We start from the raw sequence: 116,648 nt of genomic DNA, 5'->3' as shown, positions 1-116,648 counted from the left end.
TTGAACAAGGTTATGTCGTCTCTTTTTCTGAGAATAAAGTGTTTATTTTCAAGAATGGTCTGGAGATTAGTTTTGGTTCAATGGAGAATAACTTGTATGTACTAAGGCCTTTAGTCATAAAAGTCTTGTTTAACACTAAAATGTTCAGTACGACAACAACAGCTATAAGACCAAAGGTTTCTCCTAAGGAAAACGACTATCTTTGGCATCTAAGGTTAGGTCACATCAACCTCAGTAGGATTGAGCAGTTGGTGAAATGTGAACTTCTAAAGAGTTTAGAAAAAAACTCCTTGTCGGTGTGTAAATCATGCCTCGAAGGAAAGATGACCAAATGACCTTTTATTGGAAAAGGTTACAGAGCCAAGAAAACCTTGGAACTTGTACATTCAGACCTCTGTGGTCCAATGAGTGTTAGGACTTGAGGTGGGTATGAATATTTCATCTCTTTCATAGATGATTATTCAAGGTACGGGTATCTCTACCTAATGCAACGTAAGTCTGAAGCCCTCGACAAGTTCAAGGAATATAAGGCTGAAGTTGAAAACTTGTTAGGTAAGAAGATAAAAACACTATGATCTGATCGTGGTGGAGAATATATGGACCTCCAATTCCAGAACTATATGATAGAACATGGAATTACGTCCAAATCTCGATCCCAGGTAAACCTCAGAAGAATGGTGTATCAGAAAGGAGAAAAAGAACCTTGTTGGACATGGTTTGATCTATGATGAGTTATGCTCATCTTCCAGACTCATTTTGGGGTTTTGTAGTGGAGACTGCATGTTACATTCTGAACAACGTTCCCTCGAAAAGTGTTTTTGAAACACCTTTTGAGCTATAGAGAGGCCGTAAAGGTAGTTTACGCTACTTTAGGATTTGGGGGTTCCGAATCACGTGCTTGTGACTAACCCGAAGAAGTTGAAACTGCGTTCGAAAGTTTGCCTTTTTGTAGGCTACCCCAGGGAAATGAAGGGTGGATACTTCTATGATCCGAGTGAGAACAAAATGTTTGTTTCCACAAATGTTATCTTCTTGGAAGAAGACCACATCAGGGATCATAAACCACGAAGTAAGCTTGTTTTACGTGAGATTTTTAGTGAGATTAAGACTACTGAGGGTTCAACAAGAGTTGTTGAAAAGATTGATGGATCAAAAAGAGTTGTTGAGGTCGGTACATCTAGTCAACCAGCTCGAGAGTTTAGACTGCCTCGACGTAGTGGGAGGGTTATGAACCCACCAGAACGCTACATGGGTTTGACTGAAGCCTAGAATGTCATTTCTAATGATGAGGTCGATGATCCATTGTCTTATAAGCAAGCAATGGAGGATCTTGACAAGGATGAGTGGATTAAGGCCATGAACCAGGAAATGGAGTCTATGTACTTCAATAAAGTCTAGGAACTTGTGGATCAGCCTGATGGGGTAAAACCTGTAGGGTGTAAGTGGATCTACAAGCGAAAATGAGGTGTAGATGGAAAGGTGCAAACCTTTAAGGCTAGACTCATGGCAAAGGGTTATACCCAGGTCAAGGGAGCGGATTATGAGGAAACTTTCTCACTTTTTGTCATGCTAAAGTCTATAAGGATACTCCTATCCATAGCCACATTTTATGATTATGAGATATGGCAAATGGACGTCAAGATTGCCTTTCTTAATGGTAATCTTGAGGAGACCATCTACATGGCTCAACCAGAGGGGTTCGTAGTTCCAGATCAAGAGCAAAGAGTTTGCAAGCTTAATAGGCCCATTTATGGGCTGAAAGAAGCATCTAGATCGTGGAACATTGGATTTGACAGTGCGGTCAAATCGTTTGGCTTTGATCAAAACGTTGATGAGCCTTCTGTTTACAAGAAGATCATCAACAACTCAGTAGCTTTCCTGGTTCTGTATGTGGATGATATCCTACTCATTGGGAATGATGTAGGGTTTCTGACTGACATTAAGATGTAGCGTGCTGCCCAGTTCCAAATGAAAGATTTGGGTGAGACGCAGTATGTTCTAGGTATCCAGATCATTCGGGATCGTAAGAACAAAAGGTTAGCCTTGTCTCAGGCATCATACATCGATCAAATGTTGATCAGGTACATGATGCAAGATTCCAAGAGGGGTTTATTACCCTTCAGGCATGGAATTGTTTTGTCTAAGGATCAATGTCCTAAGACACCTCAAGAAGTTGAGGAGATGAGATAGATTCCTATGCTTAAGCTATAGGAAGCTTAATGTATGCAATGTTGTGTACCAGACCCGACATTTGCTATGCAGTAGGGATTGTCAGTCGTTATCAATCCAATCCAGTATTAGATCATTGGACAGCCGTCAAAACGATCCTTAACTATCTTCGGAGAACGAGGAACTACATGCTATTATTAAAGTGCATCTAAATCCAATTTTTAGCAAAAACTGATAAAGTACCCATAGATCTTTATTTATTTGCAACGATACTATAGTGAGTTAGAATAAGTGCTACCTGAGACAGTCAAATATTCCTTCACTAAAGCAAGACATTCTTGACTAAATACTGTCTCCAGAATAACTCATATTTCGACAGTCACTTAGCTATCGTTTTTCGGTCAAGAACTTACTAACATTTTAATAACTCTGTAAGTGTAACCCGCCATTTTAAGATCTTATAGAACGGTGTGATCATGCCCCCGAATTAGAAGTCAATGTACAAGACGAAACTATAAGACCCTATTCATTTTTTAAGCTTGGGTTATTCTGAATCCTATGTTACAACCCTTCGAAGGGATTGCCGTTGTTAACGACTAGCTAGTGCTGCCTAAAAACGATAGTAGGTGCCACATAGGAATCTCACGGTTCAAACTAATAAGGAGACCGTAGGATATGTTGACACATTTCGTTCACCAACTTACTATGAACTACTTCCCTCATTCACCTTGTTATTGACTCATGAAAACACTTTCTGAATGGAGTAGTCGAGGTAAAATCGATACGAAGCCGAGCATGGATCTCACAGTGTGAACTCTTGAGGACGTGAGAGCTAAAAGCGATATATCATATATATTGTTAATTTCCCACTGAAGTGTCCTAAATTTTTTGGGTATTCTTTAACTTTAGGTTTATTACGACTAATTTTAAACAACCTAAGTCTATATGTTTATTATCCAAGTATAATGTTTACATTTGGATAAAACTACGATGTCTAGGTTAAAACTAATTTTAAACCTCAAAACGCTCACGCATGCTCATAAAAACTGGTTATCAATTCTCATTATTTCGGTCATAATCCCTAGGTAAGAGGTGTTATGTAAACTATCAACTTAAGTACCCCCAGCCTTAGACAATATTGTGGATTGATTGAGTTTGTAACCAAATTTTATAAGATAACGACCTATTTTAACTATTAAAACAAGTTGTTAACCTAAGTGAGCATGCTTTTTATCTTTGTTATGGATTTTAATCTCTAATTCAAATTTATAACAACTTACAAAAATAGACATGCTAAACATCCATAATATACATCAAAGGCATTTAACTTTTAACATAACCTTTATATTAAAAATAATTGAAACCCCATACATACTACTATATATTATAACAATTTTATAACATACTTCAATGCATGTAACATGCTTTTTATGGTGGGATTTTTAATTCAACATGACATACTTTATGCATATACAAAAAAAATTATTTAATTATGACATACATCAAATGTATAAATAATTAAACACAAAAACCGATACGGTTTAAGTTTTGGCATTTCCAAGCAAATAAAAGCCTAACTATTACATAAATCAACAAAATCGACTTCAAAAAACTTCTGGACCGCTCGGATTTCCTTGAACCGGGCAAAACTCATCGAGTATCAGCAAGCAACCACCATCGAGTATGCTAGTCTACATCGAGTATGACATCGAGCATCACCAAACATAAAATATTTCACAATAATACCATCGAATAGACGCCATCGACCATCGAGTAGGACATCATGCATCGAGTATCGAGTATTTCATAAAATATCATCAAGTATGGCATCGAGCATCGAGTATTTCATGAAATATCATCGAGTACCATCGAGTATGGCATCGTGCATAGAGTATTTCATGAAATATCATCGAGTATGCCATCGAGTGTTCCATCGAGCATCAAGTATCTGGAATAAATTCGAATTTCCAGTTCCTGCTACTTTGACCTTCTATACTTCTTTGTTCAATTACATCCTAATTGCAACTCTAATGACTCCAAACAAATTACAGACTCTTAAACACACATTAAGATCTATCAAACAAGAGTCAATTATAAAAGTTACAACATAATTGAAAAGATTCAAATGCCAAAACTCTGAAAAACCATATCAGTTCACCATTTATATACAGTTCATGAAGAACACCCACCAAACTCAAGTTAACAACAACTGAGTGCTTAAATCATGCTCTAATACCAATTGATAGAGTATATATACAATAGAGAAAATCAGAATCAATAAGTACTCTAACCATGCTTAATTTGAGTTTAAAACATGCTTCAAAATAACTATTACAAAAGAGGGTTTGCTGAACACAATACCTTTGAAGAATCCTCTTCAATACCAGCTCAGTTCCACGTGAAAATGCTTCAATCTACAAGTAGACTACCACGAAGATCTTCTCTACTATTCTCTTACAAGGATTGTGTGGTCGAAACACTAAATTGAGCTGAATATATAGAAGATATGAAAAGGGTTTGGAGGGTTATTGATTTTTGCAGAGTTCTTCAAGAGGTTCTTGTAAGCATGAATCAATTATTTAGCTTAGCACTTCAATTTATAGAGATTTCATCATGCAAATTCAAAGCTTGCTTGAAGGCCAACTCCTACTTCATGGAGAAAATGGAATTGAGTGAATAAGGTGCCTTGCAACATAGTGGAGATTTCTAACTTTTGGAAATCTCCATTTTGAGTTTTGATTTTCAAAATAGTTTTTCCAAAAATGATTTCCAAAACCAATTTCTAAATTAAACTAATTTAATTTGATTTATTAGTTTTATATATATATATATATAAATATAAATATAATATATATATATCAATTCAATTAATAAATTTTAAATAAAACTAAATTAATTAAACCTTTTAATTAATTTTGTTGATTTAATATCTAATATTAAATTAATAAAAAACAATTCCATTATAATGAAATTAATTTTATACAATTAAATTTTAAAATCATATTTTGACATTATCGTTAATCCAATTTCGTTTAATTTCGATAAAATTAAACATTTCAATTGTATCAAATATAATAAATAGAAACCCTAATTGACTTTGAACATTTCAAATTCTAAACCCTAATTTCAAATCTCATCAAGATTACTCAATTTACTAATCCAAATTACGAGCTAGTAGAGGGACCTTATGAACCTACAGATTATGAGCTCCAACGACTAGTCATTAATTGGTTAAACTCTTTAAATCGAATTAATTACTATTCGTTAACTATCAAGACATTCCACTATAGCTCGATAGTTGCACTCTCCTCACTATAGATATACTTCTGTCCATTTTAACCATAATCAGTAAGTCAATCCTTCATAGGTCGTTCATATTTACAGTTGGGTCAAAGATTACCATTTTACACTTGTAAATACATCTTGCTCCTTAAGCTCCCATCAATCCTCCATTGAACAATTGATTTATAGTCCAACTTATAAATCATAACCCTCTCTTCCATAAAAGGGCAGGGCCCCATTATTCAAGCCAAGGCATCGATGCTTAAGAGAACAACCTATTTGCTAACCCTAAATTGGGTAGGAGTGAATTCCATATTACAAAGCTATGTTCTCAGCTTTCTATCTAGTCTTATCCCCAAAATGGAAGGCTTATTGAGCAGTGTTGTTGGACTACTCTCAACGATGTAGATCAAAGGAAAATCCCAAAGAAACAAGAGTTCATAGTTTGCTCAGGATTAAGATCAAGCTACCCTAGGTCAGTCGAGTTTGAGATAGTAAGTTTTAACGGTAAACAATTATTATAAAGAAAAGTGATATTTCGAGGTTCGGTTTTATGCAAACTCATTGCACAGGATGCCCCCATTCAATGTCACTATATGAATGATTTTTTGGATCACATAATTTGTATCAGTATACAAAAATGGGCCTATCCAATAGTGTCATCAAGATGAGATACCCAATCTCATCCGTATACTTATAGACCATTTTAGATACATACTAAAACTTGATCCATTTTTTATGTCGCTACATAAAGTTAAAGTATTCATGTTATAGCCATAGATTCGTTTATTGGATTTTCATAGAAGGATGCAATATGAATAGTAATTTATTAAATAAAAAAACTCAACAACATTTTTATTGATAAATATAATATGTTAACAACGTTTACGAATTGCGAGTTTAGGACATTCCCAATAGAGTTAGCATTGGACTTAGGTTTAATCAGAGTGTTGCGATGCTTAGCAAGGCAACATCCTTCATTCCTTAGTCATTTGATCAATTTAGCTCCTAACTTCATCATTTTAGCGCCTTTTACCCCTATAAATATATCTTGCTCCTTAAGCTCCCACTGATCCTTCATTGAACAATTGGTTTATAGTCTAACTTATAAATCATAATCCTCTCTTCCATGAGGGGGCAGGGCCCCGTTGTTCAAGCCAAGGCATCAGTGCTTAAGAGAACAACCCATCTGTTAACCCTAAATTGGGTAGGAGTGAATTCCATATTGCAAATCTATGTCCCCAACTATCTATCCGGTCTTATGAAAGAGTTAAACAATATGCAGCGGAAGTATCAAGGATCCAGAAGCATTCTAATTCACTAATTTTGGCAAAAACTAAAGCATGCTCATCTAAAAAATGAGTTTTTCAGAACATACCTTTGATGAACTCTCCAAGAAAACGTCAGTTCAGCTGCTGTCTTCACTTGATATCAATGTGAACCACCTCAAAACCTTCCCTACTATGCTCTTGGAGCTTTAGGAAGAGTTGTGGGACTCAATAATAGCTTAAAGATGTGAAGAAACAAGAAAAACTCACAACAGCCTGACTGAAGAAGAAAGTTTCTTCTTCCGAAAATTTTCTCTCAAAATTCTGCATTCATTCTTCTCCAACAACTCCAATCTTCTTTATATATAATAGATGAACATGCAAAGAGATGGAGTGCATGGCTTGCAGCTCATGCTTGAAGAATCAAAGTAGAGAAGATAATGGCTTTTGTGTGAGCATAAAGATAATGGTAATGGAGAAAAATCATTTTCCATTTTGTGCAACCATGCAAAACGTTTTTCCATTTTCTTTTTAAAACATAAAATGATTTTAAATCATTTTAATTCAAAAATTATTTTCTTAAATTAATTCCATAAATTAATTTAATATCAAATATTAAATTAATTTTTACACAATAATCATCTTCATATATTTAAATCATATTTAAATATATATTCTATTGTTTCATTTAATTTGAACGTTTCAAATTAATTTCTCAAGCTACCCTAAAGCTTATCCATTTACGAGCTAGTAGGGGGACCTTGCGAACCTACAGATCATAAATTCTAACGATTTTAGATTAATCAGCTAAACTCATTAGTCCGATCTAACCCCCATTTGTTAACTAATGGGACACTCTACAATAGCCCATAGTTGAACTCCCCTCATTGTAGATATATTATGTCCACTTAATAACCATAATCAGTAAGCCGATCCTTCACAGGTTGTTCATAATCACAGCTGGGTCAAAAATACCGTTTTACCCCTGTGACTACATCTTATTCCTTAAGTTCCTACTGATTCTTTAATGAACAATTTGGATTCATAATCTCTATGAATCAAATTCTTTCTCTATCATGAGAAGGCGGGGCCCTGATTGTTCAAGAGTTGGAGTCAGTACTTAATAGAACAACCTATCTGCTAACCCTAAATAGGGTAGGAGTGAATTCCATCTTGCAAGGCTATGTCCCCAGCTATTCATCCTGTCTTATCCCCAAAATGGTAAGCTTATTGAGCAATTTTGTTGGACTACTCTCACCGTTTGCAAATCAAAAGATAATCCCGAACAGACAGGAGTTCATAGTTAGCTCAGGATTAAGATCGAGTTAACCTAGGTTATATAATAAATGAAATAGTCAGTTTTGACAGTAAACGGTCGTTATAAAGAAAAGTGACTATTTTCGTGGTCTAGTCTATATGCAAACTCATTGCATAGGATGCCACCACTCTCATGTCTCAACATGAATGATTTGTGGATCACATCATTCGTAGAACCTTACAACTTCTTGTAACAACTACAGAGTGGGCCACATCCAATAGTGTTACTAGGATGAGATACCCAATTTCATCCATATACTTATTAGACCATTTAAGCTATATACTGTTAACTTGATCATGTTTATGTCACTACATAAAGTACAACATTCAGATTATAGCCAAGGATGTGTTTATTGGATTTTCATAATAAGATGCAAAATCAACAAGTCATTATTATTGATAAAATAAAATGTTTAACACGAACTGTGAGTTCTAGGACATTCCCAACAATCTCCCACTTGGACTAAAACTCCAGTGAGAACAAATATATACAATATAATGTTGAGATACATAATAGGAAAAATACAATAAACTAGGGCATCTACAATACCATAAACACTCTCCCGCTTGCCCTAGATTATACCTGTCTCTTATACACATCTAGATGTGTATAAGAGACAGGCCCTAGATTACACTACTCGGAGTCCCAGTCCAACTAGGTGGCCCTTAAAAACTTTAGCCGAGAGGGCCTTGGTGAATGGATCAACAAGGTTGTCTTCAGAGGCTATCTTTGTGACGAGCACATCTCCTCTGTGTACGATCTCCCGGATGCGATGGTACTTTCGTTCAATGTGATTTCCACGCTTATGACTCCTGGGTTCCTTTGAGTTAGCAACTGCACCACTGTTGTCACAATACAGTGTGATAACGAGGTGCATATTTGGAACGACTTCCAAATTAGCTAAGAATTTGCATAGCCATACTGCTTCCTATGCAGCTTCACATGCAGCTGATGACAGGCAAAAATGCATGTCATCTTAGGCCTTTCACTTAGAATTATGAGGACTGTTAAGCAGAATATGCGGCAATTATGATAGGAATTCATGAAAATTGAGCTTGTGGCATTCAACATTAAGAATCTCAGCTAACCCATTATTATGCGTTCAATTGTCTATTTTTGTAGCTAACGCAGGAAGTGAACGCAAATGTGGAATCCAGACTACCGCATAGACGACTGCATATGGAGAAACTCTCCATCGCAGAGGCGAACGCATTCGATCAAAGCATGGATGTTGCGGTAATCAGCCGCATGCGTCCATCGCATGGGAGTTACACTCGTCAAGCTATTGCGGTCATCGTGTAGAGTTGTGGTATTAAGCAAATGCGGTCACTGCATGATTACGGCTACACGATAACGCATACTAAGGGGATCAACTCCAGGTTATTGGAATGAACGTATCAACGCATCTACCTTGGGAAAAACAAAAGATGATGTTGACATTTCACCTACCACGCCGTTAGCAGCAGAGATAAAGAAAGGACTAAACATGCCGAATGTCAGAATCAGAGCAGTCCATTAATGCTGTCGGCGATCCAGGCTCTATATAAAGAAGTCGATGAGCGGAATTTCAACGGATCCGGGGTTTTCGCCTGAGGTTCACCTAGGGTAGATCCTTGTGATCCAAACAAATGCGTGAAAAAACGCTTGAGAGTTCTTCACCTTCTTCCTCCATTCAGAGTGACAACTGGAGCCTTCGACTGGAGCTAGATCTCGAGAGAGTCAGCTCCACTGCCCATCCATGGCACCACCGGCAGCCTTAACGCACATCCGCTGGAAGCAAGTCATTGCTTCCAGCCTGTCATTTCATTTTCTCTTCTTTTCTTACATTGTATTGTATACATTTTGTGGTTAAGGAATTAATACATTATGTTTTCAATGCATTTCTGTGTTCCTTCGATTCCATCTCCACCCTCTTTACTTAGCATCTTTAACTTTCATTGCATCACTTAGTGAGATTGCTAGAGTATCGCATATTTAGTCGTGTGGATTAGAGATATGAAGCATGTAGCAAACCACTGAGAGGTGTGCGTTGTGTGAGTGTGTGAGAAAACCTTATTTGCTTAGTGTGAAGTTGTAGCAACGCTTTTCTATAGGCGGACGCAATGCTTGTCTATGAGTAAAGTCAGCAACAACTAATTGCCCGAGAGGGTAAGTGGTTGGTCGGATTAAGCAATGTAAGTCATTGTTCACTAGAGATAGGAATAATCTTATGTCAGCAAAGTTCATGCGGTTACCTTGTCTTATGTATGCGCCCATCACACCTTTAGAGCTGCTCAAGAGAGAGTCTAAAGAAAGAACCTAAGACTCGAGAGAGCTAGGTTAGAATCGATGCTCGAGAGGGCTAGATTAGGTTTTCATAAGCAAGAATGGAGACTTAGGAATAAGCTCTGTTTGTTATTACACAGCGTATGCACCTTACGAAGAAGACAATGACTGCGTCCAGGAAGTAGGATATGGTGGCTATATGCGGTCATCTCGACATTCATGCATACACACCGCATACGTTCTAGATTTAGGCTTTTAGTGTGTATAGCATGATCGCATGGCTTGTTTTGACTAAGGTTGCCCTTGCAGTCACTCTTAAGGGTTGAAATGAAATCATCTCCATATTTTTATCTATTTTTCCCATTCATTTGTTTCATGTCAAGAGTTGTCATTTATCTACCTCTCTTTCATATTCTCATTGCGTTGTCTGTTAGCTAGGAGTAGGAGTAGTGTTAGTGTAGAGACCCCTCCATCATTCTTTTATTCAAACCACCGCATGCACATTACCGCATTCATTTTTCTACAAGTCCCTGAGTTCGACCTCGGATCACCCGAGAAACTTGTGTTCGCGTTATACTTGGCGTGAGCGCAAGAAAACTTGTGACAGGACGCATGGTCATCGCATACATTTACTAACGCATAGTCATTCCAACGCATTACCATCGGCGCATGACTATCAACGCATACCTTAAGAACATGCATCACATATTGCGTCCAAGGGATTTTAGTTGTCGAGTAAATTGACATAAAATTTCTCGTCATCAGCAGCCACGTATTCCGCTTCCATGGTGGAGTCAACGATACAACTTTGCTTGATGCTTCTCCAATCTATAGCTCCTCCATTAAGAGTGAAAACTGATCCTGAGGTAGATTTCCTGGAATCTACGTCAGTCTGAAAATCAGAATCAATGTATCATGTAAGGATCAAATCCTTAGGTTCATACACAAGCATATAGTCCCTCGTTCTCCTAAGATATTTGAGGATATTTTTTATAGTGGTCCAATGACCGTGTCCAGGATTAGATTGGAACCTGCTGACAATTCCAACTACAAAACATATGTCGGGACGTGTACACAACATAGCGTGAATCAAACTCCCAACTGTAGAAGCATATGGAATTCTGTTCATCTTCTCAACCTCTTGAGGTGTCTTAGGACATTATTCCTTCGATCCATGCCTGAAAGGTAATAAACCTTTCTTGGAAATTTGCATATTATACCTTGACAACATCTTGGAACTGTGATGCAAACCATCTCTTTACGTCAGCAAGAAAGCTTGTCTCATTCCCAATGAGCAAGATATTATCAATGTATAGAACTAAGAATGCTACAGTTTTGTTGACTATCTTTTTGTATACACAACGTTCGTCAACGTTCTGTTCAAAGCCATAAGATTTGATCGCGCTGTCAAATCTTATATTCCAGGATCTGGACGCTTGTTTTAATCCATAAATGGAGCAATTAAGCTTACAGACTTTCTGTTCCTATCCTATTTCGACGAACCCCTCTGGTTGAGACATAAAAATACTTTCATCAAGATAGCTGTTCAGAAAAGCTGTCTTGACATCTATTTGCCTTATTTCATAGTCATAATATATGGCAATGACAAGAAGTATTCTTATTGATTTAATCATGGCAACATGAGAAAAAGTTTCTTCATAATCAACTCTTTCTCTTTGGGTAAAACTCTTTGCCACGAGCCTGGCTTTATAGATCTGTACCTTGCCAGTTTGGTCTCATTTTCTCTTGTAGATCCACTTACAACCTATAGGTGTAACACCTTGTGGTTGATCTATAAGTTCCCAGACTGAGTTGAAGTATATAGACTCTATTTCATCGTTCATGGCTTTTATCCATTGTTCCCTGTCAACATCTTCCATTGCCTTCTTAAAGGTTAATGGATCATCTAAACCATCATCTTGTATGATATTTTGAGTTTCTGTTAAACCCATGTAGCATTCAGGTTGTTGAATAACCCTCCCACTATGACAAGGCATTCCCAACTCTTGGGATGGACGTGACGGGACAACTACCGTTGTTTGATGGACCAACTTGATCTATCTTTAGACAGTTCTTGCAATATTAGTTTACTGCGAGGTAGATGATTTTTATATGATCCTATTCCAAGAAAGTTTCTTTTATCGATACAAACACTTTATCTTCTTGGGGATTATAAAAGTATCCTCCTTTTGTTTCCATGGGATATCCTACAAATAGGCATAATTTCGAACATGTTTCAATTTTTTAGGATTCTGTACCAACACGTGTGCTGGACAACCCCAGATACGGAAATGACGTAAACTTGCTTTCCGTCCTTTCCACAATTGATATGGTGTTTCTGAAACACTTTTGGATGGAACAACGTTCAGAATATAAACTGCAGTTTGTACTACATATCCCCAAAAGAATTGAGGTAATTGAGCATAACTCATCATAGACCAAACCATGTCTAACAAGGTTCGATTTCTCCTTTCTGCAACACCGTTTTGTTGTGGTGTTCTAGATGCTGTGAGTTGGGATTCAATTCCATGATCTACTAGATAGTTCTGGAATTGCAAATCCATATACTCACCACCTCGATCAAATCAAAGTGTTTTAATTCTTTTATTTGAGTGATTTTTAGTCTCAGCCTTAAATTTTTTTAACTTTTCAAGAGTTTCAAACTTGTGACTAATTAAGTAAATATAGCCATATCGAGAATAATCGTCAATACAACTGACGAAGTATTGATATCCTCCTCGAGCTTTAACATTCATCGGACCACAAAGGTCTGAATGTATAAGTTCAAGAGGTTCTTTGGCACGAAGACCTTTGTAAGAAAAAGATCTTTTCGTTATTTTTCCCTCAAGACATGATTCACATGGAGGTAGGGAACTGTCTTCTAATTGATTTAGATGATCGTTTTTTACCAATCTTTCAATCCTGTTGAGATTAATGTGACCAAGCCAGAGGTGCCAAAGATAGGCGTTAGGAGAAATTTTCCACTTTTTATTATGAGTTTCATCCATTTTAAACATCTCTCTATTTAAAATAGCTTTTGCTTCCGTTGGTTGTAATATGTATAAGTTATTTGCAAGTCTAGCAGAACAAATATGAACACCTCTTGAATAAACAAACACTTCATTATATTCAAAAGATACACTGTACATATTCTCTAAAAGACAAGAAATGGAGATCAGATTCTTTTCATCTTAGGTACAAAGAACACATTCTTGAGTAAGATAAGAGAATCTCCAAAAAAAACAACTTTACATACTGCTTCAGCTGAAATGACTTCACCTGTGCCCACCTTGAAAGTCATCTCATATTCAGAAAGTCTTCTCCAAGAACTAGTTTCCTGTAGAAAAGTACAAACATGATTAGCGGTGCCTGAATCTAATATCCAGGTAAGGTGAGAATTTTCCACTATACATGTTTCAACAACTAGTAAATCATATTTACCTTGTTTATTCTTTGCTACTTTCTTCTCAGCTAGATATTTTGGGCAATTACGCTTCCAATGCCCAACCTCTCCACAATGGAAACATTTTCCCTTGGGATTTTTGTTTTTGTTTTTCTTTGTAGCAAAAGTATCAAGGATCCATAAGCATTCTAATTCACCAATTTTGGCAAAAACTAAAGCATGCTCTTCTAAAAAATGGGGTTTTCAGAACATACCTTTGATGAACTCTCCAAGAAAACGTTTGTTCAGCTGTTGTCTTCACTTGATATCAACGTGAACCACCTCAAAGCCTTCCCTACTATGCTCTTGGAGCTTTAGGCAAAGTTGTGGGACTCAAGAACAACTTAAAGATGTGAAGAAACAAGAAAAGCTCACAGCAGCCCTACTGAAGAAGACAGTTTCTTCTTCCAAAAATTTTCTCTCAAAATTCTGCATTCATTCTTCTCCAACAACTCCAATCTTCTTTATATATAATAGATGAACATGCAAAGAGATGGAGTGCATGAATTGCAGCTCATGCTTGGAGAATCAAAGTAGAGAAGATAATGGCTTTTGTTTGAGCATAAAGATGATGGTAATGGAGAAAAATCATTTTCCATTTTATGCAACCATGCAAAACGTTTTTCCATTTTCTTTTTAAAACATAAAATGATTTCAAATCATTTTAATTCAAAAATGATTTTCTTAAATTATTTTCATAAATTATTTTAAAATATTAATTAATTTAATATCAAATATTAAATTAATTTTTGCATAATAATCAACTTCATATATTTAAATCATATTTAAATATATATTCTCTTGTTCCGTTTAATTTGAACATTTCAAATTAATTTCTCAAGTTACCCTAAAGATTATCCATTTACGAGCTAGTAAGGGGACCTCGCGGACTTTCAAATCATGGGCTTCAATGATTCGAGATTAATCGGCTAAACTCATTAGTCCGATCTAACCCCCATTCGTTAACTAATAGGACACTTCATTATAGCCCATAGTTGAACTCCCCTCACTGTAGATATATTATGTCCACTTAATAACCATAATCAGTAGGTCGATCTGATAACTGGTAGAAATACAAGTTATTACAGCTCAAATAAGTAAAACAATGAGAGAATGCAATGGTAAAATAGGTAATATCATGTCTGAAAGTGCTAAACTGAAAGGAATTGCAATAGCAAGCGCTCATCGCATAAAAGCAGTTAATTCACCTATTTTGTGCAAGTACAATGCGATGGCGCACATGAAATTTCGATCCAAAGGCATGATGCGTTAGCGCGCTTGAAGATTGTGATCGCAAGTCATGCGATCGTGAGAAGTATCATAAAAAGGAAGCTGCATAAAGACCTCGCGTCAAGGCGGCAACATAATAAATCATGATGGGATGAGAAGTTGATAACGGTCGATTCTGAATTTAGTTGACATGTCGTTAAAATCCACAATGTAGCAAGTATATTCAACTTTCGGTGACTATTAAACGGCGCAATGGAATAGGGGAATTAATGTCGCCCATCATTGCAAACATTAGCAAGAAAAGTTGCCTCACCTTGAAATCTATAAATACCGAAGGCCACCAGAGAAGAGAAGAGTCCTTTTGGAGAGAGTTAGCCAGTTAGTCTGTTCGTGCACACTTATACATAGAAGAAGGAGAGAGCAAGGAGTTGAGAAAGCCGAGAGATCATTCCCGGACAGATCGAGAGACTACTGGAAAGCAATACAAAGGAGAGAGGGCCAACACTTGTGAGAGCAAGAATCCACATTGAGAACAGAGTTGAAGTGATAAAAGAGCAGTGTAAAAGGCCATGGAAAGAAAAACATTGCTTACCGGGCTTGTTATCTCTCACATCCATTTGTTATTTTGTATTTAGTACTTTATTTACAGAAAATGTTCAATCTTTCCATACGCATGAGTAGCTAAATTTCTGAATGGGTTGAGAAGTACTTAGCTAGCATGACTTAAGATTTACATTTTATGTGATCATCTTGTCTTATGTATACATCATTCACCCTTTGGACATACTTGAGAAAGTAGTCTAGAGATATCAAGACTTGAAAGAGTCAGATTAGAATCTAGGCTTGAGAGAGTCAGACTAGAATCACATAAGCAAGAAGTAGAAACTTAGACATAAATTCTATCGCTATTTACACATCGCATGTGCCTTAGAAATAGGAATGATGGTATGCGGTCACCTTGTTTTATGTGTGCATCATTTATCATCGCATAGGCAAGAGTAGAGACTTAGAAATAAGTCTTATCGACTGTTTCGCATATACATCGCATGCGTCCTAGAAATAGGAATTATGGCATTCTGCATGGCATTTTGCATTGAGAAATGTAGTATTGATATTTGTGTGTAGCATGATCGCATAACTTGTGCACAATCTTAGGAAATGTTAGCTAAACCCCTTCTTAACCCCTCATCGCATACTTATTGTAACTCTACGCTTTCATCAACTCTGCATTCAACTCTTTGTCATAGGAAAAATCTCAATTAAAATACTATCCATTTCATTTGTTTTTACTACCGCAATAGAATCAAAGTGTTTGTCGCACATTTACTTAGTAATCCCTGTGTTCGACCCTGGACTTACCAGGAAACCTAAGGAGGCAACATCAAACCTCTTTGATCTTTTTGCAGCTTTTGACCTTTGTGCATTGCCATTCCTTCGATAAAGGAAGAAGCAAGCATTACATGAGCGAAGGACACGTTTCTGAGCCCAACTACGACCTAGAGATCGAAAGAACATTTCATAGAAGACAGAGAAACAAACGTCGACAACAAGGAAAAACTCCCAGAATGGCTGAACAACCTGAAGAACGAGCCGCGAATGTGTCACCAAACAAACCTGGCAAATCCTATCCTTCGGGCGAATGATTGCAATAGACCCATCCGAGACTATGTGTCACCAAACTTGTATGATTTCTCCCTAGGAATCATGAGGCCAGCATTGGACGGATCAAGGTTCGAGATAAAGCCGGTAATGTTACAGATGATACAGACAACAAGACAGTTCGGTGGACGATGTGGTGAAGATCCGCACGCCCATCTCCAAAGCTACATTGAAATCTGTAACACTTTTGTGTTCCTCAATATCTCTACTGAAGAAGTTCGACTCACGTTATTTCCATTTTCACTATGCGATCAAGCAAGAAAATAGGCATACTCCCTTGAACTAGGAGAGATAACTTCTTGGGAATAGGTTGTGGAGAAGTTTATGAAGAAGTATTTCCCTCCAACAGAGAATGCCAGAAGAAGGAAGTTAATCACAAATTTTTAAAAAGAAGAAGACGAATCGCTCAGTGACGCATGGGCGAGGTTCAAGAGATTAGTGTGCGACTTCCCGCACAATGGACTGCCAGATTGCCTCCAAGTGGAGATTTTCTACCATGGACTAAATTCGGCATCACAGACAATTGCCAATGCGGCAGCTGCAGGCGGTCTGCTCGACAAGACTTATGATGAGGCAAAGAACATACTTGATCGCATATCGGAAAACCATGGAGATTGGCAAGAAAGCGATCAGAGAGGTAACGCAAATAATGGTCCCATTGCATCTTTGCAAAATCAAATGAATGCGATGATAAATTTGTTACAGGGCATTGAAATCAACAATCTTGGAATGCAAAGAGGGCAAGTCAATGCAATAGAACAGACAAGCACCAGCTGTGCTACATGTGGAGAATCGCATTCGGTTGAAGAGTGTCCATGAAATCCGCAGTCAATATATTTTGTTAAGAACAACACTTTTTCAAATACGTACAGCCCCGGGTGGAGAAACCAGCCTAATTTTGCTTGGAAAAATAACCAACAACAAGGCTATCAACCTATGGCGCAAAAAGAAGGACCACGAGGATTTTTCCAATGAACTAATAGTTAACAGCAACAACAAGCGAGCAGCTCTCAAGCACCACCATCATCCTCTCTGGATAACCTGTTAAAACAGTACATCAAAAAGAATGAGATGGTCCTCTATAACCAGGCGACTTCCATACACAATCTAGAAATCCAAATAGGACAGATTGCAGGAGAGCTTAAAAATAGACCGTAGAGGACCCTACCGAGCTAAGCTCCCATGCAACCCAGGGAACATAGGGAAAGAACACTGCCAAGCAGTCACCCTACGAATTGGAAAGACGACAGTGGAAGTTAGGAAAGAGCCTAGCAGGACCAACTCAAATGCGATGAAATCAAAGAAACCGCTGTTGTAAAATCAGTCAGACGAGCCTAGGATGATAAAACCTGAAGTTGCGACCACCTCTAAGCCTCCAGACCGTGGAACAGTGAAAGTACAGTTACCACCCTTCCCATAGAGACTAAAAAAGAAGCAAAACGATGAAGGTCAGTATCATCGCTTCATGGAAATATTAAAACAACTACACATCAATATTCCTTTTATAGAAGCGATAGAGCAGATGCCGAAATATGCCAAGTTTTTGAAGGATATGGTGTCAAAGAGGAGAAGCATAGGAAAATTCACTACGGTGGCATTAACACAAAAATCAAAAACTATAATCCCACCGAAGATGCGCGACCCAGACAGCTTTACGATACCCTGCTCAATAGGAGGGATCTACCTCGGTTAAGCATTATGCGATCTTGGGGCCAGCATAAATTTAATGCCCCTCTGAATCTTCAAAAATTTAAACGTAGGATAGCTGACGCCTACGATGGTGACTCTCCAGCTTGCAGACAGGTCCCTGGTACACCCTAAAGGAAAGTTAGAGGATGTCTTGGTCACAATCGATAAATTCATTCTACCTACAGACTTCATCATTCTAGATTATGAAGCGGACAAATATGTGCCAATCATATTGGGATGACCATTCTTATCTACTGATCGTGCTCAAATAGATGTGCACAAGGGAGAGATCACGATGAGCATCAATGGAAAGATGCTCAGGTTTAACATCATCAAGGCGATGAAGTTTCCAGAAGATGAAGGCCTATCAGATTCTAACGATGAACAAAATTGCGATGAAGAGCTGGAGTTCGAAGAAGAAGATGAAGAAAAAGAGGATGCAACAGCATCCTTAGAAACCTTCCATGTGGTAACAGAGACAGTGAACATTGAAGAAAAGTTGAATTTGAATGAAGAGAGAAAAACACAGAAACCTTCCTTAGAGCAACAACTTACACTGGAGCTGAAGACTCTACCAAATCATTTGAAGTATGTTTTCCTTGACTAGAATGAAACCTTGCCAGTAATAATATCCCCTGCGTTACCAGAAGAAAAAGAAGCTGCACTGCTCCATATTTTGACTAAGTAAATTAAAGAAATCGGATGGTCGCTTGCGGATATCAGAGGAATTAGCTCGACGTACTGCATGCACGAAATTCGGCTCGAAGAAAACCAGAAAGGCTCTATAGAACCTCCACGCAGACTGAACCCTACAATGAAAGAGGTTGTGAAAAAAGAGATCATTAAATGGTTAGACGTTGGCATCATATACCCTATCGTCAATAGCACATGGGTTAGCCCCGTGCAATGCATCCCCAAGAAAGGCGGAATGATAGTAGTCCAAATGCAAACAATGAGTTAATCCCCATGAGGATCGTCACTGGCTGGCGGATTTGTATGGACTACCGGAAGCTCAATGCGGCGACGAAGAAAGATCATTTCCCTTTCCCTTTTGTTGATCAAATGCTAGACTGACTACCAAGGAATGACTACTTCTATTTTCTTGAGCGGTATGCGGGCTATAACCAGATTATGATCGCACCAGAAGACCAAGAAAAGACCACATTCACCTGCCCATATGGGACTTCACTTTTCGCCGCATACCTTTTGGGTTATGTAATGTGCCGAGCACGTTTCAAAGGTGTATGATGGCAATCTTCTCCGAGTATCTTGAGGACTCAGTAGAAATATTTATGGATAATTTCTGAATTTATGGGCAAACATATGAAGTCTGTCTGAAAAACTTGGAGAGGATACTAAAAAATGCAAAGAGACCAATCTAGTGCTGAATTGAAAGAGATGCCATTTCATGGTTAAAAAAGGAATTGCGCTTAGGCACAAGGTTTCAAAGGACGGGCTAGAGGTGGATAAAGCAAAAATTGAGGCCATTGAAAAACTTCCACCTTCAACAAATGTGAAGGCTTTAAGAAGTTTCTTGGGAATTGCAGGGTTCTACAGACGATTTGTGAAGGACTTCTCTAAAATAACTCGACCGTTGAATGTGTTGTTGAAAGCCGACAAAACTTTTGACTTTGACTCACAATGCCTCACCGCATTCAAACCATTGAAGAACGCATTGACCACAACATCTATTTTTATCGCACCCGATTGGACAAAGCCATTCGAGCTGATGTGCAATGCCAGTGGATATGCGATAGGGGCAGTGTTAGCACAGAAGGAAAAGATAATGTTACACCCCATTGCATATGTGAGCAGAACATTGAACTCTGCAAAGGCAAACTACACCACCACAGAGAAAGAGCTTCTAGCGGTAATCTTTGCGATTGAAAAATTTAGACCTAACTTATTAGGATCCAAAGTTATAGTTCACATCGACCACTCGACAATAAGATATTTAATGACCAAAAAAGATGTGAAGCCGAAGGCTAATCCGATGGATTCTCCTACTTCAAGAATTTAATATGGAGATAATCGACTGCAAGGGAACAGAGAACCAGGTCACTGACCACTTATCGAGATTAGAGAATCCTGAAGTGGATCGCATTCAGTCAGAGGTGAATGCATCCTTTCCAGACGAACAATTGCTTAAAATTGAAGAACTACCCTGGTACTGTCTCTTATACACATCTAGATGTGTATAAGAGACAGGGGTATTACTGGCCAACTCTATTTAAGGACGCACGAGACTATTCTATGAAATTCGATAAGTGCCAACGCACTAGGAACATTTCAGAGAAAAATGCGATGCCGATGAATATTATATCTGTCTCTTATACACATCTAGATGTGTATAAGAGACAGGGTATTACTGGCCAACTCTATTTAAGGACGCACGAGACTATTCTATGAAATTCGATAAGTGCCAACGCACTAGGAACATTTCAGAGAAAAATGCGATGCTGATAACGGGTAGAAATGCACATTATTACAGCGTAAATAAGTAAAACAATGAGGGAATGCGATGGTAAAAATATAAAAAATCATGTACAAAAGCAGTAAACTAAGAACATTGCAATCGCAGCGCCTATTGCATAAAACCATGCAGGAAAAATGTGTTGGCGCAAGTGAAATCACGATCCAAGGAATTTAGCGTCCACGCATATTGCAAGATTGTGATCGCAAAGTCATGCGACCATATGCGCTCATGAGAAGTTGCTCAAGAAGGTGGCCACATAAAGACGGTGCATCAAGGTGAAAGCTTAATAAATCATGATGGGATGGAAAGCTGATGATGGTTGAATCCGAATTTAGTTGACAAGCCGTTAACACACTATAGCAAGTACACTCAACTTTTCGGTGACCATTAATCGGCGCATCAGAGCAGAAGATTTAATGACCGCCCATCATTGCAATCATTAGAGAGAAAAGCTTATTCACCTTGAGCTCTATAAATACCGAAGGCCACCATCATTAAAGAAGTTCGACATATAAAAGTTAGATCATATACAAAATAAATAGTTCTTAGTCTTATACTTAGAAGGCGGAGGCAAGCGAAGAGAAGAAGCGCCGAGAGATCATTCCTGGATAGCTCAAAAGACTATCAGGAAGTGCTATAAAAGGAGAGAGGGCTGACACTTGCGAAAGCAAGAATATTCTTCTGGGTAGAGTCGGAGTGAAAAGACGGTATAAAAGCCCAGGAAGCAAGACATTGCTACCAGGCTTCTTATCCCTATCTTCCATTATTGTTTTGTATTTTGACTTATTTATAAAATGGAATTTGCATCTCAACATCTGTTCAATCTCTTCACATTTTTCATGAGTATTTAAATTTCCGAATGGGTTGAGAAGTACTTAGCTAGCATGACCTAAGATCTTCATTTTATGCGATCATCTTGTCCTATGTGTGCGTTATTTACCCTTTAGAGATACTTGAGAGAGTAGTCTAAAGAAAGAATCTAGAATTGAGAGAGTCAGATTAGAACCGCATAAGCAAGAGATAGAAACTTAGACATAAGTTATGTTTGCTATTATGCATCGCATGCACCCTAGAAATAGGATATGATAGTATGCGCTCACCTTGTATATGTGTGCATCATTCATCATCACATAGACAAGAATAGAGGCTTAGACATAAGTCCTATCGACATTATCATATACATCGTATGCGTTCTAGAAATAGGAACTACGGCATTTGCATTGAGAGATGCATGTTGTTGTGTGTGTGTAGCATGATCGTATAACTTGAACGCAATCTTAAGAAGTGTTAGCTAAATCCATTCTCAACCCGTTTATCGCAGACTCATTGTAATTATCAATTTCATCAATTCTTTACTCAAATCCGCCACATAGGAAATATACTTAACAAAATCCCATCTAACTTATTTGTTTTTTTGCCACCGCAAAGGAATAAAATTTACTGTCGCATAGTAACTCAGTAGTCCCTATGTTTGACCTTGGACTTACCAGGAAACCTAGTGAGATTTATACTTGTGTTTTACTAGGAAAACTTGCATGTGCAACGCATAACAAATCACCGCAATTTTATACCATTATTTCATTACATCTAAAACACATCAGATGCCGATGAACATCATATTGGAATTGGACCTTTTCGACATCTGGGGCATTGACTTCATGGGACCATGTCCACCATCAAATGGTCATAAATACATTTTGTTGGCCGTCGATTATGCTTCTAAGTGATCGAAGTGGTGTCATGCGTCGCAAATGATGCGACAACAGTCTCCAAATTCTTACAGAGAACATCTTCACTCGTTTTAGCACCCAACGTGCCATAATAAGTGACGAATGAACCCACTTTGTCAATCGTATCATTAACAAACTTCTGATCAAATATAATGTCCATCATAAGATCGCCACCGCATATCACCCCTAGACAAACGGACAAGCCGAGGTTTCCAACAGAGAAATCAAGTTGATTTTAGAGAAGGTGGTGAATCCCTCATGGAAGGACTGGGCCATGAAGCTTGATGATGCCTTGTGGGCATATAGAACTGCCTATAAAACACCCATAGGCATGTCCCCGTATGCGTTGGTGTTTGGGAAGGCATGTCACCTACTACTGGAATTGGAGCATAAGGCGTCTTGGGCAATGAATAAGCTTAACTTTGATCTGAAGGCTGCAGGGGAGGAAAGAAGACTTCAATTACTCGAGCTAGATGAATGGAGGCTACAGGCGTATGAAAATGCCAAAATATGCAAAGAACATACAAAGCGTTGGCATGACAAGTGACTGTATGAAAAGAATCTTCAGGTTGGTCAGAAGGTCTTATTGTTCAATTCTAGGCTACGACTGTTTTCAGGAAAATTGAAATCACGCTGGTTCGGACCATTCATAATTAAAGAACTATTCCCGCACGGAGCAATTGAATTAACAAATGCAGAGGGGACCAGCGCATTTAAGGTAAATGGACAAAGAGTCAAGTTATATCATGAAGGAGATTTCCAACGTGGGAAAACCTCTATGGACCTGTGATGCGTTGTGAATGCGATGAAATAATGGTGTATAATTAGGATGATGGTTTATACGTTGCACATGCAAGGTTTCCTAGTAAAACCCAAGTATAAATCTTACTAGGTTTCCTCGTAAGTCCAGGGTCAAACAAAGGGACTACTGAGATACTATGCATAGTAAATTTTGATTCCTTTGTAGTGGCAAAAACAAATAAGTTTGGTTGGTTTTTTGTTTAAGTATAAATTCTATGTGATGGAATTGAGTAAAGAGTTGATGACAGTGAAAGTTACAATGAGTATGCGGGGAACGGGTTGATAAGGGATTTAGCTAACACTTCCTAAGGTTGCGTTCAAGTTATTTGATCATGCTACATACACACAACAACATGTCATCTCTCAACGCAAATGCCATAGTTCCTATTTCTAGGATGCATGCGATGTATACGATAATGGCGATAGGACTTATGTCTAAGCCTCTATTCTTGTCTGTGTGATGATGACTGATACACACATACATAAGGTAATCGCATACTATCATATCCTGTTTCTAGGGTGCATGTGATGCATAATAGCAAACAGAACTTATCTCTAAGTTTCTATCTCTTGCTTATGGGGTTTTAATCTGACTATCTCAAGCCTAGATTCTAACCTAACTCTCTCAAGTCTAGGTTCTTTCTTTAGACTACTCTCTCAAGTATCTCTAAAGGGTGAAGGACGCGTACATAAAACAAGATGATCGCATAAAGTGAAGATCTTAGGTCATGCTAGCTAAGTATCGCTCAACCCATTCGGAAATTTAGCTATTCATGCGAAATGTGAAGAGATTGAACAGATGTTGAGATAAGAATTCCATTTTATAAATAAATTCATAATATACAATAACATAGGAAAGTAGGGATAAAGACCCCAGTAGCAATGTCTGGCTTCCCAAGGCTTTTACACTGTCTTCTTACTCTACTCTGCCCAGAAGAATATTCTTGCTTTCGCAAGTGTCGGCCCTCTCTCCTTTTTCAGCGCTTCCTGGTAGTCTTCGAGCTAACCAAGAATGATCTCTTGGCGTCTTCTTCTCTTCGCTCGTCTCCGCCTGCTAAGTATATGAACAATTACAGAGTAACGGCTAACTAATTGTATATTCTATCTTCCATGTATTTGGTGTAATGAGTCGAACTTCGAACTCCTTTAACGATGGTGGCATTCGATATTTATTTAGCTCAAGGTGAAGAAGTTTTTCTCTCAAATGATTGCAATGATGGGCAGTCATTAAATCTTTTTTCTGATGCACACATAAATGGTCACCAAAAAGTTGACTGTACTTGCTACAGTGTGTCTTTAATGGCTTGTCAACTAAATTCGGATTCGACCGTCATTAGCTTTCCGTCCCATCATGATTTATTAAGCTTTCACCTTGCTGCGCCATCTTTATGCGGCCACCTTCTTAAGCAACTTCTCGCGAGCGCATACAATCACATCGCTTTGCGGTCGCAATCTTTTAATGCGTGCGGTCGCCGAATTCCTTGGATCGCAATTTGTTCTGCGCCAACGTATTTTTCCTACACAAAATAAGTCAATTAGCTGCTTTTATGCGATGGGCGCATGCGATCGCAATATTCTTAGTTTAACGCATTTGGACATGATTTTGTATATTTTTATCACCACATTCCCACATTGTTTTACATCTTTGCACTGTAATAACGTGTATTTCTGCCCGTTATCACACTCCTAAATTTAAAACAGTGCTTGTCCTCAAGCATAAACTAAAGATTTTCTTTAGTGAGTCAGCCGCCTTTTCCTTACCTAGATTTCTCGAGGTGCCTTATTCAAATCTTTTGAATCAAAATCTTCTTAATTTCTATCCTGGTCTCTTCCTAAATTATTTCCAAAACTTAGGGACCACAACTTTAACCCTAAAAAAGACTTTACTTATTTCCAGGACATCGCATGATTTATTTCAACTTTTTTTTTTACCAAGGTGTTTCTAAATGATTTTTTAATCCTTCCGCAGATTAGACATTCTTTTTGTGACCTTGCACTGATCCAAGTGCCTAGCCTTCGTTTTGGCTTGCCCCCACGGGTGTCATGCGGACATCCAACTACGAGTAGGATCTGATCTCAACGTTGTGATTTATTTTATTTTATTTTATTTTCTGAAATGTCTACAAGCAGCAAGGTTGAAAATAAATACTGGCACCCCCAAATTTAAATGCAGCAATGTCCTCATTGCTAATAGACTGAAATAATTCATGCGATGTTCTTAGAAAGTTTGTAAAACTCATTTTGAAAGAAAACTGGTGGGCCACTAACTTCTAGAAATGTTTCATGAATTGACCGTCCTAAAATTAAGTGGAATCTAGTACATGCGATGAGAGATAAAGGCATATGTTTCATCATTGAAACCATAATTGGTACGGAAAACATGCGGTGACTAACTAGAGTAATAAATTTTTAATGATTGCGCCAACTAAAGAGGATGCGATGAGAAAATTATCAATGTTAAAAATAAGATGCGATAATGCAAAATTTGGAATAAACAAAGTCAAAGAAAGATACAACCCCCAAATTTATGTTGCCCGCATCGTCTGTGATCGCATCCTTCTTTACGGCGAGCTGATTTCTTCGATTGTGATGGACTGAATGAACTGGTTGCATTTTTCGGTTGTCACGTAGCTCCACCACAATCATTTACCACGATCGTTGCTAAAAAAATCGAGAGGGTCAAAAATATAAAAACAGAGTTCATAATTTTTTTTTTAATGAAATGGTGGTGTAAAAAGGATATTAAAAGGTAAAGTGAGTTCATGAAATAAAGATATAAAAGGATACTTCAAAAAAATTTCGTCCCTGATGAGTTTGTATCGCATATTATCGCAGGGACTGCTCATTTCTTCTTTAGTCAGGAATTCCTCAGGTCCATGGAGGTTTTCTCATAATGTAAGTCTTCTCCGTGATATATCTTGACTCTTTGCCCGTTGACTTTGAATGCGTTGGTCCCGTCCTCATTAGTTAACTCAACCGCTCCATGTGGGAATACCACATTGAAGTTGTCTTGCCTCCCCTGGGGTCTTCAAGTCAAAATTGAGCTTCTTCACTGCCCACATTGCTTTGTGCTTCAATTCAAGCAGTAAGTGGCATGCCTTTCCAAACACCAGCGCATACGGGGACATGCTTATTGGTGTTTTATAGGCGGTCCTATATGCCCACAAACATCGTCCAGCTTCATGGCCCAATCTTTGCGTGAAGGATTGGCCGTTTTTCTGTGGATGGTATGCAATGGCGACCTTATGGTGGATATTATAATTGAGCAGCAATTTGTTGATGATGTCATTGACAAAGTGGGAGCCTTCATCACTTAGTATGGCACGTGGGGTGCCAAAATGAGTGAAGATATTTTTCCACAAGATCTTGGAGACTATCGCCGCAATGCGATGCACGATACCACTTCAACTCATTTAGAAACATAATCGACGGCCAACATAATGTATTTGTGACCATTTGATGGTGAAAATGGTCCCATGAAGTCTATGCCCCATACGTCGAATAGCTCCAATTCTAAGATAATATTCATTGGCATTGCATTCTTCCATGAAATGTTTCTCGTGCATTGGCACCTGTCACATTCCATTGAATTGTCTCTCGCATCCTTGCTACTGTACGTTGACCTCCAAAAATATCCACTTTGTAACACCTTTGCTGCTGTACGTTGACCTCGAAAATGTCCACCATACGTGAGTCATGGCATTGAAATAGTATGCGCTGGTGAGCAGTCTCTGGTACACATAAGCACAAGATCTGGTCTGACCCCCTCTTCTAAAGATTTGGCTTGTCCTAATAATAGGATTTACATTCCTGCATAAGCCACCTCTTTTGGTGGGCTGTGTAATTCTCCAAAAATTGTTCACAGACCAGATAATTGACCACTTCTGCGTACCATGGTAACTCTTCAATTTTTAGCAGCTGCTCATCTGGGAAGGTTGCGTTCACCTCCGACTAGTTGCGGTCGACTTCCGGATTTTCTAATCTTGATAGGTGGTCCACAACCTGGTTCTCTGTCCCCTTGCGATCTATGATTTCCATGTTGAATTCTCGAAGGAGGAGAACCCATCGAATTAACCTCAGCTTTGCATCTTTCTTGGTCATGAAATATTTGATTGTCGAGTGGTCGATATGAATGATCACTTTGGATCCCAGCAAGTAAGCTCTAAATTTCTCTGGCGCAAAGATCACTGCAAAAATTTCTTTTTCAGTGATAGTGTAATTCGTTTAAGCATGGTTCAAGTTTCTTCTCGCATATGTGATGGGGTGTAGCATTTTTTTTCTTTTTTTGCTAGCATCGCCCCCATCGCATAACCGCTAGCGTCACACATCAGCTCAAATGGCTTTGTCCAATCTGGTGCGATCAATACAGGTGCTGTTGTTAATGCGTTCTTCAGTATCCTGAATGCGTTAAGGCACTGTGTATCAAACTCAAATGTTCCGTCGGCCTCCAACAACACACTCAATGGTCGAGCATTCTTTGAAAAGTCCTTTACAAAACGATGATAAAATCTTGCATGTCCGAGGAAACTCCTGACAACCTTCACATTTGTTAGAGGTGGGAGCATTTCGATGGCCTCAATCTTCACCTTATCCACTTCCAGCCCTTCCTTGGAGACTTTGTGCCCGAGCACAATACCTTCATTCACCATGAAGTGGCACTTCTCCCAGTTTAGCACTAGATTCGTCTCTTCACATCTCCTTAGTATCTTTTCAAATTGTTCAGACATACTTCATACGTTTGCCCGTAAATCGAGAAATCGTACATAAAAATTTCAACTAAATCTTCAAGATACTCAGAGAAGATGACCATCATGCACCTCTAGAACATGCTCGGCGCATTGAATAATCCGAACGGCATGCGGCGAAAGGCAAACTTTCCGTAGCGGCAAGTGAATGTGGTTTTTTCTTAGTCTTTAGGAGCAATCATGATTTGGTTGTAGCCCGCATATCCGTCCAGAAAACAGAAGTTATCATTTCCTGCTAGGCGGTCTAGCATCAGGTCAATGAAAGGCAAGGGGAAATGATCCTTTTTCGTCGCCATATTGAGTTCGTGGTAGTCCATGCAAATCCACCAGCCAGTGACGGTCCTCATTGATATTAATTCATTGTTAGCATTTCGGACTACCGTCATCCTTCCCTTATTGGGCACACATTACATGGGGCTAACCCATGTGCTATCGGCAATTGGATAAATAATGCCTGCGTCCAACCATTTGATTATCTCCTTTTTCACAACCTACTTCATCGCAAGGTTTAGTTTGTGTTGAGGCTCGATAGACCCTTTTTGGTTTTCTTTGAGACGTATCCTGTGCATGCAATATGCAGGGCTGATTTCTCTTATGTCTGCGAGCGTCCACCCTATTGCTTTTATATACTTCTTCAAGATTCTCAACAGCACATTCTCTTATTCTTTTTGAAGCGCAGAGGAAATTATCACTGGCAGGGTTTCATTTTGCCCCAAGAAAACATACTTCAGGTGGCTTGGCAAGGTTTTCAACTCCACGGTAGGAGGTTGTTTTAAGGAAGGTTGTTGTACTTTTCTCTCCTCATTCAACATCAGTTTTTCTTCTTTGGTTGTTGTACTTTTCTCTCCTCATTCTACGAATGCGGTCGCATCCTCTCTTTCATTTTCATCTTCGGACTCTTCTTTTTCGTTACAACTGGGTTCATTGTCAGAATCTGTTAGGTCTTCTTCTTTCGAATACTTCATGGCTTTAATAATGTCAAACCTGAGCTTCTTTCCATTCACACTCCACGTGATCTCTCCCTTGTACACATCAATTTGAGCGCGCCCAGTGGATAAAAATGGTCATCCTAATATGATGGGTACATCCTTGTCCGCTTCATAATCGAGGATGATGAAGTCCGCGGTAAAATAAATTTGTCAATTGAGACCAGGACATCCTTCACCTTCCCCTCTAGATTAACTAGGGACCTGTCCGACAAATGGGAGAGTCACCGTCGTGGGAGCAAGCTGCCCCACATTCAACTGTTTGAAAATTGAAAGAGGCAGTAAGTTGATACTGGCCCCAAGATCGCAAAGTGCCTGACCAATATATAACCCGCCAATTGACAGGGTATCATGAAACTTCCGGGGTCGTGCATTTTTGGTGGGATAATGGTGTTTGACTTTTGCGTTAATGCCACTATTGCGAACTTCCATGTGCTCCTTTTCTTTGTCACAATGTCCTTCAGAAACTTTGCATATTTTTGCATTTGTTCAATCGCTTCAATGAAAGAGATGTTGATATGTAGCTATTTCAGCATGTCCATGAAGCGATGGTACTGCCCTTCGTCATTTTTCTTCTTCTTAAGTCTCTGAGGGAATGGTGGCAGCAGTACTTTTACGGTTCCCTGTTCCATAGGCTTAGAAGTGGACGCAACTTCGGGTTCCATCTTCTCATTTTTTTCTAGTTCTTATGCCAACGGGGCCTGGGATTCCATCGCAATTGGAGCAGTCCTACTCGGCCCTATATTCTCTTCCACTATTGTTTTTCCGCTTCGTAAAGTCACAACTTGACATTGCTCATTTCCTATATTCCCCGGGTTGCGAGGGAGCTCGATTGAACTCGGAAATGCCCCTTGCGGTCTACTTTTAAGCTCATCCGCAATCTGTCATATCTGAATTTCGAGATGCCGGATTGAAGTCGCCTAATTCTGGAGTACTATTTCATTCTTCTCAATATACTGCTTTAGTAAGCTCTTCAGAGAAGAAGATTGCGGAACTTGTGAGCTGCTAGCTTGATTTTGCGATTGACCGTTTGTTCGCGGGAAGAATCCTGGTGGCCCTTCTTTTTGTGCCATTGATGGATAACTTTGTTATGGATTTTTCACGCGAAGTTGGGGTGGTTTCTCCACCCGGGGTTGTAAGTGTTGGAGAAAGGATTGTTCTTTACGAAATATACAGATTGCGGATTCCTCGGACCTGCCCTCTATGCGTTCCCGATCTATTGATTGCGATGCCTTGTATCAGATTCATCATCGCATTCATTTGATTTTGTAGGGATGCGATGGTCCCATTATTTACGTCACTTTCTCGAATTTTAGCCTTGTCATACGTTTTGTCAAGCAGACCTTTAGTTGCTGCCGCATTGGCAGCCGTCTGTAATGCAGGGTTCAAACCATGATAAAAGATTTCCATTTAGAGACAGTTAGGTAAGTCATTGTGCGGACAATCTCGCACCAATCTCTTAAACCTCGCCTAGGCATCGTTGAGCGATTCGTCAATATCCTGTTCAAAATTNAGTTAGGTAAGTCATTGTGCGGACAATCTCGCACCAATCTCTTAAACCTCGCCTAGGCATCGTTGAGCGATTCGTCAATATCCTGTTCAAAATTTGTAATCAACTTCCTCCTTCTTACGTTCTCTGTCGGGGGGAAGTATTTCTTCATGAACTTCTCTACTACTTATTCCCAATACGTTATCGAATAGACCCACTTCCTTGCTTGATCGCATAATGAAAATGGGAACAACATTAGACGAACTTCCTCAGCTGAGATGTTTGGGAACACAAAAGTATTGCAGATTTCAATAAAACTCCGGAGATGGGCATGTGGATCCTCACCACGCATTCCACCAAACTATCCGGCTGTCTAAATCATTTGCAACATAACCGGCTTCATCTCAAACCTCGATCCGTCTAGAGTTAGCCTCATCATTCCTGGGGAGAAATCATAGAGATTGGGCGACGCATATTCCCGGATGGGAATATTGCGGTCGTTCGCCAGGAGAATGGGGTTTGCCATGATATTATTCACGTTTGTTGCTCTATCTTCCGGTTGTTCCGCCATGTTGGGATTTCTCTCTTGTTGTTGTCAGCGGTTTTTTCTTCGTCTTCTTTTGAATGTTCTTTCAATCTCTGGGTCGTAATTAGGCTTCGGAGCTTGTCCTTCGCTCATACGACACTCGCTTCTTCCTTTACCAAAGGAGAGGCAGTGCACAGAGGTCGAAAGCAGCAAAGAAAATAAAAAAGTTACTGTTAGTGCAATATGTATTGTCGTCGTCCCTGACAACAGCGCCAAAAACTTGATGCGTTGTGAATGCGATGAAATAATGGTGTATAATTGCGATGATGGTTTATGCATTGCACATGCAAGTTTTCCTAGTAAAATCCAAGCATAAATCTTACTAGGTTTCCTGGTAAGTCCAAGGTGGAACACAGGGACTACTAAGACACTATGCGTTAGTAAATTTTGATTCCTTTGCGGTGGCAAAAACAAATAAGTTTGGTTGGTGTTTTGTTTAAGTATAAATTCTATGCGACGGAATTGAGTAAAGAATTGATGACAGCGAAAGTTACAATGAGTATGCGGGGAACGGGTTGAGAAGGGATTTAGTTAACACTTCCTAAGGTTGCGTTCAAGTTATGCGATCATGCTAATCACACAACAACATGTCATCTCTCAATGCAAATGCCATAGTTCCTATTTCTAGGATGCATGTGATATGTACGATAATGTCGATAGGACTTATGTCTAAGCCTCTATTCTTGTCTATGCGATACACATACACAAGGTGATCGCATACTATCATATCCTATTTCTAGGATGCATGCGATGCATAATAGCAAACAGAACTTATCTCTAAGTTTCTATCTCTTGTTTATACGGTTCTAATCTGACTCTCTCAAGCCTAGATTCTAACCTGACTCTCTCAAGTCTAGGTTCTTTCTTTAGACTACTCTCTCAAGTATCTCTAAAGGGTGAATGACGCATACATAAGATAAGATGATCGCATAAAGTGAAGATCTTAGGTCATGCTAGCTAAGTACCTCTCAACCCATTTGGAAATTTAGGTATTCATGCGAAATGTGAAGAGATTGAACAGATGTTGAGATGAGAATTCCATTTTATAAATAAAGTCAGAATACAAAACAACAATGGAAAGTAGGTATAAAGAGCCCGATAGAAATGTCTTGCTTCTAGAGGCTTTTACACTGTCTTTTTACTCTTCTCTGCCCAGAAGAATATTCGTGCTTTCGCAAGTGTCAACCCTCTTTCCTTTTTCAGTGCTTCCTGGCAGTCTTTTGAGCTAACCAGGAATGATCTCTTGGTGTCTTCTTCTCTTCGCTCGCCTCCGCCTGCTAAGTATATGAACAACTACATAGTAATGGCTAACTAATTGTATATTCTATCTTCTATGTATATCGCAAACTGAGTCGAACTTCAAACTCCTTTAATGATGGTGGCCTTCGATATTTATAGAGCTCAAGGTGAAGAAGCTTTTCTCTCAAATGATTGCAATGATGGGCAGTCATTAAATCTTCTGTCTGATGCGCCGATTAATGGTCACCGAAAAGTTGAATGTACTTGCTACAATGTGTCGTTAACGGTTTGTCATCTAAATTCGGATTCGACCGTCATCAGCTTTCCGTCCCATCATGATTTATTAAGCTTTCACCTTGATGTGCCATCTTTATACGGCCACCTTCTTGAGCAACTTCTCGCGATCGCATACGATCGCATGGCTTTGCAGTCGCAATCTTTTAATATGCGCGGTCGCCGAATTCCTTGGATCACAATTTGCTTTGCACCAATGCATTTTTCCTGCACAAAATAAGTCAATTAGCTTCTTTTATGTGATGGGCGCATGCGATCGCAATATTCTTAGTTTAACGCATTTGGACATGATTTTGTATATTTTTATCGTCACATTCCCACATTGTTTTACATCTTTGCACTATAATAACGTGCATTTCTGCCCCTTATCAACCTGAGGAATCCAGAATGAAGAAGAAAAGTGTAGTACCTGCGTTGATAAGCAACACACACTCATCAGGGATGAATCCCTTTTTTTAGTGTCATTTTGATATTTTTCTTTCATGATTCTATCTTACTTTTCGCATGATCACTACTCTTTAGAATTGCCAACTCTTTCTTTCATACCTTTTATTCTTTTGATTTTTAGCACTGATCGTAGTAAATGATTGTGATGGAGCAACACAATAACCTCAAAACAGGCGACAAGTTCGATCAGCCCATCACAATCCAAGAATCAGCCCACCACAAGAAAAGATGCAATAAAAATGATGCGGGTGACAAAGCAAATTTGGGGGTTGTATCTTTCCTTTCTTCATCTTATTTCAATTTTGCACTTCTCGCATTTCAATTTAATATTATTAAATTCTATATCATATCCTTTTTAGTTTGACTCAATCTAGAATTGTTGATTACTTTATTTAGTCGCTGCATTCATCCCGTACCAATTATAACTTCAATGATGAAATTCATGCCTTTATTTCTGACCGCATGTACTCAATTCATGAAACATTTCTAAAATTTAGTGGTCTACCAATTTTCCTTCAAAGTATTTTTATGAAATTTCCTAAGTCCATCGCATGAGTTATTTCGTCTCTCAACAATGAGGACATTGTTGTATGTTAAATTTGGGGGTGCAGGTAATGTTATTTTCATGTTATTTTATACCTTGTTACTTCATGAAATTCAATTGGAAAAAAATTAAAAAAATAAAATAATAATAATAATAATAGTTTTACATTGAGATCGGATCCTGCTCGTAGTTGGATGTCCGCGTGACACCGTGGGGACAATCAAAATGAAGGTGGGAATCGTGATCAACGCATAACCAAGTGATCGCAACTCCGCTGCCAAAATAAGGAGATGGGCATGAGTTTTGACTGAGAAAGAGCGCCTTCGTCGTAGTTGGTGCCTGCATGACATCCGTGGGGGCCAAAATGAAGCTGGACTCCGACATCAGCGCAAGATACGAATATCTGGATCGCGCAAGGGTCAGAATCACTTGAACACCCCGGTTGGATAAAGTTTGAAATAAATCATGCGAGTTCCTGGAAACGAGTAAAGTTTTTTTTTTTTAAGGTTAAACTTGCGGTCCCTAAAGATTAGAAATATTTTAGGAAGAGATCAGGATAGAAATTAAGAAGGCATTGGTTCATGAAATTTGAATAAGGCACCTTGAAAAGTCTAGGTACGGTAAAGGCGGTTGAATTTTTAAAGAAAATATTTAGTTCATGCTTGAGGACAAGCAATGTTTTAAATTTGAGGGTGTGATAACTGGCAAAAATACAAGTTATTACAGCTCAAATAAGTAAAACAATGAGAGAATGCGATGGTAAAATAGGTAATATCATGTCCAAAAGTGCTAAACTGAAAGGAATTGTGATCGCAAGCGCTCATCGCATAAAAGTAGTTAATTCACCTATTTTGTGCAGGTACAATGCAATGGCACACATGAAATTTCGATCCAAAGGCACAATGCATCAGCGCACTTGAAGATTGCGATCACAAGTCATGTGATCGTGAGAAGTATCGTAAAAAGGCGGCCACATAAAGACCTCGCATCAAGGTGACAACATAATAAATCATGATGGGATGGAAGCTGATAACGATCGATTCTGAATTTAGTTGACAAGTCGTTAAAAGCCACACTATAGCAAGTACATTCAACTTTTGGTGATTATTAAACGACGCAACAAAATAGGGGAATTGATGTCACCCATCATTGCAATCATTAGCAAGAAAAGCTGTTTCACCGTGAAATCTATAAATACCGAAGGCCACTAGAGAAGAGGAGAGTCCTTTTGGAGAGAGTTAGCCAGTTAGCCTGTTCGTGCACACTTATACATAGAGGACGGAGAGAGCAAGGAGTCGAGGAAGCCGAGAGATCATTCCCGGACAGATCGAGAGACTGCTGGAAAGCAATACAAAGGAGAGAGGGCCAACACTTGCGAGAGCGCAAGAATCCACATTGAGAACAGAGTTGAAGTGATAAAAGAGCAGTGTAAAAGGCCACGGAAAGCAAGACATTGCTTACCGGGCTTGTTATCTCTTACATCCATTTGTTATTTTGTATTCAGTACTTTATTTACAGAAAATGGAAATCACATTTCAATCTATGTTCAATCTCTCTATACGCATGAGTAGCTAAATTTCTAAATGGGTTGAGAAGTACTTAGCTAGCATGACTTAAGATTTACATTTTATGTGATCATCTTGTCTTATGTATGCATCATTCACCCTTTGGACATACTTGAGAAAGTAGTCTAGAAACTTAGACATAAGTTCTATCGCTATTTACACATCACATGTGCCCTAGAAATAGGAATGATGGTATGCGGTCATCTTGTTTTATGTGTGCATCATTCATCATCGCATAGGCAAGAGTAGAGACTTAGAAATAAGTCCTACCGATTGTTTCACATATACATAGCATGCGTCCTAGAAATAGGAATTATTACCGACTGTTTCACATATACATCGCATGCGTCCTAGAAATAGGAATTATGGCATTCTGCATTGAGAAATGTAGTATTGATATTTGTGTGTAGCATGATCGCATAACTTGTGCACAATCTTAGGAAATGTTAGCTAAACCTCTTCTAAACCCCTTCATCGCATAATTATTGTAACTCTACGCTTTCATCAACTCTACGGTCAACTCTGTCGCATAGGAAAAATCTCAATTAAAACACTATCCACTTTATTTGTTTTTACTATCGCAATAGAATCAAAGTGTTTGTCGCATATCTACTTAGTAGTCCCTGTGTTCGACCCTGGACTTACCAGAAAACCTAAGGAGGCTTAGGAAAACTTGCATGATCACCGCAGAACACACATCACCGTAAACTCACACCATAACACATCATAATTTCATGCATCACGAGCCTTCACAGGTTGTTCGTAATCACAGTTAGGTCAAAAATACCGTTTTACCCCTATGACTACATTTTATTTCTTAAGTTCCTACTGATACTCTAATGAACAATTCTGATTCATAATCTCTATGAATCATATCCTTTCTCTATCATGAGAAGGCGGGGCCCTGATTATTCAAGACCTGGAGTCAGTACTTAAGAGAACAACCTATCTGCCAACCCTTAATACGGTAGGAGTGAATTCCATCTTACAAGCCCATGTCCCCAGCTATTCATCCGGTCTTATCCCCAAAATGGTAAGCTTATTGAGCAGTGTGTTGGATTACTCTCACCGTTTGCAAATCAAAAGATAATCCCGAACAAACAAGAGTTCATAGCTAGCTCAGGATTAAGATCGAGTTAACCTAGGTTAGATAATAAGTGAAATAGTCAGTTTTGACAGTAAACGGTCGTTATAAAGAAAAGTGACTATTTTCATGGTCCAGTCTATATGCAAACTCATTGCATAGGATGCCTCCACTCTAATGTTTCAACATGAACGATTTGTGGATCACATCGTTCGTAGCACCTTACAACTTCTTGTAACAACTACAGAGTGGGCCGCATCCAATAGTGTTACCAGGATGAGATACCCAATTTCATCCATATACTTATTAGACCATTTAAGCTATATACTTTCAACTTGATCCTGTTCATGTCACTACATAAAGTTACAACATTCAGACTATAGCCAAGGATGCGTTTATTGGATTTTCATAATAAGATGCAAAATCAACAAGTCATTATTTTGATAAAATAGAATGTTTAACACGTACTGTGAGTTCTAGGACATTCCCAACATCTTATCCCCAAAATGGTAGGCTTATTGAGCAGTGTTGTTGGACTACTCTCACCTATGCAGATCAAAGGATAATTTCGAATAAATAGGAGTTCATAGTTAGCTCGGGATTAAAATCAAGTTACCCTAGTGTAACGATGGAGATGAAATATTATATTGTGCTATAGTTTATGCACACTACTGATAATTTAATCCCTTTATCTACTCTAATGCATGCTTGTGGATGCAATGAATGATGTGCTAAATATGCGATAAAGAGAATTTCTATGCGATACTACGTCTAAATATATATGTTGTTAATGATATATCTGAATTATGCGATGTAGTAGTGCGTGTCACAAGTTTCCTTGCGCTTAAACCAAGTATAATTCCAACGCAAGTTTCTCAGAATTATCCGAGGTCGAACACAGGGATTGTTTTCGTTAATGCGTTACTTTTGTGATACATGCGACTGGTTTAATAATGAATTAAGAATTGGGTTTATTTTGGAATATAAATTGTGATGAAATAAAATTGCGTTGATAAAATAAAATCCTAAACTAATATGATACAAGATACAAGATACATGATACATGATACTGAGGTCGAGACTGACTGTGAAGTTATACAAAGAATCATGGTATGCAATGGCAAGTCTTTATGAATGAAGCAGAAGGGGAAAGAGTAAATAGAAAAAACAACGCAAGTTTGCCAATTGCATTAGAGATACAACTAAGGTTCCGCTTTCTTTTGGCGTACACCTCTCGGTGATCGGTCGCGTTCCCATATCTCTATGGTGAAACAGGGATGAACGTGATGAACACAAGGTTGTTTCCATCTCTGGAAATACTTCTTGCTTTAGTTAACGCATTCTTCCAACCCTCTCTCGATAGGAAAAATAACATCTTCACTTCTGCTCTTACAGGTGAAGATGTCGTCGAGCATGCTTTAGCTAAACTTAATTATTTCCTTAACACAAATTAACTTACTCGCTTAATTCTTGCTAATTACCCAGGGAATTAGGAAAACATCATGGAGAAAATGGATTGTGGATGAACAGAAAGAGATAGAGAGATGATAATGGTAATGATCATAAAATTTAATACTAAGATTAAGCGTTCGATACATGGTGTGAATGAAAGATTAAGGAAGGAGAATACAAAATGATGAAATAGAGATTTAGAAACAAATACAGAAAGTGTGTCAACGTCTTGACACAGATCTTGAACGGAGATAGTGCTTGCCAGCGTGTGGAAGTAATGGAGAGGAAAGCTTCCCTCTCAGGCTTGCTTTCCCGGTAGAATTGACCTTCGCACAGAGCTTCAGCTACGGGGATTGGAAGGATTCTTTGCTCGGAGACTCACCTCTCGGCCTTGTCTTATGGTTCTTCCCAGATCTACTCTAAACAGTCGCTTCAGACCAGTCTCTCTCTCAGAATCAGTATATACACGTCTCTATGTATTCATGTATATTTTTTAGTGAATTTGCAGAAGCTATTTATAGGCGAAGCTTGGCTTTTTGACTTTATGGTCCCCACTGTATGGTTATGGTAGTTCCTGAAATGGCGGAGTGAATATTCCTTCTGTTATGCAATCAATCTGTCAGAAATACACAACTAAAAGCTGTACACTTGTCAAAATCCTCCGCAAATGCGTTGCTCTTTACATCTTCGATCAATCGCCGTATGCGGTGTTATTTTTTATTACCGCATGCGGTTGAAATTGCGTTGATCGCTAGAGCTCTTGATCAATTGTCGCATGTGCCGTCATTGTGTTGATAATCTCTTTGTTCTCAATTGATGGGCGCAATGCAACGAGATGCGTTGTTTATTTTGCTTTTGAGCCATGAACGCATGCGGTGACTGATTTCCTGCAAAACAGAAACTGAAACATTCTATTCTACCATTGCAATGGTGTTAGTGGGTGTATTGACGACATTTTATAATTTTCGCATCTCTTAGCCAATTTCTATACTATCGATGCAACTTTTCTTTCTTTTTGCCGCAATATCTAAATAAAACAGTATAAATAACTTGTATTTCTACAAGTTATCACCTAGGTCATTGAGTTTGAAATAATCAGTTTTAACAGTAAACGGTTGTTATAAAGAAAAGTGACTATTTTGAGGTCCGGTCTTATGCAAACTCATTACACAGTATACCCCACTCACATGTCTCTACATGAATTATCTTTTGGATCACATCATTTGTATCAGTATACAAAAATGAGCCGCATCCAATAGTGTCACCAAGATGACCTCATCTGTATACTTATAGACCATTTTGGCTACATACCAAACTTGATCCATTTTTTATGTCGCTACATAAAGTTAAAGTATTCATGTTATAGCCATGCATTCGTTTATTAGATTTTCCTAGAAGGATGCAATATTAATAGTAATTTATTGAATAAAAAACTCAACAACATTTTTATTGATAAATAGAATATGTTAATTGTAGGAATGTATCAGGAACAAGGATCATTTAAGCACTCTAATCCATTAATTTTGGCACAGTATAAAGCATGCTTTTGCAGAAAACAAATGAGTTTCATGACATACCTTTGTAGAACCTCTTCAAAGTTCGATCTCCAGCTGCAATCTTCTCCAAATCTTGTTGCAGACCACCTCAAGATCTTCTCCATTATTCTCTTGGTACTCTAGATTGAGTTATGGGACTCAAAACAAGTTGAATCAAGGGATGATAAAGAATTGCTCACAACAGCAATCTTGGTGAAGAACATTTTCATCAGCACAAATTTTCTCTAAAATTCTCTCTTAATTGCATGCCCGAAATTCACTCCAAACTCTTCAATATATTACAGATCAACATGCAAGGGAAAGAGTTGCATGAGTTGCAGCTCATGCTTGGAGTAACACAAGGCAATGTTGATGACTTTTGTGTGAGCATGTAGGAGATGATAATGGAAAACCATGTTTTTTCCATTTGTGTTTTGTTTTCCAATTTTTCAATTTTGTCTCAAAATAAAAATTTGATATTTCCAAAAACCATTTTGATTTTAAAAAACTGAAAAATAAAATTAATTTCATAAATTAATTTTTTAAATAAAAATTAATTAATTTAATATCAAATATTAAATTAATTTTTACACACGTCTATCTTTATATATTTGAATCATACTTAAATATAAATTCTCCTATTCCATTTAAATCTCAAATTAAACATGTAATTATATCTCATATAATTACTAATTCCCTTAGTTCTAATTTGAACGTTTCAAATTACTTATCACGCTATTCTAGAGCTAGTCTGTTACGAGCTAGTAGGGGGACCTCGCGGACCTACAGATCGTGGGCTCCAACGATCCGAGATTTATTAGCTAAACTCATTAGACCAAATTAATCCCCATTCGTTAACTAATGGATCACTCCACTAAAGCCCACAGTTGCACTCCCCTCACTGTAGATATATTATGTCCACATGATTTAACCATAATCAGCAAGTCGACCCTTTACAGGTTGTTCGTAATAAAGGTTGGGTCAAACATCTATTTTACCCCCGAGATTACGTCTTATTCCTCAAGTTCCTACTAATCGTCTAATGAACAACTGGTTTATGATCCAATCACTAAACCAAACTCTCTCAACCTAGTGAGAGGGTGGGGCCCCTTGTTCAAGACCTGGATTCAATACTTGAGAGAATAATCTTTCTCCTATCCCTAAATTGGGTAGGCGTGAACTCCGTCTTGCACCCTATGTCCTCAACTATCTATTCGGTCTTACCCCTGAAATGGGAATCTTATTGAGCTGACATTGTTGAGCCAACCCCCACTTATGCAAATCTAAGGATAATCTCAAATAAATAGGAGTTCATAGTTAGCTTAGGATTAAGATTCAGTTACCTAGGTCTTCTAGGTGAAATAATCAGTCTTATACAGTAAACAGCGTTATAAAGTAAGAGTGACTTATTTCTTGGTCCGATCTTATGCAAACTCATTACATAGGACGCCCCTACTCCTCATGTAATAACATGTACGAATTAGAATCACTTCGTATGTAGCACTTTACAACTCTTTGTAACAACTACAGAGTAGGTCGCATCCAATGGTGTTACCAGAATAAGGTGCCCAAGCTTTATTCATGTACCATAGATCATTTTGACTATTTACTCGAACCTGATCCACTCTTATATCTCCAAATAAAGTTCAAGTACTCATGCAATAGTCATGGGTCTTAGTTTATTGGATTTAGACTTTCATACAATTTATAAAATCAATAATAAGTTTATTAATTATAGAAAATGTTTATCATTTTACAAACTGCGAGTTTTAGGACATAAAACCCAACAACACTCACTATAAACTACTTCCTCCGTTTACCTTGATATTGACTCATACAAAACACTTTCCGAATGGAGGTCACTCCTAGGGTGACATGAAGCGTCATATGAATCTCACGGTGTAAACTATATGGAGACTTATGTTTGAAATCTATATATCGTATAATAGACTTATGTTTGAACAACTTCTTCTTATTCACCGAAATCTAGATTTAAGCTAAAAAGTACTTTCTTAATGGAGGTCACTTCCAGGGTGACACGAAATACCGCTTAAATCTGGATTGTGAACTCTTAGAAATGTAAGAGCTAAAAATAACATATCGTATATGTTATTAATCTCCCACTGAAGTTTTCTAATAACTCTATCATATAGAAGTTATTAAACTGCCACTGAAGTGTTCTATTAGGTATATTTATACTTAGGTTCTTTTCGGCTAATAAAACAACCCTAAGTCTATGTGGTTTATCCAAGTATAACTCTTATAATTGGATTTTAACCTACGATGTCTAGGTGATAAACCATTTTATTACCTCACATCACTCATGTATGCTAATAAAACCGGTTACCAATGCTCAATAATTCGACCGTAATCCCCAGATAGGAGGTGTTCCATAAACTGTCAACTTAAGTACCCCCAACCTTAGACAGGATTATATACTGGTTGAGATTGTAACCTCGGTTTTATAAGCTTTAACTATTAAAACAGGTGGTCAACCTATGTGAGCATGTCGCTGTTGTTTATGGATTTTAAATGTCAACCCAATTTTATAACAACTTATAAAACTTTAGACATGCTAAACATCCATAACATACATTAAGGCATTCAATATTTAATATAACACTAATATTAAATACAAGAAACCCTAACATGCATACTATATATTAAAACTAATTATAACATACTTTCAATACATGTAACATACTTCCTATGGTGGGTTATAACATAGGATTCGGAACAACCCAGGCTTCAGTAAAATGAATAGGGTCTTATAGTTCCATCTTGGATATTGTCTTCCATTTTGGAGGCAAATTCATACCGTTCTATAGGATCTGAAAATGGCGGGTCACACTTATAAGAATTACTAAATTGTAGTAAAGATCTTGACCGAAAACGATAACTAAATGACTATAGGAATAAGAGTTATTCCGGAAACACTAGGAATGGGAGTTATTCCGGAGATTGTGTTTGGTTAAAATTGTTTGCTTTAGTGAAGGAGTATCTGACTGCCCCTCGGTAGCACATATTTTGACTCACTAAAATATCGTTGCAAATAAATAATTGTTATGGGTACATTATTAATTTTTGCTAAAACTTGATTTTGGATTTAGTTACAATTTGCTAATTAGAGTTTGTTTGAATTTTATTAACATGTCGGATTCTTCTAGAAAACTCACTTTCGATGTGAATAACAATAAAATCAAATCAACAAACAAATTACTAGCAGTTGACTACACCAAAAGTGTTTTAACAGAGGATTGTCTTCTATCTCCCAACTCATCTGAAATTTTGAATTATGTAGATGAGAGTGTAGATTGAGAACAACAAGATAAATATGATTTACTTGTTATCGAAGCATGTTTAGTGGAAAACGATAAAATCTGGATAATTGATTCAGATGCCGCTAATCATGTTTTTACTATCCCATAGGAAACAAGTTCCTGGAGACAGTTGACAGAAGGTGAAACAATCTTTAAGGTAGGGACCGGGGAGATTGTTTTAGTCAAAGCAGTGGGAGATATGAAGTTATGTATGGGAGATAAGTACATTTATTTGAAAAATGTATATTATATTTCTTCTATGAAAAGGAATCAATATTTATCTCTTATTTTCTAGAACAAAATTATAAAGTTTATTTCGAAAATGATGAAGTGTTCATCAATATAGGAAGTAAAAAGATTTGCTCTGCAAAATTAGAAAATAACTTGTATATGTTAAAACCAACTAAGGTCAAAGCCGTATTGAACATAGAGATGTTTAAAACTACTGGGACTCATAAGAAAAGGAAGATTTCTCCAAATGCCCATCTTTGGCACTTGAGACTGGGTCACATAAATCTCAACATGATTGAAAGATTGGTTAAGAATGGTCATCTAAATAAGTTGGAAAACAGTTCATTACCACCACGTGAGTCCTGTCTTGAGGGTAAAATGACAAAAGATCTTTTTCTAGAAAAGGTCTTAGAGCCAAAGAACCCCTAGAGTTGATTCACTCGGACTTTTGTGGGCCTCTAAATGTTAGAGCAAGAAGAGGGTATGAATATCTCATCAGTTTTATAGATGATTATTTTAGGTATGGGCATATTTACCTAATGCACCAAAAGTCTGAAACTTTTGAAAAGTTCAAAGACTATAAGGCTGAGGTTGAAAACCAATAGGTAAAAAGATTAAAACGCTTCGATCGGATCAAGGTGGTGAGTATATGGACTTAGAATTTCATAACTATTTAATAGAACATGGAATTTAGTCTCAACTTATGGTCACTGGCACACCTCAGCAAAACGGTGTGGCAGAAAGAAGAAACAGAACCTTGTTGGACATGGTTCGTTCCATGATGAGTTACGTTCAGTTACCCAATTCTTTTTGGGGACACGCAGTTGGGACAACAGTGTATATTTTGAACATGGTTCCCTCGAAAAGTGTTTCTGAAACACCTTACGAGCTCTGGAGAGGATGTAAAGGAAATTTATATCACTTCAGAATTTGGGGTTGTCCAGCACATGTGTTGGTGCAAAATCCTAAAAAGTTGGAACACCGTTCAAAAGTATGCCTATTTGTAGGCTACCGAAAAGAAACAAGAGGTGGTTTCTTTTATGATCCTTAGGAAGATAAGGTAATGTATCGAAAAATGTAATCTTCCTAGAGGAAGACTATATAAAGAATCATCAACCTCACAGTAAGCTAGTAATAGAAGAAATGTCCAGAGAAACGATAAATGTATCAACAAGAGTTGTTGATAGAGCAAGTCCTTCAACAAGAGTTGTTGAAAAAGCAGGTCCTTCAACAAGAGTTGTTAATAGAGCAAGTCCATCAACAAGAGTTGTTGATGAAACTGAAACTTCGCATCCTTCTCAAGAGTTGAGAATGCCTCGTCATAATGGTGCATAGCCTGACCGGTATATGGGTTTAACTGAAACTTAAGTCATCATACCAGATGATAGTTTAGAGGATCCATTGGCTTTTAACCAAGCAATGAATGATGTGGATAAAAACCAATGGATTAAAGACATAGACCTTGAAATGGGATCTATATATTTCAATTCTGTCTGGGATCTTGTAGATCAACCTGAAAGGGTAAAACTCATCGGTTGTAAATGGATCTACAAGAGAAAATGAGATCAAGCTAGCAAGGTACAGATCTACAAAGCTAGACTTGTGGCAAAAGGGTTTACCCAAAGAGAGGGGGTAGATGATGAAGAAACCTTCTCTCTAGTTGCCATGATAAAGTCTATTAGAATACTCTTGTCCATAGCCACATTTTATGATTATGAAATATGGCAGATGGTTGTTAAGACAACTTTTTTGAATGGCTATCTTGAAGAGAGTATCTATATGTCTCAACCAGAAGGGTTTATACAGCAGGATCAAGAGCAAAAGGTTTGCAAACTTAATCGATCCATATATGCGTTGAAACAAGATTCTAGATCCTAGAATATGAGATTTAACACTGCGATCAAATCTTATGGCTTTGAACAAAATGTTGACGAACCCTATGTATACTAGAAAATTGTTAACAAAACTGTCGCTTTTCTGGTGTTGTATGTTGATGATATTCTACTCATTGGGAATGAGGTAGAATATTCAGCTGACGTTAAGAGGTGGTTGGCTTCACAATTCCAAATAAAAGATTCGGGAGAAGCACAGTATGTTCTTGGAATCCAAATAGTTCGGAATTGCAAGAACAGAACATTAGCATTATCTCAAGCATCTTATATAGACAAGATGTTGTCTAGGTATAAAATGCAAAATTCCAAGAAAGGTGTTTTACCTTTCAGGCATGGAATTCATCTATCTAAGGAACAGAGTCCTAAGGCACCTCAATAGGTTGAGGAGATGAATCGAATTCCATATGCATCAGTAGTAGGGAGTTTAATGTATGCAATGTTGTGTACTCGTCCCGATATACACTATGTCATAGGAATAGTCAACAAATTTCAGTCCAATCTTGGACATGATCATTGAACTGCTGTTAAAAATATTCTCAAGTACCTTTGGAGAACGAGAGATTATATGCTCGTGTATGGTGTAGGATCCGATCCATACTGGATACATTGATCCTGACTTTCAGACCGATATTGATTTAAGGAAATCAACTTCAGGGTCAGTATTCACTCTGAACGGAGGAGCAGTTGTGTGGAGAAGCATCAAGCAGAGTTGTATTGCTGACTCCACAATGGAAGCTGAGTATGTAGCTGCAAGTGAAGCAACAAAAGAAGTATTATGGCTCAGAAAGTTCCTGACAGATCTGGAAGTAGTTCCTAATATGCACCTGCCTGCCACTCTCTATTGTGACAACAGTGGAGCAGTTGCAAATTCAAAGGAACCACGAAGCCATAAAAGAGGAAAGCATATCGAGCGAAAGTACCATCTCATTAGGGAGATTGTATACAGAGGAGACGTCATCGTCACCCAGATTGCTTCCCAAGACAACTTAGCTGATCCATTTACAAAGGCCCTCTCGGCTAAAGTGTTTGAGGGTCACCTAGTAGGACTAGGTCTACGAGTTTTTATTACTAGGGCAAGTGGAAGGATTTATGGGTATTGTAATGCCCTAGTTTATTGTATTTGTATATTTTATTTTCTCCATGTAAACTCAACATTGTATATATTTGTATATATTGATCCACTAAAGTTTTAGTCCAAGTGGGAGTATTGTTGGGTTTTATGTCCAAAAACTTGCAGTTTGTAAAATGATAAACATTTTCTATAATCAATAAACTTATTATTGATTTTATAAATGTATGAAAGTTTAAATCCAATAAACTAAGACCCATGACTATTGCATGAGCACTTGAACTTTATGTGGAGATATAAAAGTGGATCAAGTTCGAGTAAATAGTCAAAATGATCTATGGTACATGAATAAAGGTTGGGTACCTTATTCTAGTAACAGCATTGGATGCAGCTTACTCTGTAGTTGTTACAAAGAGTTGTAAAGTGCTACATACGAAGTAATCCTAATTTGTATATGTTATGACATGAGGAGTGGGGGCGTCCTTTGCAATGAGTTTGCATAATATCAGACCAAGAAATAAGTCACTCTTACTTTATAACGTTGTTTACTGTATAAGATTGACTATTTCACCTAGATGATCTAGGTAACTCGATCTTAATCTTGAGCTAACTATGAACTCTTGTTTATTCGAGATTATCCTTAGATTTGCATAGGTGAGGGTTGGCTCAACAGTGTCGTCTCAATAAGACTCCCATTTCAAGGGTAAGACCGAATAGATAGCTGGGGACATAGGGTGTAAGACGGGGTTCACGCCTACCCGATTTAGGGATAGGAGAAAGGTTGTTCTCTCAAGTACTGAATCCAAGTCTTGTACAAAAGGCCCCACCCTCTCACTGGGCTGAGAGAGTTTGGTTTAGTGATTGAATCAAAAACTAGTTGTTCATTAGAGGATCAGTAAGAACTTGAGAAATAAGACGTAATCTCGGGGGTAAAACAGATATTTGACCCAGCCGTTATTACGAACAACCTGTGAAGGGTCAACTTGCTGATTGTGGTTAAATCATGTGTACATAATATATCTACAGTGAGGGGAGTGCAACTATAGGCTTTAGTGGAGTGACCCATTAGTTAATGAATGGGGATTAATTTGGTCTAATGAGTTTAGCCAATTAATCTCGGATCGTTGGAGCCCATGATCTGTAGGTCTGCGAGGTCGCCCTACTAACCGTGACGGACTAGCTCTAGAATAACCTGATAAGTTAATTTGAAATGTTCAAATTAGAATTAAGAGAATTAGTAATTATATGAGATATAATTTCATGTTTAATTTGAGAATTAAATGGAATATGAGAATTTATATTTAAATATGATTTAAATATATAAAGATGGATGTGTGTAAAAATTAATTTAATATTTGATCTTAAATTAATTAAGTATTGTTTAAAAAATTAATTTTATTTTTCAGTTTTTTAAAATCAAAATGGTTTTTGGAAATATCAATTTTTGATTTTGAGATAAAATTGGAAAATTGGAAAACAAAACACAAATGGAAAACACATGGTTTTCCATTATCCATCTCCTACTTGCTCACACAAAAGGCATCAACATTACCTTGTGTTACTCCAAGCATGAGCTGCAACTCATGCAATTCTCTCCCTTGCATGTTGATCTGCAATATATTGAAGAGTTTGGAGTGAATTTCAAGTATGCAATCAAGAGAGAATTTTAGAGAAAATTCATGCTGATGAAAGTGTTCTTCACCAAGATTACTACTGTGAGAAATTCTCAATCATCCCTTGATTCAAGCTTGTTCTGAGTCCCACAACTCAATCTAGAGCACCAAGAGAATAGTGGAGAAGATCTTGAGGTAGTCTACAAGAAGATTTAGAGAAGATTGCAACTGGAGATCAAACTTTGAAGAAGTTCTACAAAGGTATGTCATGAAACTCATTTGTTTTCTGCAAGAACATAATTTATATTTTGCCAAAATTAATGAATTAGAGTGCTTAAATGATCCTTGTTGCTTCCGCTATTGCTAATACATTCCTACATAACAACATTTATGAACTGCGTAGTTTAGGACATTCCCAACAGAGTTAGCATTGGACTTAGGTTTAATCAGAGTGTTTGCAATGCTCAGCAAGGTAGCATCCTTCAATCCATCGTCATTTGATCAATTTAGCTCCTAACTTCATCATTTTAGCGCCTTTTTGTCCCGAACGCTTAATTGACTGCTTATACACTCGAGTCCTACAAAATAATCAATTTAACTAAATTAAGTAGGTAAACCACCCTGAGTTAAGCGAAAGAAGATAGCACAGTTCTAGTGATATCAGTATTCTAGCAACGAAGTTATTGGTAACACTCTTGCTTCTTTGGTAATAGCATTGAAGCATTCATTGTTGGGGTTAATGCCCTAAAGTCTCATGTCCTGTAGTTTGTAAACAGTATGTATGAACGCTTGTGTTGTTAATATATGATATTTACTTCACATCTTGTATTTTGCTCAGTTACTTGTTTTATTTGCTTTACCACAAACTAATGAACATAAAATCCTTGGTTATCTGTATGTGACTCAAACATGTATGTGGTGACATACAAGTGGATCATGTCTTGAGTGATAACCAAAATGGTCTGTAGTATATGGATATAGGAGGGAACCTTATCCTGGCAACGCTAGAGGATGGGCCCGCTTTGTGAATAGTCACAAGTGTTGTGATTTGTCACATATGGTCTGATCCTGATCATTCGTGTTGGGACATGCGAGCGGGGGCGTCCTATACAAAGAGTTTGTATAAGACCTGACCATGAAGTGTTAATGTCTCGTTATATAACACCGTTCATGACAGAGACTTCACTTCATTAGGATGACCATAGGTAACATGACCTCAAATCCTGAGTGAGTTGGGAACTCCTGCCATTGAGGGCGGTCCTTTGATTTGTATTGGTGCGAGTGGCCAAGTCGTCGATTCAAACCTACCATTTTAGGGATTTGTCTGATTTGGGAGCTGAGAACTCAGCTACACTAGATGGAATTCACTCCTTCCCTGAGGTAGGGTTAAGTAGATAGATAGCACTCTTAAGGGTTGATTCCGGGGCTTGAACGATGTGGTACCACACATCTTCTCTTGGCCGAGAGTTGTTCAACAATAGTCGGACTATGTTTTATTGTTCATTAGAGGAATTAGTGGTACTTAAGGAGTGAGATGTAACTACAGGGGCATAATGGTAATTTGACCCAGTTGTACTTACGAGCATCTGTGAAGGGTCATCGTACTCATGATTGGTTATATCCGATGACACAGAAATAATATATATGGTAAGAAGAGTTCAGCTGTTGGTCTTTAGTGGAATGCCGACAGTTAACGGATGGTGGATCTCGTGGCTAAAGAGTATAGTCAGTTATTCACGGACCATTGAGCTTCGAGTCACAGGTCCATTAGGTTCCCTTGGTAGCTTGGATAAAGTCGAGAACTAGTATTTGGGTTAATTTGAAATATTCAAATTGACAAGAGGAAGTTCGATAATATATGATATAATTGGACTGGTTAATTATATATGATATAATTGGTTGAATATATGAGATACATTGTTTTAGAGGAAATTAAATATAAATATGATTTATATCAAGTAGAGGAGAAAATACTATAGTAGATATGTGATATCGAACTATAGGATAAAAATATATATGATTATATTTATATTATATTAATTAATGGTTAATTATATGATAATTAAGCCAAAATTCACGTTCGGACGTGGGTTAGTAGACAACGTCGGTTATTGTAACCGATGAGTTAAAATAAAAATTGTTTTCATTTTTGCATTGTCCATCATTCGCCCAAAAGATTTCGAGAGCGCGCGTTGGTGAACATTCTAAGCGATCGCTTAAGAAAAACGAGACTATATGATAGTTCTTCTCCGCCTAAAGAACGTCCACCTCGTGCTAAACGATCGCACACTGTCGCCTACACGATCGGATAGCTTCTCTAAACGTTCGTATAGTGTGCCGATTCTACTAAATGATCGTGTACCTTTTCCTAAATGATCGTTCAGTAAATCCTATACGATTGTGTAGCTCCTCCTAAACAATAAGCATTTCTGCTATGCGATAGCGGCTTTTTCCCTCCCACTTGCTTATCGCCTACACGATTTGTGTTTCCTCCTTCCTCTACCAAATTCACCAAAAACCACCCTTTGGGTTTTCACTCCGAGAATACCCGGGGCTCTGGTGGTGCCATCCCCACAGTGTTCGTGTTTGTGGTTGTTCATGTTACTTTTGTTTACACTGCTGCTGGGCGCTGGTAGATCGCGTGGAGGGTTTCCGCTGCGTTGGAGTTCCGAAGTGTGAAGAACGTCTTCAACTGGTATGAAACTCTTTCCCTTATTATTTTGTTGTTCATAGCATGCCGATAATTACTTGTTGTTTGCATAACTGTATGTTGAATGTATATTGTTGTATTTCGGTCACTGTGAGATTGGAGCGATCCCAACGCGCTCATGGAACTCTTAGATTTGAGATCCTTCATTCAACACTATTACTGGCCATGTTATCATATTGGTTCCGGAACTAGCAACATCGTGCCCACTTCTGAATACAACATCCTCTAAATATCTAACAAAGGAACCTTTCTTGTAGTTCACTATTTGGACCCAATGACACTTGAACTCTGATTCTCGATACGCTCTACAAGCATCGTGAAACAATTTTCTAACGACCTTATCTTTGAAGTATTTCTCCATGTTCCTTTTCAAATGGAAGGTACAAAGTCTGTGGTAAGATTTGGGAAATACAATATCAATGACATTAGCTATACTCTATCTATGGTTTGAGACGAATATGAGTTAGGGCATTCTCCAATTGCTGTTTTAAGGTTCGTCATGAACCACTTCAGGACTCGGTCATTCTCATTATCAACAATTGCATATGCTAGTGGATATAGTTGGTTATTACTGTCCATTGTAACACCAACTATCATTATTCCCTTATATTTACCCTTTAGATGAGTGCCATCTACAATGATCACAGGTCGACAACTCTTAAAACCTCTTAAACTTGGCACCTAGTGCCATGAACATGTATTTGAAATATTTTGATTCTTCAAGCTCGATCTCAAATACAGTTCTAGAATTTTCTATCTTTAAATCACATGCATGCAAGACGACATATGATTCCTCTGGCATCCCCTTTGCAAGAGCAAAAGCAGTTTCTCTCGCAAGCCATGCCTTGTCATAACTAATATTGACACCATATTGATGTCGCATATCCTCAATAATATGGTGCGATTTGTCCCCCCGACCAATGCCAAACTTGTCCTTGATTAGGTGACCAATAACAAATGTGTTGGCTTGCCCGTGGTCATGATTCAATACTTCAATCAAGCATGTGTGATTGGACGTGCATTTTGTGATCTTGAAAATATTACATTCATCCATTTTAATTACTCGAACGACCCACTTATAAGTCTGATGTAAACATCGAGCACTATATAATTTTGTTGTTCGATTTTTTAACCTGTAGCTCAAAGTTATTCTTAATGGCCAACATTGCTAACCTCATCTTCACGTCATTCTCGTTGAAGAAAATTTGACCTTCTTAAACTGTATCTACCAACCCTATAGACGAATTTGGTTATATGACCAAGTCCCTCGTTCTGGTGTTACTACTAGATGGTACATTGTTCAAATTTTGGTGAGGCACACTCCCAACAAAATGGCCGAAATAAATTGACAGAACCGGAGTGGTTGTTCTTCATTCCCAACAAAAGGACACTCCCTAAAAAAACCTAGGTTGGCTGTTCTTCATTCACAACAGAAGGATTACTCCCTCAAACTACCAGGGTTGTATATTCTTCATTCCTAACCTCTTCCTCTTCTATCATCACATTCTCATTTACACATGTCCCAACATCATCTATTGTCACATTTCGATGCAATACGTTTGCTATATTAACATCGATGTTGTTGTTTTCTAGTGAGACACCCCATGGACAAACATCATGCTCATTTACATCACCTCCACACATGGCTTGGTCTGATCTCTCTGGGTAATAAAATGTTGTCCCGCGATGAATTTCTTTGAATCATGTATATTGTCAGAAAATCCCCCAATTTGTGTATATTCGTACATGAACATTAACTATAGAGCAGGTTCCGACAACACAGAGAATTCAAAAGAATCGAGTATAAAGTAATCGAGCATCGAGTATGACGTAGATATGATCGAGTATATATGTATCGATTGCAGCCGTATCGAGTGAACATGAAGCTGAGTATCAAGTGACCATGCATCGAAGAACATGTGACAAGCCATCGGGTATCGAGTGACGAGCCATCAAAGATCGAGTAAATTCGTATTGACAGGTGTGCATGTGCATCTCAGGGGAAAATCGGTAAAATCACATACTTATGATGTAAGCAGAAGACCACTTTCCATTACTTTCCCTACAGATAGCCATTTTTCATTTGGGCCTCCAAAATGAGGCAATTTGTATAAAAAAACCTTCCCCGTCCCCATCCTTGTCCTCACCCCTATTTCAATCCCCATCCTCGCAAAATTCTTCGCGGGGATCAAGGTGGGGATTCCTGACTAGGAATGTTCAAAAATCTGATGACCCAAAAAAACCAATCAACCCAATCCAACCCATGCGGTTTGGGTTGGGTTATCAACTCATTTGAGTTGGGTTCAAATAAATGAAAATTTTATGGGTTGGATTGGTTTATGGGTTCACCTAATATAACCCAAACCAACCCAAACCAATCCGAATTTATTATTAACTTTAAAATAAATATTTTTTTATTACTTATAACACAATTATTTATACATATATTGATTTTAATTTTATTTAGTTCCAATATTTTTTGAATAATTTATTTTTTAACAACTCTTAAAAGCAGTTTCTTTGCACTTTAGAAAGAATTTTTTCACTATATAAATTGAATTGAGTTGTGAATCTTAATTCTATATATGAAAATAATTAAATTAGATTTTTACATATTTATGTTTTGTTTTTTTAAGAAATTTTTTTAAATAAATGACCCGATTAACCTGAACCAACCCAACCCTGGGTTAATTTTTTTAATAAGGGTCATTTGGGTTGAAAAAAAATTATAATGGGTTGGATCTAAAAAGTCTTTCAACCCAACCCAACCTATGAACACCACTATTCCTGGTGGGGATCGGTTTCCCGCGAGAAAAAATATTTCCATTTCTTTTCTTTTTTTCATTTTTTTTAACAACTTTTAAATTATTTATGCTCAACCTTGATAAAATTTATTAGCCAAATGAGTCATTTCAAATGCATTCTTTTTAAAGAAAAATTTATAAATTTTTCTAATAAAAACAACAATATTTTATGTGCAAAGATATTAGACATACTTAAAAAATTTAATCTCACAATTTCTAAATGTTAAATATTACAAGTCTAGTCTTCAACTTAAACATTATAACATTCATGGTAATAAAAGTAATAAAATTTTAAATATTAAAAACCTACGTATCTTAAAAATGTATTAAATTATGAAAAAGTTGAGATGAAAAGTAAAAAATAAGTAATGATTGATGTTATGAATTTTTGTAATATACACATATATAAGATCTAATCATAAAATATATGTATGTAGTTTAGTATATATATTCATCGGGGCGGGGTGGGGAATGGGACAGGGAGATGGGAGTGAGGAACATAATCCCCGTCTCCGTCCTCGTTTAATCAATGGGTTGGGTCTAAAAAGTCTTTCAACCCAACCCAACCCAACCCATGAACACCACTATTCTGGCGGAGAATTCGCGGCGATCGGTTCCCCGCGAGAAAAAACATTTCCATTTCTTTTCTTTTTTTCATTTTTTTTAACAACTTTTAAATTATTTATGCTCAACCTTGATAAATTTTATTAGCCAAATGAGTCATTTCAAATGCATTCTTTTTAAAGAAAAATTTATAAATTTTTTCTATAAAAACAACAATATTTTATGTGCAAAGATATTAGACATACTTAAAAATTTAATCTCACAATTTCTAAATGTTAAATATTACAAGTCTAGTTTTCAACTTAAACATTATAACATTCATGGTCATGAAAGTAATAAAATTTTAAATATTAAAAACATACATATCTTAAAAATATATTAAATTATGAAAAAGTTGAGATGAAAAGTAAAAAATAAGTAATAATTGATGTTATGAATTTTGTAATATACACATATATAAGATCTAATCATAAAATATATGTATGTAGTTTAGTATATATATTCATCGGGGCGGGGTAGGGAATTGGGATGGGGAGTTCGGAGCGAGGAACATAATCTCCGTCCCCGTCCTCATTTAGTCAACTGGAAAAAAAATCTTCCTCACTCTCTCCTTCATTTCCTGGGCGGGTCCCCGACCCTACGGGTTAAATGGACTTTTGTAAATTTGAGTTCTCCGATGCTTCTTTTCATGTACTTCATATTCTTTTTTTTCTTTTACAAATATGTGAATTGACAGATTTATCATTTTTTTAATTGAAGATAAATTTATATAAAGTCTATATTGTAATATTTAATAAATTATAGGGAGTTTAATTAATCAAATTAAAAGTATAAGGATGTAACTGTAACATACCGTGGTTTGTGCAATTTTCCATTATTTTCCCGTTTACTTTGTTTTGAGAAAAGGAATCCCGAATCAGTGATACCCAACGCCAAGTCTTTTATAAATCATAATATTCACTTCAGAAGGTGGACGGATGCACATACGTAGCAAAGTAACGCCACCTGCCATCGTCCCACGCGGCTAGGGAATACTGTTCTTCGTTTTTCTTTTCTTCTTTTTTAATATTTCTTCTATCCTCCAAGGAGTGACCCCTCCTCTGAGTTCGTCGCTCTTCTTTAGATAAATAAATCCTTCTCCCAAAGACTTCCAACATTTGAACCGGGTATTCCGATATTCATTCTAGCAAAAGGCCCGAGGGGACTTATTCCTACATCATAGAATCAATTGGCTGATCGGAAGTCCCAGATGGTGAAGGAGACGGAATACTATGACGTGCTTGGAGTCAGCCCCGCGGCTACAGAAGCCGAAATCAAGAAAGCTTATTACATCAAGGTGGTTTCCCTTTACATAATTTCCGCCCAGCTTCTGTGATATTCGGCTTAATTTTATTCCCTTTTCTCAGTTATCCTTTTTTTTTTTTGGTCGTCGTCTTACTTAGAACATCATGACATTCGGACTTGATTATTCCTTCTGTATCAACCTATGCTTTACCACATTTCAGATTAGCTTGAAGAGATTTGACATTCATCCCTCATCTATTATATGTGAGCAATAATTTGCAGCTGGATCTATTCAGTATTGTTGATGTATAGACCTCACCGCATCGAATCTAATTGCCTGCGAACTTATTTCTCGTATTGTTTATCGAATATGCTTTAATTGCCATCCTTACTACCTAAAATTTCCCATTCCAGATGTTTTCATATTCCTAAACACAGTAATTGTATTATTAGGTGTCTAGAGCATGCGAATCACGGCCTTCTTTGCCCAATCGTTAAACCTTTATGTAAAGCAATGGATGATGTGTAGTTGTGATTGATTACATTTCCAACTTTGTCTTCATTTGGAATTCACTTTATTCGATCTTGTCCTTCTGCTTTAATGAATTATTTTAATCTTACCATATGTTGTATCTGTGCTCTACTTGTTCTTCTATGTGGTAGGCAGATTCTTTGACTTTTATCAATAAATCATTTTTTTGTATGGATTTTAGGCACGGCAGGTTCATCCAGATAAAAACCCAAGCGATCCTCTGGCAGCACAAAAATTTCAGGCATGCTTTGTTAGCGCCCCCCCCCCCCCCCAAAAAAAAAAAAAAAAACCAATGTTCATCATTTGACGGCATGTTGAATGGTTTCTAATTGTTCGTTATTATGTTTTAACTTGTCTTGTGTTCATATTTACATTCCCAAGATTATATGCTAGAGCTTTTATTTTATGAAAGGATCTTATACTGTAGTTGATATCCTTTGTCTGATTGATGGAGAGAATGACATTAGTGTGTCATGGTTAAATTCAACCACTTGTAAAAACATGAATACTGCTAGTACTAGGTAAGTATTATGTATGGATATTTCCTCACTTTTCTTGATAATCAAATCACAGCAACGATTACAAATCAAAACAAAGTTCGCAAGCTAAAAACGAAAATCAACTAAACAAGATAATCCAACCTATTTGAGAGGGCTGGTGACTCTCCCAAAAGAAACCTGCACGTGCTAATACAATTTCAAGATAATGATCCCTAACCACAAAACAGACTCTTATACCAACATTCTCTTGACAATGTACAACAAACTCTCACGTCCTGCTATTCTCGCGTCTAGGGTGAAATCCCTTTCTTTCCACTCCTTTCATAAACCTTTTGGATAGGAGGCCTAACTTATTAATGTTATCTTGAAGAGATTTGAGCCAACAGTTTTTGCATTAATGATAAATCCGGAGTATTCTCTCGTTTAAGGCCAAAAGTTAAGATTGTTGGGTGGGGGAGTGACCTCTTTGCTCTTTGCTTTCTGACCTTTATAATTTGTCGTACCTTAAAAAAATCATTTTGTTTTTGACTTCTTAGAGTGGTCTGGGAGCTCCTGTCTTTTTCTTTCAACTTTTGTTGCTCTCTTTCCAATATGAAGTGATGGATGTGGCCTCTTTTCTTTCTTTGCTCGAGGGCCACTCCTTTAGGTGTGGGAGAAGGGATGTGAGGTTCCGAAGTCCCAACCCTTTGTAGGGATTCTCGTGTAATTTGTTTTCTTCGTAGTTTGGTTGATCTTAATTCCTTAGGAGCCTCAATTTTTTTTTGGGGTTTTTTGGAAGATTAAGATCCCTAGGAAAGCGAGGTTCTTTACTTGGCAAGTTTTACATGGTCGCGCTAACACGATGGATTGGCTTGTGAGAGAGTGCTCGCTTGTTTGACCATTCTTTTGGATCATTTGTCCAAAGATGGAGGAAGATGTGGACCATATTCTTTGGTGTTGTGAGTTTCATTTGGAACTTTTTCTTCCAAACGTTTAGAGGGATGGAAGGAACCTAAGTGAACTTTGGCCCCTTATTCACTTTTGTAAAACTCTTAGGTTTGAGAGAATCAGAATACATTATTCCATTCCTAAAGATATGAATATATGCAAGTATACAAGAGTGACTAAAGAAGGAAAGCATAGAGAAGGCCATAAAAGGAAAATATAACAAAGATATTTACAATAATGGACTAACAATAGAACTATAACACTCACCCTCAAGTTAGAACATATATGTTAATCATGCCCAACTTGTTACATAGATAATCTATACATGTTCCATTAAATGCTTTCGTGAAGAAATCTCCTAATTGTTCTCCAGTCTTCATATATCTCAACCTTGTTGAATTTTCTCACGTACAAAATGGCAATCAACTTTAATATGTTTAGTCATGTCATGAAATATTGGATTAGACGTGATATGAAGTGCTGCTTGATTATCACAGCACAATTTCGTCAGTGTAGTGATTTCAAATCCCAACTCAACAAGAAGTTGGTATATCCAAATCAATTTACACATAGATTGTACCATTGCTCTATATTCTGATTCCATACTTGAACGTGACACCATATTTTGCTTCTTACTCTTCCAAGAAATCAAATTACCACCAATAAAAACACAATATCTTGAAGTTGATCTTATGTCTTCTTTAGATCCTGCCCAATCGGCGTCTAAGAAACATTCAATATTAGTATGATCATAATCCTTATATAATAAACCACGTCTGGGAGCAGCTGGCTTTCAGATAACACAAAATTTGTTCCAATGCAGCCCAATGATCAACTGTAGGGCCTGACATATACTGGCTCACAATACTCACCAAATAGACTATGTCGGGTCCAGTCACTGTAAGGTAATTAAGTTTTTCCACTAACCTCCTATATCTTTCAGGATCTTTTGGTATTCTCCACCTTTTGTGAGCCGTAAGTTGGGCATCATTGAGATACTACATGGCTTGCCCCTAGCTTCCCTATTTCAGTCAACAAGTCAAGTACATATTTTCTCTGTGATAATAGTATTCCTTTCTTGCTTCTTATTACCTCAATTCCTACGAAGTATTTCAACATCCCAAATTTTTTTGTATGGAATTGACTATGAAGAAAGATCTTTAGGGACTGGATACCAAAAGCATCATCACCAGTAATCACTATATCATCAGCATATACGACTAATAAGATGACACCACTCTTAGATCTCTTAAAAAAGACCGATGGCTCTTCTGCATTCCAAAGCTTTCAATCATTTGACTGAATTTATCAAACCAAGCTCGTGGACTCTGCTTTAATCCATACAAAAATTTACGAAGACGACATACTGTTCCATTATCTCCCTGAGCAACAAACTCTGGTGGTTGCTCCATTTACACCTCTTCTTGAAGATCATCATGAAGAAATGCATTTTTAATATCAAGTTGATGTAAAGGCCAATGATTGATTGAAGCTAATGAAATAAACAACCTTACAGATGTCATTTTTACTGTTGGAGAAAAAGTATCAGCATAGTCAACGCCATAAGTTTGTGCATAGTCTTTCGTTACAAGGTGTGCTTTTAACCGAGCAACAGAACCATTAAGATTGACTTTAACCGCAAACACCCATTTACAATCGATAGCCTTCTTTCTTGTAGGGAGGAAAACGAAATCCCAAGTACAATTATCATCTAAGGTAGTCATCTCCTCCACCATTACCAACCAGGATGAAACAAAGCTTCATGAACAGTTTTAGGGATGGATACAAACTTTAAGGATGCAATAAGTGAACATGTAGAAGACGACAAATGGTTATATGAAACAAAAGAGAAAATAGGATGAGCACACTTACATCTATCTTTACGAAGAGCAATAAGAAAATCATCACTCATTTTCGGATCTAATGACAAAGAAGACTCTGGTCTAGGACATGAAACTGAAGGAGATGAAGAAGCCTCTGGTATAGGGCATGGAGCTGAAGGAGGTTGTCGTCGAGTATAGACCTTAATGATGGGTGGAAGAATAGAGGTAGTCATATGTAGGGATGAATCAGGAAGAGGATCAGAAAGGGAAACAATTGTGTAGACATAGAAATCATCCTCTAACTCCTTATGCTCCTCTTGATTCTTATTCGAAGAGAAAGAAAGTGATGAAAAGAATGATGAATGTTAAAAAAACGTGACATTAGGAGAGACAAGATATTTACTTAGACTAGGACAATAGCACCGATACCCTTTTTGAACATGAGAATAACCAAGGAAAATACATTTTAAGGACTTTGGGTCCAACTAGTATGTTGAGGCTGAACGTCCCGAACAAAGCAGGTACAACCAAATATTTTGGGTGGAATGGGAAATTTGGGGCATGAAGTACGAAAAGATATTTCACCCTTAAGAACGGAAGAGAGCATGCGATTTATTAAGAAACAAGCTGTGGAAACAACATCAACCCAAAAGGATTTTGGAACATGCATTTAAAATATCAAGGCTCTAGCTGTCTCAAGAAGATGACAGTTCTTTCGTTCTGCAACCCCATTTTGAGATGGAGTATCGACTCAAGAAGATTGATGAAAAATGCCATGGACATTTAAATAAGAATTGAGTGTATGAGAGAAATATTCTTTAGCATTATTGTTTCGTAAGATTTTAAGAGCACCATTAAACTAAGTTTGAATTTCAGCATGAAAGTTACAAAAATGAGAAAGTGAATTAGAATGAATTTTTATTAAGTATAACCACGTCACACGAGAATGGTCATCGACGAATGTAACAAAATATCGAAACCCTCCTTTGGACTCAATAGGACACAGACCTTAAATATCAGAATGGACTAATTTAAATGGAGCACTAGCTTGTTTATTGATTCAAGGATACAAACTCAAACGATGACATTTAGCAAACTGACATGATTCACAATTTAAAGAAGACAAATGTTGACGCTGGGATGAAGACTCTTCAACACAGAGATAGAAGGATGACCCAAATGACAATGTTCTTCAAAGGGAGACGACACGCTAGAGCACATGATGGTTGTAGGTATTTGTGGTTCAAAGATGTAAAGATCCTCAAATTCATGCCTTTTACCAATAGTCTGCTTTGACATAAGATCCTGAAATGAGTAATAACTAGGAAAAAAAGAGACACAACAATGAAGATCACGAGTGAGTTTACTGACTGAAATCAAATTAAAAGAGAAATGTGGTAAATTTAAAACTGATGACAAAGAAATTGATTCTGTAAGATGGATGGTTCCTGATCCTAGAAAAACAGTGGAGGTTTCATCAGCTATAGTGGCATTAGGTGAAGAGGTAGATGTACAAAGGTTAGAGAATAAACTGGGGTTACCAGTCATATAATCTATAGCTCCGAACCATATAACAGGTAACCTTAGTTTATTAAAAAGAATAAACGGGAGGTTGGTCCTTAAGAGGCTAATACAACCGGAAATTAAAAAGAATGGAGGCAAAACAAACCATTTGGTGAAATGGGACATTGTTACACGTTCCTTAATTGATGGAGGCCTCGGTTTGGGGGGTCGAAAAATAGAAATATGGCTTTACTAGCTAAATGGGGTTGGCGATAATTGGAGGAGGAAAATTCATTAGGAAGGCAGGTGGTCAAAAGCATTCATGGAAAAGACCTCTTAAATTGGCACACGGCTGGGAAAGTTGGGAATAGCTTGAGAAGCCCTTGGATTAGCATTTCGAGAACTTGGTTGAAAATGGAAGCTTGGGCTCCTTTCAAACTTGGCAATGGTGCTAGGATTGCTTTTTGGACTGACCTATGGGTAGATGCACTTCCTCTAAATATTCGATATGCAAGACTTTTTAGGATTGTTTTGTTACCAAAGGGATCCATAGCATCTCATTGGGATCATATGCTGGCTTCTTGGTCTATTGTATTTCGTCAGTGGCTTAAAAGATGACGAGATAATAGAGTTTCAAGATTTGTTAACTCTAATTTCAGGTGAGAGAATACATGGTCCCTAGAAGCTTCCGGTAGTTTCTCCGTTAAATCTCTCACTACTCATCTCTCCTCTTCATCCCCTTTGGACAAACGTCTATACAAGGCTTTATGGAAGACTAAAAGTCCGAGGAGAGTTAATATTCAAATCTGGATAATGATGTTTGGCATTCTAAATTATTCCTCAGTCATGCAAAGAAAGTTCCCGCGGTCTGTTTGTTGTTCTCTATTTGCCCTTTGTATAAAAAGGATGCTGAAGATTTGCCGCACCTATTTTTCAATTCCTCATGTTCAACAAGATGTTGGTCGAAAATTTTCTCCATTTTTAATATTTTTTTGGGTGTTCCTAGATATTTCTAGGAGTAATGTTCAACAAATTTTAATGGCCCTTCGGTTAATTTAGGTTAATATAGTTAAGGCTCTACTTGCAGAATTGTGGTTTGAAAGAAACCAAAGAGTATTCTATGATAAAGAAGCAGGTTGGATGGATCGGTATGATTTAGTGCGAAGAAATGCTTCATCCTGGTGCACGTTATGTAAGACTTTCAAAGATTTATCCATATAGGAATTATGTTTAAACTGGCCAGCCTTCATCTTCCTAGATTTTTAATAGTTTTTGTCTCGGCACGGTTTTCTTCTTTTGTATTAGTGTATCGGTTAGTGAATTGTCTTGGGACCTTTGTTGTCTTTTGTTTTTATCATTATGTTAGTTTTGTACGGATATGATGAGGGTGCTGAGGGGTGGATATGATGAGGGTGCTTAGGGAGTGTCAACCTAGTTGAGATGTTCGGGTGTACCTCTGACCCTTAGGATTCTTGCTCTTTGTATAATTCTCTTGTACTTTGAGCATTAGTCTCATTTCATTTTATTAATGAAGAGGCTCGTTTTCATTTAAAAAAAAAAAATTATAAAAAGAACATAAAACAGGACATAAAAAGGGGCAGCAAATAAACATGAAACAGGGGAAGCCAAGGCAACTAAACCACTGAACCCAAGTACATTATCGGTGACCTTGGGGAGAAAGATAGTATCTCCCAACTTTTAAGATAAAATCTCGTATCATGTCACAAAAAACAAACCAACCCTTTTTTCAACACCAATGGGTACATGTAATATCTTTCTACCTCCCAAAGGTGGGCAAGCAACGCAATCAAGTTTCCATCCTTAGGGAGATCTACACTTGGCCAAGCAGATAGTCCTAGAAGCATCTCTGATTTGCTTACGAATATATGTGTATGCTGGATTTTGCATCAATTCAACCATAGGATTTTAAAACCAAATCAGATGAGAGAAACAGAGGGGAATTTTCATTTTGTTTTCAATGTCTTCAACAAAACCCAAGTCACTTTCATACCAAATGCAAAAATAAAGGTTACAAACACAACAACTAATCAACTACATGGAAAAAAGGGCTACGTTGCTACGACAGTGACTGACAACGAAACAAAAGAGGGAGGAGAATTCCGGGGGATCTACTCCGTTTCATTTCTACAATAACCGGCTAAATATAGTGTAATTTGGGCAAATGATGGAGAATTCTTTATCCAATCATCACTCTAGTGGTTGGCTTGGATATGTCCTTCATTTGAAGCTACTCATTTTGAAAGCTGATATTAAAAATGGCATAAAGCATGAGTCCAAGCAAAGATTGAAGGAAAAGCAACTCACTGATATGATTGTATTGTTATGAAAAATCAGAAAATAATCCATTACTAGATCCTATGCTCAAAGTGAGCTATGAGTTTTTATGTGGTTGAAGAATGAAATTTAATTCAGAATTTTTAAGGGTGTGGAGAGGGAGCCTTGTGAGCTTTCGTCATGGGTGAGGTTTCATGTTTCTATTTGGGCTTCGATTTTGAGGACTTTTTTGTGATTATTTGCCCAAAAATATTTGACTTAGTTGGTACTCTTTTTTGTGGGCTTGGATTTTTGTATACCCTTGTATTCTTTCGTTATTTCTCAATGGAAGAAGTTGTTTCTATAAAAAATTAGCTAGAAAAATAAAATGATGTAGTCTAAGTAGCCTCAAGGTGTGCGGTTGCCGATCGGAGAGTTCCTCCTCCATCTGCCTTTCAAAGAGAAGGACCGTTTTTGTGGTTTGTGGGGGTGTGCACTTTATTGTGGGATCTTTGGGGGGAAGAATAATTGAGTGTTTAGGGGTGTGAAGAGGGACCATAGCAAGGTATGGTCTTTGGTGAGGTTTCATTATCTTTGGGCTTTGATTTCGAAGGTTTTTTGTAATTATTCTTTTTTTTTTTTTTTAAAAAAAGGAAACAAGTCCCTTTATTAATATAATTGAAAGAGACTAATGCTCAAAGTACAAGAGAGTTATACAAAGAGCATTAAGCATAAGACCTATGGATCAGGAGGCACACCCGTACATCTAAACTAGATTGATTCCCTCCCCCCTTAGCGCCCTCATTATATCCCACAAACTAATCTCAAAGTAAAAAGATTCAAGGCTGAAACACAACTCTTACAATGAAAAAAATGAAGATACAATAAAAGACCACTTCCCATAAAAAACACTACAACAAAACATCGAATAAAAAGAAAACAGCCTAAAAGCAATAGCCAAAACTATATGCTGTAAAGAGAAATGCCCGCCGGCTTCTAAAAAGGAGGAAAAATAAAAGCTCGCCAATTCAGATTTAGCTCCTGAATTGAGTAAACTTCAAAGGATCTTTAAAGTGCACCAAGAAGAAGCGTTTGGCCGAGCAGACTCAAAACAATCTAACCAAGGGGAAGCTTTCTTAGGGAAAACTCTTTGGTTTCTTTCAAACCATAATTCAGCTAACAGGGCTTTAACTGCATTGCTCCAAATTGATTTAGGACCTCTTTTAAGGGCTGGCCCAACCAGTAACTGCAAAACATTGCTCCTAAAATCATAACCAAAAACCGAACAAATATTAAAATTATGGAATAAACCAGACCAACACTTTTTAGCATAAACACAATAAAAAGGTAGGTACTGTAAGTCTTCCTGGTTATCCAAAGCACAGTGGACAAATGTGAGGTGAAAGGCAGTGAGAGGGGAGCTTTCTTTGCATGACTGTGGCACAATTTAAGTTCCCAAACAGCATGATCCATTAGTGATGTTCACTATCCGATCCGTGGACTTTTTGGGAGAGGCCACGGATAAATGATTAACAAGAGGTTTAACAGTGAAAACACCACTTGCTTCTGGTGATCAAAATCCCTTATCCGGAATGCTAGAGATTTTTCTGTCCATAAGAAAGCCCATAAGAGTCTGGAAATCAATGATTTCTTCATCTTTCAACAACCTTTGAAAGAAAATTGACCATGAGAAGTGGATAAGTCCCAATGGTCGGATACAGAGGCTTTAGGCATAAGTGCAATCTTAAAAAGCCATGGAAATTTAGCCGAGGATCAGACCGAAAGGCTGTTATGCTCTCATTCCCAACCTTAAACAACGCCAAGTCTTCAATTTTTTGTCACTGCCTTGAAATATTTACCAACGGGCTTCTAAGGCTGGAGTGTTCCTTCCCATTAGTGTGCCATTTGAAAGGGTTGCTCCCATGTATGCTGCATATAACCTGACACCAAAAAGAATCTGCCTCATTCATAAAACGCCAGCCCCATTTGGATAACAAAGCAAAGTTTCTGGTCTTTGAACTTCCCAAACCAAGGCCCACGTCCTTTTGGGCTTTAACAACATTCTCCCATTTTACCAAGTGGTTCAACTTACCCCCTAATGTCCTTCCCAAAAGAATTTTCTCATGGATCTTTCTGAGGATGCAATTACCTTTTCTGGCATTAAAAAGGTAGATATATAGTAGGTGGGATGTTTGGACAACACTGCTTTGCAAAGTGTAATTCTGCCTCCACGGGAAAGGTTGTGATTCCATTATCTAATTTCTCTTGGACTTTATCAATGATAGGTTGCCAAAATGATACCTTTTTTGGGTATCTTCCTAAAGATAAACTGAGATACATCAAAGGGAGCTGCTCAACTTTACAATTCAGCGAGGAAGCAACCACACGAACCTTGTTTTCATCTATATTGATCCCACAAATGTCTGATTTTTCCAATTAATCTTTTGACCAGAGCACCACTCAGAGTTATAATTTCCTTTGAAAAATCTCTAGCATATCATCATCATATTTACAAAAAAGAAGTGTATCATCGGCAAATTGAAGAAGAGGGACATGAACCTTTTCTTTTCCCACTATAAATCCTTCGTTCAACTCTTTCTCATGTAGTCTACAGATAAGACTGCTCAATACTTCACTGACAAGGAGGAAAAGGGAGAAAGGGGATCCCCTTGTCTTAAACCCCTAGAAGCAAAGATTCTTCCGCTTGGTTGCCCATTGATGAAGATAGAGAATTTTGGTTTTTGATGCAACCCAAAATCCATGAAATCCACCGAGAATCGAAGTTTTTTCCTTTTAAAAGCTTCTCCAAGAATGTCCATTCAACTCTGTCAAAGGCCTTTTTCAAATCCAGTTTAAGGATCCAGCCTTTCTTCTTTTTGGATCTATACTCCACAATTTCATTGACTATAAGAATGAGATCTAGTATTTTACGAGCTTCAATGAAAGCACTTTGAGTGGGGGCAATGATAGAATATTCTTTTCAGCCTCTCAGCAAGGACTTTTGCAACCACCTTTTACACTAAAGTGGTAAGACATGTGCCTAAAGTCTTTTACCAAGATAGAATCTTCTTTCTGAGGCTAGTGAAATTGGCCTTAAACTGCTCCCAAAATTTAATGAAAAATTCCACTGTGAAACCATCTGGTCTAGGCGCTTTGTTTTTCCTCAAAACCTTCAATGCTTCTCTGATTTCTCTCAAAGTGAACCTCAAAACCAGCCACTTGTTCTGATCTTCGGAGACTACATGCCATTCTAAATTGGTTGGAAAGGATCCAGCACTAGGAGTCTTCTTAAAAAGGGACTTATAGAAGTCAATGATGAGATTTTCAATTTCTCTGAAAGAATTTGTTGGAAGGCCTTGATTATTTGTTAATTCCGAAATCAGATTTCTTCTCCTTTTTGCAGCAAGGAAGCGGTGGAAAAACCTCGTATTCTCATCTCCCAGTTTGATCCAATTAAGTTTACTCTTTTGAATTAGATTTCTTTCATCCAATCTATAAAGGGACAATAAATCAGCCTTCAAGGACATCCTCATATCCAGATTTAGAGAGTCAAATTCATGAGATTCCACTTTATCTTCGTCTTTACTATTTCTTCTAACTTTTCTTCCTGTCTTCTATGTTTAGCTTCACAATCAGCACGACAAACTTTTAAGGTGTTCTTTAATATTCACAATTTTGAGGCTATTACAAAACCCGCCCAGCCTTGGTAGTTACCCGAGTTTAAGGATCTTTCTATAATTTGGCAACAATGCTTGTTTAGCAGCCAGCTGTTGCAAAAGCGAAAAGGAGAGGGCCCCACTCAAAGGAACCAGCTTCTAGTAGAAGGGGGAAATAATCCGAGGAGATCCGGACTTTCCTTGGTACTCTTGTGTCTGCAAAAGCCTCATCTCAGTCATTTGAAACAAGGAATCTATCAAGTAGAGAACGTGAAACCACCCTTCCTTCTCTTGACCAAGTTAATCTTCAATTGGATAATGGTATTTCCAGTAAATTGGCTTCCGAAATAAACTTTTTGAACTTCCTCATGCCTCTTGCCAATCTTGCTATTGGAAAGCGTTTTTGGTTTGTTCTAGTAATATTGAAATCTCCACCTAAGCACCAAGCTTCTGTGCAGTAGGCTGAAAGGGAGGATAATTCGAGCCGAATATATCTTCTTTCTTGTAATCTGAAGGACCGTATATGTTAGTCACCCAACAGACCTTTCTATAGTTAGTTCTACATTTAGCAGATAAAGAGTAGCCTCCTTTTAGAACTTCATTAACTGAGATTTTGCTTTCATCCCACATAGTTAGCAATTCCTCCTGATTTACCAAAGGCTTCAACACAAATCCAGCCTACATCTTTTGAGCTCCATAAAGCTTTGATAAGGTCAATTTCAACTGATTCTCTCTTAGTCTCTTGAATTAACACGAAGTCTGGATTTGTAGTCTTAAGAAGATTTTTAAGGGCCAGATGTTTAGATTGGTCTTCGAGTCCTCAAGTATTCCAAGTTATAATCTTCATTGTGGACAATTACCTTAACTTTCTCACTGTTCTTTTTTCAATGAAATAGCTTCTTATATAAATACATAAACTCTCCCAATTTTATTTCTTAGTTAAAAGAGGAAGAGAAACTGAAAGATAATACCAGAACCTTTTATTTATTTTTTAAATTTAGAAAAAGAAAAAGGATTTTGATCAAACACCAATTCACCATGCATTATTAGAGTTCACTAGTTTTGCTTCAGATATTTCTTCTGAACAAAGGACCTCTGTTCCTTTGCTTCATGGATTACCTCTAACTTCTGTTCACTAGGTTGTCTTTCCTTCCTTCTTCCTTCTTCCTTCTTCTTCTTATTATTTTTTAATGTTCCTTTTTTTATTTTATTTGGAATCAGGTTCTGGGAGAAGCTTACCAAGTTTTAAGTGATCCAGCTCAAAGACAAGCTTATGATGCTCATGGGAAGTCTGGAATCTCAACGTTAGATTTTCCTCTGTTTAGTTTCGCTTTTTATGTTTTCTTTGTACTTTCTTTTGTTTGTAATTACTGGATGCGTTTTGAAGCTTTCATGTGCATTATCGTCTTTTTGTTGCAGTGATGCGATTATTGATCCTGCAGCAATTTTTGCAATGCTTTTTGGAAGTGAACTTTTTGAGGAATACATAGGTCAGCTTGCCATGGCATCGATGGCTTCTCTGGACATTTTCACTGAAGGGGAGCAATTTGATGCTAAACGGTTGCAAGAGAAGATGAGGGTATAACTTTCACCCTGATGTAATGCCATTCTTTTAACCTAAAAGTCCATCACTTCCTTGCTATTTTGCTTGATTCAAAATTGGGGACTATTATAGTTTTTTTTTTTTTAATTTTTTGATAAGAACAACTTTTTTTTTTAAAATGGAAACAAGCCTCTTCATTAATAAAATGAAATGAGACTGATGCTGATGCTCAAAGTACAAGAGAATTATACTTCAGTGAAGAAAAAAAGAAAATTATACAAAGAGCAAAAGCAAAAAAGCCTAAGGATCTGGTGGCACACTCAGACATCTCAACTAGGTTGACACCCTCTTAGCACCCTTATCATTTATGAGCAAAACTAACCTCATTATAAATAAATCCAAGGCTAAAACTTAGCCCATATAAAGGAATAACAATGTTAGATGATTAAAACATAAACCAAAATTGGGCAAAACAAACAGAGCAAAAACCTTCACAAAGCCGAGGACAAATTGACAAAACAAGTACAAAAGAGACTCAATTTAAAAACTAGAATGGAACTGATCCGAGAGGCAATCTTCTATCATTTTAGGAAAATGAAAGCCCACCAATTCAAGCGTAGTATTGAATGGAGTAATCTTCGAAATCCTTGCTTAATGTGCTTCAAGAGGAAGCATTTCGACGTGCTGTTTCAAAGCAATCCAACCAACCAGATTCATTATCATGGAAAACCCTTTGATTTCTTTCAAACCACAGTTCAACCAGTAAGACTTTGGCCATATTGACCCAAATTAGTCGAGGGCTCTTCTTTAAGAAAGGACCCATTAAAATCTGCTGAACATTGATGCTGAAAATGTCTTCTAACACCCAAGCAACGTTAAAGTTAGGAGAAGAATCTCCACCAACAGTTAGCCGAATAAGTGCAAGCAAAGAATAAGTGCTGTAAATCTTCACCTTCCTTTTTACACTGAGGGCAAATAGGTGATGACAGGTAGCTAGAAAGAAATTTTCTTTGCATAACTTAGAGTAGCTTAGGAGCCCGAATATCATAATCCACACGATTGTAATCCAATAGGTTTTCTTGCAAGTAGTGATGCATTTGACTGAAAGAGAGTACCTCCTTTGAGTGTCTCCATTACCAATAGCTTGCTCATATCCCATATAGTCAAGATTCCTTCAGATTTTCCATAGGGTTCTACGAATTCCAATCCTATAACCTTGAAACTCCACATCGATTTAATAAAGGCTACATCAAACTCATCTCTTTTTGATTCTTGAATTAGAAGTAGATCTGGATTATGTATTTTGAGAAATCTTTTAAGAGCTAACCGTTTAGACAAATCTTTAATACCCCTTGTATTCTAGGTCACAATCATCATTTGAATGCTGCCAACAAAGTTTTGGACGTATCGTTAAGAAAGTGGAGAAAAGTCGGGCCAAGGTTATTCTACCGTCCTTAACAATGGAAACCAAATGTTTTGGTATTTTCGATGGTCGTAGTGGAGAGAATCTGGAAGCGCCTTGCTATTTGCATAAACAGAGCATAAAGATCCATTCCACATATTTCTTCTTTCACCAGATCATCATGATCAATTTCATTCTTCAAGCCTTCAGAGTTCTCACTATTGACACTAATAGGGGATTCAATATTTGATCCACATTTTCTTTCTTTAGTGGAGTTTGGAGGAGGGCATGGTGTACCTCTCGAAAAGTTAATTTTCGAGTTAGGAATGGTGAACAGACTAAAAACAAAATGCTCTCCCCTCTCTCCTCCTTTTCTCCCTTCCCCCGCATCCCCCCTTCCGACCACCCCACCGGAGCCTACCATGCCTTCCTCAGCCTTCCCTCCCTCTGATCGCCTCTCCCTCCCTTCCCCTTCTGTTCTCCCTCCGATTCCCTCCCTTCCCCCGACCTCCTTTCCTCCCCTATTTCAGCCTTGCTTTCCAACCTTGGCTTTTAACTCTTGCCATACCAAACCACGTTGGTAGTTTAGTTCTACAGTCAGCCCCAGACTCCATGGAGGTGAAGAGTTGCAAAATAGGTGTTCATTTCTTCTGTATGTGGAAAGTGAGCAACGGATTTTTCATAGAAGACTTGAAAAAAGGACAAAAAGTTCTTTTCTCTCCACTAATGGCGCAATGGCTAGAGGGCAACTTGAAGAGATTACTGTATGGTTCATCTTTCGAATTTTTCCTCCTTAAAAAAAGGGTTGATCAGTGTGTCATTCGCCTGTCCAAATTCCGGAAAAGTAGGGGTTGGTTCATAGAATGTGCAGTCTGGCCCTCAATGGGAGGAAGGAAAAACATTCACATCCCTTTTAGGGATGGCACCTCAGGCTGGCAAGAATTCAATGATATGGTCAGCGGCTGCCTCAAGAATTCCTCATCAAACTTGTGTTCTTTTGAGAACAAATCCCCCCCTTCAGCTGTAGACAAGCCGTCACTGAGCTCCCCTCTTCAACCGCAAACTTCCCCAAGGAACCAGAGTTCCCGTCTCCCTTGTTTTGATGGTAAAAAAACAGAATAGGCAGCATCAATGGGTGATCAAGCAAGCTGATGACTTCTCTAACCTTTGGATTGTCTCACGTCTTTTTGAATTCGATAATTGGCTTGATATTTGTAAGGCACTCAAAGACCACTTTCAATCTAATGTTATTATCAATCCTCTATTTGCAGAAAATGCCCTGGTAACAATGAATCGAGACTCATTGGATGGACTTGATAATTTCTCAGGCAAGTGGCAGAAATTTGGCTCCTTCCATCTGAAATTCGAAAGATGGAACAACTCCACCCATGGCAGACCAGCTTATGTCAGGGGTTATGGGGGTTGGATCTCTATCAAGAACTTTACCCCTTGATTATTGGTGCAAGCAGATCTTTGAGGCCATTGGAAAATACTTTGGGGGATTAGAAAGCATTGCTATGGAAACACTTAATTTAATCAATGTTTCAGAGGCCAAAATTAAAGTAAAGGAGAATCTTTGTGGTTTTATCCCAGCAACAATTGAAATATCAAATGAAAAAAGAGGATCAATCTACTTGAATTTTGGAGATATCTCAACATCTAGCCCTCCTAGTAAGGTCAGGGGTGATTTATTTGAATCTGACTTTACAAATCCCATTGATTTAATTCGGATAAATGAAGTTAAATGTGATGAAGGCATTTATTGTGATCCATTAAATTCAAAATTCAACTTCCTACTTCCCCCCAACTACAACATTAAGTTCTCTAGATAGAAGTCCAGGAGTCTTTGTGGATAATAAAGAAAACAAGATGGGAGAGATTGAATCCAAGGCCAAGAAGTCAAGAGGCCGCTCAACCTCTAAGTCGCCCCCTCATTCATACCTCATGCCTCAACCTTTTGATTTTCCCGAGCAACCACCTTCAGAGCCGTCTGCAAAGGACAAAGATTTAATTAAAGGAATAATTACAGAGGGTCGTGACCCTTCAACTTCCTCTAAAAAAGGCGCCAAAAATGATTTATTGATTGGAAATAAGTCAGAGGGTCGTGACCCTTCAAATTCTTCTCACAAAGGCGCCAAAATTGACTCGGGGAAATCCGGTCCGATCCTTCCTACTCAGAAAGCCGGTTCGTCTCCAACCAAGTTTGAGAAGTCTGTTACTCAAGATTTTATCACAGAGAAGCCGAAGGCCTCGGTCTCTATTCCTTCCTCCCACAGACGGATCCAAAAGGTGAAAAAGATTAAGACACTCAAACATCACATTTTTGCAAAAAAGAAGTCGTTTGGGCTGCGGCCTTTTCCCAGACACTTCATCAGAAAGCACACATCCTTTCAAAACCCCTGGTCAGCCATCTCCAACCTGGATATTCTTGAAGTTGTGCTAACCTACAAGCCAATCCTCAAACTTTGAGGCCTGATAGGGAGAGTCCTATCCAACCTTCTCTTCACTGCACCTAAAGTGATTAAACCTCTACAGATAGCCAATTTCCCAGCTGTAACAAGTTTATTTTCCCCTCTCCATTCTCCTAAGACTCAGTTGATGACTTGTTGGCTAGTGTGAGCAGTGAGGAGCCGGATATTAATGATGTTGAAGATAAAAAAGAACTCGATGACAATCAAGAAGGCATGGACTTCTCCCTAAGTCAGCTCTTCCTCCTCCCGAATGAACATTCACAGGTTAGTGAAAGCATTTTCCCGACCCCCCTCTAACTTTGTCAGTTGTACCACAGACTCTACATTGCATCATAAAAGAGTGTGATTTCATCTTAGCTTGATCAAAGGGAAAAGTATTGAAGAATCCTCGATGGGCCTTAATGAAGATAGTTACTTGGAACACAAGAGGTTTAGGGGATTCCTCAAAAAGATTGCTTCTAAAAAGATTTATGAAAAAAGTCAATCCAGATATTGTCCTTATCCAAGAAACAAAAAAAAGGACAGAATTGAGGGCTCATTTATCAAAAGCCTTTGGAGCTCAAAAGAGGTAGGTTGGGACTTGGTGGAAGCTAAAGGAAAATTGGGAGGCATACTCACAATGTGGGATGAGAGCAAAATTCTAGTCTCCTGCAGCTCAAAAGATGAATTCTCCCTTTCAATCAAATGTCAAACGTTAAACAAAAAGATTTGCTGGATAACAAATAAATATCGCCTTTGTGATTACCGAGAAAGGAGAAGATTGTGGGCAGAATTATCCTCTCTGGTAGAGAAATTTGATGATCCGTGGTGTATTGGTGGAGATTTCAACAGCATTCGAAGAAGGCATGAGAGATATCCAGTTGGTAGAGCAACGAAGGACATGAATAATTTCAATAAGTTCATCACAATGTGGGATGACATGAAGCTAAAGGAAAATCGGGAGGCATACTCACAACGTGGGATGAGAGCAAAATTCTAGTCTCCTGCAGCTCAAAAGATGAATTCTCCCTTTCAACCAAATGTCAAACGTTAAACAAAAAGATTTGCTGGATAATAAATGTATATGGCCCTTGTGATTACCGAGAAAGGAGAAGATTGTGGGTAGAATTATCCTCTCTGGTAGAGAAATTTGATGATCTGTGGTGTATTGGTGGAGATTTCAACAGCATTCGAAGAAGGCATGAGAGATATCCAGTTGGTAGAGCAACATAGGACATGAATAATTTCAATAAGTTCATCAGATTAAACAACCTGCTGGAAATTCCACTCTCAAATGGACAATTCACTTGATCTAGGGAGGGTAATGGTGCTTCAAGATCTCTTCTAGACCGTTTTCTTGTATCAAACACATGGGAAGAAGTTTTTGATAATTCAAGGGTTGCAAGACAAGCTAGAACCATGTTAGACCACTTTCCTCTTACCTTAGAAGCAGGAGCTCTTGAATGGGGGCCCTCACCATTTTGATTTTGTAACAACTGGCTGAGCAATAAGGATTGCTGTAAATTGATTGAAAAATCTCTAAAAATGAAGAAAAAACATAAATGGGCAGGTTTTACTCTCTCCACCCACTTAAGAGAAACAAAATCAGTTCTAAAGAAATGGTTTCATGACTATGAAAAAGAGAAGAAGATGAAAGAGGACAACTTATTAACAGAAATTCATAGAAAAGACTCTCTAACAGTGGGAGTATTCCCTCAAGTCAGTGATGAAGATGCAGCCTTTTCCTTGAAGGCAGATCTCCTAGCCTTTTACCAACTAGAAGAAAGAAGCCTCATTCAAAAATGCAAGCTAAAATGGTTAAAAGAAGGGGATGAGAACACTTCTTTCTTCCACAGATTCCTATCTGCCAGAAAAAGAAAGAATTTGATTGCAAAATTGCTTAATGATCAAGATATTCCAACCAAATCCACCCGGGATGTTGAAGATATTATTTTGGCCTTCTACTCATCTTTATACTCAAAAAGTAACGATCCTCGAGTCATTCCTATCAACCTTGACTGGTCAAGAGTCTCAAGAAGTCAAAATGAGCAGTTGGTAGTAAGTTTTTTTCCTCTAAAAATCAAGCTAGCAGTGAAAGGGCTAGGAAGGAATAAGGCACCAGGGCCAGATGGCTTCACACCAGAATTCTTCATCCATTTTTGGCACCTTCCGAAAGACAACCCTAAAAATGTTTGATGATTTCTACAGCAATGGTAAGCTCAATTCATGTATTAAAGAGAACTTTATTTGCCTAATTCCAAAAAAGACTGATGCAGTGAAAGTCAAGGACTTCAGACCAATCAGTCTCACTACCCTCTTGTACAAGATAATATCAAAAGTCCTAGTTGAGAGGCTAAAAAGAATCATGCCAAGCGTAATTGCCCCTACTCAAAGTTCGTTTATTGAGGGAAGACAAATCCTAGACCCCATCCTAATTGCAAATGAAGCAGTCAAGGACTATAGATCGAAAGGGAAAAAAGGATGGCTTCTAAAGCTTGATTTGGAGAAAACATTTGATAGAGTAGATTGGTCATTCCTTGACAAAGTCCTAATTGGGAAGAATTTCAGCTCAAAATGGATATCTTGGATTTTGGGGTGCATCACCAATCCAAAATTCTCCATCTTTATCAATGGAAGGCCTCGTGGAAGGATAGTTGCATCTAGAGGAATTAGGCAAGGAGATCCCCTTTCTCCTTTCCTCTTCATCCTTGTGGCAGAAGTCTTAAATGCCTTAATCAACCGGTTACATGAGAAAGATCGTTTTGAAGGCTTTTTGGTTGGGAAGGATCAAGTCCACATTTCAATTTTGCAATTTGCCGATGACACCCTTATCTTTTGCAAATATGATGATGATATGTTAGAGTCTCTACGGGCTACTCTTGACTTTTTTGAATGGTGTTCTGGACAGAAAATTAATTGGGAGAAATCATCTCTTTGTGGTATAAACATTGGCCAAGACATGCTGAATAAGTGGGCAGAAAAGTTCAATTGTAAAGCAGAGCACTTTCCCCTTCTCTATTTAGGACTTCCATTGGGAGGTTACCCGAAAAAGATTGATTTCTGGCAGCCTGTTATTGATAAACTTCAAGGTACTCTTGATAAATGGAGAAGATACAACATTTCAAGAGGAAGAAAGAGCAACCCTTTGTAAATCGGTACTTTTCAAAACCTCCCCACTTACTAACATGTCTTTCCTTCTTAGATTCCCTAATATAAAGTGTTGCATATCTTAGAAAGAATAATTGAGGAATTTTCTTTTGAGAAGGCCAACAAACGGGTTAAACTTAATCATTTACCAAATGGGAACTTGTGACCAAATTCTCAATGAAGAAGTGGGCCTCGTTTGGGTGGCTTAAAAAGAGAAAAATCTAGCTCTTTTAACAAAATGGGGCTGGAGAATTCCAGCTATGAAAGCTCTTCCTTTGGTGCAGAGTGGTCAAAAGTATACATGGCAGTAGCATTTTCAGGGGTCAACACCTCCGGTAAGGCAAGTGGGCTGCCTTAGAAGCCCATGGATCAGCATTTCAAGAGCTTGTTGAAGGTGGAAAATCTGTCGGTGTTTGTTTTGGGCAATGGGCTTAATATTGGCTTTTGGTTAGATGCTTGGATGGGCAATCTTCCACCTTTCATCCAGATTTTCCAGATTATTTAAGACTGAACCACTCATCCAAACGAGCTCTGTGAGAGAGCATTGGATCAACCACCAACTCTTTGGAGCATCTCTTTTAGAGGTACTTAAAAGATGAAGAGAATTATTGAATTTCAAGACTTGTTAAGTCTCATTCTAACCTAAAGGTGCAAGATCGCCTTGACTCAAAGGTTTTGGTCTTTGGACCCAATGGAGCCTTCTCGGTTAAATCCTTAAAACCAACTTCCTTCGCAAAAAGCCCCCCGAATTGATCCTCTACTTTATGAAGCTCTTTTGGAAAATCAAAAAGTCCAAGGAGAATAAACATAGTCCTTTGGATAATGGTTTTTGGATCCCTAAAACTGCTCAAGTGTGCTGCAAAAGACTTGCCCTCCACTACCCTCCCCAATATGTGTGTTTTGTGTAAGAAGAATGGGGAAGACCAACAACACCTATTTTTAACTGCTTTTATACACAAGTTGCTGGTTTTTGCTCTTCAAATATTTCAATTTGAGCTGGACCTTTGGAGCAGATTTTAGCCTAAATGTGCAGCAGCTGTTTGATAGGGCCGGCTGTCAAGAAATCGAACCAGATTCTGTGGATCAATGCTGTCAAGGTTGTTTGTTAACTGAATTATGTTTTTGAAACGGGAACCAAAGAGTCTTTCCAAGACAAGGAAACCCCGTGGTTCTCAAAGATTTGAAGCTGCAAGTTTGAAAGCCCTCTTTGGTGCTTCCCTCTCAAAATCCTTTGCAGCAGAATAACTCCTTAGCTAGGAAATCAGTCTAAATTGGCATTCATTCCTTTCTCCAGCTTTCTGAAGTTCTCATTGCTTTGTTTTTAGTTGTCTTTTGTTGTCTCTTGTTACGATTTTCCAGTTTCTCTCTTTATCATTTCAAGTATTGTTTCCTATTGTATCGTTTAATTTAAAGGCTTTTCTAGAGTTAGGATGTGATGAGGGGTGCTAAGGGTGTGTCAACCTAGTTAGATGCCCGGGTGCACCTGCTGATCCTTATGAATTCCTTGTAAATTGAGCATTAGTCTCACTTCATTTTCTTAATGAATAAAGAGACTTGTTTTCTTTTAAAAAAAAAAAAAATGGTGAACAGACTAAATGATTAAATTGTCAAGAAGGAGGAGAAGTAAGAAATGATCCTTTAGATGAGACGAAGGCTTGAACATGGGAGCAACAAGCTTCTAACAAATTAGGGTTATTTTTTGTTATTATTGGCCTGTATAAACCTAGACTTCGATGAAGGTAGGCGGGAACCAGTTTCTGACAGGTAAGTTCTCTCGCCTCTCTCCTCCCCGGCTACTTTTTGGCGTCTTCCCTTCTTCCTCATCAACATAATTCTTCTTTGGTGTATTACGAATCATTTCAGTCCCAATATGGAAGTAGAAAGTTGCAAAGTGAATGGGTATTTCTTTTGTATTTGAATCAAATCCGATTGTTTTTATATTGAGGATATGGAAGCTCGCAAGGTTCTTCCTCTATCAAAGTTCCAACTTTGTTGGTTCGTGGAGCAAACCTCAGAACTTCTATTGGGTCTGAGTAAAGGATTTCTTCTTAAAAATGGCAGAGACATTTGCAGAGCCACAAGGCTATCCTAGTTTAGAGATACTTCAGGTTGGATATCGAGGCTTGTTGTTTGACCTTCCACCGAGGGTCGTTTCTACATTCATGTTCCAGAAGGGCCCTTGCATAAGGGATGACATTCCTTTCGGTTTCTTAAAGAAAAGTGAGATTGTTGAACGTCAGCCATCGAAGAAGCCATTATCAGAGAATTTTTCATTCCACCAAGGCTCTCCTTGAGTTAAATTTTCAGAGGAAATATGAAATAAGTTTTGCAGACATGGTAAAAGGAAAAAGAAGTCTTAAGTACTCTACTCCAACATCGTCAAATTAGAGCTTGAACAAGAAGCTGCAATCCCTTATTTCAGCAATGGTAAAACAGAGCAAGAATTCTTTTTGGGTTCAGAAGAACTATGAAGTCTTTAAGGAAGTTTTTTAACAATTTATGGATCATTTCAAGGTGTATTTAAAGAACTATTCCATTCTAACATCATAATCAACCCCCTATTTGCAGATAATGGCAATGGTGAAGACTAAAGAGTCTTGGAGCAATCTTGGAAGAATCTTGGAGCTGAAGTTTTTATTAATTATCAAAATCTAATCAATACAAGAGAGGGATTCTTTATTTATAGAGAATTAAATGTGGGATAGGGTAACTAATCTTGAATTTACTAAACTTCCCCAATTCCTACTACATCATATTCTATCCCTCCCAGAAAAAACTCGTCCTCGAGAAAGAAGAGAAACAAAATGAAACAATTAAGAAATAAAATAAACTTGTACAAGGGAGTATGGCCAAACCATAAAATTTCCATCAAGTTCATCGAGACTCCAAGGGTTGTAGGTGTGCGAGTACCCATCGACCAAGACAATATCTCTAAGCAAAGAAAAGAACATTTTTGGCTAGCTAGTTATAGGTATTTTTTCCATAAGCACGTTGGTTGCCTTGGATTTGATCCCACCAAGCCGATGCCTCACTCTTTAGTTTCAAAGAAACCAGTTTAACTTTATTGCTCTCAGGGTTTCTCAAGTAATTGAAGAAATTTTCCACATTTTTTACCAATCTGAAAAGACCTCAATGTTCATCTTCCCATTGTATGTTGGAATATTGATTTTCATTTTGTAATCGGTTTCTTGCCTCCAAGATGGTTGATCTTGCCAATCTTGAAAATAATCTTGGTTAACACATCTTTGCGGTCGAATGAGAGGAATTTGCCTTTGGAATAAAGGATTTTCGACATGATAATGAGGTTGAAATCTTGGAGGATAAATGGGCTGAGGACTATCGTATTCTTCTTCTTTGGATGAGTCATAATCTAAACACATCAAATGTTAGGACATTGGTCTTATTTGTGGATAATTTGGGATTTGAAGAAGGTATGGAATAGGATTAGGCATTAAAACTACTCTGTTTAAACCTCCTTGAAATTTTCTGGCTGGTTCTTGATTTCTTGGAAGAACTTGTTGGTTATTTTCTTGGTTTCTTGGTAAAACTTGTTGGTTATTTTCTTGCTTTTGCTGAAAATCTTGAAGTTGCTATTGAATTTCTTGGCTATTTGATCACACCCATGAAAATCTTGATGAAAATTCCCACATTCTTGGTTGCGGATTGTATTGTCGTGTTGTTCTTGATTGCGCAGAAGGTTATGGTGTTGTTCTTGAATAGGAATTGTATTATTTGGAGCTGCAACATTTGAAATCTTTCTCACTTTTTGAGTAAGATTTTCTACAGCTTGGTGGATGTGCAAATATGTGGTGATAATTCTAGCCATATTGGCTTGAACTTCAAGCAATTTCATGTTGAACTTTCCTCGAGAAATCTCTAAAAGAGTTAATCGCTGGTTGACAGATTGAGAGGAGAAAGAGGATGCTTCCACACCTTGAGGATGGAGGTGGGGAAGCTTGTTGGTGTTCTTGATCACCATCAGGCCCTTTTGCGTAGGCGCTTTGATACTGATTGGTGAAGATTGAAGAGTCCTGGAGAAATCTTGGAAGAATCTTGGAGCTAAAGTTTTTACTAATTATCAAAATCTAATCAATACAAGAGAGAGATTCTATATTTATAGAGAATTACATGTGGGATAGGGTAACTAATCTTGAATTTACTAAACTACCCCAATTCCTACTATATTAGGTAGCCTTCGACACTCACCAGCAATAATAATGAGAAATTGATACATGAAGAGTCACAAGGCAATTCTCTTAGAAATTCTCAAAATGTAGGGACCTCGAGCAGATCTCCTTTCACTTCAGACAGTAGGAAACCAACTTCAAGTTGTAAGTCTAGAAAGCTCTCTGCTTCTCCTGCTTCTCGGTCGAAGCATTCCAGTCTTTGGAAGCCTTTTCCAAACATTTTGCCAGAAAGCAAACTTCCTTCATCAACTCTTGGACAACAATAGTTAATCTGGATTTGTTGGAGAGCTGCAATCTCAGAGTTTCAAGACCAATTGGCTCCTCAGTCGGACAAGAGGACTAGTCCTCGTAGACCTAACTCAACAGAAAATAATCCTGATTTATTAGAGGTTTGTTGCACAAGTGTTCAAGCACCCTCTTCTTCTAAAAGGTCAGATAGCACCTCTCCTCTTTCGAAACAGTTTAATCATTCTAATTTCACCATTCCTAACTGGAAAATTAATTTCTTGAGAGGTACACCTTGTTCTCCTCCGGACTCCCCTAAAACAAGGAAATGCGAATCAGACATTGATTCTCCAATCAATGTTAGCAATGAAGATATTGATGGCTTAGAGATTGGTATTGTTCATGAGGACAGAGTGCAAGAAGATATAAGCGGCATGAATCTACATACTTTGTTTATGAATGAAGTTGAATTGAATGCTGTTGAGCAAAATTCTTCCTGTTTTTCCCCATTACATCCATCAGAAATACCAGCTCACTTGATCTCCATTGCGAAGAATGTGGAGTAACCTTGGCTTGAAGATTCTTCCTTCATATTGATACCTGCAGTGTTTTATTAACAAATTATAATGTTCATTGTGTCCTGGAATACGAGGGGAGTTAAAGACTTGAATAAATGAATAGCTCTCAAAAGCTTTCTTAGAAAACATAATCCGAATCTAGTTTTAATCCAAGAGTCCAAGAAAGCGGAGTTTGATGTAGTCTTTATTAAATCTCTATGGAGTTCTAAAGAGATAGGATGGGAATATGTTGAATCCTTTGGAAAATATGGAGGAATTTTGTCTATATGGGATAAGAGCAAGGTAGAGGTCACTAAAACACTCAAAGGAGGTTACTCCCATTCGGACAAATGTACTACAATTTGCAAGAAAATCTGCTGGATTACAAATGTATATGGGCCAAATGATTACAAAGGAAGGAGGTACCTATGGCCTGAATTAATTTCCCTTTTGGACTATTGCACAGAGGCATGGTGTATAGGGAGTGGGTGGTGGTGTTTAATATCACCAGATGGGCAGATGAGCGGTTCCCTTTTGGAAGAACTACCAAAGGGATGCGGCAGTTTAATAAATTTTTAGAATCAACCAACTTGTTGGAAATTCCCTTATCAAATGGAAGGTACACTTGGTCCAGGAATGGAAGCTCAACCTCTAAATCACTGATAGATCGTTTCTTTATTAATAAAGAGTGGGATGATCTTTTTGACAAGACAAGAGTTGCTCGTCAGGTTCGTATTTTTTCAGATCATTTCCCTTTGGTGCTGGAAGCAGGATCATTTGTTTGGGGCCCTTCTCCTTTCAGATTTTGCAATAGTTGGCTGTTGAATAAGGATTGCATCAGAATTATTGAAGACTCATGGAGAAGTAGTTGTATGAATGGATAGTTTGGTTTTGTCATTATTGCAAAATTGAGAAAGGTGAAAATTGCAATAAAGGGCTGGTTTGCTGATTTCCAGGAGATGCAAAAAAGAAAAGAAGAATTGTTAAAGGAAGCGGAAACTATAGGGTTGAACTCAATTGAGACTGATTTCATTACAGCATTGAAAGCTGATTTGATGAATCTATACAAATTGGAAGAAAGGAATTTAATTCAGAAAAGCAAATTAAATTGGCTGAAGTTGGGAGATGAAAACTCAAGCTTCTTTCACCGTTTTTTGGCAGCAAGGAAAAGGAAAAATTTAATTACAGAATTGACAAACGATCAAGGGGTGCCAACTAAATCGTTTCGCGATATTGAAAACCTTATTTTGGGTTTTTATGATACTTTATGTAGCATTCCTAGAACCAGATATATTCTGTTATTCTTAGATTGGTCATGTGTTAACCCAACTCAAAATGCCTCGCTTATTGCCCGCTTTTCAGAAGCAGAAATTTGTTTGGCTTTAAAGTCACTTGGCAAGTGTAAAGCCCCGAGTCCAGATGGTTTCATGGTGGAGTTTCTTACCAAGTTTTGGTATTTGGTTAAGGAAAATTTCATAGAGTTATTTGATGATTTTTATGAGAATGGAAGATTAAATGCATGTATCCAAGAAAACTGCATATGCTTAATTCAAAAGAAAGAGGATGCAACTCTCGTAAAGGATTTTAGACCAATCAACCTTACTACTTTAACTTATAAGGTAGTTGCTAAGGTCCTTGTGGAAAGGCTGAAAAAAGTTATGCACACTATAATTGGCCCAACTTAAAATGCTTTTATTGAGGGCAGACAAATACTAGATCTGATGTTAATTGCTAATGAGGTGGTGGAAGAATACCGTGCAAAGGGGAAAAGAGGATTCTCAAGTTTGATCTAGAAAAAGCTTTTGACTGTGTTGATTGGGGATTTTTAGAAAAAGTAATGTTTTCTAAAAGATTTGATCCACGTTGGATTCTTGGATTATGGAGTGTAAAAAAATCCCAGATTTCAATGTTTATTAATGGAAGACCACAAGGATGAATTCTTGCTTCTAGGGGAATTAGGCAAGGTGAAGTGTTGGGTGCTCTTCTAGACAAGCTCTATGGGAATGGTTTGTATGAATGTTTTGTGATAGGAAAGGAGAACATTCATATACCCATCCTCCAATTTGTAGATGACACTCTTCTATTTTGCAAATATGATAACTGTATGCTAGAAAAATGGAAAGAAACCATCGAGTTGTTGGGGGAAGGAGGAGAGAGGAGAGAGCGTGGGGGGGGGGGGGGGAGGGGGGGGGGGGGGGGGGGGGGGGGGGGGGAGGGGGGGGGGGGGGGGGGGGGTGAGGGGGAGGGGGGTGGGGGGGGGAGGGGGGGGTTGGGGGGGGGGGGGGGGGCGGGGGGGGGGGGGGGGAGGGGGGGGGGGGGAGGGGGGGGGGGAGGGGGGGGGGGGGGGGGGGGGGGGGGGGAGGGGGCGGGGGGGGGGGGGTGGGGGGGGGGGGGGGGGGGGAGGGGGGGGGGGGGGGGGGGAGGGGGAGGGGGGGGGGGGGGCGGGGGGGGGGGGAAGGTGTAGTGGTATTTTTAGAGACTTCCTTAGAAGAACACCTCCACAGCAGCCGCATCTAATTTCGATTAATCTAAATATTGCATCATCAAACTAAGAATTTTGATGAAACCTCATTTTCCATAAATATTTCAGGCTCAAAAGAATACAAAGTCACAAACATTAGGACAAGTCCCCCCATGATGCATGGTACATAAGTTGATATATTATATTCTAGATCCCCAACTCAAATTTTGGGATCAGTTGAAGGATAGCTTTATTTGATGAATTTTACCGCAATGGGAAGTTAAACTTGTGTGTTAAAGAGAATTTCATATTCCTAATTCAAAAGGAGGATGCAGTGTTGGTAAAAAACTTTAGACCTATTAGCCTAACCACTCTTGTATATAAAATAGTAGTAAAAGTGCTTGCCGAAAGAGTGAAAGGGATCATGCCAAGCATAATAGCCCCAACTCAAAGTGCATTCATTGAGGGGAGACAAATTCTTGACCCCATCCTCATAGCCAATGAAGCAATGGAAAACTACAGATCTAAAAAGAAAAAAGGGTGGATTCTAAAGCTTGACTTAGGAAAAACATTTGATAGAGTAGATTGGGAATTCCTTGAGAAGATGCTTCACAAAAAAAAAAAAAAAAAATCGATCTTAAATGGATCTCTTGGATAAGGGATGTATCTCGAATCCAAAGTTCTCCATTTTCATAAATGGAAGACCAAGAGGAAGAATTATAGCAACTAGAGGAATTAGGCAAGGGGATCTCTTTATCCTTTCTTATTCCTTTTAGTAAGTGAAGTGCTTAATGCTTTAATTACAAGACTGCATGAAAAGAGGAAATATGAAGGCTTTATGGTGGGAAAAGAAAATATCCACGTCTCCATCCTACAATTTGGATGACACTTTAATTTTTTGCAAATATGAAGATGAAATGTTAGATAATCTTAGAAAAATTGGATCTTTTTGAATGGTACTCCAGCCAAAAAATTAATTGGGAGAAATATGCCCTATATGTTGAAAATGACAAGCTGTTTTCATTGGCTGCGAGATTAAACTGTAAAGTTGAACATCTCCCTTCTATGTACCCTGGCCTACCCTAGGGGGAGGGTACCCAAAAAAGATGGATTTTTGGCAGCCGATTATTGATAAAATACAAGGCAAGCTGGACAAATGGAGAAGATACAACTTCTCTCGTGGAGGAAGAGCAACCCTTTGTAAGGAAGATACAACCTTGGCCTACCCTTGGGAGGGTACCCAAAAAAGATGGATTTTTGGCAGCCGATTATTGATAAAATACAAGGCAAGCTTGACAAATGGAGAAGATACAACCTTTCTCGTGGAGGAAGAGCAACCCTTTGTAAGTCGGTACTTTCAAATCTTCCTACTTACTATTTGTCTTCCTTTTTGATGCCAGGAAATGTGCTATCTAAGTTGGAGAATATGATGAAGAACTTCTTCTGGGAAGGTAGGTCATAAAGGAGGAAAGATTAATCACTTAGCTAAATGGGAGTTGGTTTCTAAGGCCCAAAAGGATGGAGGGCTTGGTTTGGGAGGTTTAAAAGAAAGGAATCTGGCCCTTCTAGCCAAATGGGGCTGGCGCTTTATGAATGGGGATTCCTCTCTGGTTTTTTTTTTTTGAAAAGGACGAGTCTCTTTATTCATTAAGATAATGATGTGAGACTAATGCTCAAAATACAAGGATACGAATTGGATCAGTAGATGCACCAGGACATCTCAACTAATGCACTCTCTTTTGAATTTGAGCAATGTTTAAACCAGGACATCTCAACTAGGTTAACACCCCCCTAGCACTCTCATCATTTACGAAGACATTTAAGAGGACAAAATTACAAGGTTTTAAAACAAAACAAAGAAAACCTTTTAGTACAATACAAAGGGAATCTGTCAAACAATATGGACTAAGCAAAACTCACTCCTGACCCTTAAACAAACTTGTGACAAAAAGAAGAGATAGGACAATAGAATAGTTCACGACTAAAAATTAAAAACAAGACAGGCTATGAACAATAAAACAACACAGCTTGCCGAACTTCCTTCAAGATGGTGAATTCAAGGCTTTGGAAAAAGGAAGGTTTGCCGGTTCAAGCTGATTTCTTCGCAAGAATAATCTGCAAAGGCTTTAGAGAGATAACTCCACAAAGAAGCATTTACCCAAGCTGCTTCAAATCTTCTGAACCAAGGAGTTTCCTTATCTTGGAAGACTCTTTGATTCCATTCAAACCGCAAATCTGCCAGCACTGCCTTAACTGCATTGACCTACAAAATTTGTTTGTTTTTCTTAAGAATTGGACCTACTAACAATTGCACACATTTTCTCTAAAGGCTTCCCCAAAAACCCAGCTTATGTTGAATGTCTTAAGAAGTGAAAACCAACCATTTTGAGCATAAACGCAATAAAAAAGATGTTGGAGGTCTTCCTAATTCCCTTTACATAGAGCCCATCTACTAGGGGATAGATAATGGGAGGACAACTTCTTTTGCAACATACTTGAGCAGTTTATAGTTCCAAAAACCATTATCCATAAGACAATATTTACTCGCCGCGGGCTTTTAGACTTCCAAAGTGCATGTCTTAAAGTTTTATCGATTGGAGGGGCCTTGCGTAAATGAGTGACTAGGGATTTGACAGTGAAAAAGCCGTTAGTTTCCAATGACCATGAGCGTTTGTCGATGCAATCCTTCACTTCTTTTGGTACAACTAAGCTTAACAAAATTTGAAAATATGAGATTTCTTCCTCTTTCAGCATTCTTCTAAATGAGATGGACCAAGAAGATGTATTATTATCCCAATGATTCGACACCGACCCATTAGGTTGGAGAGCTGATTGAACAAGCTAGGGAACCTGAATTTAAAAGGAGTATTGTCGAACCAAGCATCCAACCAGAAGGCTATTCTGCAACCATTTCCAATTTTGAAAACAGCCAAGTTCTCCACTTTCAGCCACGACCTAGAGATGTTGATACATGGGCTTCTAAGACTACAACTTGCCTTTCCAGATGTGTGCCATCCAAATAGGCTGCTGCCATGTATACTCTTAACAACTTTACACTAAAGGAGGAGTCCTCATTCATAAATCTCCACCCCATTTTTGCTAAGAGGGCCAAATTTCTTTCTTTTAAACCTCCTAACCCTAGTCCTCTTGGCCTTAGAAACCTGCTCCCACTTGACTAACTGGTTTATTTTCCCCCTTTATGGCCTTCCCAAAAAAAGTTCTTCAAAAAATTTTCCAATCTGGACACCTCCTTCCTTGGCATAAAAAAGGAAGACATATAATAAGTAGGAAGATTTGAGAGTACTGACTTACAGAGGGTCGCCCTTCCTCTACGAGATAGGTTGTATCTTCTCCATTTGTCTAGTCTTCCTTGAAATTTGTCAATAACTGGCTGTCAGAAATCCACCTTTTTTAGGTATCCTTCCAAAGGGAAGAGCAAGGTATTTAAGAGGGAGTTGCTCGATTTTACAATTGAATCTAGCAGCCACTGAAAATAGCTTGTCAGAATCTACATTTATGCCGCAAAGAGTTGATTTTTCCCAATTGATTTTTTTGCCTGAGCACCACTCAAAGAGATCGAGATTACTCCAAAGAGTATCTAGCATTACATCTTCATACTTGCAAAAAATTAAAGTGTCATCCACAAATTGTAGAATAGAGACATGGATTTTATTTTTTCCCATCGTGAAGCCTTCATATCTTCTTTTTTCGTGCAATCGTGTGATTGAGGCATTTAACACTTCACTAATTAAGATGAATAAGAATGGAGAAAGGGGGTCACCCTTGTCTAATTCCTCTAGTAGCATTGATTCTTCCTCTTGGCTTGCTATTTATGAAAATGGAGAACTTTGGATTGGAGATGCATCCCATTACCCATGAAATCCATTTTGGGTCAATTTTTTTTTTTTTTCTTCCATAAAGCACCTTTTCTAGGAGATTCTAATCCACTCTATCAAATGCTTTTTCTAAGTCCAACTTAAGGATCTAACCTTTTTTCTTTTTAGATCTATACTCCTCTACGACTTCATTGGCTATGAGAATGGTGTCAAGGATTTGTCTCCCCTCAATGAAAGCACTTTGAGTTGGAGCTATTCTACTTGGCATGATCCCTTTGAGTCTTTCAGCTAGCACTTCTACAATTATTTTATATGTAAGAGTTTGAGACTGATTGGCCTGAAATCTTTTACTCGCACTGCATCTTCCATTTTTTGGATTAAGCATATGAAGTTCTCTTTAACACAAGAGTTGAGCTTTCCATTGCTGTAAAATTCAACAAACAGTTTAGAAAAGTTAAGCTTTAGTTGACTCCAAAATTTGAGAACGAATTTTGGTGTAAAACCATCTGGGCCGGGTGCCTTGTTTTTCTCCAACTCTCTCACTACCTTTCTGATTTGTGGGAGTGTGAATCTTGCCACAAGCTATTCGTTTTTATTGCTTGATACTCTTGACCAATCAAGATTAAGAGGTATTGGTCGAGACCTTTCACATTTGGAATAAAGAGGGGAGTAAAACCCCAAAATGAGATCTTCAATTTCACGGTAGGATCTGGTTGGGATTCCTTGGATAGCTTTGCTATCGAATTTTTCCTCTTTCTCGCAGCTAGAAACCGATGAAAGAAAGAAGTGTTTTCATCCCCCACATTTAGCCAATTTAGTTTACTTTTTTGAATGAGATTTCTTTCTTCCAGTAAATCTGCTTCCAGTGCTATTCTTACATCGACTTCCCAAGATTGAGGGTCATCATCTGCCAATTGATCTCTTCTCTGAATTTCAAGACTTTCCTCGTCCTTCTTCATCTCTTTCTCATAATCAGCTAGCCATTTTTTTAAGGTTGTTTTAGTCTCTCAGTTTTGAGGATAGTAAAAAACATGCCCATTGATGTTGTTCCTCCGTGCTTATGGATCTTTCAATTAGTCTACAACACTCCTTGATTTTCAACCAACTATTGCAGAAGCGGAAGGGAGAAGGTCCCCATTCGAAAGCTCTTGCTTCCAAGTGGAGGGGAAAATGATCTGACATGATTCTTGCTTGCCTGACCACTCTTGGGTTTTCAAAAGCCTCTTCCCAGTTGTTTGATACTAAAAATCTATCAATGAGTGATTTTGAAACTACTTCACCTTCTCTAGACCACGTGAATTAGCCGTTTGAAAGACGAATTTCCATTAGGTTGTTTATTCTAATGAACTTATTGAAGTTTTTCATGTCTCTTGTTGCTCTTCCCATTGGAAACCTTCTTCGAATGCTGTTAAAATCCCCACCAATGCACCAAGGCTCTTTACGCTCTACAGCAAGGGAAGACAATTCTGTCCATAGTCTTCTTCTTTCTCTATAATATGTGGGGCCATATACGTTCGTAATTCAGCACTGTTTCTTGCTTATTGTCTGACACTTGACTGTCATGGAAAATTCAGCTTTGATTGTGTCAACTACAGAAATCTTTCCTTCATCCCACATTGTGAGTAAGCCTCCTGATCTTCCTTTAGCTTCCATAAAGGACGATCCTACATCTTTTGAACTCCATAGGCTTTTGATAAATGCTCCTTCAAAACTATCTCTTTTTGTTTCTTGAATCAAAACTAGATCCAGATTGATCTTCTTCATAAATCTTTTAAGAGTCGATCTTTTTGAATACTCCCCAAGCCCCCTTGTATTCCATGAAATTATCTTCATTATATATCACCCGAGAGATGAGGCTTTCACTTGACTCTTCTTGCCCCTTTGATTAGGCTAGGGCAATATCACAATCATTCAAGATAGAGTGCAAATTTTGGGGGTTATCCTTCAGATTTAGAGGAGGAAAAGGGAAGACTTCACTTCTAACTTGTGGAGGAGCTTCTGTTGGCTGAAATAACAAATTTAAGGAGTAGTCCATGCCCTTTAGATTGTCTTCAAAAGCATTGGTTTCATCAACTTCCTCTCTATTAGGCTCTTCACTGCTTAGTCTTACCAACGATTTGTCTTCAAAGTCTAGAGGATCTTGATTAGACGAGAAAGTTGGCTTGCAATGAGAACCTCGTACAAACGGAGTGAAAGACTCATTAGATTTGCTTAATGATTGAAAATAGAAACTTTTGGAAGAAGGTAGGGGTACTGAGCTTGATTTTTTACACAACATAACTCAATGAGGTCTGGATTTGTGATGGCCGTCCATGGATTGCAAAATGATGTTTGCTTCCTGGTGAAGTGTCTAGGGTACGGTCTGAGCCCAAATGTTTTCTTTTTGGTTGCTTTGAGTGCCTTGTGAGCTTTGCTGACTTTCCAGTCTTGGGGCCGAAGGGAGGCAAACTCCTGCTGCTTTGTAATTTCCTCCTGATTGGTAATGAGAAAGGAGTGTTTATTGAGGCCTGGTTCCATGCTTTCATTAATGAGAGTTTTTGGAATCATTTCTTCACTTTCGGGATGGTTGGAAACTTCAAGAATCGAGGCTGATGCTTGCTTGGAGTAACCACTGATTGCATGAGTCATCCGATTCATTAATGAATGATGCTGTTTTGTCTTCCTAGAATACGAAAAATCAATTGACAATATTTTTTGAAATGACCCTTTGACGCCTTTATGAGGGGATGCTGAACGGCTGCATCTTTTTGAATTCCTTTCATTTAAGTTCTCTCTTCTTTAATAGTGCTTCTATGTCCTCACAAAATTGGGTGCTCCCACAAAACGGAGACCTTTGGTCTTCTTTGAGTGAAATTTTACGTGATAAAGTTTCCAAATGAGTCTCAATTGGCAGGAACTCGAGGCGTTTACTTAGAGGTGGCTCGGACTTCCAACGGACCTCTGCTCTTTTTGTCCTTTTTTGTTTCTCTTTCTTCTTATCCTCATTATCATTCACATTGGCTAGATCTTGACTAGACAAACTTTGTAAGTGATCTTCGGCTTCTGGACCAACAACAGTTTTCCGATTAGACTTCGGATCGATCTAAGAGGTGTGCTTAAACTTTTTCCCTACATTGATTCCTGGACTTTTGGAGTATTTTGTTTTGCACCTTGATGGAAGGAGAAACTCGAATTTGGAATTTAATGGATCACTTATTATTTCCTCATCTTTCATAACTTGGTTTAAATGAACAATGTTAATTGGGTTTATAAAATTGAACATGAATAAATCTCCTCTAACCTTGCTTGGTGGGTTGATCGACAAAATATCACCAAAGTTCAAGAAGATGTTGCCCCTCTTTTCGTCTGTAATTTCTAACGTTGCAGGGATGAATTCACATAAATTTTCCTTAACTTGGATTTTGGCCACTGAGACATTAAGCAAATTTAAAGTTTCAATTGCAATGTTCTCCAAGCCTCCGAAATAGGTTCCGATAGCTTCAAATGTTTGTTTGTTCCAGTAGTCGAGAGGAACATTTTTTATTGAAAGCCACCCATCGTAGCCTTTTGAATACAATGGCCTACTATGAATGAATTTGTCCTACTTTTCAAATTTCAAGTGGAAGGAGCTAAACTTCTGCCATTTGCCAGGGTTCTCAATTATTCCATCCATTGCACCTCGATCCAAATCCACCAGTGCGTTTTCTGCAAATATTGGGTTGATAATAACATTAGATTGAAAGTATAATTTAAGTGTTTTACGGATTTCTAACCAGCTATCGAATTCAAAGAGGGGTGAAACAGCCCATAAATTATTAAAATCTGTTTGGAACATTTCTGAATTCTTGATAACTCATTGTTGTTGCATACTCTGTTTATCAGGCAGGAGAACAGAGGCCTTGGAACTCTGTTTTTCTGGTGCTGAAACAGAGGTTTTGGAGACCATAGAACTTCTCATTTTCTGACTTAAAGGTGGTCTATCTGAAGTTTGTTTGTCAATCTTTTTCGCGAAGTAGTTCTTTTCATCCTTTGTTGAATGTTGGATATTCTCTGAACTAACCAGGGGGCCAAGGATTCCTTGATACAAAAGCTAACCATGTCATTGAATTCTTGCCAATCGGACTTCTGGAGATGGTTCTTTCTTCCTCCTGTTGAAGGCCAGACCGCCACTCCACGAACCACCCTTTGTTAGCACGAAATTTTGAAAGGCGATTGACACTTTGATCGACTTTTTCCTTTAGTAAGAAGAATTCAAACGTTGGACCATTCAGTAACTTTTTCAAGCTTTCATCTAACCTTTGCGGCATAGTCATTGAGAATAGTATTTTCTGCCCTTTATTCATATCTTCTACATAGAAACCTTTACTCACTCTCTACATACAGAAGAAATGATCACTGATGCTACAACATTTCACCTCTATACTTCACAGTAGAATGTTTGGCAAGAAAGATTAACGGAAGAGAGGATGCTGACCGCTGATTAGAGGACGAGAAGAGAAGGGAGAGGAGAGAGAGGAGAGAGGAGAGAGCATCCTTTTCAATTTCCTTCACAAATTGCATAATGCCTTTAATAATCTACGAAGAGATTATACATGGAATAGATGATTCTATCAAAGTTCTTTCACAAATTCGAGATGATCCCTCTCTTTGGTGTAAAGTTGTCAAGAGTATCCATGGTAGGAGTATGTTTAGTTGGTACACTTCGGGTAAAGTAAGTTGTAGTCTTCGAAGCCCATGGATCAATATCTCAAGGTGGTGGCTGAAAGTGGAGGCTTTGGCAGTGTTCAAACTTGGTAATGGCAGCCGAATAGCTTTTTGGTTGGATTCTTGGGCTTATTTCAAATCTTACACGACCCCAATGGTTCGGTCTTGGACCATTGGGATAATACAACTTCCTCTTGGTCCATCTCCTTTAGAAGACTCTGGAAAGATGAGGAGATTTTTAGAATTTCAAGGCTTGTTAAGCATCGTAGCTACGAAAAAAGTGAAGGACTGCGTTGATAAACGATCGTGGTCCTTGGAAGCAAATGGCACTTTCACCGTCAAATGACTAGTCATCTATTTTTCTACAGCTTCTCCAATCAATCAACCTTTAAGAAAGACGTTATGGAAATCTAAAAGCCCCCAGCGAGTCAACATTGTCATATGGATAATGTTATTTGGATCTCTCAACTGTTCAAATGTTTTGCAAAAAAAGCTGTCCTCCCATTATTTATCTCCAAATAAATGTGCACTGTGTAAAGGAATTTGGGAAGACCTTCAGCACCTTCTTTTTGACTGTTGCTATGCTCAAAATTGCTGGTTTTTGTGACTCAAATTATTCAATATCAGTTGGGTTTTTGGGAAAATCTTCAGAGACAACATCTTGCAGATTTTTGTGGGACCAAAACTCAAGAAAAAAACAGCAAATCCTGTGGAATAATGCAGTAAAGGCAGTGCTGGTAGATTTATGGTTTGAAGAAACTAAAGAGTTTTCCATGACAAGGAAACTCATTGGTTTTCTAGATTTGAGGCAGCCTGTTTGAATGCATCCATGTGAAGCTCATTCTCCAAGGCTTTTGCGGACTATTTCAGCCAAGAAATTAGCTTGAACTGGCGTGCCTACCTCTCCCCGGAGTTCTAAAGTTGCTGTCTCAGTTGGCTACTCTAGGAATCAAAGCTGGTTGCTTCTTTCTCAGAGGACAGTAGCTTCTTTTAGTATTATATTTTGGAATACCCTATGTAATTGTCTTAAGTTTTTTGTATTAGTTCTTATTTGTCTGGGCTATATTGTACTGAATTAAACTGATAAGTCCACATTTCTTTGTTCTTGGAGATGATGATGGTGCTAAGGGGGTGTCAACCTAGTTGAGAGGCCTGGATGCATCTGCTGATCCTACGTTTTAATCCTTTTTGCTGTATCTCTTGTACATTGAGCATTAGTCTCTTTTCATTATCTTAATTAACAAGGAGGCTCGTTTCCTTTTTTTTTTTAAAAAAAAAATATTTGCATTAATTAGCTTCTTACAGTAGTAAAATCGCAAACGTTACAGCAGTAAAATCGCAAACGTTACAGTTGTGTATCTTTTATTCTTACACTTGAGTGTTATCATCATTCAAAGCTGCATAGCATGCAATATGAAGTTTCTTCTTTCAGTGCAGATTGTCCAAAAGGAAAGGGAAGAAAAGCTTTCAGAAATTTTGAAAGGTCGTCTCAACCAGTATGTTCAAGGAAACAAAGATGACTTTGTTAATCATGCTGAAGCTGAAGTAGCAAGACTCTCCAACGCAGGTACTATGATCCTTTAGAAACTTTTTCTAAACCAAGATGACGGGAAAGAGTGAATGAAATGTCAATGACTCAAATGTTATAATTCCATATCATCTGGACTACATTCATATGCTCCCAAGCTATTAGCATCAGAGCATGTTGATTATGAGCACATTTAGAGTTCTAATCTCCCTCCAAATTTCATTCGAACTTACATTTCCACTACCATAGAGTGTATTCTTTCATAGGGACATTTTTTTGGAGGTAGCTTGGACTTCATTATATATATGCTTCATTGATTAACGAAAAGAAAAAATGGATTTTTAAACCTCAAAGGATACAAACTCTAAAAGGAGTGAAAAAGAAATAAACCGAAAGCATAAAGTATATAAAAGTATTGGTAGAATTGTATATAATAATTGCATTCTTTTTATTAGTATTCTATTTTTGAGTATTTTTATTATTCTTTCCTTTTATAATAGTTGCCTTGGTTGGTTCTTTATTGTTGTATTATACTTGCTCTCTATTGGGACCTTGAGTAATATGAAAAATAATTTCTCTAAAAACCTCATGGTATTAGAACTTAACCCTAAAAATACCAGTTGTCATAATTCCTAAGAACCCTATTCGTAAAAACTCTTGTCGGCAACCTTCCCTCACTCTTCCCCTCTGTTTATCCCCATTCTCTCCTTCTCAACCGGCTTCTTCTCCAACAACGTTTGCTTCGAGATTTGTGTTATATGTTTGACCTTCAACGATGGAAGTAGAAATCTGCAAGATTAACGATTCCTTCTACTGCATTTGGTTTGATTCTGATATGTTTTATGTGGAAGATATGGAAGTAAACAAATTTCTTTGGGTTTCATTCTCCCAACCCATATGAAACTTAATAGTATACTGCTTCTACGAATAGCTCTTAATGCCACATCTCTTCCGAGACCAGGGCCCTTTATCATAACTTCGGCTCGTTGCATACCTTGATCCACTACTGCCCAAATAGCATTTCCTGCTGCAGTTTGAGCGGCAAATGGTGTCCTTCTTCTTGTACCTTTGAATCCACGCATACCGGTGGAGGACCAAGAAATTACCCGACCCCGTACATCTTTAACAGTCATAATTGTATTGTTGAAACTTGCTTGAACATAAATAACGCCCTTTGGTATTCTACGTGTACTTTTTATGTGAGCTAATACGTCCATTTCTACGTGAACCGATTCTTGGTATGGGTTTTGCCATATTTTATCATCTCATAAATCTAAGTCAGAGATACATGGATGTATCCATTTCATGTCCAAACGGATCCTTTAATTTTATTTTTATGTGTATATTGTGGGTAAACAAATTTCTTCGGGTTTCATTCTCCCAACCGAGTTGGTTTATCGAAGCCATTGCCGGGCTACTTCAAAGTCCCAATTGCTTGTTTCTAAAAGATGGACGAGATGAGTATGACACAACAAAAATGTCAAAGTTCAAGTCCAACTCTGGTTGGATCTTATGGTGAGTCATTTGGCCTGTCACTGGTGGTCGTTATTTTATTCATGTTCACTCGGGAGATTATTAGACAGGATGGAAATCATTTCATGACATGCTGAGCGGGTTTTTTAAAGTAAACAGATCGTTGGGGCATCATTCAGTTTGCATGATATTCAGCCTATTTCTTCTTCACTAATCAAGGATAGCTCTGGTTATTCTTATTCATTGCCCATCATTCAGTTTGCATGATATTCGGCCTATTTCTTCTTCACTAATCAAGGATAGCTCTGGTTATTCTTATTCAAAGGGCAATGGTTCAAGTTTTGTGGGGATAGTGAAGAAGAAAGCAAACGCTAGCTCCTCTGTTTCAGTATCTTTAATACAGAGCACATTTCCAGTGCAAGGAAGAAGGCATTCTCCCTCCTCTGTTTTAGGTATGGAAAAACAGAGCATGAAAGAATTCTGGATTGTAAAAAATACAGAAGTTTTTATGGAAGATTTCGACAACTTTTGGGTTGTTTCAAGATTATTTATGTATAATGATTGAAAAGAAATAGCAATGACATTGGAAGATATTTTTCAATCAAAGGTTATCATCAATCCTTTATTTGCTGATAATGCTTTTTTGATTAAGATCGATAACCAAAGGATGGAGGATTTAATTGTGTTCCCTGAATAGTGGCAGAAGATTGGATTATTTCATTTTCTTTTTGAGAAATGGAACAAATTTAGACATAGCCGGCCATCAATTGTTCAGGGGTATAGGGGCTGGATCTCAATTAAAAGCCTCCCTTTGGGTTACTGGAGCAGACAAACTTTCGAGGCAATTGGAGCTCATTTGGGAGGTCTTGAAAGCATAGCAGTAGAAACTTTAAATCATATTAATTGCTTTGAAGCTAAGATTCAAGTGAAGAAGAATTTGTGTGGGTTTATGCCGTCTACCATTGAAATTATTGATACACATCCTGGAAATATCTTGGGAAATTATTGCTTTGGGTTTTTTCAACAATCTATGTATAAAATGCCCTGATTATCGGCCAGTCCCTTTAAAACTACAATGGTCTTAAGTTTCTTCAGTCCAAAATCAAATTCTCGTTTCTGTTTTCTCTTTAGATGAAATTAAAAGAGCCGTTGGTTTCATTGGGAAAAACAAAGCTCCTGGTCTGGATGGGTTCACGGTGGAGTTTTTCTTGAAGAATTGGGATTTTTTTAAAAGTGATTTTCAGAAACTATTTGAAGAATTCTTTAAAAATGGCAAATTAATGCTCGTCTTAAGGAGAACTTCATTTGTTTGATCCAGGAAAAGGAGACAGCTGTTTTTGTGAAAGATTTTAGGCCTATTAGCCTAACTAACTCAGTTTACAAGATTGTGGCAAAGGAATTAGCAGAAAGATTGAAAAGAGTAATGCCAAGTATTTTTCCTCCACTCAAAGTGCCTTCATCAATGGAAGGCAGATTCTAGATCTTGTACTAATTGCAAATGAAGATGTGTAAGAATATAGAATTAAAAAGAAGAAGGGCTGGATATTGAAACTTGATCTAGAGAAAGCTTTTGACCGAGTAGATTGGGATTTTTTAGAAAAGTGTTGAAATTAAAAGACTTCACTGCTAAATGGATTCAACAAATCATGGGTTGTGAGAAGAATCCCAAGTTTTTGGTCTTTATCTATGGAAGACCATGTGGAAGAACTTTTGCTTCTAGAGGTATTAGACAAGGAGATCCTTTCTCTCCTTTCCTTTTCCTATCAGTTAGTGAGCTCTTGAGTATCCTTGTTGATGTAATACATGAGAAAGGAGAATATGAAGGATTCTTAATTGGTAAGAACAAAGTTCATGTTTCAATCCTCCAATATGCTGACAATACTTTGATATTTTGTAAAGATGATGACACAAGTTTGAAGGCATTAATTAATGCCATTGAATTATTTCAATGGTGTTTGGGGCAAAAGGTTAATTGGGAAAAATCTGCTTTATGTGGTGTGAATATTGATGAAAACAGGGTGCTGGCAACTGCTTCCAGCTTGAATTGCAAAACAGAAACATTACCTTTTCTTTATCTTGGTCTTCCTCTTGGAGGGTATCCAAGAAAAGTTTCTTTTTGGTAGCCAATTGTTGATAAAATCTAGAAGAAGTTGGATAGATGGAGGCGTTTTAATTTGTCAAGGGGTGGTAAAATTACTTTGAATAAGGCAGTTTCTCAAATATTCCAATTTATTATATGTCTTCCTTTGCAATGCCTTCGAAAGCGTCAAGGTCAAGGGGTGGTAAACTTACTTTGAATAAGGCAGTTTCTCAAATATTCCAATTTATTATATGTCTTCCTTTGCAATGCCTTCGAAAGTGATCTCAGAAATAGAGAAAATCAAAGAAATTTCTTTTGGGAAGGATCTGGTGGAAGCAAGATTAATCACCTTGTCCAATGGGAGATAATTTCCAAACAACAAAAACACGGAGGCCTTGGTTTTGGTGATCTAAAAAATTGAGATGTGGCTTTGTTGGTAAAGTGGGGATGGCGGTTATGCATGAGAAAGAAGCTCTTTGGCGTAAGATAGTAAAAAGTATTTATGGAAATGATTCATTTGAGTGGAACACGGATGGAAAAGAAGGGAGAAGCCTTAGAAGTCCTTGGATTACTATTTCTCGGGTTTGGCAACAAGTTGCAACATTTGCATCCTTTAACCTTAGTAATGGCTCTAGAATTTCTTTTTGGCATAACAACTGGTTGAGTTCCTCTCCACTGAGTTCCTTGTTTCCAAAATTATATAGAATCACCTTGTCTCCTGATGGTTCAGTTTTTCAGCATTGGGATTTAACTACTTTATCATGGTCAATTAATTTAAGAAGATTATTAAAAGATGATTAAATTCAGGATTTTCAAAATCTTGTACTTTTATTAAAAGCAATGTTTTAAAAGGTTAAAGGCGGCCTCGAGGCGTTTTCCCTTAGAGAGGCGAGGCGTAAGCCTCATTTTAAATTAATAAGACATAATTAAATCATAAAATATATTCTATTATATATTTATGATGTTATAATATTTGCTTAAACATACTCAAAATTGATCATGACAAAGAAAATAATTCCAATAATTAATCATGACAAAGGAAAAAAAACCCAATGTTTCATCTAAATCTCATCTTCAATATCATTATCATTATCATTACTAGCATCTTCCATAGAATCATCCTCTTATCTAATAGTTTCATCCTCATTTTCATTGTCACTCTCAATATCTACCCATTCCTCTTCATCCAATGTCATCGGCCTCTTCCCTTTATCTGTTTGTGAAATAAATTTTGTTAATAAAAGTTACAACTATATGAATTTTGGAAATTTGTTTAAATCTTTTCAGTAAGTAATATACCTCCTTTTTTAATATTTGGTTGTTTGTTCTTATCACTACTTCTTTGTTAAAAATTGCTTACTTCTTTGTTAAAAACTGCTTCCTTCTCCAAGCTCATACACGTTGATGTTATAATCATCATCTTGCTCAACAAAGGAATTTGTGGCCCCACTATTATTTTCAGCGATCCACTCATCATCATATGACACATCATCTACAACCAATGGATCGACTTCTTCCTTGAGACACTTTCACTTCAAGTGTCTATCCTTTAATCTTTTATTGTACATGATATAAACTAAGTTATTTAACTTAGTTGTGCTCAAACGATTCCTTTTCTTTGTATGCACCTATCCATGAAACATAAACTTATCATTAATGGTAGAAGTCTTAGACAATTCTTTTCAAAGTAAGGAAATACAATTGAACACTTCCTAGCAAAACTTTGATGGTGAATGTTGCTAGTTTTGGTGTTCCATTCCCGAATTGAGTCCACCAATCAACTACATCGCCCAATATCACATCAAGTAATGAAACCAAAATAAATAAAAATATGATATATTATCTTCATGATGCTTACTTGGAGATCTTTTCTTGCAAGAGGCTATTGCTTGTTGGAACCCAAAGAATCCTTCTCTCTTTTGAAATGAATCTATTTGAATGTCAGCTTTTATTCTCTCGTTTTCATATGCTATCAACTTATCCATACATGTATATAAGCCTAACTTAATTTTTGGATGAGTGGAAAAATTATCATCATACTGAAAATGTGGGTTCAAGAAATATGCTGCCGCGTGTAAGTGTTGATGTAGTTGAAACTCCCACTTTTCATCAATAATATTCCATCTCCGTATAACTTGCTTCCTCCCCATCAAGATTCTTGACAATTTCTTCTTTTGCTGAATCCATGGCACCATATATAAATCCCATTGCAGACACCTTCTTAGAATCAATCTATCTCAAAACACTCACCAAAGGTTTTGTCGTCTTAACTGCATACACTACAGCGAGCCAAAAATTTTTGTCACTTAAAATTATTCTTTTCACTCCCTTTCCTTCAGGTGTTTTTTTGCCCAAACACTATCTTGCCATTCCTTAGAAGTAAACATTGCTTGTAATGGTTGTTTAGATTGGCAAATACTTTGCAATGTCAAATAGGCAGTAGAAAATCTAGTGGTGGCTGGACGAATAAGCTCTCTTTGTGAAAGATCTCATTAATGCTAACACCAACCATGATTATAGATAAAATTACTAACCTTCTTTGCTTTTAACAATGCATTCTTATGTTGAGGCAACTTACCAAGTTTTTCAAGCATCAAATTGAGACAATGAGTAGAACACGGAGTCCAATACAAATGCTTTCGCTTTTCCATCAATTTTTTTACTAATTGCCTTGTAGTTAGATATGTTGTCCATCACCACTTGAACTACGAGGTTCTCTCCAATTTCCTCTACTACATCATCGAGAAGTTGAAACAACAAGTTTCCTTCTTTTATGGCGTATGAGGCGTCAATCGATTTCAAGAAAATCGTTCCACTTGGTGAGTTTACAAGAAAGTTAATTAAACTCCTCCCTCTCATGTCCTTCCAACCATCCGATAAGATTGAAACTCCAGTGTTCGCCCATGTCTTGTGGATGTCATTAACAATATTATTTGTACTTTTCATCTCTTCCTTCAAAATCCATGGTTCATTCATACTCGGTGGCTTCAAACCTCGACCATATAATCCAATGTATCGGCACATATTTACAACGGAAGAACTCGTCACATTAAACGAAATACCATTTAAAAAAAAAAGATCTTCCAATATCCATCCAGACAAAATTGCATGCTTCCTTTGCATTCATAGGAGCATCTTGATTTTGAACCATATTTTCATTATCAACACCACTATCATCAATTGCCATATATCGATCCATTGGCCCTCGAATACCTCTCGAAGAAACATCACAACTACTTGATGTCGGACTATAATAGTATGCCCCCCCTTCAGCCATGTCCTCAAATTCCTTCTGACTAGCCATCTTTGCCATTTCTCCTTGTTTAAGGTAATCTTGAATTTCTTGTTTAACTTCATCGGGAACTTTATTATATGATGCAACATTTTTACATGTTCCTCCAAGATGATCTTTCATTCTTTTGACACCTCCCGTAATAACCTTGTTGCAAAAATTGTATTTGATATAAATGTAGGATTTTCCTATTCGACCTTCTTGTACTTCAGTGCCATACTTCCAAGCTGGATCTTTCCTAGTCCCACTATTTGTTCTTTTAACACTTCCAACCATATTTAGGAAGAAAACATAAATATGAGCATAGTTAAGAAATAAGAGTTGAAGTCCAATTCTAAAAACATGGGGGAACAAATAGGAAAAGCACAAAATTAGGGGAAAAAAGTCTTAATAGATCGAACAGAATAGGAAAAAAATAATAAAATTTCTGTATTTAGAAAAATAAAGAATACAAAAATGTGTGAAATAAAAAACTGTGGAAAAAAAAGTAAGTATAAAAAATTTAAAAGATAGAAAAAACTTCAGACCATAACTATTAAGAAAAAAACTCTTTAAACAAAACGAAAAAAATAAAAGAATAAGACGGGAAAAGATCAATTAAGGAAAAAAAAAACTATTTAAACAAAGGAAAGAAAGGACAAATCAATTAAGAAAAAAACTTTTTGAAGTTTAAAGAAAAGGAAAAAAACAAAAGAATGACACAGTGAGGAAAAAATCTATAAAAATAACAAAAGTAAACAGAAATCAATTTTATTACAAAGATAAAAATGGTGAAGAAAGCTAACCTTAGAAGTTGATTGGATTGTGTAGACAAAATTGAACAAACTCTCCCACTTGGTATTTTGAGTTGCTGTCAATTCCACTAAATCTTTTAATGGTTTTAAATTAGTATTGGGTTAATTTATATTTTAAAATTTGTTGTCCTTTAAAAAGAACAGAACAAAACAAAACAAAATTTTGTTAATGGGACGATTCAACTTCTCTATATTGCAACCGCAAGATTGAAAATTTCGGTGGTGGGGCCCAACCCCTATAATTGCACAATTTTGGTGGTGGGGCCCAGCCCATTTAATTTTGTGATTCAAATTTTCGAGGCTTTAGCCTCAAGAGGCATCAGTGCATACGACCAAAGGCGTATGCCTTTCTGCATAGAGGATGTGGTGCGTTGCTCACTCCTTCCCTGGGTGGTTGGTCCTTCCACTAGTTGCTCGATTGGGGAGTGATGTCCCTCCTCAAATGCCATATGCTTGGCAAGAGTTTAAGGCTACGTGGGGTGTCTAGGTTCCAAGAGCACGACTCTGATACCACTTGTCACGGGGTCAGTGTTGAGACGATCAACTGTGCGACACTTGGATACTCTTGCTTACCAAAGAGTGCACCAAGTAAGCCTTAAGAAAAGGTTTGGCCTATTCAAGGCACAAAGGAACTCGTTGATAGGTTTTAAGATGAGTAGGCAAGGGGTCTTAGAGTTTGAGTGAATGAGAGCTTTATTGGAAATGTCCCAAGGGATGCTTTACAAATGAGTCCCAATAGGCTATATATAGGCAAGCCCCACTGACTTTATGGGCCTTAGATCCGACCTAGGAGGTCGGTTAATACTCTTCTAGAGACTTCTTTATGTCTCTTACATACATCTTAGGTCATACTAGGCTCTTCTAGAAGCTACCAAGTACATACAAGACATTTTTGGACATTCCTAATCTATTCTAGACTCTTGTAGAGTATTCTAGAGTATGTACATGTGGGCTGTTGTTTGGACCTTCCAGCACATTTTAGGGTCTTCCGAAACCATCTAGCATGTTCTAGCACCATCTCGGGTCTTATAGAGGCTTCCGGGGCTATCTAGCCCTTTCTAGTACTGTGTGGCTCTGTCTAGTGCATTCCCGACGCATCTTTGGCGCTGGCATTGCCCAGCACCATCTGGGTTTGCCTAGGCCTGTCTAGAGCCTTCCAGAAGGTTCTCGGACAGTCTGGAGCACTCTCGGACCGTCTAGCATCGTCTGGAGGTGTCTGTCATTGGGTCGCGCATGCAGGGTGGCGCGCGTATGTTGCTTGCGTGCACGGTCGCTCGTCTAGGCGTTGCGTGCGTGCATGCTGGGGCGTGTGCGTTTGGACTCGTGCACGCTGGAGCCTCGGCCGCGCGCACGGTTGCGTGGCTGGACTCGCGCACGTTTGTGTTGATGGCCGTGCGCATGCCTGCTCACTGGGGCGCTTGTCTGGGCACCTTTCCGGGCGTGTGCCTATCTCGGCATGCCCTTGCGTGCCTGTGCCTGGCCACGTAGATACGTTGGGTGTTCGTGATGGGCTTGCGCCTGGGATAGGGGCACACGACTTGGCGTTGTGTGGCGACTTAGGGATGCCTTTCAACAGGTCTTGACTCCTCCTTAGCTAGGCTAAAGGAGCCTTGGGCATTGCATTGGTGCAGTTTGAAAGGCCATTTTTGCGGGGCGTGACACCTTCCCCCACTTGTTTTCGCAACGTCCCTGTTGCGTTTCTTCTCTTATGGTGCCTTCTTCTTATCCCTTGCATGGCAGTCATTATCTGTGGCTTAAACTTCTCCAAGCTCTTTAGGGAGATGATACGGAGATTGGATCTTCGAGCACCAAGAGAGTGTTTCAGGATGGTACCAATAGGGCATCGCCTTTTCTAAAAAAGGCTAGACCAAGTATTGTCTTATGGTCATCCATAGACACAATTGTATAGTCAAGCTTACCGTGCTAATCGCCTATCCTTGTTTTTACTCCCCAAGCTATACCTTTTGCTTGCTTGGCGTCGGAGTTAACGACTTTGATTGAGGTTCTGTCCTTTGGATATTTTAAGCCAAGTTGTTGACCTTCTTGCACATCCATGAAGTTGTGCGTAGCCCCTGTGTCTAGCATCATGGTTGCCTCTTTACTATTGATTGTGGCGTCCACATAGAGTAGGCCCTTGTCTTTGCTCTTCTTGATACGTGCCTCGAAAATGGCCGTTATTTGCTGCAGCGAGCCCATGTATGCTTTGGAATCTTCTCCTTTTTGTCTCAATATTGTGCTACAAGAGCACTTAGGGCATTCTTACTTGGACAATCCATTGTCCAGTGTGGCCCATTACAAATGAAACATGGCTTAGGAGGTGTGGACTTGAGAGACTTACCTTTTCGTAGAAGAACCACTCCCTTTTTTTCCATTCGAGGTTCGTGAGTTCTCCTCATCCTTCCGGGCAAGTTCTTTCTTCAGTTCAGACCCTCCATCTTCTTCATTCAAAGGAATGGACTTCTTGCCTTTTTGGGTGGAGTAATTTGTGAGCAATTCAACAGCGGCAATGGCATCATCTAGTGTCGTAACTTGCGCCTGTCAAGCTCTATCTTTGCCCAATCTTTGAGTCCATCTTTGAAGTAGAAAAGGGCATCCTTATCTGACAGATCATCAATCTCAAGAATGAGTGTTGTGAACTCCTTGATGTACTTGGGAATGGTACCGGTTTGTGTCAACTGTCTGAGTTTTCCTCGAGTCTCCATCTCGGCATTGTGTGGGACAAAGTGTTTACAGAGCTCGGCCTTAAATTGTCCCCAAGTGTTGATGCGACATTTGTCATGCTCCCGCTCAACGTGTTTTCTTAATGTGGTTAGCTAATGGATGGTGCCACGCACGACACTAGAAATAGAATAGAAAAGTTTCCAGTGGCTAGGTACGTTGTCGTGCGATTATAAAAACTATCTTTCGATAATTAGGGCATACTTTTGAATGGGGTGGGTGTTTTAGCCGAATGACTACTTGTTTTCTTCGTTTTTTCATCCTCTATCTATCTATAGCATTAGTTTTAGGTTTTCCATTGAAACTTCCCCTGTAATTGAGCTGAAAGATGGCGGGTTTAGCTTCTCCATCTCAATGGGAAGGTAAGGATCCCCAATTCCTAGTTTTTGAGGTTTTCTCCAATTATAACCTTGTGAGACTTATGCTAAAATCTAAATCTTGATTGTTTCTATTTTGTCTATGGATTTTCATCTTGGAATTATATTCATGGTTGTGTTTCTTTGATATTGTTTGACAAACTAGTCAAAGTTGCATGATTGATTTCTATGGATTTAAACTTAATTTATAATTGTTAAGTCCCTTAATTGACAAGTAGCAAAGGTTCAGTTAAACTTGTGGTTTGTATGGTACCCATTTGATTAGCATTGTTTAATTAACCTGGATGAAAATCATTTTGTGTGGCTAATGAGGCATTACCTATTCGTCATTCATCTTGGCTTATTTCCCAAATCTTAATGTGGTTAGCTAGTTTGTTTAGCATGCATTACATTTGTATATGTTTGCTAGTTAGTTGGTGAGGACTTTCATTTAGCATTACTAAATGAGTTGGCTAAGCTTAGGCAAGAAATAGAAATTAAAATGTATGAATTCCATGATCAAGCAAGCAATTAGGGATATCTCTAAAACCTAGGAGAGGCTGCCTTTACTTTTCTTGCAACTTACATTCCGCATTTTATTTTTCCATGCTTGCTTCTCGAACAACACACAAAACCCCCCATTTACCGTTTTAACTAAAGATTAGCTTTGAGAAACTAATCTTCGTGCTTCCCTGCGAATCGACATGGTCTTACTACTAAGACTACCCACTAGTTGATGTTCACGATTGATAATACAAATTTTATTTGATCGACTGAAGGTAACCTTCGGTCCATTGGAGACCATTTAATACAATCAATCTGCAAGTTGAGAATGTTTTTTCACACGAGAATAGCTTTCCTTTGGTTACCGACTTACCGTTCATGAACCACCAGCAGTCAATAGGAATGATGAACTTATTCTCCAACAAGTAATGCGGATTGTTTCCTATTTAAAAGGAGGAAAAAAAAAAAAAGGAAGAAACGAGGATTGTCTCAAAAGATGATGCCACTAATGATGGGAGTTCTTCATTGCCGACTGCCCAAGGAAACTAAGGTTTCCTGTAAATATTGAGCCAGGGAATATGATTTCTTCAATTCCTTCGACCGTGGAAGAAGTTAAAGATAGATATATTGAAGTTTATTGAAATTTTTATACAAGGAAGACCATCTGGCCTCCCAACATTTAGATGATTTCACTTAAATGCAGATATAGTTGAAGAATCTTGCTCAAAACTTTTGGTTTCGATGGCAAAATAGTTGATTGCTTAGGTTGGGAGTCTAAAGGTCATTTCGGACTTTAAGTTGTGTGGAGCTTGATCAACAACCTTTTCGTAGGTTGATAGACGATATTGTTGAAGATTCTTACCAAGTAACCTTGAATAAGTTGTTTATGACTCCTAAGGAAGATTCTGTGTTTTACTGAAGACTTGGTGTCATCTGTGAATATTTTTATTATCAACCCAAGATGGGTTACGGTAAATTTAGTTATATCACTACTTTAACAAATTTTTATACATGAATTGATATATTTCTTAAAACTTAAAAGAACGACAAACAATAATTTTCTCCCTTGGAAACCTAATACCTGACTGCAGATTTTCTATCCCCAAACTCCCAAAATAAGGAATGACACATAATCGAGATAATAATCTCTATGGGGTTGGGGATGGGGAGTGCTCTCTATTCTGATTCCATCAAGCCTTTTTGTCATCTCTTCTTACATGCCGAAGATGGTAAAAAGACAAAATAAGACAGAAGAAAGAGATCTAGGAACGTGATTTAGAAATTCTTCATTTAAGGGAAAACGGCAGAGGAATTATAACAATCTAAAACAGAAGAAATTTGGTACTTGCAATTTGCTGAAGAAAGTTGGGATTCAGACCTGCCCTGTATTATTGTTTGATAACATAAAGCATGGATGTGAGTAGCAATGCCCAACTCATTGGTTACAATATTTCAAGGCTCCTTGCAATCTTTGTTGACAAGATCTTTTCTAGCAAAAATTGATTAGTAGCTTTGGCCTATTTGAGAGTTTCACTTTGATACGAATTGGTGTAGTGGTGAACCAACTTTCTGCAAGAGATCACTCACAATCAATCTTTGCTGACAGTTTATAGAGATAATAATGTTGACAGTCCCTTAATATGTCATGGAACAGGGTTGGACTAAACCCAATAATCAAACTAATGTCATTCGGTTTATTAGCATACATAACGATCGGTTGAGTACAAGTATGTACAAAAGGCATAGTGGAAGCATAGTATCTTACAGTATGGTTCATGTTCAATTTCATTCACCTTTCCCTCATAGTTTTTGAGTCTATTATGATTTTTATTGGAAAGAAACTGAACTTTTATTTAGAAAAATGAAGAAAATACAGAAGCATACACAAAACAAGCCCAAACTTTCAGAGTCTATTGTGATTATTTACAGTTGTCTGTGTGCTTCTTTGCAGCCTATGGAGTTGACATGTTAAACACAATTGGTTATATATATGCCAGACAGGCTGCTAAAGAGCTTGGGAAGAAGGCAATTTATTTGGGCGTGCCATTTGTTGCTGAGTGGTTTAGAAACAAAGGGCACTTCATAAAATCCCAGGTCACAGCAGCCACAGGTATTGTTTAGCTCCTTGTTTGTTTTCTGTTGTGTTTTTTTTAGTATTGTTCTGACTCAATGGTGTTACTTCAGCTACAACACTTTTTTTCTTTTTTCTTGAAACTTTTGTCATGGCTCTTCCCTTCCCCCTCAAGTATATTCAAATTAGCATGTTTCTGCAGGTCTTATCATATTTTGGCTTATTCCTTGTTTGATTAGAAACAAAAGATATGGTACATGCAAAAGCTAAAAGATTCTCCAAATCTTGGATATTTATAGCCTCATAATAAGATCTTTTCTTTTATGGCAAAATGCACCTTTGGTTAATGATGTTCGAGTTACATGTCTTTTGGGTGTTTGAGGTTTCAAAATAGTCCCTTTTATTTTAGTTTTAGAAATAGTTTTCAAAGGTCCCTCGTCATTTATTGAATAACAAAAGTATGATGTGGCGGTTTGCTAATTGTGCTATGCTAATTTGACAAAAAAAAAAAAAAAAAAAAAAAGTTTAATAGTATTTTGCTGGGTACTGGATTTCCCCTTCCTCCCTCCTCTCTTTCTTCTTCCTTTCTGAATCTCTGTCTTATGGGTCTCTAGAACCCTCTCTTGGTTTTCTTCCCATTACTTCTTCAAGTGATCATCTCAATCTTTCCTCCCCTGTTTTCTTCTGGACATTGAGATCTAATCTCTCCAATTGATCGTTCTACAGCCATCACCACTTCCATTTTGTCTTGTCATCCTATCCATTGTTAGGTGTAAACCAGCAAAGTTTGATCTAATCTCTCCAAACAATCGTTATTGGAAAGTAGTTGATCTAGGAGAAAGAACCTCTGTGATGTAGCCTAATGAAATAAGAGGAGAGGAATCTTCAAGAATAAAATCAAAGTCTTTATTATAAATCAAAAGTTATCAATACAAAAAGACAATTGTTCTATTTATAGAGAATTGTAAAGCAAATTAATCCTAATCCTAATTAATCAAAGAAACTAATCGAGACCTCTAATAAACCAAGGGAACTAATCATAATCCTAATCAATTAAGAAAACTGATTCTAATCCTAATCAATTAAGGATTTAACCAAGTTATCCTAATTTACTCTTAATCCTACCACATCATTCTATCCTAGGAAGCATAAATACTTATAATTGTGCAGAGAATCGGTATCAGATATGGATACGTCCAGATACGTGGTAGATACGTGTCCAATACGTGATTTGAAGCATCTAATTTTTTTTATTTTTATTTTTAATTTTTAGATACACGTATTTGCTTCCAGATACGTGAAGGGGATACGTGGGTCAATTTTTTTTTTTTTTTTTTTCAAATTTAAGCCCAACCATTTAAAAAGTCCAACCCACCACCTATTTTATTTTAGTGCATGTTTAGGAGTGATTTTAAAATCATCCAAAATCACTTTTTTTTCATTTTTAAAATCACTTGAAACACATTTTTAATTATTCAAAATTAATTTAGTTTTCAATTTTACATTTTTAAATGCAATTTTCATATCATCAAAATTAGTTTTGAAGAATTAAACATGTTTCACAGATTTTGAAAATGACAAAAGTGATTTCAACCATTGTAAAATCACTTCCAAACATAAAAGTCCACTTAAATTGAGCAATCCAAAACAAAATAAATTAAAAACGATAAAATATAAAAAATAAAATAAAAAACTGAAGCGTAATTAAATCTTCATTCTTCCCTTCTTTCTCACTATTTAAATCATGATTCACACCCTCTTCATCCCCAACTTCATTCTTCAATCTTCATCTTCTACTTCTTTCCTATCGTCTACTCTTGTTGCTCAACAATCACTCAACGTTACTGGATTTTTTTTTCAAGTTTTCACTCTCTTCTTAAATCTAACTTAAAATAAGTATTATAGCAATTAATTAGACATTATATATATATACACGTATCTTCAACGTATCCGTATCTTAGTTTTTTATAAATTAACGTATCGTCGTATCGTATCTATATCTGTGTTTGTGCTTCTTAGATTCTATCCCTCCCAAAAAAACCTCGTTGTCGATTTTTTTTTAAAAAAAATGAAGATTACAAAAAATAAAATAAAATAAAAATAAGCATCCTTCGTGAAAATAAGTTGAAAAACGTAAAAGAAATTCATCTTTCATGCCAATTGGATACAGATAATAGTGTGGTTCAAGGAAAAAATTGTCTAGCTGAATAACGTTGAAGATGAGTTAATTCTGTAAAAAATTTGGTTGTGGTTGGTTTGTATTTGGGCTTGATTAGTTTGAGGAAAAAAATGAAGATACCCAAAGTTGGGTCAGGTTGTGAGAATTTGGTGCCAAAATGAAGGGAACTAGTTAGAGATCGAGTTATGTATGGTTTGGGCAAAAAGACTCATCACGTTGGTGAGATCAGAGGTTCCAATTTTCTTCCTTCTCGATTTCTTTGTTTTTGCACACAACAGACACATTTCGTTTTTTTCCTTTCTTTGTAACGTTGGGGAATTCGCATGGGAACCTTAAAATTTTTTCGTTCGGGTTGTGGAAGTAATGGGTTGAAATTAATCGCACAACTTTTTCCTACAAACATGTTTATTATTAGGAGTGTGAACGAAATCCCACATTGGTTAGGGAAGGAATGGTCATGGGTATATAAGTAAGGATAGTTATCTTCATTGGTATGAGGCTTTTTGGGTGGTTCCAAAAGCAAAGCCATAAGAGTTTATATCCAAAGTGGACAATATCAAACCATTGTGTAGATAGTTAGAGGCTCATTGTCCCTAACAAGTGGTATCAGAGCATTGGTCTAAATCTAGCTGTGTGGGTGAAATCCTCATATAATGAATAAAGAAGTTTAGTGAGCCTTGTTCGTGCTCTATTTGGGTAATCTTGTGGCTTTCCCTACCTTGATAAGAGCAAGTGTGATCCGTGCCCGTGCTCGTGTACTTTGTTTGGATGTTGACTCGAGATGAATGGGATGTGCCTCTAGATAGAAGAGCAAGCTGACTGGAGATGAACTGGCGTGTCTCTAGATGAAGAGCAAGTGACCCAAAATGAACGGGACATGTTTGGGATTTAGAGCAATCTCTCATGGCTGGGAGTGGGTGGATTTGTTCGAAAGGAGACTCAAAGTGGTACTTTGTTCGAGTGGAGGATTGTTAGGAGTGCGAACAAAATCCCACATTGGTTAGGGAATGGAATGATCATGGGTATATAAGTTAGGACAATTATCTCTATTGAAATAAAGAAGGGTAGAAGAAAGAAGACAAGTTTACATGGAAAACTCTAGATCAGAGAGAAAAAACCACGATAGAAGAATTTTTATTATTTTTCCACACCTAGCATCACCACAGATACAACGTATAAATAGACGAAGGCAAACCCAAATGTAAAAAGACTAAAATGCTCTTAGGGAAAATACAACATTTTCAACACTCCCCCTCAAGTTGGGGCATATATGTCAGCGACTTGTTGACTAGAAGGAATGTAGGGAATGCAAATACTACCGCTATCCAACCTTTCTCTAATGAAGTGTCTATCGATCTCCACGTATTTAGTTCTATCATATTGCACAGGGTTGTTAGCTATACTTATAGTTGCTTTGTTATCACAATAGAGTTTCATAGTAGCGTCGTTATCTTGGTGAAGATCAGACAAGACCTTTTTCAACCATATCTCTTCATATATTCCCAGGTTTATAGCCTTGTATTCCACGTCAGCATTACTTCTAGCTACCACTCTCTGTTTCTTACTCCGCCAAGTCACGAGATTACCCCATACAAAAGTATAATATCTTGACGTTAATTTACTGTTAGTAATAGACCCTGCCCAATCGGAATCAGTGTAAGCCTCAATGCATCTTCTGTCGTGTTTCCTGAACGTTAGGCCCTTTCCTGGAGTAGATTTCAAGTATCTCAGGATTCGAATACCAGCCTCCATGTCTTTCATAAGGTGCCTCCATAAACTGAGTAACCAAAATAACAGCATAGGATATATCTGGTCTAGTATGAGACAAGTAAATTAACTTTCCTACCAGACGTTGGTACTTTTCTTTATTGATAGGAATTTCGTCAGCTGAGTCTCCTAGCTTAGCGTAGGCTTCAACAGGAGTATCAGTAGGTTTACAACCAGTCATACCCGTTTCTTTCAACAAATCAAGGGTACACTTTCGTTGACACAGAAATATTCCTTTTCTCGATCTTGCCATTTCCATCTCGAGATCTTTAATCTCAAATTCACCTGCCATTCTCTGTTTCAGTTTGATAATCTCAGTGACATCATCCCCTAACAAAACAATATCATCGACATACATGATCAGGACAGCCACCTTCCCTGATGCAGACTTCTTTGTGAATAAGGTATGATCTGAGTGTCCCTTAATGAAACCTTGGGACTTAACAAAGGTGGTGAATCTGTCAAACCAAGCTTGCGGAGACTGTTTTAATCCATATAGGGAGAGACACACGGAGCATGAGGGATCGGGCATCCTCAGGCGAGTGCCTCCTTAAAGTCACTCACCCAGACCCTACGAGAGGTGCACCGACTCCAGGTCGCCTCGTCACTCGCCTTAGATGAGCGCCTAGGGTCGCATCAAGAACACTGCTTGAAATGTCATACCATTGTGGAAATAATGAATAAAAAAAAATTGTAGATCTCTGATACCATGTTAATTTTGTATATTATTAAATAGATCAGAGTACATGATCAACTTTTTACAATAGTGAATAAATAGACACCAATATAGGGAAATACTATAAAGGAAGTAATAATTAGGAATAACTAGTTGGTCAGTCTCTGGAAGGTTGCATCCAAGGTGGTTGTTCAATGATACCATTTGGTCCTCAAAATCGGTAATAAATATAAACTCAGACATTCATCACAGGTTCACCAACCACCTCACGATGACCACCCAGATAAAAATGGAATTCCCACCAGCCAAAACCCACCTCATGGTGACCATTCAAACAAAGATGGAAATTTTCCTACCAGACGAAGGTTCCATCTTGAAAAGAGACGAGATATAATCCAGAGAGTTTCTATCTTATAGGAAATGTCATTGTTCTAGTCCTCTAGACAATAAGATTCCTTTATACTCGCTTCTGTTATTCTGATCCAAAGACGCTACAAAAGATAATATTGAAGAAGTTAATTATCTTATTGAGATTTTTCATCCTGTAGATTTCTGCTTGAAGAACCCTGAACACCAGTGTAGGTTGATTAAACTGGTTCTTTTCTGGTGCATTAGGTGCTATTGCATTGATTCAACTGCAGGAGGACATGAAAAAGCAACTTAGTGCTGAAGGAAATTATACTGAAGAAGAGCTTGAAGAGTACGTGCAATCTCATAAGAAATTGATGATTGATTCCCTCTGGAAATTGAATGTGGCCGACATTGAGGCCACTCTTTCCCGCGTCTGTCAACAGGTTGTTTTAATACATACATATATATATATTTAACTTTTTTCCCTCTGTTGATCAAGAACAGTTATATTCTAAGGTCTCTTGTTAGTAATGATAATAAATTGTTTTAGGTTCTTCAAGACAACAACGTCAAGAAGGAGGAGCTCCGTGCAAGGGCGAAGGGATTGAAAACTCTTGGTAAAATTTTCCAGGTATTGTTCTATATTAATTCTCCATAAGATATTTTGGCCATGACTTGTTCCCTGAGTGGTTATTATTTCAAAATTTGTATGTCGATTAAGAGGGTTAAGTCAACCAATGGGAATGAGAGTGAACCGGTAGTAAAAGGTTCAGTAGACAAACTGAATGGAAGTGAACCAAGCCATGATGCTTCCCCAATTTCAACATTGAAATCTTCCGGCTACGAAGAAACATCTTTTGCAACGCAGGTACTCATGCTTCTATTTCTTTATATCTTCTAAATTTTTGTTTGAGTTTAACCCTTTCGATTTTTTGGTTGTAAGAATTGAATGAAACTTATCTAACGTCTCCATTCTTCAGCATAGATATGTAGGAAAATAGTATATTATTGAGAAGTGAATATGTAAAGTAGCAAACATTGAGTACGATAGGATGAATTTATGCATACCTCACGTAGCTCCTTCCTTGATAATGTTCATAATATTTAATAGTATTTCTCGTACCATTGTTGCAATTAATTAAATATTAACAATGACTTGAACACGTTGGCTTGTTTCTGAATGTTTATCGGTGGTAGTATTTGAGATGCCTTTAAGGCTAAAATAGTGTATTTTCGATATTTAGAGAAAATTTCAATTTCTTTTTTCAAAATGAAAAAGTTACAATCCTACACAAAGCTCTTCTCGATCTATTTTGTATTTACATATATAAGTATTGAAACGTGAGTCTTGGTTGTTGCCTACTACAGTTTTGTTGATAACTCATCTTCTCCCTTTGTGATGCTTTTGCGGTAAGATAATTTCAATCTATTCCTGTAATACTCATTAACAGATTTAATTAACATCATTGCGAATAACTGGAATTGCTACGTTTTTTAATATTTGCTCTACTTTCAATAATTTACGGGGTTAATATAGATGTATAATAAAATATATATATATAATTCAAGTAATGGAATTTGCATTGCGATAAGGACAAAATCAATTTTTAATTATAAAAAAATCGGAGCCTATAGCGTAATAATTCTATTAGTTTCCAGTGGAAATTGCACTTAATATAATGCCCGGATTAGTCTGATGTTCCTTTTACATCGTAACCAATCTTGTTTGGTGCTCTAACCTTTAACTTCTTTCCGTTTTAATAGTCCGACTTTGTGGATTACCCTTTTCCTTTCTTTCATTCTTAAAATTAAAACAATTGTACTACAGAGTCCCTATGTGGAGGCTCCCAATTTTGCAGGTGCACACTTTAATAACTATTTCCCGAGGCCAACACCGCCTCCAGGTGCACAAAGACATCCGTCGTCCAGCAGGGATTGAGTGGGTTTGTATGTATTGTGTAGGATATTATCTTGTATTTGTAAGGCTATAGATAATGGTTGTATGTGTGGATAACCTTGCTAGAAAGCAGCTGCCATTCCTTTACTCGGGGGATGTGTGTCGTGAATATGTATTTAACAGAACAGACTAATGGCTGTAGTCGGAACTTTTCATCATTCTGGCTGGCTGTGTTCACCGTTGGCCGCTTGGTGGTGATTCTCGAACCCTTTATTACATTGGAGTGTGTTTTCGTTGCACCAGTCGGTCACCACGTGCCCCTTTTCATTGTAGGCTCTTTCATAATTCTTTAAATGTGGTTGGACTTGAACCTGGATCACACCATTTCTTAATTAATGGGGTCGGGTGTATTTTATGTTTTCAGGTTTATTGAATTCAGTCTATGTGCTTGGCAGAAAATTCAAATTTTGTTTCTTCTTTGAATTTTATTATGCAGATAGTAGAAATTTTGGAAACAATATTTTTATATTTTATTATATCTAGATTTTGAATTTTAAATTTTAAATTTTAAATTACAAAATTATATTAAATAAAGATAAAAACATTGAAACACAATATATCATAAACTTTAAAAAATGAACTATGTAATGTATAAAATGATAATTATATAAATTTTTAATATAAATCATATTCATAAATTAATTAATAATAGTTTATTATCAACTAAATATTAATAACTACGACTAGTTTTGTAATTTATAAATATATAGTATCAAATGCATTTTAAACTATTGTTTCAATTACAATTTTAAATCTGCTATCGAACACATGAAAACGTAGACATATCCTAAAATTTCCTCTTCAATTCTACATTTCACATTCACAAGGAAAAATGCTACTTTTACGGGTACGATTTGTACTTCATGTTTGGTTATGAAATTAGAGCTTATATTGGTATTTATATTTGTAATGAAATAAGGGTTGTATCCTATACTTTTTGGAGAATGAATTTCTTATCATTTAATTAGATAAAAGGTACATATATACAGGAGAATGAGAAACTTTAATCTAGGATATACAAAATTACAATAAAGGACAACTGTACATATTAATTTAAATATAACACTCCCTCAAACTAGAGCAAGTATATCAATCATGCCTAGCTTGTTACATAAATTGCTTATTCTTGCTCCATTTCTAGCTTTGGTAAATATATCTCCAATTGTTCTCAAGTCTTTATATAGTCTATAAATTTCAACCATTGTATTTTTCCGCGAACAAAGTGACAATCCTCTTCAATATGTTTAGTTCGTTCATGAAACACTTGATATGATGCAATGTGAATTGTAACTTGACTCACCATAATTTAGTTGGCACGGTTACACAGAAATCCATCTCATATAAAATTGGTGTATACATAATTTTACACACGGATTGTGCCATAGCTATATATTCTGACTCAACATTTGAAAGCGAAACTACATTCTGTTTCTTACTTTTTCATGACATTAGGTTTCCTTCTACAAAAATACAATATCTAGAGGTTGATCTCCTATCCTCTTGAGATCCAGCCCAATTAGCATCTGAAAAACATTCAACCCTTGTATGACTATGATCTTTGTATAAGATCCCACATCTAGGTACAATTTTTAGGTAATATAGAATTTGTTCTACTGCAGCCCAATGATCCGTTGTAGGAGAAGATATAAACTGACTTACAGTACTTACAGAGTAAGTAATATTTGGTTGTGTCACTATTAAATAGTTCAACTTTCCAACTAATCTTCTATATCTCTCAGGGTCTTCAAATAATTCTTCTTCTCTAGCAAGTTACAAATTCGATATCATCGGAGTATTACATGGTTTGATTCCTAATTTTTCAGTCTCAGACAACAAATCAAGTACATATTTTCGTTGTGACAGATAAATACCTTTCTTGCCTCTTATTACTTCAATACCCAAGAAATACTTCAATTGTCTAAATTGATCCTAGAGAAAAGTCTTGAGAGAAGATATACCTGATATATCATTTCCAGTGATAAGATATCGTCAACATACACAACAAGCAAAGTAATACTATTATCAGACCGTCGATAGAATACGGAATGATCAGAATCAATGTCAACTCTACCTACTTGCACGTAGTAATAACTAAATACTGTCATACCTTATGTATTATGGCCCGGATACCTTCTCAATCTTACTGCCCTTCAGTATTGGGTTCATCATAATTATCAACAAATCTTACTCATTAAAACATGTATAAAAGCATAGTAACATGAAACATATGCTTTAACATCCTTATCATAAAATCATATACTTCTAATGCATGTTAGTAACATAAAGTAAATAAATTCTTGCACATGCTTTGATAACTTCTTTAAACTAAGTCATACATTAATAGGCACTTTAAAATCAATTTGTTTGGAACTATCTTAAGCATCTTTATAAATAAAGCTAGCATGAGTCTGAACTTTTAAGTAAAAGATGAATTTACTAAAATTTTTGAAAAACACTTAATTTTGTCACTCTGTTAGGAATGATGTCCTAATTATCTCGGAGTCTTGTTGTTTGTAATTATACACAATGTTTTATGAATAAAATAACTGTTATTTCATTTTGGCATTTGCTCATATCCAATAAACAAAGCTCCATGGTTATCTTATGTAAACTTAAGCATGTATATGTGATATACAAGTGGATCATGCCTTAAGTGATAACCTAAATTGGTATGTAGTATTAAGGATTAAGATGGGATACTTGATCCTGGTGACACTATGGATACGACCCGCTTTGTAAAGGTTTTCAAGTATTGTAAACTACTACAGATGGTAGATCCTGACCATTCATGCGGAGACATACGAGCAGGGGTGTCCTGCCTTTGAGGGCAGTCCTTTGATTAGTATGGGTGAGAGTGGCTAGATTGCTAACTTAACATACCTACCTTTTTGGGGACTTGTCTGATCTGGGAGCTGGGAACTCAATACACAAGATAAAATTCACTCATTTCCCGAAGTAGGGATAAGTAGAGAGATTGCTCCCTTAAGGGCTGATTCTGGGGCTTGAACATAGTGGCCACAATTTCTCCTTGGAAGAGAGGACTCAGTCATAATAGGACTATGACTTATGTTCATTAGGGGGGTCATTGGTACTTAAGGAGTTAGATGTAACTATAGGGGCATAACGGTTATTAGTCGAGTTGTACTTACGAGCGATCTATGAAGGGTTGTCGCACTATTGATTGGTTAAGATGGACATATAATATATCTGTGGTAAGGAGAGTTCAACTGTCGGTCTTTAGTGGAGTGCCTGGCAGTTAATGGATGGTGGATCCCGTGACTAAAGAGTTTAGTCAGTTATTCACGTACAGTTGGAGCTTCAAGCTACAGGTCCATAAGGTCCCCTTAGTAGCTCATGGATTCAGTTGAGGATTAGTTCTTGGTGTTGATTTGAAATGTTCAAATTGACAAGAGGTAATTTCGTTTATATATGATATGATCGGTATGATGTATGAGATATATCTAGTGGAGGATTAATGTAAATGAGATTTACATTAAGTACCATGGAATAGAAAAGAGCTATGGTTTATATGTTTCATTAGATGAAATATTAAAAACTATAGGTTATAAATATAGTATGATAAGTTAGTATTCATTTATATTATAATAATATTAATTATTGGATAATTATATCTTTTTCTCTAATAATCAATTGAGTGGGAGGTTATTGGTGGTTTCATGGTAACCATGAGATAAAAGGAAAAATCTTTCCTAATTTTAGTAGGTTTTGTAAAAAGCTTGAGATTTTGTGAATTAGAGATTTCCTCTCTAAAAAATATTCTCACGGAAGTTGTCAAGTAAATAAGATTTATTAAGCGACAGCTTGGATAAGGTAAACAATCGTGGAGTGTTTGTAGGCGACAGACCTTAGCTAAGCGATGAGCTAAACGATCGCATAGCTTTTGCTAGACGATTGGGCATCGACCTATACGATAGGTTCTGCCATCTCCCACTTTCTCAATCATTTACACGATTGTGTTTCCTCCGTCTTCTGCCTCAAACCAAGTCCACATAGAGCCCACCATCTGGGTTCTCACACCGAGGATACCAAGGTAGCCTTCTTGGTGGTGTCATACTCAACTCAATACTGTTGAGGTTCTGTGGAGACCATTCGTGTTGTTTGGGGTCTTCGTGACTTAGACTATCGTTGAGTTCGAGTGTGCGGTGTTCGTGCAGTGTAGCGGTCGTGTTGGACGAGCGTTCGGGTATTGCTGTGTTCGAGCGTTTGTGATCAAGGAGCTTGGCGATGAGTCTACAAAAGTGTGTAGCTTTTGTCCTTGATCTTATGTATTATCATGTTGTAATTTCTGTAATTAATGCATAACCATATGTTTCTGTTTGAGATTGTACTTGTAAAGTTCATATACTATTGTAATTAGGAATGATCTTTCTGCTGCTCATTGAAATTCTCGTAT

At 37.6% G+C, this 116,648-nt stretch overlaps 1 protein-coding gene across 1 annotated transcript; it reads left to right on the top strand.

Moving 5' to 3' along the window:
• Positions 1-54,459: 54,459 nt before the first annotated feature.
• Positions 54,460-112,603, top strand: LOC120085557 (chaperone protein dnaJ 10). The gene is made up of 10 exons (XM_039041586.1): positions 54,460-54,834; positions 55,496-55,555; positions 67,219-67,301; positions 67,417-67,576; positions 91,926-92,055; positions 105,185-105,343; positions 110,542-110,720; positions 110,828-110,908; positions 110,999-111,145; positions 112,106-112,603. The coding sequence occupies exons 1-10, from the start codon at positions 54,748-54,750 to the stop codon at positions 112,214-112,216; spliced, it is 1,197 nt and encodes a 398-aa protein (XP_038897514.1). The 5' UTR covers positions 54,460-54,747; the 3' UTR covers positions 112,217-112,603.
• Positions 112,604-116,648: the final 4,045 nt, after the last annotated feature.

The sequence above is a fragment of the Benincasa hispida genome, chromosome 9 (genome assembly GCF_009727055.1).
Source record: "Benincasa hispida cultivar B227 chromosome 9, ASM972705v1, whole genome shotgun sequence".
NCBI classification, from domain to species: domain Eukaryota; kingdom Viridiplantae; phylum Streptophyta; class Magnoliopsida; order Cucurbitales; family Cucurbitaceae; genus Benincasa; species Benincasa hispida.
This window is presented reverse-complemented; position numbering and strand designations above follow the sequence as displayed.

Coding starts and splice junctions, on each gene's coding strand:
- LOC120085557 (XM_039041586.1), top strand. CDS start 54,748: ATGGTGAAGGAGACGGAATACTATGACGTGCTTGGAGTCAGCCCCGCG. Junction 92,056..105,184: donor AGCAAGACTCTCCAACGCAG/GTACTATGATCC, acceptor GCTTCTTTGCAG/CCTATGGAGTTGACATGTTA. Junction 110,721..110,827: donor TTTCCCGCGTCTGTCAACAG/GTTGTTTTAATA, acceptor AAATTGTTTTAG/GTTCTTCAAGACAACAACGT.